Source organism: Neophocaena asiaeorientalis, unplaced genomic scaffold (assembly GCF_003031525.2).
Source record: "Neophocaena asiaeorientalis asiaeorientalis breed wild unplaced genomic scaffold, Neophocaena_asiaeorientalis_V1.1 scaffold697, whole genome shotgun sequence".
NCBI classification, from domain to species: Eukaryota; Metazoa; Chordata; class Mammalia; order Artiodactyla; family Phocoenidae; genus Neophocaena; species Neophocaena asiaeorientalis.
This window is the reverse complement of record NW_020175534.1, coordinates 83,890-228,068: the sequence shown is the minus strand read 5'-3', so window position 1 is coordinate 228,068 and position 144,179 is coordinate 83,890. Positions and strand designations below refer to the sequence as shown.

At 36.7% G+C, this 144,179-nt stretch overlaps 2 protein-coding genes, 1 long non-coding RNA gene, 1 other non-coding gene and 1 pseudogene across 8 annotated transcripts; 1 reads left to right on the top strand and 4 right to left on the bottom strand.

The window, feature by feature from the left end:
- Positions 1 to 37,579: 37,579 nt before the first annotated feature.
- LOC112390319 (uncharacterized) lies at positions 37,580 to 47,607 on the bottom strand. The gene is made up of 4 exons (XR_003001235.1): positions 41,831 to 47,607; positions 41,130 to 41,244; positions 40,422 to 40,573; positions 37,580 to 38,710 (listed from the first exon to the last, which is right to left on the bottom strand). It is a non-coding gene; the product is annotated as an uncharacterized LOC112390319 (long non-coding RNA).
- A 4,918-nt stretch (positions 47,608 to 52,525) lies between these two features.
- Positions 52,526 to 52,599, bottom strand: LOC112390328 (small nucleolar RNA SNORD107). Its single transcript, XR_003001244.1, has one exon. It is a non-coding gene; the product is annotated as a small nucleolar RNA SNORD107 (small nucleolar RNA).
- Positions 52,600 to 55,999: 3,400 nt separating this feature from the next.
- SNRPN (small nuclear ribonucleoprotein polypeptide N) lies at positions 56,000 to 61,875 on the bottom strand. The gene is made up of 7 exons (XM_024731250.1): positions 61,738 to 61,875; positions 60,303 to 60,454; positions 57,936 to 58,047; positions 57,331 to 57,483; positions 56,752 to 56,890; positions 56,273 to 56,398; positions 56,000 to 56,167 (listed from the first exon to the last, which is right to left on the bottom strand). Exons 1-7 carry the CDS (start codon positions 61,738 to 61,740, stop codon positions 56,130 to 56,132), a joined length of 723 nt encoding a protein of 240 aa, XP_024587018.1. The 5' UTR covers positions 61,741 to 61,875; the 3' UTR covers positions 56,000 to 56,129.
- Positions 57,936 to 75,389, bottom strand: SNURF (SNRPN upstream open reading frame). Of its 5 annotated transcripts, none has more exons than XR_003001238.1 (4): positions 75,266 to 75,389; positions 70,694 to 70,789; positions 67,407 to 67,571; positions 57,936 to 58,047 (listed from the first exon to the last, which is right to left on the bottom strand). XR_003001238.1 is itself a non-coding variant. In XM_024731252.1 (4 exons), the coding sequence occupies exons 1-3, from the start codon at positions 75,277 to 75,279 to the stop codon at positions 67,463 to 67,465; spliced, it is 219 nt and encodes a 72-aa protein (XP_024587020.1). In that variant the 5' UTR covers positions 75,280 to 75,389; the 3' UTR covers positions 61,743 to 61,883; positions 67,443 to 67,462. The 5 variants fall into 5 exon arrangements, 2 of the variants coding, with proteins under 2 accessions (XP_024587020.1, XP_024587019.1); XR_003001237.1 differs by lacking the exon at positions 57,936 to 58,047 and adding an exon at positions 61,738 to 61,806; XM_024731252.1 differs by lacking the exon at positions 57,936 to 58,047 and adding an exon at positions 61,743 to 61,883 and having other exon boundaries at positions 67,443 to 67,571.
- A 9,939-nt stretch (positions 75,390 to 85,328) lies between these two features.
- On the top strand, positions 85,329 to 94,016 carry LOC112390318 (centromere protein K-like; annotated as a pseudogene).
- The last annotated feature ends 50,163 nt before the right edge of the window (positions 94,017 to 144,179 follow it).

Here is a 144,179-nt window from a genome sequence, read left to right as displayed (position 1 = left end):
AAGTGAATTGTGGGTAAAAAGACTTGTTCTATTGGAAATGGTTCAAATGCAGATACGGATAAGACTCATTGGTATCATAGTATTCATGCATTTATTCCACACTTTCATATTTCCTGAGCATGTATGTACACCTGAAGCCATACGCTTCAAGATATTCTTCTTTTTACATATTATTTTATACAATCATTTTGATCTAATTTCAGACTTAAAGTCTTATAGCTGTAAATCAACTATACTTAAATAAACGTTTTAAAATGAATATTTTAAAAAGTATCCTGTTTCTCTTCAAATTTAATCCAGTAAGTTCTACCATCTTTTGATGTTCCTGCTTGAAACAATTATTAAATATTATGATTATTGCCAAATGTTGAGTTCTTATATCCTGTCATGCTTATAATGTTCCTTGCAGCTTTCTGTAGTAAAGAACTTTACTTTCTACCCTATTCATTCATTCATTCATTCACGTATTAGTTTGTTTTTTTTAGCCTTTTTTTTTTTTTTTTTTTGCTGTACGCGGGCCTCTCACTGCTGTGGCCTCTCCCGTTGCAGAGCACAGGCTCCGGACGTGCAGGCCCAGCGGCCATGGCTCACGGGCCTAGCCGCTCCACGGCATGTGGGATCTTCCTGGACCGGGGCACGAACCCGTGTTCCCTGCATCGGCAGGCAGACTCTCAACCACTGCGCCACCGATTCACATATTAGTTTAATAATATTATAAACATCTTAACATCATTAATCAGTTTTATCATCCTTAAAGAGATTTACCAGGTCCAAACATCCCCAAATTGTACCAGTCAAAACCAAAGGGTGAACAGCTCAGTGTCCAGCGGTCCTCTTTGACAGATGCAGCCTTACCCATATATGACTGGTTTTTCCTTCTGTACTTATCTTCCTCCTTCAGTATTCTCAACGTTACAGAGCCCCAACTGTGCGTATCTTATGTAGGTCCATTTCCCCTCAAGATACCAGAAGATAAAAAGGCAAAGTTAGAATAGCATAGCACATACCTTGCTATAAACCACCCAAATTTTTAAACATACCTTAGCCACTGCTATGGCACAGTCAGGCAAAACTTATGTCACAATTCACTCTGCTTATCATTCTGGCCAACATTTTAGCTACTAGATGAGAATTACTAATGAACCACACTTGTAAGACACAGTGTTGTCTTTAGAAAAGTGTTAGAATGAATACAGATAACTGGAGAAAATTGAATTGATTATGGAACACATATTCATATGAAGTAGATAGTTTATAATCCAGACCATATGGTCATAAAGTACAATTTCAAAAATATTCCAATAGGAGATTATGGCATTTGAATCTATATCAGTTGGGGATTATTTCTTCACTCCAAGATCTTCGTTGGTCCTTTCCCTGCTATCTAAAGATCTTCATTGGTCCTTTCCCTGCTATCTACAGTATTTGTCTTGGTATTGCCTATCACCAAGTCTGATCCAAAGTTGATTTCTTCCATTTACTGATACTCCACTTACTGGCCATTTCTCTTTGGACTTTGATCTGTGCCCCATTCTCTAGCTATGAAATGGTTTCTGCTGAAGAACACTGTCCCATCACCTAAGCACTGGTGCCTCATATTTTTAGAGGTCATTCTGTGTAGATTTATACCACGTAATTTTCCACAAACCAATGTCCTATTCATCTTTTTCTCCTGTTCTGGCAATACCTCAACACATACACTTTTTAGCCTAAAGAACTAAACTTGAGAATTCTCATGGCTCTGACCTTAACAACACAGAGAAAACAAATATGACCTCAGAAATGTGCGCCTTTTCCCCAAACATGGGAAGATTTAACAAAATATAAGTATTTTTAATTATCATCTACCAAAGGCTGTGACACTGTGTGGGTTTTTTTAAGTTGTGAGTAACAGAATGACTTGTACAATCAAATTTAGTTTCAAACTCAGTCTCTATCTTCTTATCTTATAAAAAGGAATGAATATCTTAATCTGTTATTATGGTTATTATTAGCATTAAATGAGATAATCCATGAAAAAGTATTTATCTCAGCATGTGGTAGTACACATACTAAGAATTCAATAATTGCTATATATAATTGAAATATATATATTTGAAACTACACCACACACACACACACACACACACACACACACACACACACACACAGATAATAGTAAAATAATGACCCAAACTCACCATCAACAATTTTTGAACATTCTTCCTGTAAAATTGGTTTATTGACCATATCCAAACAATCACATATATCATTTTATGAGTGAAATACAATATTAATGCCTCAAACATAGTTGATATTCAGTAACTGATGGACAAATGAACTTCTGAAAAACCTGAATGTTCTTATCAATTAATTTCAGTATACATTACCATATATAACTGAATACAATTCAATTAGATAAATGAATCATCATTAATTTACCTAGCATTATGACTTGATAAACAGATTACTTATCATTTTACAAGTATAACTAAGGCTGTCATGAATACCCTTGAGTTTATATATACATTTGAACACTCCCTATTATATCTTATAGGTAACTTTCTAAAAATAAAATTGTTAGTCAAAATGTGCTAATTTCCATCTAATACATATTTTTCCACTGTCAATTGGAAAGACTGTAACACACAAGGAGTCCCAAATTCTCCAGACTTTGTTAACAAATGTGCTTGCTAATCTAATAGGTGAAAAAGTAACTGTTGATTTATTTTATTATGTGTGTTTCTGTCTGTGTTTAAACACACATACATATATTTATTTCATTATATATGTTTAATGATTGATAATTATTTAATACATATTTAATTATAAAGATAGATATGGTTGAGTATATTTTTATGTGTTCTTGGCCATTCACAATACTTACCTTTTATGAATTGCTCATTTATGTGTTTTCCCACTTTTGTACTGGAATGTTTGTCTTTTTCTAATTGATTTGGGTGAGCCTTTCATAGAATATTAACACTAAACTGGTCATATATGTAAATATACAGGTACATTTTCAATTGACTGCAGAATAAGCAATAGTCCAATTTAATTTTAAGTTAGTGCATTTTAGATACTTTTTCTCTCCTCTAAACCCTCCAATACAGATAACATGAAGAAAACTTGGCAAACACAGTTTAACTGGATTAAAGATCGTATCCGTTAGCTATTTATACTGTTGAATCTTCCACATTTTTACAAACTAGGTCACATAACAGCCTTGGAAGATACAAATCCTATTCTGAGATGTTGAAACAATTACAAAAACTGTTCAAATGATGTCAAAATAGACTGAAGTCAATGCCTAAGGAGACTGGATACCACCAAGAAAACTGATAGATAACATTTTGACTTGAAACGTGCTGCAGGGGAAAAGAAGGCAGGCAAGATTTTGGACACAATCCTTGCGGACTTTATAAATGGAATGTGGGAGAAATATGCTTAACTTAAAAATATAATTTATTGGTTACAACTGGAAAGGGGTTCATATCATTCCAGTCACTTATACAGTCTTACATTGTTTAGGTTATGATGGCATGTAGTATTCATTTATAGCACTCTCTTATGAGTGAGATTTAGCAGAGGAACTAAAATAATTTTCATGAAAATAAAATAGGGAAATAATTTTCAGATATTTTTACCATGTAGTGGGGTTAATCCGATTATTTTCCAGGTTCTGATTTAACCAATGCTCTAGTTCAGCATATGGTACTCAAGCCCACAGCCTGCTGTTGTAAATAAAGTATTACTGGAACACAGCTACATTCATTCAATGACACATTGTGTTTAGCTGCTTTCACACTACAATAGAAGAGTAGATTAGCTGTAACAGAGTTCATAAATCCTAAAAAGCTGAAATCATTTGTTATTTGGCCTTTTACAGAAAAGGTTTACCAATGCATGGTCTAGTTTAAAGTAAACTGAGGTGATAGCTCCATGTAATTAAAACTGAGTTTTAAAATATGGAAGCATAGGTGGACTGAAAAGGCAGAGCTATCATATTTAGATGAAATTTTCTCACGTAAGCTGACACAGAATATAGGCAACTCTATTTTGATTTTTCAAATGTGAGCATAGTAGTAAGTCCAGAGTTTCTGGTAGATGGGTCCCTGAGTTACTGGTCCTCAGTCCTCATGTTCTCTTCTTGTTTTTTCCTTATACATCATCACTTCAGAGACCACTGTTATCACTGTCCTTTCACAAGGGAGGTAAACCCCTTGTTTTTCTATTGCCATGCTCTTCTGCCTATTATACCTAATAAAGGCATGGATGGAGAGATAGATAAATTGATGATACACAAAAGATCGTTTATAAGATGGGTGACTGAACTTGAATGATAACTTATCTATTAAGTTAATAGGCAGGTGATAGGTAGAGATATACAGATAAATACAGAAGATAAAGTGATAGACAGACAGATGATAAAGTAGAATGGGGCAGAATTTGAGAATCATTAACATAAGACATTACAACACCAAAGTGCTTCTCAAAACTGAGCACTTCTGCTTCCACAGAAACTTATTTATCTTACACGTCTATTGGAATATTATTTCTAAATTTCTCATAAGATCAAGGATGGTAGTATGTTTTGGTGACAATGTACATTGCAAAAACTACAACAGCTTCCTCTTTCCTGTATGACTGTCATGGAAGTTCACATGTGGGAATCATGTGAAAGCAAAAAAATATGCCATTCAAATCAAACACATACAATTCAAAGGTTAATTTCATCCTCCCTAAATTCAGAGGTTGTGAGGTACACATGTCCCACTTATCTTCAATAAAGAGATGTTATTTCAAGAGATGGATCAATTCTGTTTTAAGAGAACTCATACCAAATGTTTACATCACAGCACAATTCACAAACTATTCCGTATTTCTATGCCTTGACCAAATGGTAATATTATCAATTAATTAAATGAAATATTTCTAACATCAATTCACTCCAATCTTTTTACCTTGCTTTTTCTCTTTAACAGAGTCATCTATTTACTCTCTAACTAACTTATTATTTTATTGTAAATACTATGAAAGCAAAACTAGCCATTTAAAACTGTGGAATGATTATTTTCTGTATGACTTTCTGGGTAAGACAAGAATATAAACAAAACCAACTCCCTGTCAAAGGGAGCTCATTTTTCAAAACTGTCAAGAGACACAGAGAGCAACACATAAAAACAAACTGTTCAGTTAAGAACTTTTCATAACAACTGCTTGTTAAAGTATCTATCACATCCTGCTTTGCTAGCCTAAACTTTTGCTTCAACTATTTTCTATACCAACTAATAAAATGGATTTTATTTCAATGAAGCAGAGAAAACCATGGAATATTATCTTTAAAGTACTAGGGGGAAAATGTTAATAATTCTATATTCAGTAACTATATTCCTCAATAAAGAGGACTAAAAAAAGACAGTCAGATGAAAAAAAACGAAGAAAAATTATCACCAGTACAACTGGTGCTAAAGAAACCTCTTTGGGAAGATAAATAATGATAACAGAAGGAAACATGGGTCTTCCGAATAGAATGAAAAGCTTTAAAACTGGTTAATATGTGGGTAATTATGAAATATTTTCCCTCTTAAATCATAAAAATATACCTATTTAAAACAATTATTCCATTAGCTATATGGTTTAGAGTAGATATAATATATATGACACCTCTAGCATAACAGGGGGCAGAGACTAAGTAAATAGGTATGTATGTTTCCAAGATTCTTCTGTTTATGTGAAATGATTTAATGGTCTTAAAGAGTGAAATAACTAAACATGTATATTGCAATCACTAGAAAACCACTAAAAAACTACAAAAAGGTAGAGTTAAAAAAGTAAAGGAGGGGGCTTCCCTGGTGGTGCAGTGGTTGAGAGTCCACCTGCCGATGCAGGGGACACGGGTTCGTGCCCCGGTCCGGGAAGATCCCACATGCCGCAGAGCGGCTGGGCCCGTGAGCCATGGCCGCTGGGCCTGCGCGTCCGGAGCCTGTGCTCCGCAACGGGAGAGGCCACAACAGTGAGGGGCCCACGTACCGCAAAAATAAAATAAAATAAATTAAAAAAAAAAAAAAAAAAAAAAAAAGTAAAGGAAAATGGAATTCTGAAAAAAAAATTAAACAATCAAAAGCAAGACAGAGAAGAAGGGAAGGAAGAACAAAAAACAGAAGATAGACACTGATAAGGAGTACACACTTACAAAGAAAAAAACAATAAAAGAGGTGGACTTAAATCCGCTTTTTCAATAATTATATTAAGTGAACATTGACTAATACTCCAACTGTTAACAGTTAAAACATAACCCAACTATATGCCATCTAATGACAATATTTTATACATAAAGATATAGATTAAAAGGAAGAAAAGATGAAAAGATACACCATACTAACAGAAAGCATATGAAACCTAGAGTAGTTATATTAATTTCTGATACAGTAAACTTCAAGTTAATGTATTACCAGAGATAGAGACATTTCATAATATAAGAGGGTCAATTTATAAGGGAGACATAATCATCATAAAAATTTATATGACTAATAACAAAGTTTCAGATTACATGAAATGAAACTGACAGAAATAAGGGGAGTAACAGACAAATCCACAATCATAGTTGGTGACTTTAAACTCTACTTTTTCAGTAATTTATAGACCAAAACACAATATCAATCATAGAAGATATGAACAATATATATTAACCATTTAAACCTAATGGGCATTTATAAAACACTATAGCCAACAACTTTAGAATGAATGCACTTTTTTAAGTGTCTATGGCATACTCACCAAGATAAACCATATACCAGGCCAAAATCTTTAAAAATCCCTCAAATAACGTAGAATATATTCACTGATCATAATGAAAATTAGAAATCCATACCATAAAATATCTTTGTATATATTTGTATAGCTAATGAAATTTGTGTGGCTAATAAAAGTTTCTCTGATTTTTTATAATTGTATGACCTTAACTTAGATCAGTTTTAGAGTTAAGCAATCCTTACTTGCAAGAGTAAGTCAGCACAAAATTGAAATGCAACCCCAGAATATTGTTCCCACACCTCAGGAAGGTTTGACAGAAAAAAATATTTTTACTCTCATTAACATGGGGCATCCTACCCAAATCTAAGAAAATTTGGAAGATTAAATTCTTATTAAAGAAAGTACTTCAAGTTTCAAAAAACAGTATTAGAGCAAAGGGAAATATTTTGACTGAAAAGCAAGATACAAAACTTTAGGAATTGGGAGTCAACAAGATGGTGACGAAGGAGCTCCCCTCCTCATACAGACACACCAAATGTACAGCTACATATGGAGCAATTTACTCTGAAAGGGACCCAGAAACTAGCTGAACAACTCCTACAAGTAGGACAAATGAGAAAATACGCACATCAAAACAGGTAGGAAAGGCTGTTCTTTCCACACTCTTGGCATCAACTCCACCCACAGCACAGTGCCTTACAATCAGGAGAGAAGTCTCAACTTCTAGCTTCTCCCTGTAAACCAAAGGGCTTGGACTCCATATCTAGCACACCAACTGCTAAGACCCACCAGAGGGACAAGCTCACAAAATCCCTTGCTCTAAAAACCAATGGAGCTTGTATCCACAAGACTTACAACAGTATAGCAAAAAAAGAAACAATTCTTAATAAGCATGTAAGCACTCACCAAGGCTATCATTCCAGCAATCAGCATAGAGGGAACAGGCAAAATTGTACACCTCACAGTTTTCCCCTGAAAGAGTATCTGCATACTTTAAAAGCTGCCGCCTAAAGGCCAGTCTTCTAACTTAGCAGGCACTAGGGGCTGGCTGTGATCCTCCCCAGAGAATGGGGAAGTGGACACCACTCCTCCCCCCTCCACATGGCTCTAATTTCCTAGTATCTCCCTGGAATGGCCTTGTACACATGCCTACACCCAAGATTTCATAGCTTCTGCCTGAGAAATGGGTCAGCAGACCATCAGTCTTATAGTTAAGGGGGGTTCCATTCACAAGTTCCACAGGACCATAGAAAACAAAGGAGCAATTCCTAGCTGGCTATCCCCTAGGCTCAGTGAGAAGGAGAAAGCAAAATTACCCATCTCCCAATTGTTCCCTGAAAGAGCTTTACCTGCATACTGTAAAAGATGGAAAGTTATACTTTATTCTTGGATTGGAAGAATTAATATTGTTAAAATGACCATAATACCCAAGGCAATCTGCAGATACAATGCAATCCCTATCAAACTACCAATGGCATTTTTCACAAAACTAGAATTTTAAAATTTGTACGGAAAAACAAACAAACCCAAATAGCTGAAACAATCTGAGGAAGAAGAACAGAGCTGAGACAGAGGGATGATCATATGAGGACACAGGGGGAAGGCAGCCATCTGCAAGCCAAGGAGAGGGGCCTCAGAATGAAACTAGCCCTGCCCACACCTGGATCTTGGACTTTCAGCCTCCAGAAATGAATAGAGACACATGCACCATGAATCCAAAGAGAAGGCTGGAAAACAAAGGTCAAGATACATCAGAAATACATCTACACGTGGAACAACTATAAAACACCTACTGAACGCTGGCAGAAGACCTCAGACCTCCCAAAAGTCAAGAAACTCCCCACGTACCTGGGTAGGGCAAAAGAAAAAAGAAAAAACAGAGACAAAAGAATAGGGACGGGACCTGCACCAGTGGGAGGGAGCCATGAAGGAGGAAAGATTTCCACACACTAGAAACCCCTTCGCGGGCAGAGGCTGCGGGTGGCAGAGGGGGGAGCTTCGGGGCCACGGAGGAGAGCACAGCAACAGGGGTGCAGAGGGCAAAGCAGAGAGATTTCCGCAAAGAGGATCGGTGGCGACTAGCACTCACCAGCCTTGTCTGCTCACCCGCCGGGGCGGGTGGGGCTGGGAGCTGAGGGTTGGGCTTTGGTGGGAGCGCAGGGAGAGGACTGGTGGCGTGAACACAGCCTGAAGGGGTTAGCGCACCACGGCTAGCAGGGAGGGAGTCCAGGAAAAGGTCTGGAGCTGCCAAAGACGCAAGAGACTTTTTCTTCCCCATTTGTTTCCTGATGCGCGAGGAGAGAGGTTTAAGAGCGCTGCTTAAAGGTACTCCAGAGACGGGCGTGAGCCACGGCTAAAAACGTGGACCCCAGAGACGGGCACAAGCTGCGGCTAAAAACGCAGACCCCAGAGAGGGGCGCAAGCCATGGCTAAAAGCACAGACCTTTACAGACAAGCAAAAGCTCAGAGAGTTCAGCACCACCAAACCAGCTTTACAACAAATGTTAAAGGATCTTCTCTAGGCAAGAAACACAAGAGTAGGAAATCAACTATAATAACAATTAATAAACAATTAAGAAAATGGGAAGAGGAACATACATATCAATAATTACCTTAAATGTAAATGGATTAAATGCTCCCACCAAAAGACACAGACTAGCTGAATGGATATAAAAACAAGACCCATATATATACTGTCTACGAGAGACCCACTTCAGACCTCAAGACACATACAGACTGAAAGTGAGGGGATGGAAAAAAGATACTCCATGCAAATGGGAACCAAAAGAAAGCTGGAGTAGCAATTCTCATATCACACAAAATAGACATTAAAATAAAGACTATTAGAAGAGACAAAGAAGGACACTATATAATGATCAAGGGATCGATCCAAGAAGAAGATATAACAATTGTAAATATTTATGCACCCAACATAGGAGCACCTCAATACATAAGGCAAATACTAACAGCCATAAAAGGGGAAACCAATAATAATAATAAAGTAAAAAAAAAAACGGGAAATCAAGAGTAACAGATTCATATTAGGGGACTTTAACAAGCCCACTTTCACCAATGGACAGATCATCCAAAATGAAAATAAATAAGGAAACACAAGCTTTAATTGATACATTAAACAAGATGGACTTAATTGATATTTATAGGACATTCCATCCAAAAAGAACAGAATACACATTTTTCTCAAGTGTTCATGGATCATTCTCCAGGATAGATCATATCTTGGGTCACAAATCAAGCCATGGTAAATTTAAGAAAACTGTAATTGTATCAGGTATCTTTTCCAACCACGATGCTATGAGGCTATATATTATAGGAAAGTATCTGTAAAAAATACAAACACCTGGAAGCTAAACAATACACTACTTAATAACGAAGTGATCACTGAAGAACTCAAAGAGGAAATCAAAAAATACCTAGAAACAAATGACAATGGAGATACGACAACCCAAAACCTATGGGATGCAGCAAAAGCAGTTCTAAGAGGGAAGTTTATAGCAATACAATCCTACCTTAAGAAACAGAAAATATCTCGAATAAACAACATAAGCTACACCTAAAGCAATTAGAGAAAGAAGAAGAACAACAACAAAAAAAAACAAAGTTAGCAGAAGGAAAGAAATCATAAAAATCATATGAGAAATAAATGAAAAAGAAATGAAGGAAACGATAGCAAAGATCAATAAAACTAAAAGCTGGTTCTTTGAGAAGATAAACAAAATTGATAAACCATTAGCCAGACTCATCAAGAAAAAAAGGGAAAAGACTCAAATCAATAGAATTAGAAATGAAAACGGAGAAGTAACAACTGACACTGGAGAAATACAAAAGATCATGAGAGATTACTACAAGCAACTCTATGGCAATAAAATGGACAACCTGGAAGAAATGGACAAATTCTTAGAAATGCACAACCTGCCAAGACTGAATCAGGAAGAAATAGAAAATATGAACAGACCAATCACAAGCACTGGAATTGAAACTGTGATTAAAAATCTTCCAACAGGGGCTTCCCTGGTGGTGCAGCAGTTGAGCGTCTGCCTGCCGATGCACACGACACGGGTTCGTGCCCCTGTCCGGGAAGATCCCACATGCTGCGGAGCGGCTGGGCCCGTGAGCCATGGCTGCTGAGCCTGCGCATCCGGAGCCTGTGGTCCACGACGGGGGAGGCCACAGCAGTGAGAGGCCTGGGTACCACAAAAAAAATTTAAAAATCTTCCAACAAACAAAAGCCCAGGACCAGATGTCTTCACAGCCGAATTCTATCAAACATTTAGTGAAGAGCTAACATCTATCCTTCTCAGACTCTTCTAAAATATAGCAGAGGGAGGAACACTCCCAAACTTATTCTATGAGACCACCATCAGCCTGATACCAAAACCAGGAAAGGATGTCACAAAGAAAGAAAACTAGAGGCCAATATCACTGATGAACATCTCCCTAACACCATACACAAAAAGAAGCTCAAAATGGATTAAAGACCTAAATGTAAGGACAGAAACTGTCAAACTCTTAGAGGAAAACATAGGCAGAACACTCTATGACATAAGTCACAGCAATATCCTTTTTGACCCACTTCCTAGAGAAATGGAAATAAAAACAAAAATAAACAAATGGGACCTAATGAAACTTCAAAGCTTTTGCACAGCAAAGGAAAGCATAAACAAGACCAAAAGACAACCCTCAGAGTGGGAGAACGTATTTGCAAATGAAGCAATTGACAAAGGATTAATCTTCAAAATTTACAAGCAGCTCATGCACCTCAATAACAAAAAAACAAAAAACCCAATTCAAAATGGGCAGAAGACCTAAATAGACATTCCTCCAAAGAAGTTGTACAGATTGCCAACAAACACGTGAAAGAATGCTCAACATCATTAATCATTAGAGAAATGCAAATCAAAAGTACAATGAGATATCATCTCAAACCAGTCAGAATGGCCATCATCAAAAAATGTAGAAACAATAAATGCTGGAGAGGGTGTGGAGAAAAGGGAACACTTGCACTGCTGGTGGGAATGTGAATTTGTACAGCCACTATGGAGAACAGTATGGAGGTTCCTTATAAAACTACAAAAAGGAGTACCATATGACCCAGCAATCCCACTACGCGGCATATACCCTGAGAAAACCATAATTCAGCAAGAGTCATGTACCAAAATGTTCATTGCAGCTCTATTTACAATAGCCCAGAGATGGAAACAACCTAAGTGTCCATCATCAGATGAATGGATAAAGAACATGTGGCACACACATACAATGGAATATTACTCAGACTTGATGTCTGAGTAACAAAATTGAGCTATTTGTAATGAAGTGGATGGACCTAGAGTCTGTCATACAGAGTGAAGTAACTCAGAAAGAGAAAGACAAATACCATATGCTAACACATGTATACGGAATTTAAGGAAAAAAATGTCATGAAGAACCTAGGGGTAAGACAGGAATAAAGACACAGACCTACTAGAGAATGGACTTGAGGATATGGGGAGGGGCAAGGGTAAGCTGTGACAAAGTGAGCGAGTGGCATGGACATATATACACTACCAAACATAAAACAGATAGCTAGTGGGAAGCAGCTGCATAGCACAGGGAGATCAGCTAGGTGCTTTGTGACTGCCTGGAGGGTTGGGATAGGGAGGGTGGGAAGGAGGGAGATGTAAGAGGGAAGAGATATGGGAACATATATATATGTATAACTGATTCACTTTGTTATAAAGCAGAAACTAACACACCATTGTGGAGCAATTATACTCCAATAAAGATGTAAAAGAAAAATAAGACATTCATAAATGAAGAAAAATTTTTAAAAAAGTACAGAGCTTGAGGAATCATGCTCCCTGACTTCAGACTATACTAAAAGCTACAATAATCAAAACAGCATGGTACTGGCACAAAAACAAACACATAGATCAATGGAACAAAACAGAGCCCAGAAAGAAACCAAACACTTATAGCCAATTAATCTATGACAAAGGAGGGAAAAATACACAATGGAGAAATGACAGTCTCTTCAATAAGTGGTATTGGGAAAACAGGACAGCTATATGTAAAAGAATGATATTAAAACATTCTCTAACATCATATACAAAAATAAACTCAAAATGTATTAAAGACCTAAGTGTAAGAGGCAACCACAAAATTGCTAGAGGAAAACATAGGCAGAACACTCTTTGACATAAATCTGGGCAATATTTTTAAGATCTGTCCCCTAAAGCAAAGGAAATAAAAGCAAAAATAAACAAATGAAACGTAATCAAACTTAAAAGCTTTTGCACAGCAAAGTAAACCATTAACAAAACGAAAAGACAACCTACACAGTGGGAGAAAATATTTGCAAATGATATGACCAATAAGGGGTTAATATCCAACATACATGAACAGCTTATACCACTCAACATCTAAACAGCAAACAACAACAATAAATGGTCAGAACACCTGAATAGACATTTTTCCAAAGAGGACATGCAGATGCCCAACAGGCACATGAAAAGATGCTCAACAACACTAATCATCAGGGAACTGCAAATCAAAAACACAATGATATATCACCTCACACCTTCAGAATGCCTATAATCAAAAATAACACAAATAACGAACGTTGGCGAGGATGTGCAGAAAAGTGAAGGAGTGGGATAGGGAGAGTGGGAGGGAGGGAGATGCAAGAGGGAAGAGATATGGGAACAGATGTATATATATAACTGATTAATTTTGTTGTAAAGCAGAAACTAACACTCCATTGTAAAGCAATTATACTCCAATAAAGATGTTTTAAAAAAAAGTGAGGCTACATTAAATTAAAAAGCTTCTGCACAGCGAAGGAAACCATCAACAAAATGAAAAGGCAACCTACCCACCAAATGGGAAAAAATATCTGCAAAATCACTTATCTGATAGAGGGTTAATATCCAAGATGTATAAACAACTTATACAACTCAAAAGGAAAAAAAAGAAAAAGATTTAAAAATGGGCAGAGGATCTGCATAGACATTTTTCCAAAGAAGACATACAGATGGTTATTAGATACATGAAAAGGAGCTCTATGTCACCAATCATCAGGGAAAAGCAAATCAAAACCACAAGGAGATATTACTTCACACCTGTTAGAATGGCAATTATCAAAAAGACAATAAATAAGTGTTGTGGCGAAAAGGGAATGCTTGTACACTGTCGGTGGGAATGTAAATAGGTACAGCCATTATGGGAAAACAGTATTGAGATTCCTCAAAAAATAGAACATGTTCTGGCAATTGCATTCCTTGTTATTTATCCAAAGGGAACAAAAACACAAACTCAGAAAGATATCTGCATCAGCCCGCAATGCTCCTCCCATCTCTGTTCACTGCAGCATTATTTACAACAGCCAACACATGAAAGCAACCTATGTGTCCATCAATAGATGAATGGATAAAGAAACTGTTGTGTGTGTGTGTATACACTTCAGCCATAAAAAAGAAAATCTTGCCATTTGCAACAACTTGAGGACATTATGCTGAGTGAAATAAGTCAGACAGAGAAAGACAAATACCATACGATCTCATATGTGGAATCTAAAACAACAAGAACAAACCAAACTCACAGATACAGAGAATAGATTGGTGGTTGCCAGAGTTGGGAGAGAGGGTAGGGGTGAAATGGGTGAAGGGTGTCAAAAGGCACAATCCTCAAGTTATAAAATAAATGTCATGGGGATGTAATGTACAGCATGGTGACTATAGTTAATACTGTACTGTAGATTTGAAAGTTGCTAAGAGAGTAGATCTTAAGTGTTCTCATCAAAAGAAAAAAATTTAATTGTATGTGTTGATGGATATTAACTAGACTTATTGTGGTGATTCACAGTATGTACAAATATTGAATCGTTTTGTTGTAGATCTGAAGCTAATATGTTATGTCAATTACATCTCAAAAAAAAAAAAAGTGAACACTTGTACACTGTTGGGGGGAATGTAAATTGGCACAGCCACTGTGAAAAACAGTATGGAGGTTTCTCAAAACATTAACGATAGAATTACCATCTAACTGAGCAATCCCACTCCTGGGTATATATCCAAAAAACCAAAAACCCTAATTCAAAAAGATGCATGCACCACAATGTTCATAGCAGCATTATTTACCTTTGCCAAGATACAAAAGCAACCTAAGTGTCCATCAACAGATGAATGGATAAAGAAGATGTGAGATACATAGATAGATATAGAGAGAAATAGGGAGATAGATAGAGAGATGTGTATATACATATATACATACACGTACACATACAGTGGAATATTTCTCAGCCATAAAAAAGAAGGAAATTTTGCCATTTGCAACAACATCAATGGACTTGGAGGCTATTGTGCTAAGTGAAATAAGACAGAGAAAGACAAATACTGTAATGATATCACTTATATGTAAGATCTAAAAATACAACAAACTAGTGAATATAACAAAAAAGAAGCAGACTCACAGATATAAAGAACAAACTAGTGGTTACCAGTGAGGAGAGGAAACTGGGGAAGGGCAATAGAGAGGTAAGGGATTAAGAGATACAAACTATTGTGTATAAAATAAGCTACAAGGATATATTGTACAACAAAGGGGATGTAGCCAGTATTTTATAATAATTATAAAGAGTATAACCTTTAAAAATTGTGTATCATCATATCGTATACCTGTAATTTTTATAATATGATACATAATATTGTACATCAACTTCACTTCAATTTAAAAAAACACTGACACTCAGCCTTCTCCCTCTAGCCCACTCCAATAATAAAACCAGGCTACCAGTATTACCCAGGAAGCATCTTCTACCCACATCTAGTGCCCCAGCTTTTATGGCAGCCACCTGAGGGACAGGCCCCTATATCACCTAGCTCTACCACCAAAGGGGACTTGCATTCACAAGTCCCACATGATTTTAGCAAACAAAGAAATAGTTCTTAATGGATGCAGGAGCACCCCCACTTCATGTCTATACACCCATGCCCACAACAGAGGGAGCAGTCAAAACTGTCCACCTCCCAGTTTATTCCTGAAAGACACTCAATTACACATTTTCCCAGCTGCTGCCTGAGGGACAAGCTTCTATTCAGTCAGCATCTAGGTGCTAACTGTGAACTTCCTTTGGGACACAAATAGATCTTGGCACACCCAAAACTACTGGGAGCCGCTAAGAACAAAGGCGGCGTGGACAATCACAAAGGCTGGATTGACAAATGGAAGACTGGGCTGGGCTGATCAACAAGGTTCATCTCCTACATGAGACAATTCTGTCAAGACTGGGAGAGGTTGGGGCTTCCCTGGTGGCGCAGTGGTTGAGAGTCTGCCTGCTGATGCAGGGGACACAGGTTCATGCCCCGGTCTGGGAAGATCCCAGATGCCGTGGAGTGGCTGGCCCCATAGGCCCGTGTACAAAAAAAAAAAAAAAAAAAAAAAAGACTGGGAGAGGTTGCTCTTTTGCCTAATGCACAGAAACAACACAGAGAGTCAAGAAAAATGAAGAAAAACAGGAAAATATTTGAAATAAAACAACAAAATAACCATAAACAGATCTTATTAAAATGAAGATAAGTGATTTCCCTGACAGAGTGTTCAAAATAATGGTCATAAAGATGCTCATCAAAGACAGGAGAGAAATGTAGGAACAAAATGAGAATTTTGACCAAGACACAGGAAAAATTTTACAAGTACCAAACAGAAATCACAGAGCTAAAGAATATAGCCAAATGAAAAAATTCAGTAGAAAGGTTCAACAGTAGACTAGATCAAGTGAAAGAAAGAATCAGCAAAATTGAACACAGTGCAGTGGAAGTCATCCACTCAGGTAAGTCAAAAGAAAGAATTAAAAAGTGCAAATAGCTTTAGGAACTTATGGTATACTAGTAAACAAACCAATATATGTCTTATAGAGGTCTGAGAAGGACAATATCAAGAGAAAGGAGCAGAAGGCTTATTCAAAGAAATAATGGCTGAAGATTTCCCTAATGTAGGGAAAAAAAGACACATCCAGATCCAGGAATCTCAGAAAATATCAAAAAAAAACCCACTAACAAACGTAAGGTAGATAGCTAGTGGGAAGCAGCCGCATGGCACAGGGATATTGGCTCGGTGCTTTGGGACTGCGTGGACGGGTGGGATAGGGAGGGTGGGAGGGAGGGAGACGCAAGAGGGAAGACATATGGGAACATATGTATATGTATAACTGATTCACTTTGTTATAAAGCAGAAACTAACACATCATTGTAAAGCAATTATACCCCAATAAAGATGTTAAAAAAAAAATAAAAGAACCCAAAGAGACCCACACAAAGATACATTATAATTAAACTTTCAAATGCTAAAGACTAGGAGAGAATCTTAAAAGCAGTGTGAGAAAGAAAGTTATGTACAAGGGAAACCCCATAACACTATCAGCAAATATTTCAGCAGAAACCTTGGAGGCCAGAAGGGTGTGCAATGATGTATTCAAAGTGCTGAAATTAAAAAACCACCAAGAATATTCTACCCAGCTAATTGGTTTCTCAGAATTAAATGAGAAATAAGGAGTTTCCCAGGCAAACAAAGCTAAGAGTTCATCATTACTAGACCAATCTTTTAAGAAATGTTAAAGAGTGTTCTTCAAGCTGTAATGAAAGGATGTTAATTAGAAGAAGAAAAACATATGAAAGTAAAAAATTCACCAATAAGTGTAAATATAGAGTTAAATTCAGAATACTCTAATGTTGTAATGATGATGGGTAAATCACTTAAAACTCTAGAATAAAGCTTAAAAGACAAAAATATGAAAATAACTACAACAACAATAATTTGTTATTGGATACAAAATGCAAAAAGATGCAAATTGTGACATCAGAAACATAGTATGTAGGGGTGGGGGAGCATTGGTATGCATTTGTTATTATCAGCTTAAAATAGACTGCTGTACATAAAAGATGTTTTATGTAAGCTTCATGGTAACCACAAAGCAAAAGCCTATACTAAATACACAAAAGAGAAAGAGAAAGGAATCAAAGCATACTACTACTCCAAAAAATCATCAAATCACAAAGAAACAGAGCAAGAGAGGAGGAAAGGAAAAAGGAATTACAAAACAGCCAGAAAACAATTAACAAAATGGCAATAATAAGTCCATACTTATCAATAATTACTTTAAATGTAAATGGACTAAATTCTCCAATCAGAATCTAGGTGAGCAGACTTCCCTGGCTGTCCAGTGATTAAGACTCCACACTTCCAATGCAGGAGGCATGGGTTTGATCCCTGGCTGGGGAACAAAGATCCTACATGCCACGTGGCCTGGCCAAAAAAAAAATAGCTAGGTGATATTGGGGCCTGTTCCTCAGGTGGCTGCCATAAAAACTGGCTAGATGGATTAAGAAAAAATGACCCAACTACCTATTGCCTATGAGACTCACCTAAGCTTTAAAAACGCCCATAGAATGAAAGCAAAGGGATGGAAAAAGATATTCCATGCAAATGAAAACCAAAACAAAGCAAGAATAGCTATTCTCATATCATACTAAATACACTCTAAGCCAAAGGCTGTAAGAAGAGAAAACCAAGGTCACTATATACAATGTCAACTCACCAAGAGAATATAACAATTGTAAATACTTATACCCCCAACATAGGAGTACCTAAATATATAAAGCAAATACTAACAAATCTGAAGGGAAAATTACACAGCAATACATTAATAGCAAGGAACTTCAATACCCCACTCTTAACAATGTATAGATCACCCAGGCAGAAATAATCACTAAGAAAAAATATTAGACTTATACTACACATTAGAGCAGATGGACTTAATAGATATTTATAGAACATTCCATCCAACAGTACCAGAATAAACATTCTTCTCAAGAATCCATAGAACATTATCTAGGATAGATCATGTTAGGCCACAAAATAAGTCTTAGTAAATTAAAACTGAAATCACATCAAGCATCTTTTCTGACCCCAATGATATTAAACTAGAAATCTGAAGAAGAAAACTGAAAAATTCAAAAATATATGTAGATGAAACAATGTGCTCCTGAACAACCAATAAAGAAATCAAAACAGAAATCAAAAAAATTTCTTGAGATAAACAAAAAAGGAAACATAATATACCAAAGCATATGGGATATAGCAAAAGCAGTTTTAAGGACATTTATTGTGATAAACACTTACATTAAGAAAAACAAAAATCTCAAACAAACTAACATTACACCTCAAGGTACACAAAGAATATAATTCAACATAATAAAGGGCATAAATGAAAAGTCCACAGCAAACATCATACTCAACAGAGAAATGCTAAAAGTTTTTCCTCTAAGATGAGGAACAAGACAAGGATGCCCACTGCTGACACTTTTATTCAACATGATATTGGAAGGCCTAGCCAATGTAGGCCAGGAAAAGAAATAAAAGAAATCCAATATGGAAAAGAAGAAAAACTGTCATGACTTGAAGATGACATTATATTATATATAGAAAACTCCAAAGACTCCACCAAGAAACTGTTAGAACTAATACACAAGTTCAGTCAAGTTGCAGAATACAAAAAGTCAATTCTCGGGCTTCCCTGGTGGTGCAGTGGTTGAGAGTCTGCCTGCCAATACAGGGGACACGGGTTCGTGCCCCGGTCCAGGAAGATCCCACATGCCACAGAGAGGCTGGGCCCGTGAGCCATGGCCGCTGAGCCTGTGCTTTGCAACGGGAGAGGCCACAACAGTGAGAGGCCTGCATACCACAAAAAAAAAAAGAAAGTCAATTCTCTTTCTATATACCAACAACAAACTATCAGAAAGACAAATTAAGTAAACAATTCCATTTATAATAGCATTGAAAAAAATAAAATACTTCGGAATAAATTTAACCAAGGAGGTAAAAGATCTATACTTTGAAAACAATAATACACTGATATAATAAATAGAAAAGGACATGAATAAATGAAAAGATATTCTGCTGTGTTCATGGATTGGAAGAATTGATAGTGTTAAAATGTGCATACTACCCAAAGCAGTCTTCAGATTCAATGCAATCTGTATAGAAATTCCAATGGCATTTTTCACAGAAATAGAAAAAAAAAAAAAAACAATACTGAAATTTGTATGGGACCAAAAAAGACCCAATAACCAAAGCCACCTTAAGAAGAACAAAGCCAGAAGTATCACACATCCTGATTTCAAACTATATTATAAAGCTGTAGTAATAAAAACTATGGTTTTGGCATAAAAACAGACATGTAGATCAGTGGAACATCATAGAGAGACCAGAAATAAGCTCATGCACATATGGTCAACTAATTTTCAACAAAGAAGCCAAGAATACACAATGTGTAAAGGATAGCTGTGTCAGTAAATGGTGTTGGATACACTGGACAGTCACAGGTGAAAGAATAAAACTTGGACTCCTATCTTACATCATATACAAAAATCAACTCCATATGGATTAAAGACCTGAATGTAATATCTGAAATCACAATACTCCTAGAAGAAAACATAGAAGGTGGGATAATATAGTGTAAGGGGAAAAAAATTTTAGGAATATAGATTTCTTAAACAGTATCAAACAAGTAGCAACTAGCACAACTAAGCCTTGTGGTTCTACAGGCAAAAGAGAGCACTTCCTAATTCACCAAGTTCATTTCCCTGCACACCAGTAAATCTGAAGACAGATGCATAGTACTATCAGTGGTTCCCTTCTCTCCTTTCCTAGACAAATTCAAAAGAGTTAGCAAAGTGGGAGCCATGACAAACTGAGATTTATACAACATTTACATGGAACCAACATAGGAGAGAGGCCCCAGAGAGTGATCCTTTTCTGATTTCCCAAATGCAGATAGCTTAATGGTTTTTGCTATTACTTATTTTAAAACAAACCCAAGAGCTAATATCTACATGCCTACATCTCAGAAAAAAATCACTAAATTCTATGTTCTTTTCTTTCAACATTGTCAAACACAGGAGATTCCCAAATTACTCAAATGACATCACATGTCTATCTGAATAACACTATCACTCCTTTGTTATATTCTCATTATTTATGAACTCTCGCTCACTCCTTCATAAATGTGTTTATTTAACAAACTTCAATGAAATTCTCATTTTCTGGCATTGCAGCATAAGACAATAGAAAAAAACAATCCCTGTCAAGTAGGAGCTCATTATATACATTTTAGGAAAAGGAAACAAGACATAAATCAAAATTGGTACACGTATTGAAAAGGATATAAATATAACATTTAAGGGTAAAGTGAGGAGCCAAAGCAAATAGGACTCAATACTTACAGCTATTTACATTAAGGCATATTGAACAATCCTGAGGTACTTCAGATCTGAGTGCCATTCAACAATGCTCTCATCCCAAATTTACCATTTTATCATGATCCATTCAGATACTCTCTCCAAAGCAGCATTTTCTCCACTAAGAGAAGGGGATGTGGGTGGGAATTATGAATTCATATTATGAATGTTGATAACCATGAATCAACTAGACAATTTAACGGGGTTTTGGTTGAAGCTATCACTACTCCAATGTGAATCAACAGCAGTACTTTTTCTCAAGGTAAGAAACTCAGAATTCTTAAACTTACTCAGAATAGCTGATTAAAACCCAAAAGGAAAGCAAGAGGAGGAGGTACATCTCCTGTTCACCTAGTGTTTCAATGTCCTTCTAGAAATCAACACTCTCTGACAACTTGGTCGGGTTGCTGCTGATAGGGCATTTTCCCTCTCTTCACAATCTCCATAAAGGTGAGTATTCCTACTCTTTTGGACTTTGTGAACCTAAGAGTAATGTGGTGAAAGGCTCACATACAATCCCCTCCTTTTCCTTGTCTTTCTTGGTCTCCTGTTTGAGACACAGATCCTTCCCCACCTATCAACAGTATACATTCCTTCAGCATTCCTCGAATTTCAACACTAAACAAGTGAACTGGGTCACAAAGGTGAATGTAACTATCATACTTGGAAGAAAAACCCATACTTGATGGCATACAGATACACAAGGGAAGAATTTTTTAAAGTTAGGAAGTTTGAAGACATGTAAATACAGTATTATGGGGACACTGAAAGTTCTCACTGAAATCAGCCATACAGACTGTACTATGTTGCTCCTTCTTATGACTGAAAACCATTGATAATGGACTGTATTCTACAATTTAATGTCTTATTATTGATCTGTACACAGTCTCTCCTCAAAATCAGCTTTTCACTTTCAAAGTAGCTTTAAAAATAGAAAAGTTTATATTACAGAGAAAATGAATATTTTTAGGGACATACGGTACATAAAAAGAATACTGCAAAATATGTTGATTCTATCCAGAGGAAAAAGTCTACCATCTATAAGCCTTCCTCTCTGGATTGTTTTGTTTAAAAGAAAATGGCAGGAAAAAAAAAAAAAAAAAAAGGACACCTCTGGCATATGCTATACAAGCAGGAAAGAAAACAAGGGTTGCATTATACTACTCCATAACTATTAATAGGGATTTATAACTCAATCTATAATTATCATCATAAAAAGTCTAATCCAGCAGATGCTCGATTCCCCAGTACTAAATCTATATTTGCACATTCCAACTCAGCTTAAGCTATAAAATCTATAATTTCCTCATTCATGGCCAGAACACTCCCAAAAACATCTTCAAAGAACTCCCTCAGGCAGGGGCTCTATAAACTCTTACTTTCCTTGCTCTTTCAGTGATTGGCTAAATCATCAAACTTTCACTCACCCAAACACTAAACAACAGTTAAAATTATACATCTGCTACATGGTAGGCTCTATAAAATAATGAATGTAAAGTTAAATATGAATAGGAAAATATTCCTGTCAAAAGGAGCTCATTATTTCTAGTCTATTTAAACAGACACACAAAAAAAGGAGCTCATTATTTCTAGTCTATTTAAACAGACACAAAAATAAAACAAAATTTAGCAACTGAAATGTTAGAGACATAATGCGTGTTGTGTATTAAATGGTAGCAATTTAGACAGTTTGGACCAAAAAATTTAGGCTCATTTCCAAACCACTAGCTATACAATAAATTTCTGGCAATATTCCAGACTCAATCGGGAAAGATCATTTTCCACAGTCCTGTATTCTCCTTGACTTAGTGATGTTATTGACACTTACTGTCCTCTAGAACTACTATCTAAAATGTAGGTTCAGCACACTTTGGCCTTGCCCTTGCAGATTTTTCCTTCAAAACTCTACCTACTGTACATTCCATCTGACTTTGCTCCCTTGATTCCTAGCACCATCCTTTTCCACTTCTTCATGACTAGGTCGTTACTTTTTCTTTCACTTGGCCCCTCACCCATTCCTTCTTTCAACAGTCTTTGCTTAATATCTCACAAAGCCAAAATCTCTGGAACTATTGTGCAATCTTGCCTTAATGAGATATTTTACCATGGCCAATGGACGCAGGAACAGATAGACATAAATGGGAACTGAAAAGATAAAGTTGCATGAAAGTTATCAGGGCAATACTGATGACTTGTAACAAAGACAATCAGTTCTATCCTGGATGCATACAATGTGGAATTCTGAAGTAGATCTCAACCTGTACAACTGAGATGCATCTTCATTTTTTCATGATTCAAGCAATCAATTCACAAGCTATCAGCATGTGTCTGTACCAGACTGACACTGGTAACAGTATTACAGGGCAAACTGTTGACTCAGAAGGATCCTTTGATTTGGTCTTGCCAATATTAAAAGTACTAATTAACCATCCCTTTCCATATAGCACTTTTACTAAAAATCAATGATCTTCTTTCTTCATTTCCAAACTTAATTGTGCCTTTCAGTGCCATGCAAAAGCCACCTGCTATCCCTGGTATTCCTTTTTGAAATTCAGTCTTCATTTCTCTCCATGGACAACACAATCTTTTGGTTTTCAGTGACTCTAGCCACTGCTGACAAATCTCCTTTATTGGATCCTCCTTATTAACTCGGTATCTAAATGCTAGAACATAAAAGGCACAGTCTTCAGGCGAATATATTCCTATTTCTACATATATTCCATGCCTACATCTCATCCTTCCCCATGGCCATAAGTAAGTCTTCTATTGATTACTCCAAATTAATACCTCAATCCCCAATTTCCCCTCTAATCCCCAGAGTCCTACTTAATTAGGCATTATGGGAAGGCAGAAATTTTTAGGGTCTATAATCCTTGAAAATAAACATTTTAGAATTTATTTTATGGAAAAATTAAAGATAACAGGATTTGTTTTATAATCCCATATGATAAACTAGGTAGAATATAACAGAGAATATTTAAATTGGTCAAATAAATGTGGACAGTATTTTTAACCAACTGCATAGTTTTGCCTTGGAATTAACTTAGTGTCCTTAGTTAAACCAAATACCAGAAAAGTCACAGTCTTGGATTTTTGTACAAATGATTTATCAGAGAGTAGTAAAACTCAAGAGATATGGGGAGAAATAAGGGCTACAGTCTTCTCCTTAAACTTTTCATTGGTCTAACTCATTCTGCTCCATATGGGAGGAAGAGGCTCCATCCTGACTGGAGAGATTCCAAGTAAATGCTGGGCCTCTTTTTTAATGAGGAGTCCCTGTGTTCTGTGGTCATCCATGTGTTTACTCTCCTTTGTGTCTTCATTTCATGTTCATGGATGCTGCCTTGAAAGTACCTTTCTTCGTGAAAAAGACCCAGCCATGCTGCCCCCTTGTCCTCTTCTCCAAGGTAAGGGCATTCCATTTATTTATTTTTTTTTTTTTCATTTATTTTTAAATTAGAGACATTGAATTCTCTTTGGGACTACTCTACCTTTCCTCCTGTATTAAAAAGTGTTTGGCAGCACAGTTTTATTATCATTCCAGAGAATAATTAAACAGTAACATGCTTTTCTGTTGTGATTTCCTATTTATGTTTTAAAGGTTTCATGCCATGGAAATTTTAAGGGTTTGCTAGATTGAGGCGGAATCTACGAATATGGTTAAAAAAAAAAAGCCTTAACACCACCAAAACAATCATCTATATATATACATGGCTTCATGGAAGAGAGGAGAATGTGTTTTAGCCAGGCTGGTTCAAATTTTCTAAGATACCCTTATTATATGTGAAAGCACCATATTTATATTAAAATGATTAAAAACTTCCTTTTGTCCCTGTCTTCAATTGTTTCACCTTCTTTAGATGACAAGTTTCTTTACTGGAAATTCATTTGCCTGTTTATTTGCACGTTCATTTAGTTCATACTTCATTTGTTTATAATCAGTAATTCTGGCTTCACTTCCATTTTCCTCTTCAAGCACGTAAGGTCAATATTTACTGAGCCTCCACTACAAGCCTGTCATCAGAGACTAAGTACAAAGTTAGAAACAGGGAGTAGGAAATACTCATATCACTGTTTTGACCCAAAGCCTGAGGTCATTCTCATGCCTCTGTAAATATACTGCATTGGTTTATAATTTATACTCTCATATGACATTTCCATTCCTGGACTGGACCTCAGCAATGAGCCAGATTTTGAAACTCATCATATTCAGGATGATTAAGAACATTTCATCAATTCAACGAGGTCACTTTTTCAAAACTCAGCATATCTTTATTCTGGAAATCTTATTTAACTAGAATAAAACTTGGGATTATGCTTATAGATTGCTTAAGTTTCCCTGGTTACAGAGAACATAGAACAAAATTTAGGGACATACAGATTTTAGGCAACATAACCACTGTATCAGTCTGTATCATCTATACGCAGCACCACAGAGGGCTGGAGTTCATTCACCATCAATCTCAGACACTATAAAGGATTATGAAAACCTAATAAAGCAATAACAAAATAATAACAGTCCAAGAAAACTGTTGAACATCTTGCCAATAATGATGGTATTGTTGCATTCCCTAGTTGGGACTTACTACTAAAACCACACCCTTCTCCCTCTACCAACTACCTCTTAAAGAGTTCTACGTGCCCCTCACATTCCACTCCCTAGTTTAGACATAAACTTCATTAAACCTTTTAGATAACCCTTTCCCTTTTTTGTACTTGGGTCACCATCTCATTCTTTCACACAGTATTTTCAGTTAGAAAATATTTTGTTGACCATTTCTCACAAGCCATGATATACAAACTCCTCCTTAAAGCAGAACAGCAGCTAATATACATTACATAAACCAGTAACAGAGAGTTTGAAAAATCACCACTGATTCTGCCAAAAATCACCTGTGACTGCTAAAACTACGGTGTAAAAGTCTGTTGACAAATAGGGTATTTACATACTTTCAAATGATTTCCCTACAGAATATTTTATTAATTACAAAGGAATGTTAACTTTATACCAATTGAACCAAGCAATCACAGTTATGTCACCAATAATAGGACAAAGTGATATCACTTGCCATATGATGTGAATCACTGAGGTAGAGACATATCAATTTGAAGTATTCTTGCCAATACAATAACTTAAACCTATTCAAGAGGAAATATGAGACAATTAATAATTTGAGGAATCTTTTAAACTATGAGCTATTATTTTTCAAGAATACCAACGTCATCAAAGACAAAGGATGAATGAGAAACTGTTCCACATTAAATGGGACTAAAGAATTGTGACACTTGAATGCAAAACAGGATCCTTTTCTGGGTCTGAAAGGGGGAAAAATTACAGGAAGAACATTACTAGAACTGGTGACACCTATGTACTGTATATCAGTGTAATATATTTGTACTATTGATAAATTTCATAATTTTGAAAACTGTAACAAGTTAATTTAAAAGGATGCTCAGGCTCTTAGAAAGTGAATGAAGTATTTTGGTTTATAGACACATATCTGGAAGTTACAATTAATTCTTAAAATAAGAACAATAATTGGGCAGGGAGAGAATGAAAGAAAGAGGGAGGGAGAGACGAGGGAGTAAAAGAGAAAGAACACAGGAATGCAGAAAACTGGGTGACGAGTATATGGGGGTTCTCTATATAATCCTTGCAACTCTAAATCTAAAATAATTTCAAAAATAAACAATCAAAAATAATAAACACTGGTATAAGATATGCTGAGTAAGTTTGTGGACCCCCAAGAAGCACTGCATTTAGAAGAGGTCTATGGTTTCTACCTCTGACAATTCTTGTGATTATAGGAAACGCGGACTATTGCTTTTTTAAAAAATAAATAATCCATCACTATTTGGCCTTTTTATCCATGGCCACTGACTGTTTATACTTAAGTTAAAAATACCATTTTCACCTATTAGATTGGCTAAAATCTTAAAGGATTAATAACATCCATCATGTACAAGTTTTTATGAAAATTAGCACTGCCATTACTCCATATATATGCCATTACTATTTTCACCTATTAGATTGGCTAAAATCTTAAAGGACTGATAACATCCATCATGTACAAGTTTTTATGAAAATTAGCACTGCCATTACTCCATATAAGTGTGCTGGCCTAGAAAACATTTCAGGAGCAATTTCACAGTATCTACTAAAATTAAAGTATGCAGAATTGATCCAACAATGCCACATCTAAAAATCTATCATAGAATTAGGAGACCAATTTTATATATATAAAATTACATACATTATAGTATTATATGCAGCAACATAAACAAATAGTTAACCTGCATTTCCAAACAGAGAAATAGATAAACCAGCCAATGGAAAGTCTGCAGATAAGCTATATTTATTGGTTTGGAAAATGTCTGCAAAATATTAAAGAAAAAAATAAAGTTGCTAAACAACAAATACCATAATGATGGCATATTTATAAAATAAATTCAACTTATATAAGCTTAGACAAATTATTGACCACTATACCACAAATAGTTAACTCTTCTCACCCCTGGAAAGTAGGAATGGAAGATGAAGGATGAATGACTACAATTTGCTTTAGGTTGTTTAATAACCCTTCATTCTTGGTGGCCCCATTTCAATGCACTAGGTATCAGGCTTGTCTAGTGAGACAGGTTAGGCAATGCAGTTAGTAGTTCCCTGATGACAGTGCATCTGACATTCCAGAAGTAGACAGAACTTCCAGTAAACACAGCCATCTATATTAAGCCCACTTAGGTTAAACAGAAAACAAGTGAAAATCAGAGTAATGTGGATTAAAGGAAAACCTCATGAGTTTTTTACTCCAATCCCAAAGAAGAAAATGCCAGTGTAGCCAAGAAAATTATGGCAACATTTTTCTACAAGATTGCATCATCATGGCTCAAAATGTCAAGGCAAGGGTCTGGCTCTCCTTACACAACCAGAGTTCTGATGGCATCCAGATCTTAAATTCGTGTATGGGGAAGATGACAACTACAGTCAGACTCAGATCCTGTTCTAGAATGAGAACTAGTAGGTTCAATAAAAAGGAAAACTGAAGATGGCCTGTTGCAGGTATTGCAAATGTTTTAAGAGGTTCTTGTTTGGGACCACTCTAAAAACTGTGGGCTCATGATTCAAATGAGGAACAAAGTATCTTACAAATGATACAAGAACTGGCACATGGGAGGCACTGGGCTCATGAGAAAGTACGATTATCATTTGGGGCACGACCAAGGTGTCCATGGAGTTGCATTAATTACATTTATCAGACACAAATCTCACATTTGTAAAGTAAAACATGGATAAAAAAATGTAATAAGGTAAATACAACAATAAAGAAAAACACAAGATATACTCAGAGCACAGAGAAATACTAACAACATTCCAGGCAATTACTTTTCAAAAGCATGTCACTTCTATTCCCGAGGACACATATGAAAGTTGTGCCCTTTGGGATACAAAGATGCAATAAGCTTCCGAAAGGGGGAAATAATGACAGCATTTGGGTGATGCTGTGGATGGAACCACTGCAGAAGATATCTATGATCCTCTTGTCCACATGTTCACCACCTGGAAGAGTACAGAGGGAGAGACTGCAAATGAAAATAACAACAGGTTATCACATAGCTATGCCTCGTGACAGGTGGATATCACCTTTGAGTCAAGATTTTACTGGTACCCGATAGAAAACAACTCCCATGATCCTGACGCTAAATATCTCCAGGCTACAAAAACCAGGTTTATGTACAAAAATGATGAAACCATAATTTTCCTTCCTCAGCCCATTTACTGTGATCTCAGTACCCATCTTCTATTCAAAATTATTTCCATGCCATTCAATCACACATACATTCTTTGAAACACCATTTCCTAAGTAACTTCTTAGTGCTAATTTATAGACCAGTTCAGGGTTAAAAATAAAATAAAAAGACAATGGCACAAGCAGAAGGTAATAACGTGGTCTGTAAATTCCATAGTATTTCATGGAAATCTTTCCAATATCAAAACCCATTATCACAATATCCGCATTCTTCCTGCTAGTGAAACTTCTGATGGTCATTAACTGGACGAAAACTCTTTGTATTTCAACTCGTGACTTGAGTGTTTTTCACTAACAAGAGACAACTCAAAAATCTGGGGTTAAACTCAAAGGATCACATAGGCCACATAACAGATTTGATGAAAAAGAAATATAGTGTCAAGTAACTCAAACAAGAATCAATTCATCATCAATATAACTAAAAGGCTATCTTAAAAATAAGAATATAGGCCTTAATGCTCTTACCTACAGCCCAAATCTCTTTGGTCCCTTGCGTATGAAAGATGCTTATGAAAGAAAGAAAAAAAAGGGAAGGAAGAAAGAAAGAAAAGAAGGACGGAAGGGAGGGAGGGAGAAAAGGAGGGAGAGGAAAAAGAAAAGCTTAAAAATATTTGAAGAATCTTCATTCACTCATCAAGTGAAAGGGTGTTAAGAACCTCCTTCCATCACACTAATATTGGAATATTCCTTAACTCCTCCTGTCCACCCACCTTACCTACCCATTGACAATGTTAGTAATACCACAATTCATACATCTGGGAATAAAACTCAACCTCTATCATTAAGACCCACATTATCTGCAGCAAATTCTACTTTCTAATTGTTTTGCTTTCTGATGTCTTTTTATACCCCTTTCACATTTTCCTACCTGCCTGATGTCCTTCCTTGTCTCCCTCTATCCAGCTACCATTAATGCATTTATTCCAAAACATTTAATACTTAAATAAAACTTACTGAATGTACAGACAAAAATTATAGCCTCTGTCTAGATAATATCAAATTTTCTGGTGAGAGGAAACAAGAGTAGTAAATCAAAATCTATATGATCTATGTACCAATACTATATCAAAATTTAAGAGCCTTTTTATCTCTTCTATAGCATCCAATTGGCAATCACATCACAATTTGACAATCTTATGTTTTATGGAATTCATGTTTTTAGAGTTTAAAATACTATAAATTGGATTTCACGTTAAACTGATCAAAAAAGGAACAAAGAATACACTGGCATTACCAATTCTTACCAGCACTTTTGAAGAATAAAATCCATAGAAATGATAAACAAGTACAAATATTTGGATCGATTACAGAAATGTCAGGCAGTAACCCATGAAAAGGTCTCACTTCTTAAGTTGATAACACCTCAGTTAAAACGGTGGGAAATATGGGAAAATTGTGACATATCATGACCAACATAATATACAGAAGGTAAAGTTGGCTCTTTGATCAATTACCTAAAAGTATCCAACTTACTAAAATATAAAAAATCATCATTAGATAAAATACTCTTGTGAACTCACTACAGTTGGATTTTGGTTTCTTTTTTTTCTTATTTACTATCACAACTGTTTGAATACAATCACTAAACTTCTCTAATTCTAAAAATAACAGGGCTTCCCTGGTAGCACAGTGGTTAAGCAGGGGACATGGGTTTGAGCCCTGGTCTAGGAAGATCCCACATGCCATGGAGCTAAGCCTGTGTGCCACAACTAATGAAGCCTGTGCCTAGAGCCCATGCTCCGCAACAAGAGAAGCCACCACAATGAGAAGCCCGTGCACCACAACGAAAAGTAGCCCCCACTCACTGCCTCACTGCAACCAAAGAAAAGCCTGCATGCAGCAAGACCCAACGCAGCCAAAAATATATTAAATTAAAAATAACAATAAATTAGCCTATATTCCTCAACAGTACATCCATCAATTCATTCAACGTTAAATATGTGATTTTATTATTCTATGTCTGTCTTCCCAATGATGAAATTATTGTACCATCCCTACTTGAATCAATCCATCCATGCATCAATCCATCCATGCATCAATCCACTTAGCAGGCCACCCTGAAACCATCAATGATACCTCTATCCACTCATGCAATCAATCTATCTATATGCATTGATCCCTACATTCATCCATTATTCTAGCCAGACATTCTTGCATCTGACAATCTAAACACGCATATGATCCATGCATCTAACATTCCATTCTGGAATCCACTCAAATTCTGATGTCTAGGTATCTATCTACACCTTCACTGAATATTGAGTCCGTCAATCCATATACACAACTGTTTGTTTCCAAAATATTAACTGATTCTTGCATCCAGCCATCCACTCATATATATTCTAGTTTCCATTTGGTCTTACAGCCAATTTTGCATTCATTCATGCATTACTGTACCCTAAATTCCGTAAAGCATCCATCTCTCCCAGCTTTCTTTCTTTCCAAATATCCAACCTTGCATTATTTCACCCACTAATTCTTAAATCCACATAAGCTTGATTATGTAGAAAATCTCATTACATCCTTCCTTCCATCTATCCACTCCTACAACCAAGTTTTAAACCATCAATCCAATTCTCCATTCTATGCATTCATCCATCAATCCTTGAATTCTTGTCTGCATTTTATCCATCTATATTAGTCAAAGTCAAAGCAACTTCAAAGTCTCACTGGATTAACAAAACAATTACTTTTCATGCATGAAAAGACCTCTACTCCATGTTACTGCCTATTGTTTCAGGATATTCTCCTTTTGTGGCATATTCTCCTCTGCTTCAACACTTGATTCTATGATCAACACAGGTTAAGAGATGAAGGAGAATGATATGCAATCTATTAAAGTCTTCTGCCCATGACACATTTCAGGCATGCTACATTTCTTTAAACAGTGAATTAGTTTTATTATGGTTGACTGGAAGAGATTCACAAGGCATTGTTGGGTGAGAAGAGCATGATGCAGCATGTGTGTAATATGAACTGATTCTTGTAACAAACAAGTACAGAAATGCTAGTACATATCCACAATTATAGTTGGAGACTTCCACAGCCCACTCTGAGCAATTGATAGGCTACAATCCTGAAAATCAGCAAGGATATACAAAGCTGAACAACATAATCAACCAACAGGATCTAGTAGACATCCATAGTGTGCTCCATGAAACCGTGGCAGATGTTCCCAAGGAACATCTACCAAGACAGACCACAGCTCAAGCCACAAAACAAGCAAATCTAACCAAATTTAAAGTAATTGAAATCAGAGTGTGTTCTCTGACAATGGCTTCAAATGAGAAATCAAGGAAGACACAAGGAAAGTATCTAAACACTTGCAAAATAAACAACACTGGCATGTTACATTTTATTTATTTATTTTTTTATGCTACATTTTAGAGTGAGTTATACTTTCTCTCTCAGAGTAGAGAAAGCTGTGCAGCAACCCTGGAGGGTATTTCTCACACTGCCTATCTTAGAAATAATTAAGCAGGATAACAGGAGTGGAACAATGTGTCAGAGGCCTAGTAGGGCCAGGAAGAACAAAGGACAAGTGAGTATCTCTCAAGACTTACTTAAAATATTCTCCAACCCCAAGACCAAGGGTGCTCACAGTATCTTCCAAGTGCAATTTTTAAATTTCTAAGGAACAGTGATTACTATGTCTTACATTCAACACCTTACATTACGCAGTTTTTATTGCAGTTTCATTATCCTTGCTCTGTAACTATACACTTGGAAGTGAGTTACTGATAACTTTAAGTTCATGTATCTCTGGCACACATGGAGACCTCACATATCTGTCTGTATACAGGATCAGTGCAAATCATCTCCTTATCCCCATGAACAGTAAGACAGAACATTTACTGTCTTCAACCTTCAAGCGAAAAAATGTCAAAAATAACACATTCACAAATTCTTTGAAAGTTAAATATATATTTAAGACCATTTTAAAGTATATGATCTAAATGAAGAAAAAACATTGTGCATCTTTCCAAAATGAGATAGCGAAAGTAAGTAAAGGTAACCAAATGGAAACATAACAGAACATTTTGTAAAATAGAGAAAGGAACACAAAAAGGTAAATAAAAAGCATTTAAAAGGTAAATAAAAACCAAGTATTATTTGCTATACATATATGAGTAGAATAAAAATAAGTTTTATAAAGGCTGAGAAAAAAAATCCTAACTACAAGCTGTACAAGTGAATTCCATAAATTGAATACGAATTTGAATAGTTAGAATTATCCTTTGTCTATATGTACACATGGGTTTCCTAACTGCCATACTAACATTATTATATTAGCAATACAACTGTTAAATACTCAAGTTTATGCAGTTCTGTCTTTAGACTATAGTACATGAATTTATATTAATCATCTTTGGAGACTGATAGGACATCAAATTCATTATCCTATAACTGATAATTAAATGGAAAGAATCAAGGATTCATCCTGTGTTTCCATTTGAATTAAGAATTTTAACAGTTGTAGGAAGTTCCTATTTAAATTAAATTTCTTATCACTTATTTAGAGCAAATGTGTAACTATTAATGAAATAGTGAATAAAGGCCATGATTTTTTAAGTGAAAAGCTGATGCCAAAATTAAATACTGAGTGATTCTTGACATCGTAGAAAGATATACAAACATTATGATGTGATAATGTCCTTATAATGAATTATGATGTGATGCATTTGGAAACAATCCTAAAATAAATGATTAAAGAATGAATAAAACCAGTCTGATAAGGCATTTAAAATCTAAATACCATATAAAATTGAGGAAAATATCCAATACCACCATAGGTAGCATGCCATCTACCATGTCCAGAATATAGAAATGCAAGTTTTAAAAGGAAAATGGCCTGATTTCCTCCAAAGGGAAATGACATGAAAAAAATTAAAAACCAAGGGATGCTGCAGAACCATAGATTAACAAAGCAAAGGAGACGGAATGTGTAATTCTTCAACAACTATTTTAAAAACACATACAGAAGTTTAAATGAGAATTTTTATCAAGAAATATTTCATAGGTGGGACTAGGTATCCTGCTGTGATATACTGTATGGAATGATTACATTTTATATATATATTTTTTTTTTCTTTGCGGTACGCGGGCCTCCCACTGTTGTGGCCTCTCCCATTGTGGAGCACAGGCTCCGGACACACAGGCTCAGCGGCCATGGCTCACGGGCCCAGCCGCTCCGCGGCATGTGGGATCTTCCCGCACCGGGGCACGAACCCGTGTCCCCTTCATCGGCAGGCAGACTCTCAACAACTGCGCCACCAGGGAAGCCCACTACATTTTATATTTTTCAAGAGGCAGCATGATGGTATGTCTTAAAAGGACTGGTGTCCCCAAATCTTGAGGTAACAAAGTACATTCAGAAGAAATAAAAGAAAACTAGATCTTAGTTGTTATTTCTTGAATGAGAAGATGGGAAAATGGAAGATGCATTATCAGATTCTATTTGGGACATATTTTAAGACATTCCATGAGCTAAGAGCTCATGGAAGATTGAAAGCATGATCAAATATTCTACATGAAATGAAACAAAAAGAAAATTAAGGTCAGGAAATCAACAGCAAGTCAATTTAGTAAGACTAAAATGATCTCTAATAGAATGATAGAGACACAGATCTCTAACAAGTTTACAGTTAACCATGGTAACAATCACTTATAGAACTCTACACTGGAGAATATGCATCTTTCCTAGCACCCCTAACACAGCTACAAATATGGGCTGTACTTCTGTTATGATCTATATGTGTATATATATATATAATTTATAAAGGTATTTACATAGTCTATAAATATATACAAGTATATGTATGTGGGAAAGAGAATGAGATAGAGACAGATAGAGAGAGAGAAAATCTCAAGGTAGAAATAACCTAAACCAATTAGCTCACCAAAATGCATTCAGTACACTAAAATATAGTGTATATAAGAATATAACAAACATGAAAATTAAATTCCTCCCAAATGAAATAAATTACAAAAGATCAAATCTTAAAAGTGTTTAACACACATATAAAAAAGCAAGGGAAATGTCATATCAAAATAACGAGGTTGAATATTGATAATAAATTTGCCAAAACTAATATAAAAATGGCCTAGATAAAAATGTATGGTCCCAGCTTGGATTCAGATTTCTTTCAACTATCATAGACATCTTTGGAACAACTAACAAATTTACATAAGGATTTATTTTAAAATATATTAAGGGGTTCTAGTTAATAAAACTAGGGCTATAACATTGTAGTTATTTAAAAATGTGATCTGTACATATACAAATTCAGGACTGAAATATTACTGTATTTCTTAATTTTCAAAATATGGCAAAATATCTAGTTCCTACATACATGAAAGTTTACTATGCTCTCATTTGTCTTTGAAACTTTTCATAACAAAAACTAAGATAGTTCCTCAAAACGCTAAACATGGAATTGCCATCACTCCTAGCAATTTACTCCTAAGTATATACCCAAAGGATATGAAAACAGAGACTTAGACATTTGTACACCAATGTTCATAGTGTCCCTCTTCAATGTGGATAGCCACTAGCCATATTATTCAAAGTCAAAAACTGGAAACACCCAAGTGTTCATCAACATATAAAATGTGGTATATACACAGAATAGAATATTATTCAGCCATAAAAAGAAAACTGAACTTTTGATACATATCTTGCTTCCCAAATACTATTTCCCATAAGGAACCAGGGATCCTAGGAGAAATGGAGCAAGATAAGAGCAAGATAAGAGATAAGAGATAAGAGCAAGATATCAAGATAGAGCAAGATAAGAACAAAATGAACCTGGACACTGTTACATGGCCAGAAAGTAAGTGCTCGAGAAAGGATAGGGACACGTTAAAAAGACACAGAGGCCAAATGTGGGATAACTTAAAATTTTTTTTAAAAAACTGAGTAATGTAGTGGATATCCATCATAGGATAAAGAAAATATCCATGAGTCTACATTGAAATGAATAACTGAAAAACTGGAGAAGAATGGACAGTTCCAAATAATTGGACCACTCCAATTAATAAAATGTGGGATTGACAGAATTTTTTTAAAATCATGATTTGACAGGAAACCTCAATAAATGCTAAAATTAGCATATGCAAGTATGATAAGAAACAGTACTTGCAGTATCTTTCCCAAAAGATACTTATTAATTACAACACCAAGTAAGCAAAGTAACATTGCTAGTCATAAGGCACTATCAACGTTATGTGATCCCTAGTGATGAACTGAGAACTACAACATTTCTGTAGTATTCTTGCCAAAAGTATATAACCTCAAAGAAAAAAATCAAACAAACCTATACTGAGAGACATTCATAGTTGAAATATTTGTAGATTCTTTGAGTGTCAAAATCATGAAAAGGAGACTTTGACAACTATATGTAATGTTGGATCTCACTTTGGATGTATAAAACAATCAGTTAATAGTAGTACATCAATAGAAGTCTCCTGTTTTAGATAATTGTATCCTGCATAGGTAATATGTTAATATAAGAAGCTGGGAAATATTAAAAACCCAAATGAACAACAACAAAAGAAACCTATGTACTACTTTTGCTACATTTTTGTAGGTATAAGGTTATATCAAAATAGAATTAAAAATGAAATAATGCTAGTATTTGTTTTCAGTCTACTTCATGAAAAAAATAGTCATAACAGTTTTGATATACCCAATAAACCAAATATAAAACTCCAACAAAAACAGAACAAAATAAAGCTCTCTTTTTAGGATTATCTTTTCAGAAAGTGCAATTAAAATTATAATGACTATAATAGGGGAGAATGTAACAGAAAAACAAAATTTAGTTCACATATTCACTGGATAAAAAATGTTCATTTTTAGAAAAATTCAATTTTTAGCCTAATCAGTAATTATAATGGCAAATGTATCAACTGTAAAACACGAGACATTTTATTAAACCTGTTACCAAATCTGGTGAAAAATCCTTAATTAAAGAGAGGAAAATTCCTGAAATGACCCATAAGTACTTACAAATTGTGAAAAAAAAACATGATTTTGGAATTTCGATGAAACTGCATTTAAAAAGTATACAAATGGCTTTCCTATATCAATATGAAAATAAGCTAGGTGTACAATCCCCATCATTACATTAAGAAAACTATGAAATGTTTGGGAATGAACTTAAAAAAACTAAACTAGCAGTATCCCAACATAACAATTTGATAAAAAAATAGAAAGACATACCTTGCTGTTTGATAGGAAGACTCAATTTTAAAGAGATCTATTCTCTCCTAATTAATCTATTAAATTTGTTGCAAATGAAATAAAAACTGCATTATTTTTTCCAACTTGCAAAGTAATTTTAAGCGTCAATTGAGAGAAAAAAATGCAAGTACAGACAGGGAATATTCTGAAAGAGAAGAGAAATGAGATAGAACTCAATGGAATAGATAAGACTCAACAGTAATTTTAAAGTATCAATAGAAGGTAAGGCAAACCAATAAATAGAAATGCAGTCAATTATATGTCAGAAGTTCTATATGATTATGGTAGAATTAAAAATAAGTAGTAACTACTTAGGTTAAGGTGAGTAATTTGTATATGTAATGCTTTAAAACTACAGTAATGATTAATGGAAAGAGAAATAACATGACAAAATATTTGATGCAAAAAAGAAAATACAGACCAAGAAATGATACTAATACAAACGTGTTTTTTTAAGAAAAACACAAAACTCAAAAGGCATAAAGTACATGATTATATTTTAATACACAACCAAAATACAAAACACCATAGTAAATTGATAGCAATAAAATATGGTACTTCATTTGCACTGCATGACAAATGGTTAACATCCTTAATAAAAAATGAGTTCTTAGAAACCAGTAACAAAGACATTGATATATCAATGGAATGGAAAAAAAAAACAGAAGAAAATGAAATAACACAAATGACTAGTAAGGATTAAGCATATATGAAGATGACAGAGCTGAACAGTAACAGAAGAAAAGCAATTTCTTTGTAATACCATATTACCAAAGATTAAAAATGTAACATTGGTACAGTTTTAGGAAATATACCCACATAAACACTGGGGAACAAGATTGATGAGGTCCTGTCTGTATTGTAGGGAAAACTAGTTTGGACTCAAAACTATAAATTTTGGATACCCTTAGTCCTAGCAGTTCCAATTCACTGGAATTATTTCAACAAATTAGTTGGATAAATTTACAATTTATATATAAACCATGTTTACTGTGTAGAAAATCTGTAGCTAGTATATAGATCACCCAAAAAATAACTTGCATATTAATTTATCAATACACCCAAAAGGATGTGCACAAAATTTCATTAATAGTAGATAACACAACCAAAAGGATGTGCACAAAATTTCATTAATAGTAGATAACACAGACAGAGGTGGCAGAATTAGAAGAGGAAAAAAGGCATTTAAGAAGTAAAATATTATACTTCACAAATTTCCATGTCCTTTGAAATCTTGAAAAAGATGATTTTTTATGAGTCAATTTTCAATTTCCCTGTGATAAATGAAAATTTTAAAAATGTGCACCTAATACTTATGGGAGCACTGTAATGAAGCCTTGAAATTATACCATCCTGAGCTTCTCTGTGTAATAATGCCTCCATCATTCAAGCTCCTGAGATTTAGTCCAATGGCAACAATGAAAACAGTCAACATGCCTGGTTACAGTTCTCTCCAATATCACCCTTTAGGTCACTTTGAAACTTCAGCCTTCTCAGACTGTTTTTGTGATCTACAGGGAGTGTCCATTGCAACATATCAATGAGGAATCTCTATACATTATGAAGACTGTCTTTGGTTTTACTGAAGATGGTGGCAGAAGCAATGGCATCAGTTTTTCCTATTCAGACATCACCTGAGAGGACACATTGGGGAAAAAAATGGGAAAACTTTAGTAGCATACTTCATGATGCAACAGCTATTCTATTATGAAGAAATAACAGGTGGATCAAAATTCATTTTGGAATTTTCTAACAATGAGAAAGCCGGATATTGGGAGTTCTTCTTACATCTTGCTAAATGGACTGATCCTTCAAACTTTCTCTTCATGTTGTCTGTATTTCTTTTTTACTATGTGTGGTTTCTTCTATCTCCAGATCACTCATTCATGATATCATGAAATCTACATACATTTCTGTACAAGAAATATAACAATGCTTAAATACTGCAATGAAAATAACCAAGGAGCTTAGTCCATTTGACAAGAAAAACAGTAACTATATTAAAGATATAGAGACTAAAACGGAACTTAGGAAAAGATTTGGCTCCTGACCCATTCATTATTCCAGGGTCCATCGAAATTCCTGAGTAGGTACCTCCCAAAAAACCATTAATCTTCTATTTAGCTATGATTTATCCTGAGGAAAAAATAAACATTTTATGATTAAAACTTCCACTTTCAAGGTTATCCCATGGACAGGAGGTAGGCAATGAGGGTCTATGAGAAAGAATGTCTAAGGAATTTGTCAGCATTCACTCTTCACAGCACATCCCATGAATTATTAACCTTCCTGTGGGGTATAGTAAAAAATGAAGGGAAAAACTCCTGGTGTGTTAAGAGCAGGGATTCAGTATGTGTTATAACATTATTGATTTCATCAACAATTGTCCCCACTCATTCTTTTTTTAACAGTTCCATAGCTTTTGTAGTTCTAAGATTGTACCTTTTGGTATCAACATATTGCACCCTGGGCCTTTTCCCTTTTGCATTCCCCAAACTGACTTAATCCAAAAACCATGAACTTTTAACTTCTTATCTTTTGCCTAATTTACTCCCCAAATCACAAAACAATTCAGTAAGACTTTATTTTATGCCAGGCAATGAATAAGACGTTTGTTGGAAATTATCTGCAAGGGATTCTGAGTGTGAGAGAAGTGAAATTCTGAAAATCAAGGACCACCCCCCCAAAAAGAAAACAAAACAAAAACTACTGAAGCACCACATTTGTAGCTCTTACCTACTGTGCCTTCTTTCATCTGGTTTTACAAGCTGTCTGGGTCTGCAGTCACCTTGGCACTATCCCACCATGCTATGGAACTTTGGTTGGCCATATGGCACCATTAGCCAACAGAATATGGCATAAAAGATGCTACATGACTTCTGAAACTAGTTCAGAAAGGCCATGCCACTTTTACAAGGCTCTCTTCTTACACTTATTTTTATGATTCATATGGGAACCCGGCTGTGCGAAGGTACTCTAGTTTAAAGCCTCAGCTAAGCCCAACCTTCCAAGTCATCAAAAACCAGTGCCAGACGTGAGTGAAAAAGTATCCAGAAGACTCCAGTGGTCTGAATCACTCTCAATTATTCGATTGGGCCTTCCCAATTGATCCCACAGACATTCTAGCACTGTCAGAAATTTTCACTCACAGTAGCCATGGAAATAACACAATAATGTATTATCCATAACTAAGTTTTAGGATAATTTGTTACTCATACGTTACCCTGAACAATATCCACTAGCTGCCACCAAAAATCCATCAAGCTTAAGAAAAGCAGAATAATCAATTCCTGTCTAACCAAAGTGTCCCTCCCTGAATCAAATGAGAACTCAAAGTGTCCTTACACAATCATCGCCAAGGGGTTCTCCTGGGCCCAGGGATGGATGGGAGTGACGAATGCTTGAAAAGAGGAATACTGCAACAGGTCTCATGGTACCAATTATTGAGATTAAAGACAAAGATGGCAAAAGTGTCTTTTCTTGGAACTATCATCTCCCTATAGGGAAAAACAAGAAACATTATAAGGTAAAATACATAGCATTCTGACCAAACACTGAAGTAGCAGGTAAATGGAGGCTCATGTTGAACTTTGTTACAATTTCAGTTAAGGCTTAGTAACAGTTCCTCATTAATCAATCCTATAGCTGATTCAACTCTCCAACTTCAACATGACTTTATTACTACTACTCTTCTATATCAGTATCTTTTTTAGGTTGCCATGAACTTCTCTTTTTCACACCACAAAACTACACATGCAAAAATAGTTGGTCTATTCTCTAATTTATAATTATTAAAATATTGATCATTTCCTTTATAATATTAGTTGTCATCTTTCGTCATAAGTAAATTAATTGAAGGAAGGCATACGTACCTACATTATTCATGGATTCCATATTTATAAAACTGTACTTTAAAATAACTGGTTTATTTATTCTCAGGAATGTTTGTAACTCAAAGGTACTCAAGAACAAAGTCTGCCCCCAGTGTTATTTTCTTGAACCTAGCCAAAATCTCATCCTAATACAGCATTTCTTGATCCAGAACCTTCTTACCTGTGGTTTACAGTTCAGATTTATAAATTAAGGAACTTCACAGGAAGAATGTTCCTGATGATGTCAGACATTCTCAGGTTATCTGCATGTTATGCCTTTCTTTCATCATGTTCACCTGAGAAGCAAGTATACAATATTTGACTTTAGAACTGACAGGAATAGTGAATGGAAATAATTAAACTAGCAAATATGACTGCCCAAAGAGACTTTTTTTACTTTTTCACCTTTTCAGAGTACCTGTAGCACAAACATTGAGACTACTGAAACATTTTTCATGCCAATTCTGAATAATCTAAAAAGCCATAAAGACCTATTTGAAATCCTTCTGAGAGACTCAACTACCATAAAAGAAAACAATCCGTTCTCCAATTATGCCCATTACTAAGAGTAATTCGAGTTTATCCCAAGAGATTCCTCCCCCTTACAATATGCCACAAATATGGCACTGCCTTATAAAATTACCCTTTGTGTTTGTCAACCCAAATATAATTGTTTTTGCTTTTTGCTGTACGTGAGCTCTCACTGTTGTGGCCTCTCCCGGATGCACAGGCTCAGCGGCCATGGCTCACGGGCCTAGCCGCTCCGCGGCATGTGGGATCTTCCCGGACCGGGGCATGAACCCGTGTCCCCTGCATCGGCAGGCGGACTCTCAACCACTGCACCACCAGGGAAGCGCCCAAATATAATTGTTTAGCACCTACCTCAAATGCCATCTTCTCCCTTCTTTCCGTGGATAGTCCAATACTCTGTTTCACTGTGTAAAACTCCTTGTCGCACTAGCACTATTATCTAAGTCACACGCTCTTCACGATCACTCAAAAACTATTCATAACAGTCACTGGGAATACAAAGCTGGATACAACAGCCCAACACTCCCGAGATGTCAATAGGTAACGATGAAGACAGGCACAAATTGGTTGTATCTTTAAAATTTCCTCTGCTGTTTAAATGTTGCTTCTGAAATACCTTTAAAGTTTTAAAGGCAGAAAGTGGCAGCAGTCCCTTCTTTTCTGATCTTTTTACACAGTAATGTTAAAATTTTGCCATGTTTTTCCAGACAACTTTCTATTCAATAATTCACATTTGCATTTTAGATTTTCATGTAGCAATACACAAATATATAAACAATGTTTTAGTATTTAACTTACACATGTACAAAAAGTTCAAAAAGAATGCCAAAATAATCACTATTGTAGTTAACACTAATGAGTAAGCATTACTTAACTCCATTATCATGTCTGAATAATCCCATTCCCAAGGAACAGTAACCATTAATATTTCAAATAGAAAAACCGGAGGCATATGGACACACCTCAGCACACACACTTAGTTGATATTTGTACAAAAATGACAATTTAAAAAATCAACTTAACATCCTTCAATATCAGAATACTTTTTCAATGTTTGAATAATATCCATATGAATTAGCTATCATTAGAATCGTTGATGATGTGTATTTCATACATTCAAATTATTTGTTATACTTGATCTATAACATACTTTCTTCTTTATGGATTTGAGTAGGAATATATAAAATTCCGTCAACAGATTATATCATTTCAACAATTTTTCACATTCAAATTTCGATTGTCATTGCCAAACTGTTGTTCAAAAAGGTGTACTGATTACACTTTGATAATAATGGATAGGATTCTAAGAAATTTCCGTTATTTACATTATAGGCAACTGAGAATACTTTTGACATTGGTTACTGATTATAACATACAAATTAACTGCTCTCCAGAAAATTTTCAAAAGCTCTTAGAAAAATAAAATATTCATAATCATGGAAATTCTGTTCTCATACAGATGTATATATGTAAACATTAAAAAAAACATATCCACAGTATTTTATATAAAATGCTTAAACATTTTTAAGCATTATATAAAATGCTTAAACATTTTATATAAAAATTAACATTCATTTAGATATAACATGAAGTGGGCTTCTACACGTTTAAGCTTACAATTGAAATACTATTTCCATTAAAAAAAAAGTAAAGCTATAATCTAGTAAATGAGAAAGAACACTATCATATCTATACCCCTAAAACTAATTTTACATATGTACGTGTATATACATTTATAATATGCATGCATATACATATATAAATTTGCAAACAGTAGGTTTACATAGCATAGCAAAATAACCATTACTTCAGCAATGTTATATAACTATGAATATACCTGCAGTTTAAAACGACAATTCCCTTCTCATGTCTTCCTTTTTCTTCCTAAAGATGAAAATAAATCCCATGGGCATTTTTCTTTGCTTGTTAAAAGTATACAATCTAATCTTTTCTTATAACATGAGAACCTAAAAATCTGAAGATATGGAGACAATCTGTGTACCCCTATCCCCCAAAACCCACTACATAAACACCAAAATGTTACAAAGCCCTAAAAGGCCAATTACTAGTTACCTAGTACACTGATAAAACATTTATAGAAGCCACCTCATGATACTTTACAATGAGCTATTTACAAATTTGTACTTCGTGAAATTCCATGCACTAGAAAAACTAATTTTTAAATGATAAATTTACTGTTATTTACAAGGTTGTCTTGAATGTTGTCATGCAGTCCAATTAAACACAAAACTGTACAATTCAAAGAGAATAAAATCTCCTGATTAAAATACGTAATGCTCTATCAGCAACACAACTACAAATTATGACTTGGCTTTTTTAATGTATAAAAATCCAAGCACTAAACAATGATTAAAATGCAAAATTTTCTTTTAGATGAGAATGCAAAAGTTAAAAATACCCTTTTAACTTTTGCTTTCCCATAACTCAACAGATCCCGAAATATGTATATAGCTCAAGAAATCCACAGTTCCATCAATTTCACTGCTGAGACATAAGAAAACAATGAAACTTTACAGTGAATTATTTACAAAATTATACTTTGTGAGACTCTATACATCTAGAAATTCTAGATGATAAAAATTAAAAACTGGTATCTGCCTATTTACAAAGTTGTCTTGAATATTGTCATGCAACCAAGGGAACACATACAGAACTGTGTATAGTTCCAGGAGGTAGTATAAAATCTGACCAAGTCATTTATTAATTTGAATATTAAGGGGAAAAAAAAGAAAACAAAGTAAAAAAAAAGAAATACATGGGAAGGGATGAGTAGTTGGAGCAAAGAGGATTTCTAGGGCCATTAAAATATGATGACAATGAATACATGTCATTATATGCTTGCCTAAACCCAAAGAATGTACAACACCACAAGTTAACCATAATATAAACTACTGACATTGGGTGACTTATGATGTGTCAATATGGGCTCATGAATTATAACAAATGTACCACTCTGATGGGGGAATGGGATAATAGCCGTGGATTATACACGTGCTGGGTTGATAATGGGGGAGGAATTATGCACGTGTTGGGGCAGGGGACATATGGGAAATCTCTGTGCCTTCCCCTCAATTTTTCTATGACCTTAAAACTGCCCTTAATAAGAAGTCTTAATAAAAAATAATAATATAAATGAACTATATCAGGAATCTCGGTACATCCAGAAGTACCAAGTGAATTTACATGGTGTAAGTTTTAAATATACATACTTGATACAATGGCAAATTCTTCTTCTATATGAGAACAGGGTAAATGCATAATCTTGTCAACATTTCCTCTTAACAACCGAACTAACATGATAAATTTTGCATAGCTCCAAGAGCCTGTTTGTCAACTTCATTGCCATGTTGATTTTAAAAGACAACAGTATCAATAGTAACACATTTACAATGAAAGTTTTTACAAAATTATACTTTTTGAGACTCTCAGTACATCTAGAAATACCAGATGTTTAAAACTAAATTATTTCTCTTGTCCCTTACTTACAAAATTGTCTTGGTTATTGCCATGTAACAAATGAACAGAAACATTTCTATAAAATGTTCTTTAGAAGAGTGAATTTCATCATGAACCTCAGCACATCTGGGAAGATAAGTTATACCTACATGTCCCACAAAGAGGTAAAATTATATGTATATCAGAAATGTCTATATCTAGAAAGAACATGTGTTTGTAATGTAATTACATACACAGAAGTCTAAATGTCACTCAGCTAAGTACCATTTCATTCTACAAGAATAAAAAAGCTTGTGCTATTAATTTTAGGTAAATATACGTTCAAAACTATGACAGAAATTTCTGCACATCTATTGAATTATACGGTATAAAAAACAAACATCTGATCACATGCACACAACTACCTAATAATTCCCCCCTCCCATACAGACCAAGTATAAACACATAGGGGTCATGTAACACTTCTATTGGTAATAGATATTTTTCACCATTAGTTCAACATTAATATATTAATTGTGTGTATGTGTGTGTATGGAGACGGAGTTCTAAATACCTAGGAAGTTGTTATAGAAGAGCTTGTCTGTTCAACACACAGCAGTCAAATGCTTCCCTGCTCTGTCCCAACATTTAAAACTCCAAAATTTGATTGGAGTAAGAAAAACTGTACAAGTTTACGTACTTAAAAATATGAATGGCAATGATTTCTACACTTTAAACAAAGAATGTCTAATTACAAAACCTCAAGAACATAAAAACAAAAAACCCTCAAAAGTCAAGCCTAATTCATGAAGATGCTCACTCTATCTATGATCAATGATTATAACTTTAACATTTAAGTGAAAAGGTATTTCCAAAACTGACAGATATTATATATCCAAAATTATTTCATGAAATAACATGTATCTTCCATATAGAAAAGAAAGTAATAATACAATCCGGAGCAACCAAATATATCCCAAATAGACATGGTTTAGCAATTCAATTTACCAAAACAGTGTTTTCACCTTTGTCTATCAGTTTGGTACTCACAAAATATATGCCTACTCAGCAAATCCTAGGCAGATGTTATTTTAAAAAAAAAACAAAACCAACATTTGTTTACCACATATCTAGCAGCCTCACAGTATCCTCCAGCAACTAAATAATGTTTATAAACTAAAACTTCCTATATCATCTGCCCTCAAGGCCAAATGGTAATTGTTTAGGCCAAAAAATAATTCCATTCTATGACTTTTAATATCACTAGTTTTATAAAACACATGTGTGCATGTATTCATGTGTGTGTATATGTATACATATGTATATGTTAAGAAATCCCTATAAATCAAGGACTAAAAGTTTAAAGCAAAACTATTATACATTCTAACTATTTTATTAACAACCATCTATAAAAACACCCCTTTAGCGGCCCAATTATTCGCTAAGATAAGCTGACAATTAGCAAAAATTTTCACTCTATATAGTTAATATTTTACAAAATATGCAAAAATTATAGCTAATATGCCTAAAAAACATTCAATAATGGTGTCTATTATATTCACATAATACAAAAACATTCCTTTGGTCAGCCCACTATTTAATGAACTCAGGTGTGATACACCATCACTAACATCATCCATAAAAATTTACAAATTGCCTATACAACTAGAAATAAGTACTTTAAAACAACAATTCACTATTTTCATTAAAAGTCAAATTCTACTCACAAATGAAAACATTTTTAACCTATGCTATTTTACCACATGTGGAGCTTTCTTTAAGATATACAAAGAGCTGTGTTCTATTTGTACACAAATATATCTGAAAACTATCAAGGCAGTCCAGTGACGTTTTCACCATGATGAATCCTGTCATAAAACAATGATATATTTATATTAAATACTACACAATGTATTTCTCACAACCTAAAAATTGAGTCTAGTGATCCAATGAACACAATGAGAGGCTAAATGGAACATTTTTTTTGGCAAACAAAAATATTTCTATCCTATTAGGTTGGTATGTATTTACAATGATGTTTATACATGTAGAAAATTAGAGGTTAAAAAAAGAAAAAGAAAATTAGAGGTTAAACATTATAACACTGTTTATAACAAACTGTTTAACAATTTCTACCAGAAGTGAATACTGATAGGCAATTCCACTGGCAAAACGAAAAAAATTCTACCTGTGTTTAATATTAGAATATTCATAAAATATATGTAGATGCCCAACATATCTGAGCATGGAGTAAAGCCTGGATGCTGTTTAAGAACTGTCTCTGTGCATATGCATATAAACACACAACCCTCCAAAACCCCCTAATTCTCTATCTCCTAAATTCAGCTTTTATTTACCTAATACAAAGCGGTCTAGAAATTCCTCAGTAACCAACATTATATTCTAGTAACTGAAGTGCCCAAAATGTCACCCACCTCTATGCCTGATAGGATGGTACAGCACAGTAGTCTTTCTATTATATACAAAGCAATAAAAAACACCCACTGAACCCTGATCATACAAGTGTTCATAGAGGCTCTTCTCCTGTGCAAAAATTCCATCATGATAAGGCAATCTCATACCATACAAATTGTAACATAAAAATCATTTACAGGGTAACATCTACAACCAGATAGAGCACCCTTAATAAAATTTCTTAGGTAACAACTGTATACAGAACAATCCCCCTCCCCAAAAAAACCCACCACAATAATCCAATCAAATGATTTCAAACGTACATCATTCAGAGTTATTCTAACAATCCTTATTTCTATAATCATGTATTAAAAATAATTCTTCTACATATATTAGCAAACTCTTTGTTAGCATTTGCAATACATTAAGAAATATCACAAAGCAATTATATTTGGTTATTTCATACACAGTATTCTCAAAATGCATATAAATAGTAATTAGTGCCTTCCTTTGCTTTTATGATTGATGTATTAAACATTCCCATGTCCTTCTCTTTTCTGCTATCCATAAATAATACAGAATTGTGTATAGCTTACAAAATGTCCTCAGAATCCCTTTCTTAAGTCTTTTCCAGAAGACAATTTTACCAAACATGTTTTTAGAAACTTCCTTAGCAAACAAGCTGTATTATTACAACATTCATCTTAAAAAGTATCTAAAAATAATAGATTTGTTTATAAATGTAGGCCTCTGTACTTGAGTATTAGATTCCAAAAGATTAAACAAAGAAAGAATACAATACAATAAACTATTACATGTTGAATTTCATTCTCTTCATCTCCTAACATTCAATGAACAGTTCACACATATTCATCATTCACTGGGTATTTTAATTTCAATACCATTACCCAAACACAATTTTTCTAAGTATTTAAATAAATTCATAAGGTACATATATCTAGTTAATTAGTTAATGGGATTAGATTTCAAGTTGTTTTAAAATGCCGTGGGGGAAAATAAGGTTTATCACGTATTCATACAAATGCCACATATACAGGGCTTTTTACTGGTAACTTTTGAAGGCAAGTTGATATTCCATGGCAAGGAAAATATTCCACCCCACCAATCCAAAGACTGCCAATGAAATGCAAATATACAAGAGCCACGATGAAGTACAGGCCAGTATAAATTTCTATTTTGTCTGTAATTTTAGAGCTGGTGAAGCTTCCAGCTAAACTCAAGATCTGTTGTCCTTCCCTTCCTATCCACATATTCTTACAGGGTTAGCTTATGTTCACTTGAGTTTGTACAGACTAGCCAATACTTTAAGTTTTACCCAGCTGAAATAATTTTCAATTCAGTAGATACCCTTCACACACTTGAATCTTGGGGAGAAACCTGGAATGAGAGATGCTGTCCTGATGCTGTTGGATCAGGCAAATCAATACAGATTAAAAGATCTAGAAAATGTCTCTACAGGAGAGCCCTGGCCAAAAACCCCTTAAATTGGTGTGAGGTGTAGACTTCCGTAGCAGTTCATAAGTACAATTGCTCAGGATACTCCAGAAAAATCTGTTCATCTATGTTAACAGAAAAACGGTTTGCAAAACTACCCTAAAATCATCCTGGGTTGCAATCACATTGTATCTTGCTGTGCAAATTTCTTGAGATTCTTATGGACCAAAGAAAGGGTAAGAGGAAAGGAGTGTCTGAATTTTATGAATCCAAATGTTCAGCCACTAGAACTGGAAAATTTCCAGTTTTGACAGTGGCAAAAGATGTTCTAAGTATTATCAGTTTACATAATCTTTGTCCTCTTCTCTGATTATTGCTTATTTCTAACACTTTTAAAACATGTCAACTGCAGATTTAGGAAGGACATGATGTGGTTTCGTCATCTTTCCCAAAGACTGTTATGGCAGACAGATCAATTAGAGAATCTGAAGCTAGAAGTAAGGGGACCAGTTAGAAGTTTCAATATGAAAGGTAGCTCCAAAACAGCCATATATATTGGAGTATCTATTGTACAAAAAAGATTCTAAGTTTCTGGATGAAATCCTTTGTCCATCCTTCTTAGGCTCCATTCATGTCCATGAATGATAGCCAATCACCTTCTAGTTGACATCATGTTTCAAATCTCTGTAAAATTGATAGTGAAATATATATTACACGATGATTTTAAAAGGATTTATGAATTAATATGAGATATTTCCCATTTATTTGCCATTACTTTCTTTGAATTATCTGTACATGTGTTTGTCATTTCAAAAACAAGTATTCAAAGTCTTTTCTTTTACAATGAATTGTAGTACAATGTTTAAGGTGCATTATAAAACCCAAGAGAATAAATAATCAATATATTTTTCCAACCTAAATAATATCACAGATGAATTTTCACATACTTTTATGTGGTCAAGTACTCTGTTAGCCACTAATAAGTAAACTCTGTTGTATATGCCTCAACAACTATGACCTCTTGATTTCTAAGAGGTATGCTCTAGAAATAAATTCAAATAAAGACATGCCTTTTGTTTCTGTACATGAAGATTTATTCTCCAGTGAGCTAGACTAAACAGGGAAAGGTGTCTTGTAAGAAGAGACAACAATTTCTCTTTCCAGCAAAGCCCCAAATCAAAATTTGGCACTCTCACATAAGTGAGTTGAAGGCAGTACCATCCAGGGAATTCCCTGGCGGCCCAGTGATTAGGACTCCACACTTTCACTACTGAGGGCCTGGTTTCAATCCCTGGTCTGGGAACTAAGATCCCATAAGCCACACAGCGCAGGCAGTGGGGCGGGGGAGAAAGTACCACCCAATTCCCTGCTTCCAGGCTGTGGCACAATAAACTTCCTTGTTTCTTGACTCAACCCTTACAAAAAAAAAAAAAAAATCAGAAAATAAAGGTTAAATGGCAAGCCAAATTTTGCCTATACTATAAGGCAAATTTCTTGTACCTTTTGTTCATTCACATGTTGATTCTACCAGTAATTAAGACAACAATGTAACAAAACTTACTATCCATCAAAAACCTACTAGATGCCAACTTTTATGATAGGCCTTGGAAAAAGAACAGTCATAATGACACCAACTCCTCTAGTGAACCATTAATGTTTCATTCTCCTATCTATGCAAATTCTTGTAATCATTTTTCCAAAACTTGTCATGTTATAATCTTAGACAAACAAAAATATTATTCAGTAACTCAAGGCTTTTATAAAAGTTTCTTCTTCGTTGTGACTTAAGCGATTTTGGGAGGTGGAATATTTGTATTGTTACTTTGACATCACTTAGGGCCATAAATCACTCTTTTAGTCGAGAAAACACCCTGTCTAAAATTCAAATCCAGTGTCTAGCCAAGTTCTCTAGAGAGGGTTACACATTATGCAAAAGATAATTAGAAAAATATAATGCCTGAATTTTCTGCCATCCTACAAAAGAAAAATTGGTATCACTGCAATAACTTATTCTCATAGTAATCATATCACAATTTTTAAAAATCCTCTGTGATTTCTTATGTTATTCAGTCCAAGCCATGGAAATGAAGTCTCCTTGTTTCAAGTCTGGGTTCATTCTTCAGTTGCTATAGCATGGGGAGTGACTCTGTTTTGACTCATATTTTATATTCTTTACCACTTACAAACCTAGAGGAATCCCAACTAAAGTGACTAATTTTCAGATTTCATAAGTAAAGTGGACAGTTCATTATAACACTAACACTACAGAGAACCATCATTAGAAAACAGTACTAGATTTCAATAACCAATATGGCCAGAGTATTTATTTACTGCTAAGCTATAACATATTTGATGAAATTTCCCCAGAAAACAGGACACGTGGAAATCTATTGGTATTGCCAGTTTATGGTCCACTTAAAATGACCCAGAAGTGGATGCTTAAAATAAAATACATATGCCTAAATGCAAAGTAATTCAAGTTATGCATAGTTCAGTGACTAAAACAGAATGTAAACTGGATAAACCTTACCCTAAAAGTATAAGTAATAGGTAGAAGTTACCACATCTAGGAAATCAACACACTATTCACTGAGATCATATCTACTCTTAGAAATATTTGTTAAAACATCTACGGCTTCCTAGAAATTTTTGTTTATTGGTCATTTTTATGACTGAAGGGCAGAAGTCATAGAAACAAGGTTTCTTCATCTACCATTTGCGAAGTTGAATGAAGAATCCTGTAGCAAAAACCCAGCAGCTCCCCTGTACTAACTGCTCCTATTCACTGCTGGCAAAGATGGACTGGCCATGTGAACACCTGAAGCTGTATATTAACATTCACATCTAGAACAAACATAACTGGATTTCAAATACTGCTCTTCTAGTAGGCCTTCACCATATAACTAAACTGAAACAGCACTTTATTTCCACTTTCCAACGAAAGTGACTAAAATGTATCCCTATAAATACATTGTAAACTTCATGACAAAGTATTTAGCTTTTCTGAAACACATCCTGGTAATACACTAAATAGCTATGCCCAGATAAGGGTCAAACTGCCTACTGAGACTACGGAGTATTAAGAGTATGAAATTAGATATCAGACAGCCCTAGATTCTAATTTCAGATATTTCACTAAAAGAAGTAACTGTAAAGTATCTAATAACATTTAAAAAAATCAGTAATGTCATATTTCTTAAACATTTACCCTGTGATAGGCTCTGAACGCACTGACCAACTGCAAGCAACTGAAGAAAAAAAAAAAAATTCCTTAAACACCAACATCCCTGTAAGGGCACTTACCACATTCATTGCGTTTCATATGTGTCCCATAAATATTCTTTCTGGACAACGCTTAGACACCTAGAACTCTGTCATTCAATGTCTGATCCAAGAGGTGGCAGCTTCCTTTTTATATGTCTTTGTTTCCATCTCGCCACCTGTGTGCCTTCTGAGATCCAAGGGTGAGCTCCCATTTTTGCTTTGAACAGTGTGTGTGGGCACAAACACACACACACATATATGTGTATATAAAAAAAAGAAAAAAGAGAAAATAATTAGCTCAGAAAAATCTATGAAAAGAAAATAAGGGATGTTTGAAAAACTGGCGAAGTGTACGACTACACCTGCCATTTCTAGCTATTCAGTTTTCACATGTCAAGCCAACATTTTCTGCCAAGAATAATGTCCTCTGAAAAGTCTATTGAGGCACATTGACTGGATTTCAGAGTGTCCTTTTAAGCTCAAATTTTGAAATCATCATGTTCAGACAAGGTCCTGTGTCATCATAAACCTAGTCAAGGCCTCTGCAATACACTCCTACTTTTTTCTTTAAACAAGGTTATTTTACCTTGTGGTTTGGTCCACAAAAGGAGTGGTTTGTTTCTGTCCTAAAGGCAGCTAATACGACTTTTAGCCTTGTTGCAACACTACTGGGTAGAATCCACAATGACATTTCAGAAAATTCAGTGACCAGATTCTCTCTTCCTTTGGCACTGCATATGACTGAAAAAGGTTCAAGACCAAAAAAAAAAAAAAGATAACATGCATTGCTTTATTTTAAGAAAATACAAATACTGAAAATTATTATATTTATGGCCAGTCCCAAGGGAATTAGAATGCAAAGATGAGTACAACAGAATCTGGCAATGTATTATAAACTGAAAACCATGTATCTGAAAATTTCATGATACAGTAGAGGCTTATAACGGACTATGTGCTGTAATCAGTAAAAGTTTTATTTGAAATTAATACAATAAAGTGTTTCTGATCTTTGTAAGATTTTGAAAATTCTAGACAAGTACTACCATTTTCAGATAATTCCATAAATTACCTCTACCAGTAAAGACCTATAAAACAAAACATCAGCTTTGTTTACAAAAATTAAAGACTTCTGATCTCACTTATAATGTGGAATCTAAAAAATCTGAAGAATAGAATGGTGATTGCTTCCAGGGTCTTAGGGGGTGGGGGAAATAGGGAGATGTTGATCAAAGGCAATAAACTTTCAATTATAAGATGAATAAGTTCTAGGGACCTAATGAACAGCATGTTGACTAGTTAACAATATTACATTGTATACTAAAAATCTGCTAAGATGGTAGATCTTAAATATTCTCACACACACAAAAAAAGAAATGATAACTATGTAAGGTAACAGACGTGCTAACTAAACTTACTGCGGTAATCTTCTCACTATATATACACATTACAAGACATCATGCTGCGTACCTTAAAATTATACAATGTTATTTATCACTTAGATATCAATGAAGTTGGAAAAAATTACAGGATTTTAAAATTTGACAGGATTACATGATTAAGTAACAATGAGTCTATGAAGGCAGGGAACTATGTCACATCTGACATGCTTTTACACCAAGTCCAGTTTACCTATCACATAAGCACAGAATACCACAAATAACTCAGAAACATGAAGGTTATTTAAGGTAGTATAACTATTATATCCCAGAATTCTTACTTCAGTTTTAAAACGTCCCAGAATTCTAATTGAAACTGTAAACCACACTGAAAATATGTATTGCTATGCATTGTGTATATATTTATGGAGTCAGTTAATAAATGTGAACAGGAAATCAGTAAGTTGTTGTCCAACCATGTTTTAGATGAAACATGTATTCATTTAAATGCAGGAATGCAGGAAAAATTCTTAGGGACATCAAGTATTTACTTCCATGAATGTTTGCAAACTGAGTATACTGGTACATGACCCCAACGGAACTCTGCAGAAGCTTTGAATTAGCAATCCATAACAAAATACCCACACTTACCTTATTATACCCAACATGCAATTACATGCATATCTGTGTCCCAAGTTTTCTTAGTGTATTTTCCACAATTAAGATCTCTTAAAAAAAAATTCAAGGAAGCTCTAGGCAGAGAAGACTATTATCACCAAACAAAAACAGCCATTAGAAATAAGCATCTTGCAGAATATAGAGCTCTCATCACTCACCTCTCACTTGCAAAAGAGGCCATCTTTAGTTAAGAATATTAGAGAACACGTCTTCTTCAAATATGCTGTAAATATGCCGTGTGACCCATGTCAAAATCTAAAGGCCATGCATGCCAGCAGATGTATACAAGGATGAATGTCTTCCCTCCAAAAACAGAAAAAGAGTACCACAAATTATTTGAAGTTGATCCAGTGAGGAGACCGCTCAGAAAATAAGGCTCTTTACATACGCTTGCTCTAAAAACTGAAGGTTGTATCTGTCATATATATCAGGGTCAATTTTATCCTAAGAGAATGGTTGGTTTTGTCTACAGTGATCTAGATGCCTGGGGCTCTGATAACCACAGTTCCTTTGTAACATTCACAAACTCTGAAAAAAGTATCACATATGTATTATAAAAATCTCCTAAACGAAGGAAGGCTTGGCTTCTTTTGTTCCTTACCTCACGGTGGCCATTGATCTTAAAAACTACTTTGGGATAGACCACATAAAGTTGGTGCCAGCAACTGTAGTCATTTTGAAGGCCCCTTTTCTTCCAGAGACTATTACTTGAACGGTTATGATTTAAAAGCTAGAAAAGGAAACACAAATACAACCTCTGCTGATAAACATCGAAGGAGAAGACACAATCAGTCAACCAGTCTTAAATTATTAAGGAGTTACTACCAATATCTAACTGTGCTATTTTACAAGCTAATTCCTACAATCAATAAGGACTCATTTATTGTCTAGTTGAAACCTTAGTCGTAAAGCTTAAAACCTCCTACCTCTTCCTTTTAAAAGTGATTTCATTGTTCCCTAACCAATTCTAACTGTATCTAGATATCTGGCCATTCCTTAACTATTTAACTGGAAGATAACATCTACTTCTCTGAACACTTCCCGTACATCACTAACTGATGCAGCTGGATATAATCATAATTTGTACTTAGGAGTGTCAACTGTCCCTGGCGGTCCAGTGGTTAAGACTCCATGCTTTCAATGCAGGGGGCGCTGGTTCAATCCCTGGTCAGGGAACTAAGATCCTACATGCTGCGTGGCACGGCCAAAAAGTAAAAGTAAAAAGAAAAAAGTGTCAACTGTATTTCAGAGTGTAAGTTATCTTTAAGTAACACAACTTGTCTCAAATATGCAGTCTCCCCAGCTCCCAAGACCCACGCTCTGCCATTCATTTAAAAATTTGTAAGTAAATACTCACTAGTAGGGAATGATGATTACTCCAGGATAGTGTCATCTCTCTGACTGCACAGGCACAGGCCACAGTAAAAAGCTCATCAACTGAGGTAAACTTGCAAGCAAAAGGAGTACCCTCCTATTCCAAATGCTTTGATTGAATGAACAAAGTCTAATTCAACACCACAGTTTCCTTCTATAGATGGCCTTACAAGGCCTTTCATCACATCTCTACTTTCCTTCAAGAATGTATGGCATAGTAAAGTAGAGAGGGCTATGTGTGAATCTTACATGAACCACTTAACCCCCTGGATCCTTACGTGTAAAGGTTATTACCTGACACCAGTCAGTGCACAAAGTCAAAGTTATGAAGCTGAAAAAAGTATCACAACCATTTTATCATAAGAATTAAAGAGAAAATTATTTAAATGAGTTGGTTAACAGGATTTACCTAATCCAAAATAACTTCAAGACCAGAAAAATCCCAGTCTTCACCCTGACCTCAAAAATAAAAACAAAAGGCAAAAAAATGTACAACAGTAGCTCACAGTTTAATTTATGCATTTATTAGCTAATATTAATGCAGCAGAGAAGACAAAAGCTCACAAACACTCCACACATTTCACAAGACACATTGCAGGAAAAAAAAGTGACTAAGAAGGATCAATAGTATCCTAGGGTCTTGGTGGACGCATTCCTGGGGGAGGTGGACCTTGAAAAGAAAAAGCAAAATTCCATGAGATCATAAAATAATAGAAAAACATATAAATATTCAGGGGCCTGGATAGCACCACTGAGAATATGAATACCCACTAACCTCTTATTCCTGGTGGAGGGGGTCTCATCCCTGGAGGGGGCATGCCTATTGGCGTCCCTCGAGTAGGAGGAAGCCCAATTGGTGGGCCCATGGGTGGTCTCATACCAGGCGGAGGAGCCATAATTCCTAGAATGAAAAATGGCAGAAATAAAGGCCTCATAAATCAGCTAAGATGGGAGCATTAAACACAAGATAATATTTAAAGAAATAAGCCTGGTGCTAAGTAGAGTTGAACAATTTCTCCTTGACCACTGCCATGCTGGCCATCCCAACTCAAAAGAGTCCATAGCCTTTCATTTAAAATCAGTGTCCAAAAGTGGAAAACATATTCCAAGTTCCTAGTTAGGAGTTAGGCTGGGCCTTAATTCAGTATCTTCTTATTTTTCATCATCACTCCTCAAGATGATACAATTTTTTCACAGGTCCACACCTATATCTAAGAATCAAATTCTTTTAGCTCTTGTCCATCAATTCCTTACCTGGAGGTGGAGTTGCTCGACCAACAGGTGTAGGTGCAGTCCCACGCCCTGGTGGATACTGAGTTGGGGCTCCAGCAATGCTCGCAGTAGCAGCAACTGCAGCAGCTGCGACAGTGCCTCTTCCCTGTGGGGTCATTACCTGAGAAGGAATGGTTAGAAAGACAGTAAAGGTAAGGCACTTCCTTGCATCATTCAAATACAGAAAATAAGCAGTTGATCACGGACTATTAAAAAATTAAGGCAATTCTGCACTTCTCTTATTCTCATTTTAAAAAATCTTGGCACACTATTACATTCTCCTTTAAACTGAACATGCCCCCTTTTAACCTAATCAGCCCTTTTGCATTTTCTCAACTCCGGTTTATCCATCCATATTCCTCTTCACTCACCAACAGTGGTGAGTTACTGTTATCATGGTGGCTTTAATCTACTGCCTTCCTAATGTACATCTGTACCTTTCTTCCCTCTACAGTATACGCTGCTTACATAGTATAGTACGTACACTCAGATTTTTCAATCTCCTCAGCCTCAGGTTCTAGGCACTTTCTCCCAATAATATAAAAACTTGTGGTTCCTCACCTGTTGGGATGGCCCCCCAACCCCTCGGACAGGGCCTGCTAATCCAGCAGGAGCCTGGGGAATTGGAACACCAGCTGGAACACCTCTGCCAGCTGCCCTACCAACCCCAGGGCCTCCTGCAGCTCCAGCAAGTGGTACCCGAGCAATGCCAGTCTGAAACAAAGAAGTTATAGCTTGAAATCAAATGATTTATGAAAGTTATCAATAATCTTATTCCTAAAAAACTACCCCTTTCCCACCATTTTCCCATTATTACCTATCTCATATTAGTTCTGTATTCAAAATAGCATCATGGAAGGCATCCTACAGATTAAATTGTACATTTGTCAAATTGTGAGTCCATATATTTTCACGACCCTACCAAGAGGAAATAAATCACCAACTCCTACCCTTACCTAGGTTGCAGCCAGCAGGTGGACTAACCCATCAGAAAACCCTTAATCTCCCAGAATAGACAAGCAAGAACTTACATCAAGTGCCAGGCACGTGTTACTTGACAAAGGCACACTATACTGTGCCTCTGCTGTACCCTGATTTAGCAAATATTTCAAATAACGTGATGTCCTTCCACATTAATGTTCTGTCCTGTCCTACATCTTCCTTACATCTTTGGGGGGTGGTCCCTCCACAGTCATGGAAACCAAGTTCTCCCCACGCAGCAACACCAGACCCAAAACCCGCTTTTCTTCACGCTCTGGCTGCTTAGCATTCTTTGGCCTGTAAATCAGAAGAAAATTTTAGTATGATAAGTTATGGGTCACTCACTAACATTTTTATAGATAAGTATCAATGAAGACAATAATTAATGCTCAGATGCTCATACTCAAACAGTTAATGAGTTATGACAAACAAAACTAGACTCAACTGATATATAAGGGTGAATGGCTCTTTTCCTATCATACTTCAATCTTCCAGAATGTTCCCTCAATGTTATACTACAGCAAAACTAATTACTTCTTTGTGAAACACAGATGCAAGTAACGCAGCTAGGACTGTTTTTTTAATAGTACTGATTGCAAAACTTGGAATTTTACTTTTTTCTTTCAGTTTTACTGCAATATAATTGACATACAGCACTGTGTAAGTTTAAGGTGTACAGCATAATGACTTACACACATCATGAAATGATTACCACAATACGTTTAGTGGACATCCAACACGTCTTATAGATAAAAAAGAAAAAATGTTTTTCCTTGTGATGAAAACTCTTAGGATTTACTCTCATAACAACTTTCATATATAACATACAACAGTGTTAATCATAATCATCATGTCGTACATTACATCCCTTGTACCTAATTATCTTAAAACTGGAAGTTTGTACCTTTTGACCACTTTCATCCTCCCCCATCCCCTACTCTGGTAGCCACAAATCTGATCTCTTTTTCTATGAGTTTGTTCTTGAAGTATAATTGACCTACAACACTATGTTAGTTTCTGATGCACAACACAGTAATTCAATATTTCTATACATTATAAAATGATCGCCACTGGCTAAGACTTTAAAGACAGGCAAAACTGAAACCTCAAGTTTTCATGTTAAGATGGGATTTAAATCATTTTTTAACTAAATTAGTAAATATTGACGACAGACAACTGAAATAAGAGATGGGAACAGCAAGAGGCAATGACGGCATACCAAAAAGTTTTTAATAACAGACACCTGTTTATTCCTGGACTTACCACATACTATATAACCATGGGAAATTTTTTTGAAAACTTTCTTCTAACCTCTGTGATTCTAATTTCTTCATCTGTCAGCAGCAAAAATCATACATGCATGAGGCTTATACCACATACTACAGGTAATGCATTATTTAGGTGAGATTATCCCTGTAACTTACTGAAGAGTGAAACAGAAATTAAGAATATACCTAAAGCATTCATCAAATGTCTGTAGTATTCATCAACACTGTATTTTTAAAAATTCTTTTCAGTGAAAAGGCAGATTATTTAAACAAAAAATTAACATTGAAGCATTCACCATCCTAAAATTTCTGAAATGATCCAACTTTGTATGCAGGAAGACGACTAAGAATGAATAAAAAGGGAAGGACAGGAATATGTTACTAATTCTATTCAGATTTGAGAAGAACAGACTTATAGCAGTCAGGCAAAGGTCATCATCACCTTTCTCTTCATATCTGAAATCCCTAAATGAAGTAGTCAAATTAAATTTTTGGACAGTATATCGTTAACTGTGGAAACAGAAGAAATAAAGCCAATGGTCAAGGGTGATGCCTTGTAAATTCTGCCAAGAGCATGAAACAAAGCCATCTTGAACATCTGGAGATATTACAATCACTGACCCAAATACTCTGAATGAAAAGTCAACTGAATGGAAGTAGAATGTCCCTGGGATCTAGCAAGTGGCATGCTCTTCTTGTTAAAGGAAGCTCCCCAATCACAGGTGCAAAGAGGGTGACCTCCTATGGTAAGGCACGTACAGACATTATTTCTGAAGAAACAGCATGGGCAAATCACAAAGATAAATAAGCAAGGGGATTAGGGATTGAGACCAAATCAACACTGACCATGAGGATTCAGACAAAACAAGGGGCATGCAAAGAGGCTGGCCAAACAATTGCTAGACACAGCCTGAATTATTCTATTCACATCTCAACTCCTCAACCATGAAGAGTAATTGTTATTCTTAAGATTCCCTCAATCTGAAGGAATGTTGCAGATTAATGTTACTGATCATTTCTCAATTTTCTAAATAAATATAACTTGTTCTTTTGATCATACCATACAGTCTTATTCTCAGTTTAGTTCATAATTGTATTTCCAAAATTAAAACAGTAGTGTGGATACAGCTGACTCTTAATACTGGGAGATTCATCCAATTCATAGATGAGGCCAGGACATTAGACAAGAGACCAGTCCTGCCTTTACCCTACCTCCTTCAGTTACCCTCCCTACTGTTCAGCTTCTCCCTCAGTATCCCACTGCACAAACCCAAATGGCCTTACTTGATCTTCCTGAACTCATCACAATCACAGAGGATCAAGTTCATATGTTTGTCAAAGGCCTTAAAGGTGCCAATGAAGATCCGGCCATCTTGCAAGATACATCTCATCCTATAGTCAATGTGCTGCAGCATCTTGCTGCTCTTTCCCACAGTCTGGAAGGAGTAAGAGAAGAGTTAGTCATCAGCTTGTCTGCAGCTACTTTCTAACCCTTTCCTGTTTCTTCCCCACTCCTATACCAATCCAAACCTGGCTTTCTTAACAAAAATATCATGCCTCCATTTCTTTTCTCCATACCTTTAAGATACTAGACCAAATTTGGACCCAGGACCATTTATACTCCCCTATGGAACGCTCTGCTTCTCAGAATCCCTCCCTATGCAGTTTTCCAGTACTCTAAATATATTTCCTCCCCAATAGAGACTCCCAAACCCAGCTCTCCCTCTAGTATTCCATCATTTTAATCCCTGTCCTTTCCCCAATTCTAATCCCAAGCTCCATCCTCATACAGAATACTTTACGCTGTTAGCTATTTCTTTTCCTCTAGACACCTAGCGAAATGGTGGGAAACTCCTAACTCCATCAAATCTTTGCAACTCCCATCGACCCACTGCAAATACGATGTATCATTTTTCAGTTCCCTTGTAAAGATCTCTGTCCTAGTTCCACCACACCCCACATCCCATATAATTCAGAACTTTGATCAGTGTTCCTCAAACTCTTTTTCTTTCAATTTTGTCCCGCTAAGGCACCTTTTTAAAAGATTTTCATCCTTATTGCCCACTCCAATGAAACTTTAATATGCAGAAATACTGTATCTACATACTGTGGCCCTTTTGAAGACCACAAACCACTGTCAAATCTAACATTCTTCCCATTCCTCAAAAACTAATTTTCAGTCCCTTTGGATATCTTTCCAGTTAAGAATATATGTTCTTGATTAGCTAAACTTAAACAGAAACACAAAATGGATTAGGATGCTGTATTTCTCTCTACAGACAGCCTTCCTTTGTACCAAGCAAGCCTCAAAGCCCCAAACCCCTCCATTTTTCTTTCCCTGCTGATTCTGCCAAGGCCTTTCCCCTGGCTGTGGTTTTGTTGGACCCTCCATTTTTAAAGTAGTCTTGTTATATATTGAAATCTGACCTCAGAGTCCCCCATCTGCAGGACGGTCCCTTACCACTGTAATTATGACCAAAAACTCTCTTTTGTATTTCCTCACAATGCAAGATTCCTCTTAAGATGTTTCCCAAACCATTATACCACTGTAACAGGACAACAGACATAGGTCTTCACCAGTTGTTATTCCATGAAATGAAGCGTCATCTCTATAGATTAATTCCATATTAAGAACCCCCAAACACCCCACACTCTGGAAATCTATTATATAGGGCATTTACATTAGCTTCTCACCCCTCTGCCCTAATATACATCTTACCATGATTGCTGTTCCACCAAATCCAACGTCCACAGGCAAGTTTCAGGATCCTTAAGACCTAAGGGAAGGCTACAGATAAAGGTATGACGCACGTTCTCCTACAAACAATGCAAGCTCGGGCGGAAGCTTCGAATAGTAGATGGAGCCTGCAGAGGAAAGCATGATCTAGCTGCACTGCAATCTACCATGTTTTAAGACAGGTAGACAATTTTGTATGAAAAGCACTATAAAAGACATTCAAAAGCATCCCCTCATACTCTCATACCCACCAAGTAAACACCAAATTTCACTATTCCGTCACCTTAACTTCCACATTGTACACACCCAGAGTTAACAGGTGGTTAAATTTAATTTTACACAGAAATTTTTAAACGTTTCAAAAATAAGCTTCATTTTCCATTCCCCAAATGCATTATTTTTTCTTTCCATCCTCATTTAAGGTAGTGTTTCATTCTCTGGTCACAAATTAACACCAAGTCATCTCAACTTCAACATTTTGGTATCTCTAAGTTTCTCCATCTGAGTTAGTCCAAACTTTTGCTCCTTCGCTGAACTACCTAAATGTTTTCTACCTCAGTGTTCCCTTTCCCCAAGCCAAAGTCCCTTCAAAATAAGCTAGGAAATCTCCCTTCACCAAGAAGCTAATATATTATCATATACCTGCTTAAGGTGTCCTTTGTTAAAAGGGGACATAAAACTACTAAATGTTTACACGGATATACGGTCAACTTTCTTAGTAATCAAAGAAACAGGCATTAGAACAACACTCTCATTTCCCCCCAATATACTTAAGAAAATGCTTTGAATAAGTATGAGAACCAAACCTAGCCAAAACTGGTAAAGGGTCTCAAACTGCTAATTATACTCATTTAAAAGGAAACACACAAATTGTTGTCTCCACTATGTCTCTATATTCAATAGAGAAAATTTGCAAACAGTAAACTGCTTAAGTACATTTAAAATCTATTTTAGGATGTGAAAATGAAGTCATTTAAATAGTGGTTATGAACTATGGCAACATCAAAACAATAAAGTAGAAGAATGGTGAGGATACCATTATACATGTGGAAATATAACACTAGATTAGAAGAGATCATAATGATATAAAATAAATAATTCAGTAAGGATGGTAAAATGCAGAGGGGATGTTTCGCTATAATTACCAAAATTTGATGGCAGTTCAATACATTTTTATGAGAACTTGGAGGGTATCAGGTTTTCTAATAAAATAAACTGATCATTACTCAGAGTATCTCCCAAGCTTTGTTCTCCACATGTAAACCACCATGCATCCTTTGTGCAGCTTTTCCTGAAAGTCAATCCTCCTCCCAATAAATGTAGTTTCTAATCCAAATTCACATGAGAAGTTTAAGGCCTATAATTCAGATGTTCTGAATTCTGACAGGATTCTCTATAAAGCAGACTATAAATTCAGGAATACTTCGTATATGTTTGAATCACTAGCAACTTCCACTTTTATGATAACATATCTAAGATTTAAGATCTTCATCAACCTATGGAGACAGGAAGTAAATCAAGTGGTTATCTGAACTAGGGGTGGAAATGGGGAATGAATTAAATGAGCACGAGGGGATCTTACTTGGGTAATGGAAAATACTAAGAGTATATGTGGCAGTGACTGCAAAATTCTGTAAATTTACTAAAAAGCACTTGTTTATAACTGGATAAATTCTATGGTATAGGAACTATACACCAAGAAAGCTGTTTTTAAAAAGTAAACTGTCTGGACTTTCAAATAATGGTCAAAGTTCATAGTAAGATTACTTTTTACACTGCCATTGGTGCCCTCAAAGAAAAATAACACAGCTAAACGTTCAACAAGACACTACTACTGGAGCTCACTCCCTTACCAACAATGGAGACATGCTACCAGACAATGAGCCACAAGACAGTGATTATTAGGGGAAAAAAAAGATGTAGCTGGATGTAGCTTTTCAAAACTTCATTTAAAGGAAAGAAATGTAATCACAAAAAAGTTTCAGATGTAAAGATTAATATAATGGAAACCAGTATCAAATGTGCATTTAAGGTGGGAATTTGTAGTCACCTCTCCAGTAAAAGTTTAAAATTCAGAGACAGGGCTTTTACCTTCAAGTACCAAACAGATTTTAGAGTTGAGATTTCCCAATCCGACCTGTTTCAAATGTTCTATCCCGCTTGGCCTTTCAGTAAACACATACGTCATCAGCCCTAGTTCATAGAGTTTAGCTATTAAGAGATGAACAAATGCAAACAAGATTTCCTGGTATAGTGGATCAGAACAAAAAAGGAAGGCCAGTTAGGCATGTGTCTGTCCATCTAACCTGTTTGAGGTTCCAAACCCCTCCCATACCCACTATCTTGTTACCCAGTTATCAAGTATAAAAATGCATCTGGTGATTTGAGTCATGGACTAAAGAACTGGAGACCTCAGAACTGGGGATGTAATATGTATAAAATAATTTGCATAATAGGATATACATTTCACTCAGAATAGGGGTTGACTGACTAGGGAGGTTAAGAAAGGCTTCCCTTAATAAGAGGGACTTGAAATTTAGGAACACTTATCTCTCGTCCCTAAATTTAGCACACCATAATCATGAACCCTTGTAAGGGAAAGGAGATATATCACTTTGTAGAATGATCAAATGTATCTCCACAGTAAAGGAGAACAAAATGCTTTATGAGGAAGAAGATAAGAGCAGCAATGTCACACTGCATTAAGGAATTAGCAGTTACGGTAAATCTCCTGATGAAAGTGCACATAAGCAAATAAATGGCCCAGAGAGCCTGATCAAAAATATCCTGGGATTTCTCAGAGGAGGAAGTTCTCAAACTTTTGAAAGGTGTGGAGTTTGAAATGATTAAACTACGTAAATATGTAAAGCTTCCTTAAATCAAAGGATATGATGGTCAGACTTGGCCAAGCAACATGTAAGAAATGAGAAGTCACAGAATAATGGTAATGTATTAGTGTTCATTCTCTTGGTTAAATAACAGACCCTTCACAGAAAAAAAAAATGCAAAAAGTCTAACATGAGAAAACACAAATAAGTGGAAACTATTAATCCACAAAGCAATGCCATTTAAACCAGAGGAAAACAATGTTTCCCTTTTTGAAACTGTTTATTTATCAAAGGGAAAAAAAAAAGACAACAAAGGTGGTACTGAGAAATTATCACTCCAGGAAGTATTCTTGATGGCAAATCAACACTGCTTATGATGCTGTTAGAAAGCAACATAACAAAACATTTAAGAATCATACTAGTATTTATACCCTAAGCCCAAAATTGGATCCTTACCCTAATAAATTAAAAATACCAAATATATCTTAAAAATATAGCACTAATATTCATAACAGCATAGCAAACTAGGGAAAAAAACACAGGTACAAAGGAAAAGTAAATCATGAATGGACCATCATTTATTCATTACAAATGATAACTGTGAGGACTATGTAATAAAATGAAGGAGTATTAATGATATACATATAAGTGGAATAGTTTAAAAGCATGATTACAATTAACTACATTTTCAAAAGAAAAGCAAAAGGGCAAAATGAAAGAAAATTCAACCTCATGCTGCTGCGGTTGAAACATGGGTATTTAAAGTCTGTGGTTTACTTTCCCATTTTTCTTGGCTATCACTCATATGATTGAGATTTTTATAATGAAAAAAAAAAAAATATCAATTGTTAAAATGCCTTTACCCATTTACAAGTATAGTAGACTTTAGCACTAGTCTTAGACCTGACCCTTATCCCAGAAATTCATCTGGTTCTCTACCCTGGAATATTTATTTCATATACTCTCCTTCTACAACCCCTTTCCCTTCACCACACTGTATATTATCACCACTCCCCCACTGGCCCCATCTTAGTGTTTTCATCTTTGAAAGTGGTTCTCTGAGAGAGATTAGCCAACTTTTTCTTTTAAAGGGAAATATAATAAATATTGTAGGCTTTGCCTGCCATTCAATGTGTCACAAATACTCCCATCTGCCACTGTACTGCCAATAACAGCCACAGGCCATACGTAAATAGACATGGCTGTGTGTCAATAAATTTACAAAAACAGGCAATAAATGGGCCAGATACTTTACCAACTCCTGCTCTATAACAATCCTAGTACCTAGTACTGTTTAGATAAAACGAGCACTTGAAACTCAGAGAACTGGATGGCCCTACTTACAGATCATAATGTATAATTTAAATAATACTTTACTCAGGAACTTACAAGAGTATGTAAACTGCACTGAGAAGCCAAAAAATTCTTGGTTAAAAATAGTCAATTATGCACACTTACTTATTCAAAAACGCCCTTACTCTGGGGAACAGCTGAGGACAATGATCAGATTCTACCCCCCTGAAATCAATTCCACTGTCTTGCAATCAAATCCAATCAATTACTGGAGAATGCTGGGTAAAGGATTCAGCTGGGGAGGGTTTTCCCTTTGCTTTAAAATTTGAAATGATGGCCATGAACAGGCCTAATTAATTTGAGTTGAGGGGTTATATTTCAAAATAGAAATAAAGAAAATCTAGAAGAAAACTCATCTATAAACCCCTTTCCTCTAGTAGTTTCTAAAAAGTATATATTAAACCCTTTGGATTGAGATCTTAATTTTTTAAAAGTTGGGAAGGAAAAATAAAGTATTAAATCAAAATTAATAGCGTTTTCCTAAAACTCTAGGCAACCAACACAAGACACACTGTAAATAAACCTACGTAACATTGAAAAATCATAGATTAATAGCTTTATTACATTGTCAGCTGATTCAAACACATTGGTAAAAAAAAGGTAAGAAAAAGATAAAACAAAAAAATTAGTAAATAAGCATGGGAAATACTTAGCTTCTCATTTGCTAATGGATACGATATGTATTTATAATTCAATAGAAACAAATTATATATAATTAACATAAACAATGAAGATGAAAGTGTAACTGGCACTATATTTTTTCATGACAACAGACTAATGTAATAATTCATAATACAATTCAGAAAATGTACCTTAATTTCAAATTCCTTGACTCAATTTATTTTTACATCTGCATATCCAAGGAAATGATCCTATCTAAAGTTTTATGCCAAGCAATTCACTGAAGCTTTATTTCAAACTACCAGCAGAAAAAAAATGAAGTCTCTCACAAAAAGAAATTATAAAACATATTAGCAGGATATTCAGCAGCTATTTATAATGAAATATTTTTCATATGTTAAGGTGAAAATCAGTACAAGTTAAATATGAATAAAACTACCTAGGGCTTCCCTGGTGGCGCAGTGGTTGAAGAGTCCACCTGCCGATGCAGGGGACATGGGTTCGTGCCCCGGTCCGGGAAGATCCCACACGCCGCAGAGCAGCTAGGCCCGTGAGCCATGGCCGCTGAGAGGCCCACGTACCACAAAAAAAAAAAAAAAAAAAAAAAAAAAAAACTACCTAAAAAAGCAAGGACTATACAATGTCTGAAAAGTAATACATGACGAGTATCAGGGTAAAAGCATTAAGACCCTGCTTTTACTTTTTTAAACTTTCTGCTATGTGTTTATTTGTATGAAGCCTTTAAGAAAAAAAACTTCTTTGGACATATCCCAAATAATTAAATGACCTCCAAACACCCTACCCTTTAATTAGTTCTTTATTCTTGATCATAACTGCATCAGCTCTAACCTGTTTTGTTTTGTTTTCTCTCTTGGAATCAGCTACCTGGGTGTTCCAGTACTTCTTTAACCACCTCTTGGTGTCTCAGCTAAGAATGCCTGTCTCAGTTCCGCCTGGAAATCCACCACAGGTACTTGCTGCTGCTGCTGAGATCGCCTTGGATACAGGTGACACCTATGACAAGAACACAATACACATAAATGAAAAGACATTTTCCTATATAGATAACAATGTGAAAGAAAACACAGAGACCCTTACATTTAAGGAGATCCTCATTTAGGGTCACAGCATGCCATTACCTTATGAAGAAAGTATAAAACTGGAGACTCCACACAGAGTTACTGGGACTGAGGGATACTTACCCTCTTCGGGGATACTAGCAAGGAACTTAAAAAAAAAAAAAAAAGGTCTTTTTGTTTAAAATGCCCTGTGAAAGTACCATCAGTTTAATATCCATCACTTACTTTCCAATCTGGAAACAATTCTTTAACCCCCAAGGAGGGAGGTGGGCATTTGTTAAGGCATTTCCAGTGAGACATTAAGGCTGTCATTCACGCTGACAAGAAGTCATTACCTGAAACAAAGAACTTCCAGGGCCCAGGCTATATAAGCCCTTAAACTACGTAAACAACCATCTATTAGTCATCAGAGAATTCTGGAAAAAAACGCTCAATATATTCCTACCTATCAGTCATCTGGCTGTGAATCTGATCCTGAGGATAAGAGATGCAGGAGGTTACACAGTTGCTGGCTAATAATACAAGCACAAAAAAAAAAAATCACCAGCCATTTCTGCCCTTGTTGATAAGTATATATATATGAAAATATTCAACAGCAGCTGGATTTGAAAATGGGACTATGATAAAAGGTCTTCCGCTATTTTCTGTAGTTTTTAAATAACATTTTTAACATTCTGTTATATAATAAAGAATTAGGCTGGAGGTAACCTCTAATCCTTTGAGTTTAACAAGTGATAGCAGTATCTTTGTTATTCATGGTGGGCCTCTGGGATCACACCAAAGTTAATGCTAACTAGATGACTCAGGATTAAAGCTGGGCTTAGAGAATATCAATACTGCTTACCTGTTCCTATAATCCACTCACAAAGTGGATAAAGGTGGCTGGGGAAATTACACTATTTTCCTAACTCAAAACTCCCCTCAGATTCTTCCCCTAGTGCAGCACCCTCTAGTATTTTTACATAATATACATAACACATCAGGAAAATGAAGTTATTTCTTCTTCAAAAGCAACAAAATATTTCCATAGATACTGACAAACTAATGCCACCTAAAGCAGTCTTTTACAAGATTAGGATACCATAATCTGTTATACTGGTCCACATTGATGCTGCACTGGATAAAGGCTCTAATAAAATATAACAAATATGATCGAACCTTCACCCACTAACAAAGATCCTCCCCCAAGAAATCCCCTCCACCCATCTCTAAACTACCTCAAGATATTTCTAGAGACTCTGGGGAGGAAAAAATGGCACTTTTAAAAAACTCTGAAGTTACAAGAGACTGAAGGGGAAAAATTACATTACTATATAAAAGAAAATAGGCAAATGCCTATAATAAAGGACAAACTATAAACTATTCACTCTTAAATATTCCTTTTCAAAGTAATTTCCAAAACGAAAATGTAACAAAGAATAATGAACTATGAAGAATAAGTAAAATAAACATGGGAAAATGGAGAAATCTTTCGCCTCACCAATAATTTTAAACGTGCAAATATACTGAAGTTTTTCCACATATAAAATGAACAAATAACAAAAATAAGACGCAAAATGTTATCTACTTTTTACAATTTCTGTAAAAAGCTTTACATTTGAAGTGAAATAAAATACAAATAAATATTAATAACTACAGCTAACCCTTGAACATGGGTTTGAATTGCATGGGTCTACTTATATGTTGAGTTTTTTTCCAATAAATATATTGGAAAAGTTTTTGGAGATTTGTGACAATTTGAAAAAACTTGCAGACAAACCACAGAGGATAAAAATATCGAAAAAAGAAAAAGTTAGGTATGTCATGAATGCATAAAATATATGTAGATATACATTTAACATAAAAATATGTGTTAATCAACTGTTTATGTTATCAGTAAGGCTTCTGGTCAACAGCAGGCTATTAGCAGTTAAATTCAGGGGAACTCAAAAGATATATGGGGATTTCTGCCTATGTGGGGGGTTGCGCCCCAACTCCCTTGTTATTCAAGGGACAACTGCAATATTAATTTTCAGATTGACTGCTCTTACCTTCATTGTAATAACTAAGAAAAGCAAGCAACCTAAATATCCATCAGTAAGCTAATGATAAATGTAACTATGTTATTACAACACCCATACTCTGCAATTTGTAAAATAAGGTAGATTTATATGCACTGACATGGAAAGATCCCCAAGGCACATTGTTACAGAATAAATCTCATGTATGTAAACAAACAAATCACAAAGATGCCTCCCCTCACCCTATGTGTGTACGCATGAATGCATAGGAAAAAGTTTGAAACAATAGAGATCGAAGTACCTGAGGATTATATCTGGAGAGAGAAGGGGAATGGAGTAGTGGTATACTGAAGGAGGCACTCACTTTTTATCTCAAAATTATGTGTTTTAAGAAGAGATTATATTCATATATTACTAATACTTATAATTTTGAAAAATAACAGCTTTAGGAAAGAAAAATGATGTTACCCACAGATACTGTCAAGATTTGTGGTAATGACAAAATGCACATAACTGTAGACTTAATATATACCATGTCATTAGAAATGTTAATATATTTTTAATTGAAATGTCCCTTCTAGAAATACGTATGCATATCCTAAATAAAGGGAAAAAATGTATACAAGTTTTTAACTGGGTAAATGTACTAACTAAAAATAAAATTCTAAATATTGCAAAGAAAGCATGAATACATAAATTAATATCTCTTCAAAGCACAGAACATTTTGCAAGCACAGAAAAAGTGACTTAGTAACAATATAAATACAGCAGAAATAATTTTAATATAAATATGTTGAAGGATGTAGAATTTTATCAAGATACCACTCACCCACACATATATGGAAAAAAGGGAAATACTTATTACTAAAATTTTAACAAAAGTTGAGTTAAGTTAGGATGGCATGGTTAAGGATGATTTAACTGCTTTTTTGCTATATCGATATAACATGCACAAGCTTCTTTCATTAATTAAATTCATTTCAAGCCCCTGATCACAGGATACTTTGTTCCAATTTGAAAATGCCCTAAATTGGTTCTCAACGCTGACTGTACTCACTCCTGGTTGCTCAGTGAGGCTGTTCTTCTCCGTTTGACTTGGACTTCTACCTCTGGTACGTGCTGTTCTGTGGTCCGTCTCAGGTGTAAACGGTCCCTGAAGCAGAAAGAGGATTTGTTTTATCCACTTCATCAATTTTTGAAATAACCATTTCTTTAAAGATTATAGGGACTTCCCTGGTGGTCCAGGGGTTAAGAATTTGCCTTCCAATGCAGGGGACATGGGTTCAATCCCTGGTCGGGGAACTAAGATCCCACATGCCACAGGGCAACTAAGCCCATTCACCACAACTACTGATCCCACGCCACAACTAGAGAGCCTGCGCGCTGTGACAAAAGACGCCGCATGCCACAATGAAGATCCCATGTGCCGCAACTAAGACCCAAGGCAGCCAAATAAATAAATAAAGATTATATTTAGAACTATATTTAGTATGATGGAGTTTTTAAACTCCATCTAATTAACCTAATTAAATCTAATTAAAACACGGTAGAGTGATGTATGTCAATTATATCTCAGTAAAACTGAAAAGAAAAAAAAGTAAAATTGAAATCTTAGAATATCTTTATCCACCAATAGTCAAAATCTATCCTAAAACCTATCGTATCCTAGTCTATCCTAAAACCACTTTCTCCCTTCATATACAGATATAAAACTATACACTTACAGAGATACATTTATATACAGGCATACTACCCATACCTACATATCCCTGAAAAATAACGTTGATTCTAAAAATGGTTTGAAAAATATTTTACTATGATAGATCATTTTGTATAGTGGAATAAAGAATAAAATTTAAATTTCAAAATGTCTAAGCAACCTCTTGTGCAAATGCTTCTTAGGATTTGCAAAATAAGAAATTTTAAAACTGTATAAAAAAAAGAAACAGCCACTGACATTATAATCTTCAGAACAGCGCACAAAATGTCTGCTCAAAGGATCTGAACATGAAATCTACTTGGGTCAACCAGATTAGAAACTACAGGAACCACTCATGAAATTGAAATTCTAAAATGTCAAATCAGAAAGGAGAGAAAGGCATTTTACACAAGTCATGCAATGTAATATATCAAAGGCAGAATTCAAAGGACACATACCAAAAGATAATTCCCTAAACCTGTGCTTTTAGAATTCATGTTTAGATTATGCAAAGTAACCAAAATAGCTTACCAATAACCCCAAATTGTTTTCTTGCTTCAAAAACTTCAATGTTCTAATCAGGCAGTAGAAAAGACCATTTTTTAAGAAATCACATATCAGATTTTTAAATGGTAAAAGTACTGAATATACTTTGCTAATCTCCTTGACCTTTGATTAGACAATGTGACAACACCTAAAGTACCTAATGAGAAAGAAATCCATAAATAGGATTTCATCAAAAGTGAACATTTCAGAAAATGGGCACTTAAGGAAATAAAACGTTATATGTACATAATGTTAATTTTTTGCTCCAAAATCACTTTCATTAAAAAAATACTAATCTGGAAATGCACTGAAAAGAAAATGTGATGAGATCACACAATATTTTTCCTAACGGCCTAATATTCTATCAAATATTTAGGATGCCTTACACCTCTCCCCTCAAAAAAAACTCAATTATAAACTCAATGACTAGGACCTCAAGAATGAGAAATAAAAAAACACAAAGATAATGTGAGGTAATCCCAGTCTGTGATCTTCCAACAAACATAAGACGATCAGTGCCTCCAAAAAAAACGCTATAGAATCATCAAGAATTCTGAGCCACCCAGCATTCAGGAACCAGAAAATAAACTTCTCTGCCAAACCTTTATTAGTGAAGGATGCGGCCTTAACCATCAACAACTCTTGCTCAACGTCCCTTGCTTTAGAAAACAACACACAGTCCTTCGACTAAGTGTCCTTGCTCTAAACTTCAGAAAGCGTTCACACTCCCTCCCCATTCTCAAAAAGCCGTGGTACTATACCAAATATTCACAAGGCAGGAGAGAGACCTTCAAACTTCACCTCTTTCCACAGGGTCCGCCATATTGAGGTCCTGAGCCCGAGGGCAAGGCTACAAAATGGCGGACCAGGAATGATGCACACTCATCTTGCAAAGGGCCAAATGATCAGAAGTTCATATTTGAAGCACTATCTTCCTACAAGCAGAAAAAAATAGGTGCAAATCATATAAGTATCGCAAAATACCAGACTCCTGCTATTTTTCAAACTACTGGAAAATAATTCCAGAACAAAGCTTCCCAGGCTTCTGAATTTGTATTTTCCTTAATTACATTCTAACTCAGCACACAACCAGGCGTACTGTTTATGATGCACGAGAAAAAAAAGAAAAAAGGCAAGCATACCAAAATCCTGCAAAGAAAGTCCTTAAAAATATCCCCCCAAAAATCAAAGTAGTGAAATACATAATACAGTAATAGTTACTTTGTTAATTATCCTTTCTCAGCAAATATTCACAGCCGCTCCAACTTCAAAAATGATGGAACGAAACCATTAATTTAAAAATTCGATTAAGGGCAAGAATTCACTAATCCCACATACACCCACATTCTACTTTTCTCTCTCCAGTTCTCCTTGAACAAGCACAACTCAGCCCTCAGTTCCTAGGAGCTCTGGAGGAGCTGCGACCCCCTGATTTAAGGAAAGTATCTATAAAGATGACATCACCAATGGAATATCCAGCGATTAAGAAATACGACAGACACTTAAAAGAGATGCAGTTGTGGAATTATATAACCTGGAAAGTTGAAATCAGAGGTTATAGGAACGGGAGTTGTCTAAAGGGATACTGAAGCCACCTGAATGTGGCGAACAATTAAGACTGTTCACAATACAACCTAGGGAGAATCTACAAAAATGGAAAAGCTCCTGCACCGGTGATGGGGGCTGTCTGAAGTAGCACAGTAAATCCCGGAATGCCCTCACCTCTCTTGGCCTCCAGGCCCTTAAGCGTAACAGAAAACCAGGGGCACAGTGCGGCTGCCCTGCCATTCCAGGCAGGCAAAGAATGTACAAATTGCCCCCTGTATAAATCTCTGATCTCCCCACCTTCCCCACTCCACTGCGGCACTGCAAGGAAATGGTGGAACGCCAGGCAGTGGCTGAGCAAACCTGTCTCCTTCCTCCCCTCCCCCTACCCCCACTGCGGCACAGTAGGGAAGAAAACAGGGATTGGGCACACAGGTGAAGGAGGTGGCTGGCCACCCCACACAGCAAAGACTGCGCAAACCCCTTCCCCCGAAGCATGCCCCACCGCAGGGGGGAAGTGGTGTCGTCACTGCTGCGCCTGCGCACCCTAAGCCCACACCTTCCCTACTGCGGCATTAGGACGCGGCAGCCGCCCACCCAGGCCCGCCTCCTCTACCTAGGACGTCGCTTTGCAGAGGGTGCGGCTGACACCCCTGCCAGGCAGAAGTGGCACAGCTGCCCCTCCCACACTGCGGCACTGGGGGGAGGGGCAGCACCCCCCCACACACACACACACACACACACACACCCCTCGCGCCTGCGCAGACCCATACAGCTGCGGCAGCAGCCATCTTCGCGGATCTGCACAATGGCAATGACGCGACACCGACCCCCGCACACTCCCGGGCTGGCCTTAGAAATTCTCATTCCAAACGCAGGGAAAACCTATGCGAACGAGAGACACCCCTACGTGTCACATCCCAGAACCTGGCAGGTCCCCCGCAGGATGCACTAAACAGGCTGTGGACATCATATCCCTCATCTTACACCAAACCCACAAATGTGAGAAATATAAAGGACTTAAGTATATAAGGACCGGACATTTCTGCAGCCACCCCTTCAGCTGAGGCGCAGGGTAGGAGTTTCGCCACAGTATTCAAATTCTAAGAGCACCACTAGTCACAGAAAATTGAACGTTTTCTTTTCTTCAAACGAATGGCCTCCTCCAACTGCCCGCCCCCGCCCCTGCCCCTCCCCCTTAACCGCCTCTACCACTGCCCAGAGAGCAACTCCGCGAGTCCGCGAGACCCCCAGCCCTGTCACGGCCCCACCGCCACCCTGCGGCCCCCGTCATCGCTGTCACCCCGCCGTCCCCACACACCGTGGCAACACAGGCCACCCCGCCACACTCCTGCCGCCCCCTTCATATCAGTGCCACAGGAACCACCCCAACCACCCCCTCCCACTACTGCCACACACCAGTGCCTCCGCGGACACAGCACCTGCTGCCCCCTGGCCAGTACTGCGGCCCCAATGACCCCACCCTTTGTACCCTCCCCCACTTAACACACCACAGTGGCCACCGCGATGTACCCTCGCCACCCGCAGTCACGGCCTTGGACCTCAAGGACAAAGGGCCACCCTAGAGAGGGTCTGAGGGGACGCGACAGGATGGTGCAGATACGCCAAGACCTGACAAGACGCGGAGAGAATACCCCCGAGGAGGGTCAGCCCAGCCCCAAGCCTCCAGAAGGTGCCCTATCCGGCCTCCGGACAAAGAACTTGAGGGCCCAGATCCCCAGTAAATACTGAAACACTTCTAGTTCTGGAAGCCTGGGACATCATGCAAACAAAAATGTTTCCCATGCTGCCTCTGAGGGAAGACACCACACGGCTGACCTGGCCCGCTCCATCGCGCCGCTGGCCGCTCCTCAGAACACAACGTTAGGCATCTCCGGCAGCAGCTCCACTCTACGCGGCCTTTGCCGGGGCGGCACCAAGAAATACGCCGGCTTTGCCTGCGCGTGCGCGGCAACCCCCTCACCACCGGGCCTTGGGCACGCATGCGCGTCTGTTTGCCGCAGTAGCGGTGCCGCAGCCCTGCAGGTGCCCCGGCGCCCTACCTGACAGGAAAAACTGGGGGATGGTATCTTCCGGACCCCAGGTGATCAAAGCACGGGGGCCTTAGGGGTGGGGGGAATCCAGGAGCCACCACCAGCCTGCAGTTAATGGCTCTCAGAGTCGCACTAAATGTTACAGTGGTACTTCCACCCAGGGGAGTGGGAATTGAGTATTTATTTTTTGTGAACATTATAAAGTCCGTACCTTTTTCAGATTTCCTTAGGTTTTTCCCCAGTGTCCTTTTCCTGTTGAAAGGGTGTCCTTTTCCTGTTGAAAGGTAACATAAATATTATGTTCAGTAGTCATGTTTCTTTAAAACTCCTCTTGGTTGTGACAGTTTAGATTTTTTTTTGGTTTTGTTTTTTAACTTTCACCATGTTTATATTTTTACAGTGACCATTAATTACTTTCACAATTAAAAATTATTATTAAGGTAAAACAAAATTAAACTTCACTCTAAGATCTAATGTACTTGACTGTCAGTTTCCTGACTCTTCTTCACCCTTTTCTAGCCTGCTCTTTCTGACAAGTCTGACTACTCTACTAATTTCTTGATTGCTCTATAGTATTCAGAAGCTGCCTTTGGATGCCGGGGAAGGCATGACAGGATCCCTGACCTTACAGACGATCTAGAGACAGCAGCCATTTTGGCTCACTCATTTATTGAAAGCGGATATTTTAAATCAGTTTATAGGCCTGGTGAGCATATCCTGCAATTTGGTAATGAATATACAGAAAAGGAAACTTCCCAGCAAGCTATAAGGACTGTGCAGCTAGAACCTGATGTCTCCCAACCATTCCTTTTTGTAAAAAAAAAAAAAAAGTCGAGACATCCCAGTTCAAACACTCAAAGATATGAGCTTAAAGAACATAAAATCTGGACTAAAACTATTCTGTGTACAACTGAAGCTGAAGTCTGCAAAAATCAATCTGAACTACATTACACCGTATTCAAAAATTAACTCAAAATGGATCAAAGACTTAAATGTAAGAGTAAAATGTAAATCTCTTAGAGGAAACATAAATGTAAATTTGTGTGACCTTGACTTAAGCAATGCTTTCTTAGATATGACATCAAATTTACAAGCAACCACACACAAAAAAGATAAATTGGACTTCATCCCAAGTACATTAAAGTTTTTGCTTCAAAGATCACTATTAAGAAAACGAAAAGACGACCAGCATAATAGTAAAACAAATATTTGCAAATCATATACTAGCTGATAAAAGAAGACTTACAATTCAACACTAAAAAGACAAAACAAAATTTTAATGGGCAAAGGATTTGAATTAGATAATTCACCCAAAACTGGCAAACAAATGGCCAATCAGCACATGAAAAGATGCTCAGCATCATCAGTCTTTAGCGAAATGCAAATGAATAGCTCGTTGAAATACTACTTCACACTCACTAGGAGGGCTATAATCAAAAAGACAATAACACATGTTAAGGAGGATATGGAGAAACTGGAACCTTTTAACACTGCTCATAGGAATGTAAAGTAGTGTAGTTCAGGAAAAGAGTTTGGGAGTACCTAAAAATTTAACCATAAAGTTACCCTATGACCCCCCACAGTTCTACTCCTAAGTATATAACCCAAAATAAATGCATACATCTGTGCAAAAACTTGTAAATGAATTTTCATAGCAACCATGCTATAACAGTCAAAAGTGGAAACACCGAAATGTCTATCAACTGATGAATGGATAAACAAAATATGTGGTATGGCATAAATGTACAATGGAATAGCGTTTGTCCATTAAAAGGAATGAAGTATTGATTCACGCTACAAAATGGATGAACCCTGAATATGCTAAGTGAAAGGCCATATTTTTTATGAGCCCATTAAATGAATTGTTCAAAATAGACAAATCCATAGAGTCAGAAAGCTGATTAGCGATTGTCAGGAAATGCGAGAAGGGCAAATGGAGATTGACTGCTAATGGTTACAATGCTTCTTTACAGAATGATGAAATGTTCTGGAATTAATAGTAGGGATGGTTGTAAAACATTGGGGATATATTAAAAAGCACTGAATTGTGCAATTTTTAAAAAGTAGGTTTTCTGGTATGTGCATTATAAATCCATTTTTTTTTAATCCCGATTGAGGGACATTCTACAAAATACCTGACTAGTAATCCCCATAACTGTCAAGGGCATCAAAAACAAAGGCTGAGAAACTTTCTGAGTCTTGTCACAACCAAGAAGAGCCTTGAGACAGAAGTACTAAATGTATTATCCTGAATGAGATCCTGGACATTATGGAGAAACTGAGGACATGAATAAAGTATGAACTTCTGTTAATAATAATGTACCAATATTGGTTCATTATTGTAACAAATGTACAATACTAATGTAAGAAAGACATTGATAATAGGGGAATATATGTATGAGGTACAAGGGAACTCTCTGTACTACCTTTAAAATAATTATGTAAATATAAAACTACTCTGAAATTAACATTGATTAAGGTAATAAAACTGATCAGAAAATGATATACAAAAATATCCTAACATGGCCGCCTATAAAGGAGAAGAAGGCGTACAGACAAGAGTAGAAGGGAGACATCCCACTGAAAAATTCTCTAATTCTAATTTAAAAGATTTTTTTCTGTAATTCAAATTTATGAACTGTATGAAATAAAAAGTAAAGGGTACAGAAAAAGTTGTTCAAGGAAACTTGTCTGGCAAAAGACACAACAAACAAAGTTAAAAGAAAAAAGACAAGAGAACTCATTTGCTATATACTTAGATAATGAATTAATTATCTACCCACTACATTAAGAACTTATAGAAATCAATAAGGAAAAGAGAACCTCAAAGAAAAAAAGTGCAAGGATGCCCAGTCATTATGAAGTACTTTAACACTAGTCCAAATAACAACCATATAAGTTATTTCCAATCTCCAACCCTTTTACAGATTAATAAGCAGACCCAGAGCAGTGAAGAACCACACTCAAAAGTCACACAGTTCACAGGTGGTTGAACCCAGAGTCAAGCCCAGCACCCTGGTTCCTGTGCCTCTGCTCTTAACCACTACTGTGTGCTGTAATGACTGTCTCGTAGGGGTAATGGCTCTCTTCCCTATAATTTTTATTCCACAAAGGATGTGACAAATCCACATATATGAACCTCAAGCCCAAGCAGAGAGCTGGGCGAAAAGAGAAAACAGCACAAAAGCCCAAAAACTGCCCCCTTAGGCTCCTTGCTTAAGGCACTGGGTGGCAGTCTTTCACTACATGCACAATTGGTTCACAAGAAAGCTGAATAGGAGAGAGAAATCTTTGCTGCAGGATCCCTCCCTGACCCTGGGAAGTGCAGGAGGAAGATTATCCTATTAGCAGCCTTCTTGGAAAATCCCAGAACCAACTCAGGGAGAGACTGAACAGAGGAAGAAAGTACCTACTCCTCTAGAAAATGGTCAAACAGGACACAAGCAATAAAAAGACACTCTTCCACCCACAGATTTTGCACACATTCTCACTGTGTCTCCAGGCTTTGGGACAAGAATTCTCCAGACTGTCAGATAACTACATCAAATCCCACCTACAGCCTATGCATTTTTTAAACAGTTGGGAGGGAATCAAAAGAAAGACTATTTTGTGACACATGAAAATTATATGAAGTTCAAATTTCAGTATCCAGGAATAAAGTGCATGCAGAACATGCCTGAATAGAAAAACCCAGTTGCCGCAGAGCAACTAAGCCCCTGTGCCACAGCTACCGAGCCTGCGCTCTAGAGCCCGCGAACCACGACTACTGAGCCGGTGTGCCACAACTACTGAAGCCCGCGCACCTAGAGCCCGTGCTCCACAACAAGAGAAGCCACCACAATAAATCTGTGCACCGCTACGAAGAGTAGCCCCTGCTCGCCGCAACTAGAGAAAGCCCGCGCGCAGCAACAAAGACCCAATGCAGCCAAAAATAAATAAATAAATTTATTTATTTATTTTAAAAAAGAAAAACCCAGGCTTTCCCTGAGTAGGGATAAATCCAGGTCCCTAACTCCTGTGTGTTTCTCCTTTAGCCTTACACAATTACCAGACTCACATACAATACTTCACTTCTGACACTTTTGTCACCAAATGTGTGTGGGGTTTTCTCTACAACAAGCAGTTATCCATTACACCAGCTGGGTGTCTTACAGTTTAACTCAATTCTAACACTAACCACCTCGATATAGTGTGATCCCACAGGTCAGATCTCACAGTTCAGTCCCACAAGACTGCTCCCACCCCACATCAGATTCCAAATGCAAGGAACATGTCCCCAGGTTACCCATAACTTCTGTGGACAGAGAATGTAGACTGCCATATTAGTAAACAAAGGATGTTGCCACCATGAAGCCATCAGCCACAGCAGCCGCCCCCAACTGTGTACCCTGAGGGGATTCAGGATGGAGAAAAACAGGATGCCATCCCCTAGATGGTTAAGGTGCATATCAAAAGAATGATTTCAATGAGCCCAGACTCTTGCATCTTCCCAAAGAAAAGTGTTAAATTCATTAACTTGAGATAGCTGTTTTTTCTTTAATTAACAGTAATCTTTTAATGTTCCCACTACCTGGTTTTGGGAGAGTTTTTGTTTGTTTGTTTTTTGCAAAAATTTCTATATATCCTGGCTCCTCCTTTACCTCTGGGGAACAGTCCTTCAGAACTATCTGAGGGGCTGTCTTCTAGGCTTAAGTCCTCAGAAAATCTGCTGAATAAAACATAATTCTCAACTTTTAGGTTGTGCTTTTTTTTTTTTCCAGTTGACGCTTCTGTCTGGCTTGGCTACAAATTGGAGGTTCCTATAACCTCCTCCCACTTCAGGTTCAATTAATTTGCTAGAGCAACTCACAGAACTTAGGGAAAATTTTACTTACATTTCATGGTTTATTAGAGGATATGATAAATGATACAGCTGAATAGCCTGATGAAGAGATACTTACGGTGAGGTCTGGGAGGGTCCCAAGCATAGGAGGTTTTGTCCCATGAACCTGGGGTGCATTACCCTCCCAGTACATTGATATGTTCACCAACCTAGAAGCTCTTGGAACACTGTACTTTGGGGATTTTTATGGTAGCTTCCTCACGTAGGCATGGTCAATTATTAAGGAGACGTGCAGGGTGGGTCTGAACAATTCCAAGCTTCTGAGCATGGCTTTGTCTTTCTGGTGACCAGGAGCCACCCAGGAGCCCACCCAGAGTCACCTCATTAGAATAGAAGATGCTCCAAGTGTTCTTATCATGTAGGAACTTACAAGAGATTTAGGAGCCCTGTGACAAGGATGAGGTCAAAGACCAAATATTAGAAAAAGAGATGCTCCTAGTGTTCTTATTACTTAGGAAATTTAAAAGGTTTTAGGAGGTCTATGCCAGGAACTGGGAGCAGAGACTGATATATATTTTTTTCTATTATCCCCCAGCAGCTTTGTACATTTGTTTACATATTAGCTATGGCTACAGCTGCACAGTTGAGTAGTAACAACCGATGGGGTTAAGGGCATACTACCCCAACATACGGCACCTTGGCATATTGAATATTTTAAACTCAAGGTGTTTGAGAAAATGGCAGAAGCAGGAAGGTCACTTTGATCTTTTCCCAACCCTCTTCCTCTGAAACAAGTCATAAAAGCCTCATGTGAGATGTGCCCTCCCTATACCCTGGGGGAAGGATCATCCTTATTTCCAAAGACAAAAGGATGCCAAGAAGAATCAGAACAAACAGGTTTTAATAAATTTTCCCCAGTTTTCTACACTAACCTCATCCTCTCTGACTTATACTTCTATACAACTGCCTATTCCTCATTAAACCTAGCATAAAAATACTCAAGGTCTGTTTCTACAGGTATTAATTTCCTTAGAAATGAAGTCTCCCATGTCACACAAAACTCACATTAAATAAATTTGCATGGGGAATTCCCTAGCAGTCCAGTAGTTAGGACTCCATGCTTTCACCGCCGAGGATCCGGGGTTCCATCCCGGGTCAGGGCACTAGGATCCCGCAAGCCCTGCGGTGCTGCCAAAAAAATTTTTTTAAGTCATAAATAAATTTGCATGCCTTTTTCAGTTTAATTTTCAGACCTAGCCAGGGGGAAGACTGAGGAAAGCTTTTTCCTCCCCTACACAGCAGAAACTATTTTGTCCACAAAGCCAAAAATATTTACTATCTGACTGTGTGGGTAATTTTATGTGTCAAATTGACTAGGACACAGTACCCAGATATTTGGTCAAACACTACCTGTATACATACACTACCTGTATGTTGCTGTGAAAATATTCTTCAGATGGGATTAACATTTAAATCAGTAGACTTAGAGTAAAGCTGATTATTCCCCATAATGTAAATAAGTCTCATTAAATCAGCTGAAGGTCTTAAGCAAAAGCAGACTGAGGTACCCTAAGAAAGACAGAATTCTGCCAGTAGATGGCCTTTGGACTCAAGCTGTAACATCAACCCTTCCCTGGGTCTCCAACCTGCTAGTTTACCCTGCAGATTTTGGATTTGCCAGCCTCCACAATCACATGAGTCAATTTCTTAAAATAAATCTCTGTCTCTCCAAAAAATTGGCCCTTTAGAGAAAAAGTTTGCTGATCTCTATGTTAGTCACCTGACTTACATCACACAAGTTGTCAGGGATTCCTAGTCAGAATAGTGTAATTAACAATCTTCCTTTCATAGACTTCTCTGGTGGTCCAGTAGTTAACACTCCATGCTCCCAATGCAGAGGGTCCAGGTTCATCCCTGATCAGGGAGCTAGATCCCGCATGCCGCAACTAAGATCCCGCATGCCGCAACAAATATCCCACATGCTGCAACTAAGACCCAGAGCAGCCAAATAAATAAATAAATATTTTTTAAAATCTTCGTTTCACAATATATGTAAATGAAACCATCATGGTATAACATCTTAAACTTATAAAGAGATGTCTGGCAATTATTTCTGAATAAAACTTGAAAAAATCTTTCCCGCTGTATTTATTCCTATATGCTGTACTAGGAATGCTGCTTCTGAAATGTAAAGCCTAAAAAATATTTTTAAAGAAGAATGCAAACCATATAGACCAATGGAATAGAGAGCCAAGAAATAAACCTTTGCATATAGGTCAAATTATTTCAACAAGGGTGTAAAGTCCATTCAATAGGAAAAGAACAGTCTTTTCAACACATGGTGCAGGGAAAATTGGAAAGCCACATGCAAAAACAAAAAAAATGAAGTTGGGCCCTTACCTTACATCATACACAAAAATTAACTCATAATGGATCAAAGACCTAAACTTAGAAGCTAAAACTATAAATCTCTTAGAAAGCATTGAGAAATGCTTTGTAATATTAGATTTGACAACAATTTCTTGAATATGACACCAAAAGCACAGGAAACAAAAGAAAAATAAATTAACTTGAGTATATCAAAATTAAAAACTTCTGTGTACCAAATCAACAGAGTGAAAAAAGCAACCCACAGAAGAAAATATTTGCAATCTTATAAACTGATATCCAAAGTATATAAAGAACTCCTACAACTCAACAAAGCAACCTGATTAAGAAATGGGGAAATAACATGAACAGACATTTCTCCAAAGAAGATATACCAATCAGTAAAAATCAGTATACAACAAGATACCACTTTACACCCATTAGGATAACTATTGTATTAAAAATAATAATAATAAAAATGGGCTTCCCTGGTGGCACAGTGGTTGGGAGTCAGCCTGACGATGCAGGGGACGCGGGTTCGTGCCCCGGTCCAGGAAGATCCCACATGCCACAGAGTGGCTGGGCCCGTGAGCCATGGCCGCTGAGCCTGCGCGTCCGGAGCCTGTGCTCCGCAACGGGAGAGGCCGCAGCAGTGAGAGGCCCGCGTACCGCAAAAAAAAAAAAAAAAAAAAAAGTGTTGGCAAGGATGTAGAGAAACTGGAACTCTTGTGCCTTGCCCTTGGGAAGGTAAAATGGTGCATCTGTTATGGATTCATCTCTATGTTATTTCTGGGGGAAAAAAACAAAAGAAAACAGAAATACCATATGTGGTATGTACATGTGGTATATACATACCAGGGAATATTATTCAACCTTGGAAAGGAAGAAAATTGTGACACATAGCTACAACATGGATGAAATGTCAGGCCATTATGTGAGTGAAATATGCCAGACAGCAAAGAACAAATATTGTATGATTCTACTTATATGAGATACCTAGAGTAGTCAGATTCATAGAGACAGAAAGCAGAATGGTCATTGCTAGGGGCTGGGAATAGGGAGTAATGGGGAATTGTGTTTAGTGGGTACCATTTCAGTTTTGCAAGAGTTCTGGAGATGTATGGTTGATGATTGCAGAACAAGGTGACACACAATGCCACTGAGCTGTACATTTAAATGGTAAATTTTATGTAACATGAATTTTACCACAATAAAAAATAATAGTGCCTAGCATTATGATGAGTAAGCAAATTATTAGATTCATGAAAAGCAAGACCAGATGCAAATTTTTTAAAAATACAAAAAAGTCAGTATTATACCTTTAGAGGGAAATTGTTTTGGTTCTATCAATTGCTTTATAAGTTATTGGTAAAATATATTTAATTAACATTTGTATCAACAATAAATTCTGTTGATAATTTAAAATAAGTAAAATATTTCTTTGGTCCCCACTACCCTGGCCCCAACCATCATTAGTCCGTTGGTCCAAACGTGCACTATGATCAAAATCTGTCTCCCCTCCACTGAGACTCTGATTCCCAACACCTTCACATTTCAGTACCACCCTTCTTACCAGATATCAGGAATCTGGGTTCCCTGAAAGTTTATAAGACACCAAACTTGGCCTCCCAGATCTTGATGCCAAAGGGCATGTTAAGCTGTCCCTGATTCTTAAAGACAAGTTTTACACAAAATCATGGAATATAAGTAAGTGTATATTTCAGCAAGAGGTTCATTAATTACACAATTCAGAGGCCACTCATGGGAATCTTCAGTGGGAAGGAGCAGGAAGAGTGCAAAAAGGAGAAAGAATATAAGCCACACAATTTATAATACTTCTCTGCCATAGTCCCAAAGAGTGAACACCCAAAGTTCACTTTTCTCAAAAGCAGGAAGAGCTTTCTAATACCTAACCTTATTTGAGGGCAACTTTTCAGATACCATTGCACTGAAAGCTCTCCTGTTTAGAACCTCCCTTGATTGTGTTTACTCCAAATAGGTCACGCATGCTAGAAATGACATATTTAGAGCAAAGCGATCTCCAATCTAGAGGACTTGGCATGGATCATTCTCCTTGGGATCCTTCAATGTCTCCTCTCCCTTCCCTACCCTGTTCCAAAAATGCTTTCCACTTCACAAACAAGACAAGAAATGTTACCAAGGTTGTTGCCCAAGAATCATACCCCTGCCACTCTCTCAAATGGAAACCAATTACACTTAATCTAAGTTTCAGGAGGAAGCTGCATAGACAAAAAATGACAAGAACTGTTTGGAACCAACTAGGCCCAAGATGGCAGAAGATTCAACCTCCAGTAGACCTTGAGCCTCATTATACACTCACAGTAACACATTAGCTAAATGACACACCCACCACCACCAGAACAGCTGATGATTGCCACGACAACAACCAGAAAATTCCACACAAGGACTAAAAAGGAGAGTTGCATCAGTTTTGGGTCCAAACCACTCATCTGTCTCAGATAACTCATGAATATCCCTCCCACTCTTTCCAAAACCCTCCCTTTTATTTCGACTCTCCTATATATTTGGTGTCTCTGCCTGAATTGGGTTGAGAAGTTGAGTTGTGAACTAGGTTCCTGCTTCTCCATTCTTTGGCCACTGCTGTTCCAGTCTCAGCATCAGTTTCATTATTGACTGCATGGATCCGATCAGAAAAAGAACCTCCCTGGCTGAGACAAGGGGTCTCAGCCAGGCTAGGACCCCAGCGTGGGTTCAGTCGACGAACCTGGTAACAGAAACACTCCCCATTCCTCCATGGTCCTTTCACATCCGAATTTCAGCTCAGACTCTGGCCTCTGGCCTCTAACCTCTCTCCATCCTTGTCTCAGTTTGGACAGCATTACCTTCAGGAAGTCTCTCAGGAGGTTTTCAGAGGCAGAGATGCCATAACATAATTCACATTCCATATGCCAGTATTTCTATCTAGATTTCAAATAAACCCACCTATTAAGTAAAATTTAACTTCCACCAAAATGGAAGCTCTTGTATTCTTAACTTGTGATCCCCTACAACATATACATGAATAACTGATAGCCTGCCTTGACATGGGCATTCAACAAAAATAGTTTAATTCTGTAAATTACAGGTTAGTAATCCTTTTCTGTAAAGAGCTGTAAATATTTTAAGCCTTAAGAGATATAGGTCTCTGTAACAACTACTCAACTTTGCTGTTGTAGTGTGAAAGCAGCCATAGACAATGTGTAAACAAATTTGCACGACTGTATTCCAATAAAACTTTACTATGGACACTGAAATTTGAAGAAATAGTACTCTGATTTTTCTCAACTACTTAAAAATATAAAAACCAATTTTATTTCACAAGCCTTATACATACAAGGCAGAGGTGTGGATTTGACTACAGGTTGTACTTTGCTGACCCTCAGTATAAATGAATACAGTTTGAATCAGTCCCAAATGTATCTCTATGATCCCATTCTTTCTGTTTCTCCAATTATCCTGTAGACTTATCCATATCTCACCAGAGAACAACACTGATAAAAATCCTTCAATGAATGCCATGTTCCCTCTACTCTATGGGGCCCATATACATGTTAAATCCCAAACTTTTGCTCTCCCTTCTCTCTCCATATGTTTGTGAGGCAGGTCTTTTGCTTTTTGGTAATGCCTCTGATGTGTTCAGTTTCCTTGTCTGTGAACTTCCATCAAATCCCTCTATTTCCAAACCATGGGCTTACCCCTGAGCCCCAACCCAATTATTGACTTTCCTAAGAATCTCTTCCTGATCACCCTCCACTAGGCTCCTAAACACCAGGCACTTAGCTCATTGTCCTCTTGTAGACAGCAAGTTGTCTGATTGTTTGCCCTGTCTCTTTTCCAAACTAGCTCCCCACAAGAGTCATAGCTGTTTTGTCAACAATTCCACAAATGGGCTGACAAAGAGTAAACATTCAATCAACATTACGGAATCAATGACTCTCACTGCTGGGAGGCACAGTATAATTAACAAAGAAGACTGAAATAAGCTAGAAACCATTTAGTGTATCTGGCATCATTGCTAGTATAAACAAGGGCTTAGTAGAGGAGGGCCAACAGGCAAAACTAAAAAACAGAAGCAGTGGCTCTGTGGTGGTAAGTGATGGGCTGAGGAGAGTGCCATAATGGTGGCAACTTGCCACTGGGGCTGCCTGGCATTTCACAGGATATGGAGCCCCAGCCCTGAAGGAGAGACCCCTTACTGCTGGTAAGATAGGAAGGGGGCAAGGCACAACCTTTAAAAGAATGATAGCCATTGGGGACATGACATAAACTGGTTAGAACCAACTAGGTCAAAGATGGTGGATGATTGACTTCCACTAGACCTTGAGTCTCAGTATATGCTCATTGTAATATATCAGCTAAAGGACACACCCACAGGCACCAAGACAGTTCTGAGGCCAATGACTATAAAAGGCCAAAACGCAGGTGGTAGCCCAATTCCTAGAAATCCCCACCCCTTCCCCAAAATAGTTGGAATAATCCTCCCATTCATTAGTCTATGAAATTACCCACCCCTGTAAAAACTGACAACCCTGTATCCTAGTGCCTCTCCCCTTCTGAGATGGCCCACACTCTATGGAGTATGTATCTCCCTAAATAAACCTTCTTTCACCTTACTATGGCTTGCTCTTGAATTCTTTCCTGTGTGAAGCCAAGAACCCACACTCGGTGGCTATCCCAGGGACTTGGATGTGACCTGGGATGTTACCATTCTCTCCGGCCCCACTTTCTTTCCTGCAACACTTAGGAGCTGGATACCTGTGATACTGCAACTTAGAATAAGAAATATATATTTGGTCCCCCTTTCTGGCACAGAGCTCCTAAAACCCTTGGAATTTCTGGTGCTGAGATTGAAAAAGGTATCTTTTGTTATGTTAATACGGTGACTTTGGAAGGTCGGAAAGGGTGAGGGCTGGCTTGGTTGCCAAGATAACCAATTGATAAGAGAGCTGGAACTTTCAGTCCCATCCCCAGACCTCTGAGGAGGGGAGAGGGGCTGAAATTAAAATCAATCTCCAGTGGCCAATGATTTAATCAACCATGCCTATATAATGAAGACTCCATAAAAAAACAAAAGGATGGGGTTTCTAAAACTTCTAGGTTTGTGAACTAGAACACTTCCATTCGCCACGGTGCTGGACCCAAACTCCATGGGGACAGAAGTTCCTTTGTTCAGGACCTTACTCTAGGTATCTGTTCCTATCGCTGCTGATTCCTAACTTTTAATATCCTTTGTAATAAACTGATAATCTAGTGAGTAAATTGGTTTTCTAAGTCTTGTGAGCCATTTTAGCAAATTAATTGAACCCAAGGAGGGGATCGTAGGAACCTCTGATTTTTAGCCAGTTGATCAGAGACACAGGTGACAACCTAAACTTGTGATTGATATCTGAAGCAGAACGGGGCAGTCTTGTGAGACTGAGTCCTTAACCTGTGGAATCTGATGCTATCACTGGATAGATAATGTCAGAATTGAGTTGAATTGCAGGACACCTAGAGAATTGCTTGGTGGTGTGGGGGAAAACTTCCCACGTGCTGGAATTGGGAATTGCCCAAAGTCCAGCCAGGCCTCAAGTGCCACTCTTATCTAGCTCCTGCACCAATGACAGCTCCAAAAACCCACCTGTTAGGAGGGAAAGACAAAGTGGTAGGGAACTGAGGAAACTGATTAACTTGACGGCTTCCCTTCAAGTACTCCTTTATTCTCTAGCACATTCTCTGAATAGAGTGATAAGGAAACTCATGCACAGATAGTATAAGGTAGGGGTCCCCAATCCCTGGGCTGTGGACTGGTACCGGTCCGCGGCGTGTTAGGAACTGGGCCACACAGCAGGACGAGAGTGGCGGGTGAGCCAGCGAAGCTTCATCTGCTGCTCCCCATCTCTCACATTACCGCCTGAACCATCCTCCCCACCACCCTGGTCTGTGGAAAAACTGTCTTCCATGAAACCAGTCCCTGGTGCCAAAATGTTGAGGACCACTGGTTTAAGGGATTGCCCAAGGTCCCAAAACTTTTAAAATTATCATAAGGCTAAGAAAATTATAAGTGCAAGTCACTGAATCAGCAAGATACAGAGTGTACTACAGATGTGGAAGACACTAGAGATGCTGAAGAAGAACTTACCAAAGAAAGTGAAGAAATATGAAATGATGTGGAAGAATGTCAGAATAAGACATTGCTTGCTGGAACTGAGACATTCACTGATTCAAATGCTCAGTTATCATTAATTATGTCAGTGAAATGTTTAACCACCACTGGAATTAGTCAATGGCAGAAAGAAACTCCTAAATTAATCCCACTGAATGAAGATGTTCTGGTAACATTAGGAAAAGAAGAGTTCCAAAAATTAAGACATGAACTACAAATGGTACTGTCTAGAATGGTAATGTCAAAGAATGAAAAGATAAAGAAAAAATAGTGGCTGAATGAACAGCAACAGATACTGGAATCTCTTAATATAGTAAACAATGAAACATCACATAGTGACATTTTTTTCTGAATTGAGAACCTTTAATAAGCTGAAAACAAAAATGCTTAATATAAAAGAATTAAGGGTGTGGAGACAAGGGAACCCTCTCTCACTGTTTGTTGGAATGTAAATTGATAGAGCCACTATGGAGAACAGTATGGAGGTTCCTTAAAAAACTACAAATAGAACTATCATATGACCCAGCAATCCCACTACTGGGCATATACCCTGAGAAAACCATAATTCAAAATGAGTCATGTATCACAATGTCCACTGCAGCACTATTTACAGTAGCCAGGACATGGAAGCAACCTAAGTGTCCATCGACAGATGAATGGGTAAAGAAGATGTGGCACATATATACAATGGAATATTACTCAGCCATAAAAAGAAACGAAACTGAGATATTTATAGTGAGGAGGATGGACCTAGAGTCTGTCATACAGAGTGAAGTAAGTCAGAAAGAGAAAAAAGATACTGTATGCTAACACATACATATAGAATCTTTAAAAAAAAAAAAGGTTCTGATGAACCTAGGGGCAGGACAGGAATAAAGATGCAGGTGTAGAGAATGGACTTGAGGACATGGGGAGGTAAGCTGGGATGAAGTGAGAGAGTAGCACTGACATATAAACACTACCAAATGTAAAATAGATAGCTAGTGGGAAGCAGCCGCATAGCACAGGGAGATCAGCTCAGTGCTTTGTGACCACTTAGAGGGGTGGGATAGGAAGGGTGGGAGGGAGACACAAGAGGGAGGGGATATGGGGATATATGTATATATATAGCTGATTCACTTTATTATACAGCAGAAACTAACACAACATTGTAAAGCAATTATACTTCAATAAAGATGTTTAAAAAAAAGAATTTAAGGAGAAACTCTTGATTACCTTGGGTGAGTTTTGAGACCATTTTCCTGTAACTGATAGAAAATTGAAAAAGAAAAACATTGTCTATTCTCGCCTCCTTTGTTGTAGATTAATGGAGTATAAGCACCTGGGTTTAGTTCTGGGCTTTCTATTCTGTTCCATTGACCTGTGTGTCTGTTTTTATGCCAGTACCATACCGTTTTGATTACCATAGCTTTGTGTATAGCCTGAAGTCAGGGAGCCTGATTCTTCCAAAAGTGTCCTTTCTCAAGATTGTTTTGGCTATTTGGGGCCTTTTGCATTTCCATATAAATTTTGAAATTATTTGTTCTAGTTCTGTGAAAATTATCCATGGCATTTTTTTTTTTTTTTTTTTTTGCGGTACATGGGCCTCTCACTGTGTGGCCTCTCCCGTTGTGGAGCACAGGCTCTGGATGCTCAGGCTCAGCGGCCATGGCTCACAGGCACAGCTGCTCCGCAGCATGTGGGATCTTCCTGGACAGGGACACAAACCCATGTCCCCTGCATCAGCAGGCGGACTCTCAACCACTGTGCCACCAGGGAAGCCCCCATGGCATTTAAAAAAATATATTTATTAATTTATTTATTTGGCTATGCCAGGCCTTAGTTGCAGCAGGAAGTGTCTTCACTGTGGCGTGCTGGATTCTTAGTTGTAGCATGCAGGATCATTTTAGTTGCAGCATGCAGGCCTTTAATTGTGGCATGTGGGATCTAGTTCCCTGACCAGGGATCGAACCTGGGCCCCCTGCATTGAAAGCACGGAGTCTTAACTGCTGGACCACCAGGGAAGTCCCACCCATGGTATTTTGATAGAGATTTCATTGAATCTGTAGATTTCCTTGGGTAATATGGTCATTTTAACAATATTGATTCTTCCACTCCAATCACACAGTATATCTTTCCATCTGTTTGTGTTGTCTTCAATTTCTTTCATCAGTGTCTTATAGTTTTCCAAGTACAGGTATTTTGATCCCTTAGGTAGGCTTAGTTTTAGGTATTTTATTCTTTTTGATGTGATGGTAAATGGGATTGCTTCCTTAATTTCTCCTTCTGATTAAAAAATGGGCAGAAGACCTGAATAGACATTTTTCCAAAGAGGACATACAGATGGCCAACAGGCACGTGAAAAGACATGGCTAATCATTAGGGAACATGGCTAATCATTAGGGAAATGCAAGTCAAAAGTACAATGAGGTATCACCTCATATCTGTCAGAATGGCTGTCATCAAAAATAGCACAAATAAGGGAGTTCCCTGGTGGCCTAGTGGATAGGATTTGGCACTTTCACTGCAGTGGTCTGGGTTCAATCCCCTTGTTGGGGAACCATCCTGCATGCCGTGTGGTGCAGCCAAAATACAAAAAAAAAAAAAAAAAAAAAAAAAAAAAACAATCCACAAATAATAAATGTTAGCCAGGACTTGAAAAAGAGAACCCTCATACAATGCCAGTTTGAATGTAAATTGGTACAGCCACTGTGAAAAACAGTTTGGAGGTTTCTCAAAAAAAACTAAAAATAGTGCTAACATATGTCCCAGCAATTCCACTCCAGGGTATATATCCATAAAAAACAAAAACACTAATTAAAAAAGATACATGCACCGCAATGTTCATAGCAGCATTACTTAAGACAGTCAAGATATAGAAGCAACCTAAGTGTCCATCAACAAATGAATGGATAAAGAGGCTGAGTAACATTCCATTGTATGTATATATGGAACATATATTTTGCTCCATATATACATGGACAAGAACAAAAATTTGCCATTTGCAGCAACATGGATAGACTTGGAAGGTATTATGATAAGTGAAACTAGTCAGAGAAAGACAAATACCGTATGATATCACTTATATGTGGAACCTAAAAATACAATAAGTTAGTGAATATAACAACAACAAAAATGCAGCAGACTCACAGCTATAGAGAACAAACTAGTGGTTACCAGTGGGGAGAATGAAGGGCAGAGGGGCAATATAGGGGTATCAGATTAAGAGGCACAAACTATTATTGATAAAATAAGCTACAAGGATATATTGCACAACACAGGGAATATAGCCAATATTTTATAACCATAAATAAGGCATAACATTTAAAAACTGTGAATCACTATATTGTACACCTGTAACATACAGTTTTATACAGCAAATATACTTCAAAAATTTTTTTGAAAATAAATTAAAAAGAAATTTTAAAATAACAAAAATATAGAGGAAAAAAGAAAAACATTAAAAAATCAACTGCATAACTAATAGCATTACATGAAATGTTAGAGATTCATATAAATAGATTTTTTGATGTCCCACATGATCCATATGTCAAAATTAGTGATTACTTTTGGCCACCTTATAATGAACTGCTATTACTTAAAGGAATTGCCTTGAGACATCTAGAAGATTCAATCCAAATAAGATTAGATTCTTCTATGAGTAAAAAGGTGGTCTTTTTTTCCCACACAGTACTTAAAGAATCCTTTTTGTTATTCAAAGATAACAGAAACACTGAAGACTACTTGAATGGAGAACATAAAATCAAAGCACTTAGTCCATCTTTCTTTTATTCTTAAAATGGCATATGCTGCAATCTTATTCATTTTAATATAGTCCTCTTTCATTCAAGTCAGTGCTTTAGTGTTTTAAACTATATGAACAAGAATGCAAGTAAAAAATATTCTAGACCTAATCATTACAAAACATTTAATGTACCTTACTTCATGCAATACTCTTTAAAAATTCTTTGTTAATTTATGATATTGCTAATGCAATATTTTCCATTAAAATTTTATGACAGTTTCTTCTACATATTATGATGTCCATTTGATGCTTAACTCATTCATTTAGGAATTATAATGGACAGACTATTTTATTTGAAGATGGTTCTAAAATTAAAGTAGTATCTGATACAGAAGATAGCAAGATTTTAAAATATTTATCAAATCTGTTTCATGTATACTGCCTTAGTTTTAGATTTGTTTAAAAAAAGGAATATAAAATACTAATGGATAGAGTTAACATGAAAACTAATGGATAAACTTATAAACTTTCATAAAACGAAAACTATTTTAATGTGTATTATATACCAAATGATATTATATATTAAACTACTCTTGATTCTGTTAATTATTACCAACAAAATTGTGTTCATAAAATTGTATTAATCCTTTTCTGGACTTTTCTGTAATCCTTTTCTGTAAATAAAACACTTTAATTTAAAAACAAAAACAGGGAATTCCCTGGCAGTCCAGTGGTTAGGACTCAGTGCTTTCACCACAGGGGCCTGGGTTCAATCCCCAGTCGGGGAACTAAGATCCCACAAGCCACGTGGCACAGCCAATAGATAGACAGACAGATAAATTAATTACTTAATTTAAAAACTAAGCAAAAAAGTGGAAGCAAAACTAATTGTGAAGTTCCTGGTAATCAAAGACTATGCAATTGTAATTAAAATAACTAAAAATAAACTTTAAAAAATTAGCTTGTAGCAATGTACTTTCAATTACAAAACAGCTTTTAAAATTGTTAAAACTCAGTTCCAATAATGTATAGCTATAACAGGACATAGATTCATAGATTTATGAAGATAGTAATCTATCTTCTAAGAATTTAAACTAAGGACATGGGCAGAATAAAAGAAAAATATTTATGCATAAAATATCCTTCCCTCTCTTTCATAAAGCAATATAATTGTCCATTCCACCAAGGAAACTTTAAAAACCAAGAAATCACTTTTCAACATTTACTCAGAGACCTCCTTACTCAGAATCCCAAAGTTCAATCTTAAAGAAGTAGGTTTTTCATTCTCTTCTTTAGGCAAACTTGAAATTTGTTTACTTTACTTGAAAAATATGATTTTTCTCCTGTTGCAGAGTCTGATACTGACAGAAGAATCACTGCTTGAACCCAGACCTCGTGTTCACTATCCAACAGAAAAAGAAATGTTGGACATAGCTTGGAAGAAAATGTCAATATGACTTTCATAGGAAACTGTGTGGCAGCATCAAGGAAGGTTGGCTGGGACTCAGCGCAGGGTCTGAGGCTTCTTCTGCCACGGAAGGCTCAGACAAATACGAGGGTGGTACAGGGTCCCTGCAGCTGCCGCTGAGCCAAGGTCACTCGAGGCTCTGAGTGCCTACAATTATTCCTCTTCCTCTTGGATCAAGCCCTTCTCACTTTCCAGAAGCCTGTTTTCATTTTCTGTGACATTTTCTAAAGTTTGATATTAAATCTTTGATGCCTGCATTGTGCTCCTCCAGCCTGACAACCAATGGGAGGGAAGGGGAATGGAGAAGAGGAAAGGAAGGGGAGAAAGAGGAGGAGAGAAGACAACATTGGGAGAGAGGGTTGTCAATGTGGAAGGAAGTGATACAAATAGGGAATAGAAGAAGGCAAGGAAAAATCCTGTGTGACTAAATTGGGATTGAACACATTATAAACACTTGAAAAAAATACACAACCCCATACAGAGTTTTATATGTCTATATATACTTATATACAACTACATATAGTTATATATACTATATATAGTTATATACATAGCTATGTCTATATATCTGAAAGGACCTAAAAGCAATAATCTATTAGTAGCACTGAGACTTTAGCTTCTAAATACCTTTCCACATTGTAAGAAATGAGTGGGGGGCAAGATGGGAGGATGGGGGAGAAAAGTCCTTTCTTATAGAATGTCAACTACAAAATACTGAAGGAATGATGTAGTTATAAAACATCATTTTGGACTATGATAGTAAAAAATTGTTTCTTGCAAACCAAAAAGGCATCATGATTGCAACCTAAATAAAGCTTGGCAACTTTTTGTTTTTTAAATCATTACAAGGCAAAAATTTAATGAAAATTAGTCAGTGGGTATGTAATAATCCAAAGGGCTAAACAGTTACATGGAACTGTATTAGAAATTTAAAACAGAAGTAAATGAAGTAACTGTTACATGTTATGACCATCTGATTCATCTCTTCCTTCAAAGATTCCTTGGCATATTTCTCTGCTAAGATGACACAGTCTTGAAGACATTTCAGACAGACCTACACAGAGGGCATTCTATAAAATACCTGGCTTGTATGCTTCAAAAATAATAACCACATGAAAATCAAAGAAGGCTAAGGAACCATTCCAGATTAAAAATAATCTTAAAAAGCCATGGCATAAAAAAAAAAATAAATAAAAATAAATAAATAAATAAATAATAAAATTTTTAAAAAAGCCATGGCAGCTTGATTGGATCTATAGTCCTGAACTAGATTTGTAACAGAAAAAAAAAATGCTATAAAGAAAATTATTGGGATAGCTGAAGAAACTGGAATATAGACTGTAGATTAAAGAGTTGCATAAATGTTAAAGTTCCTGAATTAATAACTGTACTGTGGGTATCTAAATGTACATCCCTGTTCTTAGGAAGTATATATGCATACGTGGCATGATGTCTGCAACAGTCTCTCAAATTGGCCAGAACAAACAAAAAAGTTTACACATAGTGGGAAAGGGGGACATTACAAACAAAATGTGGCAAAATATTTAAAATTAGTGAATCTGGGTAAAGGGTAAATTAGAGTTCTTAATAATATTCTTGTAATTTCTATAATTTTAAGGTTGTTTCCAAATAAAAGTAAAATAAAAATAGTACGGTTAGAGTATACCCATGTATTTAATACATGTGTTGCCCAAGTGAGCACCGACACCCATTTGTTTAAAAAATTTTAAATACGTAGAATATGTATGTATTAGTTATGTAAGTATAAAAGTATTTGTATTGTATAAAAAGTTTTTCTATTTTGAGAAAACGTTAGGTTCTGAAACAAGTATAGATATTTAGATTTATACTTTTTGAGTACTCATAGAACAGATAGATCTACCTAATTCTCTTAACTCTAAGGATATTCCAATAATTCGGCCAGTTCCTGATGCTTATTATTTTTATGAATATTTAAGTGGTTCCTTATCTAATTATGTTATTTTTATGTATTTAAATAGCTAATATGTTCACATAGTTTAAAAAGATCAAATGTGAGACTTCCCTGGTGGTCCAGTGGGTAAGACTCCATGCTCCCAATGCAGGGGGCCCAGGTTCAATCCCTGGTTGGGGAACTAGATCCCTCATGCATGAGCAACTAAGAAGTCCGCATGCCACAACAAGACCCATTGCAGCCAAAGTAAATAAATAAATATTTTTTTAAAACATCAAATGCACAAAACGACATACAGTGGTAAGTCTGCTTTTAACCTCTGTTGACCATATATCTCTATCTGCCTCGTAAAGGCTCAGTTTACAACCGTTATCCTGGAATGATTATGAATAGCCCCTTCTTTCAGAAGTATGTTAGTTTGAATGATACTTAGATCCCTGTTCCTTTACCAGACTGCCACACCAAGACTTACATCAACACCTGTGTTAACAGTGTCTGTGTATACTCCTGGAGGAATTTTACTCATATATAAGTTTACATAAATTTTATCTTTTTAAATTTTAAACAAATGGGTATACCCATGCTATTATTTAACTTTCATCTTGAAACAATCTTAAACACATGGAAATTGCAAGAATATTAAAAAGAATTCTCATTTACTCTTTACCCAGATTCACTAATTTTAAATATTTTGCCACATTTGGTTTATCATGCTGAGGCACCATTACTTTCACATGGATTACAGTTTCTAGCCCCACTCCTCTCTCAAATGTCCTTCTAAATGATTTGGAAAAATTAATACAGAAAGGAAGACTCCAAGAGTACAATATTGAAAGCTTCATAGAGTACATTTGCAGAAATGGTAGCAGAGAAAAGGATGTGTGCAGCCAGTAGAGTGTGGAAGGTACACAAGGGGAGCTAGCAATGCTAATTTTGAGAATCGAAGAATTACAAAATCTGTAGGCATACAGATACTTCTTCTGTGATTTACATAAAACACTGGAAACTGTCTTTCCCCCAAGAGCCCTTTATAGACAAATAACTAACATCTGTACCATATGCTCGGAGGCACAGATGAAAAGAAAAAAGAGGTTGAAATTTTAGCTTTTCCTGCCTCAATCCTGAATAACTTCAGTATTTCACACACACAATCCTGTTTAAGTCAACAAAGAAAATAATCATATGGATTTTGCCATTATTGTTTTCACAGTCTAATAAAGAGATAGATGGAACTAATGGAATTTGTATTTAAGTAGCCAGAAAATCACCATAACTAAACCAGAGGCCTCAATCCTCACCAAAACCTCCTGCTGGACATATAGGTATCTATTAACAATCATCATTTGTCAGTTTTCACATTGCTAAGTGAACGTGTCTGGTCTACTCTTACGTTTAAGTGCTAGGGTCTAAGGATACACATACTTAGATATTCATGGCAGCAGTGTTGGTGAAAACTGCAGACTTCATGTGACCTAAACAATAGTCAGGTATAGAATGCGCACATCTACTGTGGGATATAGATATAATGGTATCATTCATACATATATACATATATTTAACATTACTATGTACACACAAATATTCATAAGTATATACGTATATATACACATCTATACATATATAGTGGTATGAGATATAGATATAGTGGTGATAAATACAGATGGATAATGATAGAATACTATCTGGAGATGAAAACGAACAACTGTAGTTACAAGTAAATGGATGAATACTGAAAACATAATATTAAGTGAAAAAAGACAAAATATATACAGTTAAGAGCAGGCAAAACTATATCAACTGTATTCCTATAGCTTAAATATGTAATCACAAGGGATAAAATTATAAAGAACAGCATGGAGGATTTATCTCTGTTGGAAGAGGAGGTCAAGATTGGGAAGGGATACCCAGTAGTTTTAGGAGAGCCATGCATCTTCTATTTCTTCACTTGTGTGTAGGCCTGAATAAGGCACTTAGCCTCTTTGTATGACTTTTTTTTTTTTTTTTTGGCTGCACTGGGTGGCTTGTGGGATCTTAGTTCCCCAACCAGGGATTGAACCCAGGCCCCCTGCAGTGGAAGCATGGAGTCCCAACCACTGGACCGCCAGGGAATTCCCTGTATGACATTTTTATCATCTGTAAAATGGAATATTCCATGGAGAGCAAGAACAAGTGACCAATATAGAGCAAGTACTCAATAGATGTTGGCTGGTACTGGTTCCATTCACATCCTCTGTTGTACTCAAACCCCAATAATCCTAGGTTCTGCTCAAAAGTACAACGGTTTTAATGTGCCAAGGAGGACCACTGTGAGTTGGTCTGGATGGCTGTGCCCACCTTCTTATCAGCCTTGGTCGCTTGACCAGAAAATGGAAGCAGGTTCTGAGTTCTGACATGATCACAGGCCCAGGGCTGAACATACATGTCTTTTACCAAGCCCTGGGCTACTCACTTCCCTAGGAGTTCAGCTCATCTCTCTGGCTGGAGCCCCTTAACTACAGGATGACTTGGAAAAACTGATCCTGCACGTCATCTGTATTACAATTAAACCCCATGCTTTAGGATTCTGCATCACTGTTGCTTACCTGAATAATCAGTCGGGCTCTCCTTAGACTGATAGAAGGAAGTCTCTTCTTGAGTGCAAACAGAAAATGATTCCCAGCTTATTCTGCAGCAACATTCTCGGGGAGGGTCTACAACTCCTTCAGGACATGTGTTTTTCAAGCATATTAAAGCATGCACCTGTTTCCTTACTGATTCCTGAGTAAGCCTCAGGTCAAACTCGGTTCACCTGCTTGATGTCAATTTTCTTAAACCTGGGTGCTTCAGAATCCTTCACAAATACAACTTGCAGTGCTAGTTCCGGCTCCATCGGCTTTGGGTCAGATCCAGTCATGCATGAAGGTGATCCTGTCAGAAGAGCCTTGCACAGCTGGGATATCGTAACCGTCTTTGGATTTACACCACTCCCAGAATTTGTGAGTGTCCCCACCAGGCAAATCATGGGATGTCTCTGCCCTGTCAGTTGGAAGGTGTCCTGAGGTAGAAAGAGAAGATACTATACCTCTAGGGCTTTACATCCCTGTCTATTTGAAAGGGTCCCACACCTGGGTAACTCTCCAAACCAAATCTTAAACAGCAGCTGACTTAGAACATAACTACAAAGCATTAGCTATCCAAATGCTCTCTGGGCTTAACTCTGCTTCTGGGACTTGAGATTTGGGAGGCAGTTTAAGTCTGGTGAGCATAGGATTCACCAGAGAGCTTGTTACCCTGTGAGTTGTGATTCTGTAAGCCTGGGGTGGGAGCTGAGATCTGCATTCCTAACAAGATCCCAGGTGATGCCAATGCTGTTGGTTCACAAACCTCACTTTGAGTAACAAAGGTCTAGCATATTGCTTAAGGGCTTACTTGCCAGGGAGACAGATTAGATAGACTCCTAATTTTAACTGCTGGGGGATCTTGAACAAATCCTTTGCCTCCAGAGTTGAGTTTATGACTAAAACCCCTCCCCCCTTTGCCTTAAGAAAGTTTGAGTATGTAAAGCATACTCATTTATTTTCAATAGAAATGCCATAATTTATTCTTTTATTTAAAAAAGGCATCCTTATGTAAAAAAATGTCTTCTAAGAAGAAATATATTATTTCAGGTCATAAATACTCAGCAAACATACAACTGCTGACAACAACTACAAAAACTGACACTGGTGTTTTCCATTAGTGCTGAAAACAAACCTGCTTAGGATATATTTACAGGATATTACACTACTCAACCACAAAAATTGAGATATTTGGTTCTTCTAGGGGTAGACACTGATATTTGTAAAGGCAGAACACCTATACAAAAATAAAGTATATTTTCACACGTGTTGTCATAACAGTAATACTGGGAGGTATGTTAAGCACAAAGTTTCTTCAAAATACAAGGACAAGCAAAAAGAAACTGGCTTACATGCTGAGTCCAATATTAAACTGGGCTTCAGCTCTGCACTCTCAGACTTGGTGCACTTTAGTGATTTTTCTCCACCCCGTTAGTGAACCCCAGTCCCACTGTTTGAACTATTCTCTCAAAGTGTGGGCCTCAGATCAACCCTGGCACTTGTTAGAAATATGAATCCTCAGGCCCCAAACCAGACCAAGTGAATTAGAAAAACCTGGGTGGGGGTTTGCACTCTGTTTTAACAAGCTCTTAGTTGATGCTGATGCACACTCAAGTGGGGAAATCACTCCCTTGCCAGAGATACAGAAGACTCAAGCAGAACCACAGGAAAAAAAAAAAAAAAAAAAGCAAATATCTAAAAATGAGGAAAGGGCTAAACTGTGTGATTAAACTTTAAGTGAAATGATGATTGCTTTAGCAATATGAAAAATGTTTCTAAGATTAAGAAAAGTTTTCTAAGCATCCATAACAAACAGAGGAGGTGGTGGACTAGACAGGGTGTGCATGCAAGTGGAGGGTAATCAGTGAGAGGCTAGAGATATGTAAGATTTCTACTTACATAAGAGAAAGTACCACCCATGACTGGAAAAAGGGGCAGCAAAACATCCAGAGGAAATTCAGCTTAATTTTACTGAAGTTGAGAACTACAAAGAGAAAATCTATCAGTTCATTAAAAATACAAGTGTATAAATCTGAAATTATGTAAAAATGTGCTTTGTGTTCATTGGAAAGGGGAGATACAGATAGGAGGAAACTATAGAAGTTCAATTTCCTCCATTCTCTCTCTCTCTCTCTCTCTCTCTCTCTCTCTCTCTCTCTCTGTCACACACACACACACACACACACACACACACACACACACACACACACAGGAAAGTGAAACAAACTATATACTGATCTGCAAAACCTGTATGAGCTTTAAAGGTAAAGCAAATGATACTGTAGCAATTTTCTTTAAGAAGCCCTTGTCTCTGCTGTATGTATGCAGGAATACTTCCTTAGAAAAGTGCCTGGTAGAATCAGAAGAAAACTCTGAATACTTCTTTTTCTTTTAAATAAAAGGAGTCTCATTAAAATAAAAAAAACAAAAGAATGAACTCAACCATCAAGTTTACCGAAATACATTTAAAACATTTTTTCATATATTAAAAAGAGCACAAAATAATATTTTAAAAGGAAGGCACACACATTTGCCCACAGATGATTTCTATAGCCATAGAATCAATGCAAAATATTTTCATATCGTTCTGTATAAAATCCAAAGCTCTCTTTAAACCACATTTTGTAATGTCAAAACTAAAGGAAGAAAATAAGAGATAAAAAGGGGAAATGAGGTCTTTTAAAATCTGTATTATATAGGGTACATTTCTTTTTTTTTTTTTTTGCGGTACGCGGGCCTCTCACTGCTGTGGCCTCTCCCGTTGCGGAGCACAGGCTCCGGACGGGGCCAGCCGCTCCGCGGCATGTGGGACCTTCCCGGACCGGGGCACGAACCTGTGTCCCCTGAATCGGCAGGCGGACTCTCAACCACTGCGCCACCAGGGAAGCCCTAGGGTACATTTCTAAGTGTGTAGGTGCGAGTCCATGTTTTAAAAAACTAAATCCTGAACATAATAACGAAGGAACAAAAAACCCAATTATGAAACGTGTTGGTTTCCCTGGGCAGTGGAAATGAAGACAGAGAAGTGCAGCGACACCTACTGCAGCGACATCCCGCGCCACACCGTGCAGACACAGACAAGACACATCCCCGCGGTCACCCCTCACTCCATTAGGTACGTCACCTTTCCAGAGTGCCCCGCGGGCAAGCCAGCCGCGCCGGGTAATAACGTATTTCCTCTGGGCTGCGGTGCTGGTTGGTCTTGCTGGTAAAGACTGGCACGGGAAGGGCTTAGTAAGCGCGTATCTTCAAGTGAAACATTTCTAATGGTTTTAGTTTTCTAAGCAGGCTACATTGGCCAGAAAAGTGTTTTTTTCAGAATTACTAATTACTTAAGTTCATCAAGTAATGAGTAATTTCCCCTCAGAAGGGTCCAAAAATACAAGTTTTAAAGAATTAATACAGCATAACACCACTGTAAAACATATGCCCCTTTAAGAAGTGTTTGATTCAGAAGGAGTTGAATCATTGACACCCCCCAACAAAAAAGGCAACATATAAGGAAATTTTCCTCTCTTTAGTTATATTACAAACTTGGCATATTCCTGAACAAATACATTCTGCTACCAGCTAATTTAACACTGTTGCCACTGAATGAACTGTATAATACACATGTATACAATGAAGCATACACAGAAACATTCAATGAGGGCATCTCTTAAGTGTAGATCTGAGCAGAAGGAAACCAAAATTCAGATGCTGCAAGGTTTACCTGTACAACTTAGAAGGCTGAGGTGGACTTTCATTTCCTAATTTTTGAATTGGTTATTCTTTCAATTTGTAACATTAGCACTCCTTAAAATAAAGTCTACATGGCGAAAAAAATACATACATACAGCCAACATGTCTCTGATTATTAAAAAAAAAAGGACTGGAAATATTTGAAGATCATTCCTAACTATGACACTAGTAGTTTTACTGCGTTGGAATTTTTCCTTGCTTCCCCCTTAATTTTCCAGTAGTCCTAATGTTTTCAATCATTACTTAAAAAAATTTTAAGGTCAACCTCCAAATAATTAACATTAAGGAAATAAGGAATTCATAATTTTTGTAGTAGTTTGAAGTATTGACTTATTTATGTAGTGGAATGCGACATATTAAAGTTTCTGCCATATTTTTGTAAAATGCAATGAAGCTGGAAGGAGAACAGCAGTGGAGAAACGTGTCCATTGGGCAATGATGTTGAGGCAGCAAAATGTGCTCCACTGCAAGCTGGTGAGAGAGGAAGGAAAGGGAGTGGTGATGCATACAGTAGGGGTGAAGATAAACGAAGATCAGTAGTTACTTTGGAAAGAACTCTGACTTATTTATTTCAAAAGTTGACAAAACACACAAAACATGTCAAAGAACATTTTTAATTATCAAAATTCACATTTTTCACATAAATCTTGAAACTCAGCTGAAATTTTTTCCCATCCAGGCAAATGTTCTTGAGTTAGTTTATGGAATTTTTTAAAAAGGAAATACCCAAGAATGCAAGACAAAACCTAAAATTTAGCTTTGTTAAAGTGGTATTCCCATTGAAAATGCAGACCAGTTAAATTAGATAAAAGAGAAATGAAAACAATATTACAAATAAGTTTATAAGCGACTTTTTACAGACCATAATTATAAAATAAAAGTATATGGATATAAAAATAGCACTTTATTTTTCTAAGTAAAGGCTGATTATATGCTAAAATTCTAAATTCACAACACAAGAATTCCCCTCCTCCTTCCTCCCAGGAGAGAACCAGTAGGGGAGTTAGGCAAGCACTATTGGTGATCACTGATGGAAATTCCCCAAACTGAAGGATCCTACAGAAGCTTGGAAGACAGAGGCCGGGAGGCTGAGGGAAGTCTCACCTGGCTCTGCCCCCCAGCTCGAGTTTATTCCCGGGATGGTACCTTGCGGGACGCAGTCCTCCTGGCCAGTCCCTGGACCTTCTCAGGTGCCGAGTGACCCAGCTTGCAGACAAGTTGTGCTTTTCTTGCTGGCAGCAGTGCCAGGTGGGATCGTTGATGGAACGGAGACCACAGCCCCTGACCTTTAGGCTTTGGGACAGTGGCCACATAGTCTCTGGTTTCCCACTATCCGATATCCTGCAGATGGTTCAGAAATAAGAATTTCAAATTAACACTTAATTCAAAAGCGAGGTACCATAAAACTGACTCTTCCAAAAAAGCATTGTAAATTAAAACTTATTATGTACCAACATACTGAAAGAAAACCACAGAATTCAAGACGATTTTGTCCTTTTTTAAGTTTTCAGATGCTGTGCAAATTGGCTTAAAATGAACAGATTTCAATTAAAATCTTAACTAAATCTCAGCATAATAAACCTAATTGGTTGGCTTGGGGGAAAATACTCAAGACATTTCTAAGAGCATAAAATGGCAAAGTTAAACCAAATGTTACAATTTCAATACAAAGAAAGTATCTTAACTTCAGACTTAAGAGTACCTTTTCAAGCATGATAGGAAATCTGATAATTTGGACTCTATTACAAAGTTTTCAAAGAGCTATAGAGAAAAAGTGGATAGAGAAAAGCCTGGAAAAATAAAATGCTAACAAAACTTCAGTTGTTAGAAAGAATAGAAGAATTCAAATTTAGTAACTAGACCCCTTCCGATGAAAAATTAGCAAAAGAAGAAAAACAATCATGAGAATATAATTCACTTAGAGAACCTCCAGCAAGGTGAAAATAAAGTCATTTTTTTTTTTCTTAGTCAGGTTGGAAACCTTTTTTAAAAACAATCTACCAAGGATTTAGGCTATGAAATTACATTCATCTTATGAACCATCTTGCAACTTTTGTGGAAAATGACATGCATACATACACACACTTATGGAAGGATGAATTTAACACAGGACAAACACAACTGCACAGGTTTTATAATAAAATATGAACTATGTATGTGTGTCCATGGAAGCACACTCCTGTATGTCCATGTTTGTAAATGAAATCAGTCAGCCTAATAGGGTTCACAATAATGTTAACAACAGTTAACTATAGAAAGTGGCATTAATAAATGGATATGGAGCCAGGCTTCCCTGAATTTTTTACTGTGATTAATTCTGAATTGTGTTTTTTCTTCAGTTTTAAAATAAAAATTAAAAAGAAGAAAGATTCTTGCTCAAATGAACAGTTATTTTTGGTTCTTGTGCCCATCTTTTCCTTGTTTTGACTTTTTCTTCTTTCAGCATTCTGAGACTTTATGCCTTCCACCATGACTCAGCATTATCCCCAGCAGCTACTGATAACCCTCTGTGAGCTTTTCAATGAGGCTGACTTTGGCCTCTAATTTTATTGTTGCCAGACGGCACTGCAGCCCTGAATCCTATAAACCAAGTGAAGTTTCCATTTCTGAAATGATGAAGGCACTGAAGTAACTTGTAGTACATGGGATATTCACGAACTAATTTGGGATCCTGCACAGGAAAGTCTAAGTGAATGAAGAGAATGGTGCAAGCTATAGACCATAATTCCTTGTGACCTCTCCCTTGGCCCTTAGGGTTTTTTTTTCCTCTGTCAAACCCTCTACCTCTTTGTCTGCACAGACTCTTTCTCTAAAACCAAGGGTTTGCTTTAACAACATTTGAGACACCAAGAAACCAAAATATTTCAATTTACATTCACACCAGTGGCATTCCTACTAGGAAGATGTCAAATGTAGCTAATGAATGCATAAGAAAAAAACAACATAAAATCAATTAATTGAAGTGTCATTCTCAAAATCTAGCCCCAGCATATGTATTCAACTTGTCAGGTAGATGAAATATGCTCTACCTACAGTACCTCAAATATTTTGTCATTTTTTATAGCCTGTTACCTACCTTGAACAGGAATCCCATTTTTGTCTTCCCTGTTCTACTTTCCTTAAGTTTCTACTAATTATCCTTTATGTCTCTTGTCATATGTCTCTTCTTCTAGGAAGCCTTCCCATACCACTTAAATCTAGACTGCATGCCCATACACCCTTTGAAATCCTCCAGTGCTGTGCACAATCCAAATCACAGCATTCCTACTGAAGGGGAGGGAAAAAATCTTTTTCCTTCTACCCTGCTAGTTTCTCAGCAGGGTCTCTGTAACAAAAGACTGATTAACAAGACAAAAGTATACAAATTAATTTGTTTTACATGATACAGGAGCCTTCATAAGGAAATGAGGATGCATAGAAATGGTTAAACCTGAGTGTTTTTACAGGCGGTTTGATGAAGAATGGAAAATCATGGGAAAATGTGATAGGACTAAAGGATATGAGCTAAGTGTAGTAAACAATTGGAAATTTATCAAGGCCTATTCATTCGTCTTGGTGTTCCTCCTTCTTCAGAGATAAGAATGTTCCTTTCCTCCAGGTGTGGGGAGGGAACCTCTCACTTGACCCTTCTTTTTTTCTTATTTTTTTAAACATCTTTATTGGAGTATAATTGCTTTACAATGGCATGTTAGTTTCTGCTTTATAACAAAGTGAATCAATTATACATATACATATGTTCCCATATCTCTTCCTTCTTGTGTCTCCCTCCCTCCCACCCTCCCTATCCCACCCCTCCAGGTGGTCACAAAGCACAGACCTGATCTCCCTGTGCTATGTGGCTGCTTCCCACTAGCTATCTATTTTACATTTGGTAGTGTATATATGTCCATGCCACTCTCTCACTTTGTCACAGCTTACCCTTCCCCCTCCCCATATCCTCAAGTCCATTCTCTAGTAGGTCTGTGTCTTTATTCCCGTCTTACCCCTAGGCTCTTCATGACCTTTTTTTTTTTCTTAGATTCCATACATATGTGTTAGCATATGGAATTTGTTTTTCTCTTTCTGACTTACTTCACTCTCTATGACAGACTCTAGGTCCATCCAGCTCACTACAAATATCTCAATTTCGTTTCTTTTTATGGCTGAGTAATATTCCATTGTATATATGGGCACATCTTTATTCATTCATCTGATAATGAACATTTAGGTTGCTTCCATGTCCTGGCTCTTGTAAATAGAGCTGCAATGAACATTTTGGTACATGAATCTTTTTGAATTATGGTTTCCTCAGGGTATATGCCCAGTAGTGTGATTGCTGGGTCGTATGGTAGTTCTATTTGTAGTTTTTTAAGGAACCTCCATACTGTTCTCCATAGTGGCTGTATCAATTTACATGCCCACCAACAGTGCAGGAGTGTTTCCTTTTCTCCACACCCTCTCCAGCATTTACTGTTTCTAGATTTTTTGATGATGGCCATTCTGACTGGTGTGAAATGATATCTCATTGTAGTTTTGATTTGCATTTCTCTAATGATTAATGATGTTGAGTATTCTTTCATGTGTTAAGAAAACACTCCCATCTACCATTGCAACAAAAAGAATAAAATATCTAGGAATAAACCTACCTAAGGAGACAAAAGACCTGTATGCAGAAAATTATAAGACACTGATGAAAGAAATTAAAGATGATACAAATAGATGGAGAGACCACAGCCCCTGCCCTTTAAGCTTTGGGACAGTGGACACATAGTCTCTTGTTTCCCACTATCCGGTATCCTGCAGATAGTTCAGAAATAAGAATTTCAAATTAACACTTAATTCAAAAACAAGGTACCATAAAACTGACTCTTGTTCTTGGATTGGAAGAATCAACATTGTGAAAATGACTCTACTACCCAAAGCAATCTACAGCTTCAATTCAATCTCTATCAAACTATCACTGGCATTTTTCACAGAACTAAAACAAAAAATTTCAAAATTTTTGTGGAAACCCAAAAGGCCCTGAATAGCCAAAGCAATCTTGAGAATGAAAAATGGAGCTGGAGGAATCAGGCTCCCTGACTTCAAACTATACTAAAAAGCTTTACTGTAGAACTAACTGATAAGACAGTATGGTACTGGCACAAAAACAGAAATATAGATCAATGGAACAGGATAGAAAGCCCAGTGATAAACCCATGCACATATGGTCACCTTATCTTTGATAAAGGAGGCAAGAATATACAGTGGAGTAAAGACAGCCTCTTCAATAAGTGGTGCTGGGAAAACTGGACAGCTACATTTAAAAGTATGAAATTAGAACACTCCTTAACACCATACACAAAAATAAGCTCAAAATGGATTAAAGACCTAAATGTAAGGCCAGACGCTATCAAACTCTTAGAGGAAAACATAGGCAGAACACTCTATGACATCAATCACAGCAAGATCCTTTTTGACCCACCTCCTAGAGAAATGGAAATAAAAACAAAAATAAACAAGTGGGACCTAATGAAACTTCAAAGCTTTTGCACAGCAAAGGAAAGCATAAACAAGAGCAAAAGACAACTCTCAGAATGGGAGAAAATATTTGCAAATAAAGCAACTGACAAAGGTTAAATCTCCAAGATTTATAAGCAGCTCATGCAGCTCAATAACAAAAAAACAAACAACCCAATCCAAAAATGGGCGGAAGACTTAAATAGATATTTCACTTGAGCCATCTTATCACCTCCTTCAGGGAAGAAGGTCAGAGAATCCTCCCAGAAACTTTCCTTTCTCAAATTACTTCAGCTTAAAATACTCAATATACCAGAGTACTGTATTTTGGGGTAGTGTGTCCTGAACCCTGTCACTACCCACAATTTAATTGCCTATTCATTTATTTGAGTTCCACTCTATTGATGACAGGAGGAAAGCTGTATTTTTCATTCACCTGTTCATCCACTAAATATAACAAAGTACATGCCACATGGTTGCCATTTAAATTTTGTTTGTACACATGCAAATATTTCCTTATACCCATCTTCCCTTTTCCCAATTAGACACAATTTAGCGTTTAAGTAACGCCACCCTAAAGTTAAAAAATGTTATTAGACCTTTTCCTACATAATGATTTCTCAGTTTCCCCTAACTGCATCAAGGTAAAATGACATCAGTTTATCTTACCTGTTTGGTCTCATCTCCTCCTCCAAACCTTCATTAACAACTCTATGAACAGAGCATTTTGATCCTTTTGGAATTTGTCTGTGTGCCATGCTCCTCCTGGCCTCATTACACTTGCAAATTTTCCTCTCCAATTGCATGTTCTTTCCTTTCCTTACTCTGTATACTAAAAATCTGTATTCACCTTTAAAAAATTATTGAAGTATAGTTGATTTACAATGTTGTGTAATTTCTGCTGTACAGCAAATTGACTTAGTTATACATATATATACGTATATATTATTCTTCATATTCTTTTCCAATTATGGTTCATCACAGGGTATTGAATATAGTTCCCTATGCTGTACAGTAGGACCTTATTTTTTATCTATCCTATATATATTAGTTTGCATCTGCTAATCCCAAACTCCCAATCCTTCCCTCCCCAACCCCCCTTCCCCATTGGCAATCACAAGTCTGTTCTCTAGGTCTGTGAGTCTGTTTCTGTTTCAAAGCTATGTTGATTTGTTTAGTGTTTTAGATTCCACATATAAATGACATCGTATGGTATTTGTCTTTCTCTTTCTGAGCTACTTTGCTTAGTGTGATAATCTCTAGGTCCACCCATGTTGCTGCAAATTGCATTATTTCATTCTTTTTTATGGCTGAGTAATATTCCATTACACACACACACACACACACACACACACACACACACACACGATCTTCTTTATCCATTCATCTGTTGATGTGATGGACATTTAGGTTGCTTCCATGTCTTGGATAATGTAAATAGTGCTGCTATGAACATTGGGGTGCAGGTATCTTTTTGAATTAGAGTTTTCTCTGGCTATATGGCTAGGAGTGAGATTGATAGATCATATGGTAACTGTATTTTTATTTTTTTTTAAGAAACCTCCCTACTGTTTTCCATAGTGGCTGCACCAATTTACATTCCCACCAACAGTGTAAGAGGGTTCCCTTTCCCTTTTCTCCGCACCCTCATCAACATGTATTATTTGTAGACTTTTTAATTATGGCCATTCTGACTGGTGTGAGGTGGTACCTCATTGTAGTTTTGATATGCATTTCTCCAATAATTAGCAATATTGAGTATCTTTTCATGTTCATATTGGCTATCTGTATGTCTTTGGAGAAATGTGTATTTAGGTTTTCTGCCCATTTTTATATTGGGTTGTTTGTTTTTTTGTTAATGAGTTGTATGAGCTGTTTGTATATTTTGGAAATTAAGCCCTTGTTGGTCACATCATTTGCAAATATTTTCCCCCAGTCCATGGATTGTCTTTTCATTTTGTTTATGGTTTCCTTTGCTGTACAGAAGCTTATAAGTTTGATTAGGTCCTATTTGTTTACTTTTGGTTTTATTTCTATAACCTTGGGAGACTGACCTGAGAAAACATTGGTACGATTTATGTCAGAGTATGTTTTGCCTATGTTCTCTTCTAGGAGTTTTATGGTGTTATGTCTTATATTTAGGTCTATAAGCCATTTTGAGTTTATTTTTGTGTATTGTGTGAAGATGTGCTCTAATTTCACTGATTTACATGTGGCTGTCCAACTTTCCCAACACCACTTGCTGAAGAGACTGTTTTTTCCCCATTGTATATTCATGCCTCCTTTGTCAAAGATTAATTATCCATAGGTATGTTAGTTTATTTCTGTGTTCTCTATTCTGTTCCATTGATCTATATGTCTGTCTATATGCTCTTTTATTACTGTAGCTTTGTAGTATTGTCTGAAGTCTGAGAGGGTTATGCCTCCCAGGGTTAACGTTTTGTAGTTCTCAGCATATAATTCTTTCACTTCCTTGGTGAGGTTTATTCCTAAGTATTTTATTTTTATGGATGCAATTTTAAAAGGTGTTGATTTTTACATTCCCTTTCTGATATTTCATTGTTAGTTCAAGAAATGCAGGTGATTTATTTATGTTAATCTTGTATCCTCCTACCTTGCTGAATTCGTTTATCAGTTCTAGTAGTTTTTGTGTGGAGTCTTTAGAGTTTTCTATATATAGTATCATGTCATCTGCATATAGTGACAATTTTACCTCTTCTTTCCAATTTGGATATCTTTTATTTCTTTTTCTTCTCTTATTGTAGGACTGTGAAAACTATGTTAAAGAGAAGTGGTGAGAGTGGGCATCCTTATCTTATTCCAGATTTTTGTGGGAAGGCTTTCAGCTTTTCACCATTGAGTATTATATTGCCTGTGGGTTTCTCTAAATAGGTTTTATTAGGTTGAAATATGTTCCCTCTATACCCACTTTTGTAAGGGTTTTTATCATGAATGGATGTTGAATTTTGTCAAATGCTTTTTCTGCATCTATTGAGATCATCATGTCTTTTCTTTCATTGATGTGGTGTATCACATTGATTGATATGCCTATGTTGGACCATCCTTGTGACCCTGGGATGAATCCAACTTGGTTGTGGTGTGTGGTCTTTTTCATGTGTTCTTGGATTAGGATTGCTAATATTTTTTGAGAATTTTTGCATCTATATTCATCAAAGATATTAGCCTGTAATTTTCTTTTTTGTTAGTGTCTTTGGTTTCAGTAACAGGGTGATGGTGGCTTCATAGAATGTTTTGGAAGTATTCCTTCCTCTTCAGTATTTTGGAAGAGTTTGAGAAGGATTGGTATAACTTCTTCTTTGTATGTTTGGTAGAATTCCCCAGTGAAGCCACATGTTCCTGGACTCTTGTTTGTAGAGAGTTTTCTTTTTTTTTTTTCTAATACATATTCTAGTTCACTTTCTAGTGACCAGTCTGTTCAAGTTATCTATTTCTTCTTGATTCAATTTTGGTGGGCTGTATGTTTCTATAAAGTTGTCCTTTTCTTCTAGGTTGTTGAATTTGTTGGCATATAATTGTTCATAGTATTCTCTTATTATTATTATTTTTTTGTAGTTTTACGGTATCAGTTGTGATTTCTCCTCTTTCCTTTCTTATTTTGTTTATTTGGGTCTTCTCTCTTTTCTTCTTGGTGAGACTGGCCAGAGGTTTGTCAATTTATTTTACCCTTTCAAAGAATGAGCTCTTGGTTTTATTGATTTTTTTCTATTGTTATTTATTTATTTATTTATTTATTTATTTGGTTGTGCCAGCTCTTAGTTGTGGCTCACCGGCTCCTTAGTTGCGGCATGTGTGCTCCGTTTTTGCATCTTGCAGTCTCCTTAGTAGCAGCTCACCAGCTCCTTAGTTGTGGCATAAGAACTCTTAGTTGCAGCATGCACGTGGGATCTAGTTCCCTGACTAGGAATCGAACCCGGGCCCCCTGGATTGGGAGTGTGGAGTCTTAACCACTGCACCACCAAGGAAGTCCCTCCAATGTTTTTTAATCTCTATTTTTAAAATTTCCTCTCTGATCTTTATTATCTCCTTCCTTCTGCTGACTTTAGGTTTTGTTTGTTCTTGTTTTTCTAATTCTTTTAGGTGGTGGGTTAGTTTGTCTATTTGAAATTTTTCTTGTTTCTTAAAGAAGGCCTGTATTGCTATGAACTTTGCTCTAAGAATTGCTTTGGCTGCATCCCATAGATTTTGTATGGTTATGTAGTATTCACCTTTTAAGAATTAACTTACCCATTATGCTACTTCAAAAACTAATGTTCACACCTCATATTGTTTTGAGACAGTTGATCCTCATTATTTGTGGATTCAGTATTTGCAAATCCACCTACTCCCACAATTTATTTGTAACCCCCAACTCAATACTGTGACACTTTTGTGGTCATTTACAGATAAGTGAAGAGTGGTGACAAATTTGCGTCACCCTTTGAGAGCATGTTTGCAGATACGGTCAAACAAGGCAACAATTAAAGTAAACAATTAAAGGGGGAGAGGGACAGTATAGGGATAGGGATTAAGAGGTACAAACATATATAAAATAGACTGCAAGGATATATTGTATAGCATGAGGAATATAGCTAATATTTTATAATAACTGTAAATGAAATATAACCTTAACCACTATATTGTTCACCTGTAACTTATATAATATTGTATATCAACTATACTTCAATTAAAAAGTTAAAAAATGTGAAATTGATACATAAAACAGTAACACTCCGATAGGTGCCTGTGGCAAGGTAGCAAGATATGTCAAAGATAAACAAGGTTGGATGCTAGTAAAAAGGTGAGGACAGATTTTAGTCAGAAACACACTATTGTTATAAGGAAAAGAATCAAGTGTGCACTGAACTCCACTTGGATTTGCTCAGAAGTGACTGGACATTTTAAAAGGAAAATGAAGGAATTCCCTGCTGGTCCAGTAGTTAAGACTTGGTGCTTTCACTGCCGTTCAACCCCTGGTGGGGGAACTAAGATCTGGCAAGACACACAGCATGGCCAAAAAAAAGAAAAAAAAAAGGGAAAATGAGGGAATAGGGAGGGGCATGAGAAGGGGCTCAGCAGAGTCAGGAAAGTGAAAAATTACAAAAAGTAGGAAGGGATTGGTCCATGTGAAACCCATCTGAGTTTGTTAACTGGCACTCTTACCTTCCCACAGAGACAGGGAGATGGGGAGGCAGGGGGCCTACCTTCAGGTATAGGCTGGAAGAAACAGAAAATTCTCTTGGTAGCCTTGGGTTTTCTCAGGCAGGCACCTTAAAAGAGTTTAAGTCCTCATAAGAATGCTACCGTAAGCTGTTAGAAACTATATTATTATTTGTTCAAGTTTTTATAGGCCAACGTTCAGACTTAGTAAAGAATAGATTTCAGAGGAGCCTGGGTAGAAGAAGATACATTCTTCTTTCTTCTGAACAGTATAAGCCTATTTCTCTTTCAATCACCTCTTTTTTATTAAGGACAAGTTGAACCATATGTTTATACTTGGAAGCAAAAGATATTTGCTGGATGGTGTGTGTGGTCAGACATTTAATGGGAGCATCTATATGAACACAGAAAGGGGAAAAAGAGATTAATGTTTGGAGCAGATTATAAACCCAGTATTTGAGTCCAGAAGGCAGCTGGTTGAGATTTTTAGACATTGAGCTCTAAGCATCTTTAGATGCTGGAGTGAGGACAGCAATGGTAATATGATGGATTTCTTGGCTTATAGTTTGAACATTTGTGGTGATGGCATAAATATCAGTGACACAGTCATGGTTGGTTGTTTTCTGGAACAGAGCATGGAAAATGCAGGACTTCAAGTGGACTTTTGAATGGTCCATGCATATAGCAGCAGTTTCAGGCGCAGAGGTTACCAACACATGATTTGTTGTGGTGATGAGTTATTTGAAGTTATATCAAGATGCTCAGCTTCTGCTTGCAGAACTTTTTCATATCCTGGGAGGAAAGAACAGCTACAAGATCACCTGAGTCACAATAATGATCTTGGCAGTCAGGTTTCAGTTCTCAGTGATGCCAAGCCAGGAGGGAGGTAGAAAAGTTGGAAACATTCATTTGGAGAGTTGTAGCCAGATGTTGAAGGAAACTAGAAGGACTGAGGATTTGATAAATGCTGACAAAATGTGTAAGATGGCAGAATTCTGTTCTATTTACAGGAAGGTAATAAAACCTCAAATAAAATAAATAGGATTAGGATCTTATTATCCCAAAGGGTGTTTTATACTTTTTTTTTTTTTTTTTTTTGCGGTGCGCGGGCCTCTCACCGTTGTGGCCTCTCCCGTTGTGGAGAACAGGCTCCGAATGCGCAGGCTCAGCGGCCATGGCCCACGGGCCCAGCCGCTCCACTGCATGCAGGATCCTCCCGGACCAGGGCACGAACCCGTGTCCCCTGCATCGGCAGGCGGACTCTCAACCACTGCTCCACCAGGGAAGTCTGGGTTTATACTTTTTAAATTTAAATGTAAATAAAGAAGAAAATGCCTTGATTTGCAATAGCATGGATAATTCTGTAAGACATTAATTATGCTTGAAATAAGCCAGACACCGAAAGACAAATACTGTATAATCTCGCTTATATCTTGAATCTAAAAAAGTTGACTGAGGAACAGACAGTAGATTGGTAGTTGCCAGGCGCTGGGAAGTGGGGAAATTGGGGAAATGTTGGTCAGAGGGTACAAACTTTCAGTTATAAGATAAATAATTTCTGGGTATCTAATGTACATCATGGTGACTATAGTCAGCAATATTGTATTGTATTCTTGAAATTTACCGAGAGAGTAGATCTTAAACGTTCCCACCACAAAATAAATGTAACTATGAAAAAAAATCATAAGATTTGTCTCCATCACTCATTTTAATCAGATATAATCAAAGTAAGGTTATTCTTGATTACAAAATAACTTTTGCCTCATTAAATTTGGCTTATTTACATAAGTTCATTGAGAAAGTGAAAAAGGTAATTAACTATAGAGACCTTTTAAATTTATTTTGTGGAACTTTTTATAAGGAAACTCATATTGGACTTCTAAAGGCCTCTCAAAGCTGGGGAGCCAAGCTAATAACTGTCAATCAGATTTCATTGGCAGTACCTATGGATTTGAGTGAATTCTCTCTGCTTGAGGTCTCCAAAATACCCTACGTTTCCAGGACCTGCCAGGAAGTAACCTCCCCAACTCATTTGTAAAGATAGGAAGCCTGCATGCCAAGTACCAAGCCATATATCTTGAGCGGGCTTTATAGTCATCGGCTTCATAAAGTCAAACTTAATTCTTTAAAACCGTCTAGTCATGTCTGATTTTGTGCATCATTTTAAAACATGACATTTTAGTCAAAGCCTTGGCAATAAAACCATTGTTTCCAACTGTGTCCTATCACAAGGAGGAAAGATTCTTCCTGAATCTATGAAAATAACTATATCGCTATGAAAATAAGAATACTTAATAGTTTCTGATTTTTGGAGGAATCAGGCAGGGAGAGCAAATAAATGTTTCAATTTTGTTTACAAAAATATAATTTACTACATTGTTATGAGTCATAGATAGCTTAAGAGAAAAGGAAAAAGGGTTTTCTTACACCTAAAGAGTCAGGGGTATTTCAAACAAAAACCATAATAAGTATAATTAACTTTTATCAGCTTACCAGGTCTCATGTAATTAATTTTGTTTTACTTGACATTAGGTTAGCAGCTTTATGAACATATCAGCTTTTTAATATTAGAGTTTCGGAAATTCTGACTTAGTCCATTGGTATGATATCAACTTTATTTAAATAATGATATCCGAAGCCTGTATACCAGCATGCTTGACATAGTTCTTTTCCTTTGGTTTCCAAGACAGTTTCTTTTTGTTAAAGTACTCTAACCTGTAGCTAGTTGATTCTACCAGATGTTAGGAAAGCATCAGAGTAAAACAACACTTTCTGTGAATGACAAAAGACTTGAAGTAGCCATAGTTAAATATCTGATAAGGGTCCATTTCCAAATAACACAATTCCAAATAACACAATATTGTTTTGTGATATATAATATTTTAAATACTTAAAATTATGATTGATAACATTATATAAGGAAATATCATAGTGAGAGCACTGACAAATTTATAGGAATTTTATACAATTTCAGAAATAATAACTTATGCATACAAATGTAACCTAGGAAAGGTTGTCTCTCTTTTTTGACAATGCTTCCCATGCAACTTGATATATCAAATAAATCTAATTAGTTTAATATCTCTCTTATTATAAGGTGAGAGAACAAATCCTTTGGGTTCTTCCATGGGCCCTATGGGAAATCTCAACGTCAGTTCAAGGTAAAGAAGATTTTATTTATAATTTTATTTTGGAAAGTCCTCTAAAAATGTCAAAATGTTTGGATATTTAATTAAATGGAATTAGAATAAAATTAAATAGAATAAGGGTGATGTTTAACTTTATGTGTTGATTTGACAGGGCTAAGAAATGCCCAGATAGCTGGTAAAATATTATATTTAAGTATGTCTGGAGGGTGTTGCTTTAAGAGATTAGCATTTGATTAGGTAGTCTGATAAAGATATCTCCCTTCAACAGTGTGGTCAGGCATCATCCAATCCCCTCAGGGCCTGACTAGAATAAAAAGACCAAGGAAGGGCAGCATTTCCTGAGCTGGAGCTTCCATCTTTTCCTGCCTTCAGATCACAACTCTTGATTATCCAGCCTTTGAGCTAGAACTGAATTCAACCACTGGCTTTCTTGGTTCTACATCTTGCAGATGGAAGATTATGGGACAACTTGGCCTCCATAAACTCCTGAGCTAAACACGTAATAAATCTCCTGTTATGTAGATCTCTTTATATATATACACTTGCTTCTATTTCTGTGGAGAAACTTGACTAATATAGACTTTGGTATGGAGAGTTGTTCTAGAGGAAGAGAATTTTGGGAAAGTGTTTTCTAAATTGGTTCTGGGATTCTAGAAGTGGCTCTCTAATTATGAGTAGATTTAAAGACACTAATAATTGTTTTCAGTAGTAAACAGAACATTGATAATTCATGGTCTGAACAGTTTATAGTGATACACAAATATTTACATTGGATAATCCTAATTAGCCACTTACAGAAGCAAGGAACTAAGTAACTCTATATGACACTTTCAAACACTTTGGAAATCTAAGGAATATGATGACATTGATTTCTCCTAATATCTTTGGACAAATAAAAGGATAAGCTCAGGGATTCAAATTCTAAACTCAAGCATTGCATTTGACTTAAAAGCTTGTCAGTGTGCCCTGTCAGAGAGCTTTATTCCTGGCAAGGATGAAACTGCTGAAAATGAACTGTAATTGGCTGAATTTCAAGACAAGTGGAACTACCATGCTCAATGGGTGTCTTCTATTAAAGTGAAGGAATTGATTGGGAAAGAATGGAATCATGTAATGTGGCATGAGGGTGTGTGGAAAGACCGTGATGAAGCTAGGGGCATTGAGCCCCTAAGTTCTGATGAGTTTTTGTTGCCAGTGTAAGTGGTCTCCCCAACCTCAGTGGCAGCAGCATGCCCACTCCAAGTGGGTGGCAGCATCCCTGTGCACAGAGGAATCAGCCTCTCTACCTCAGTCTAAGGGGATTAACCCTGCAATGTCACAGAAAACCATAATGGTCTTCCCTGAGGCTTGCCACCTATGACTAGACTCAAGTCCCAGCAGGTCCTTAAAGATGAGGATCAAAACATAACCCTTGAGAAGGTGTGCTACAATCCAAAGCAAATCCTTGAGTTTTCTAATTTATACAAGCAGAAAACTATGGAATAATTGTGGGACTTGTTAACAATGTAGGATAAAGTTGGGTCAGACCAGATTTATTGATTTGGGCCAACTAAGCAGAGATCCTGCATTTATTGTTGCATCTTAGATCCTTAGAAAGGGCTCTAACAGTTTGCGGGTATAATTGGCTGAAGCGTGGATCAAAAGATGGCCCACTATGAGTGAAATTTAAATGCCAGATCTCCTTTGGTTCAATGTAGATAAAAGGATTCAAAGCTTAGGGAGATTGGAATGATAGAGTGGATTTTTTGTTTAAGTTCTACTCACCACTCTGGGAGGGTTCAGAAGACATACCTTTCAACAATACATTGAGAAATATATTTGTGTGTAGAATGCTAGCATCCGTGATGAGCACCATGATTGTTCTTCTCTGTGGACTAGACCTTGCTTTTGGAACTGCAGACACTCAACTGGAAAATCTAAATGTGATAGGAGTAATCAGATCCAAGGGGCTTTGCCCAACCATTAAACTCTAGTTAGGTATAGTTCCTCTATACAAAGTCAAAAGCAAATACGAAGTTACTCTATAGAAAACAGCAAAGTCAAAGCAGCAATCAGAATAATCTGGCACAGACCTATGGTATTGGCTAGTTAATCCTGTTGTTACATTAAGTATAAAAGACAGCAAACCCACCAAATCTTTACTTGATCTGTCTAAGCAGTAATGGTCTAAGTCAAACAATGGTGTAACTTGAATCACAAAAAATATAAAGTCAACGCTTAACCAGTCTCCAAACTTGAACCAGTTTACAGATCCAGAATCCCTTGAATGAAAGGGAGACCAGATCCACCTGAGGAAAGACCCTGACACTACCAAAACTTAAAGAGTATTCTTAAAATCTTACTGCCAGCCTTCCCCAAAGGAACTGATACCCTTTTATCAGGGTGAATGTGTACTGGAGGAAAGCAAATAATTAAACAATTCAGGGACTACAGGTCACTGGCTCTGAACTGACATTGTTACTGGGAGACCCAAAATGTCACTGTGGCACTGCACTCAGGGTTGGGGCTTTTGAGAGTCAAGTGACCAATGAAATTTTAGTTCAGGTCCATCTCACAGTGGGTTCCCAGACCCATCATGTGGTTATTTCCCTAGTTCTAGAATGCATAATTGTAATAGACATACTTAGCAGTAGGGAAAATCACCACATTGGTTCCCTGACCTGAGAAGTTGGGGCTATTATGATGGGAAAGGCTAAATAAAGTGATTAGAACTGCTTATACCTAGGAAAACAGTAAATCAAAAGCAATACAACATGCCTAGATAAATTGCAGAGATTTGTGCCACCATGAAGGACTTGAAAGATGCAGGAGTGGTGATCCCCACCACATCCCCATTCACTTCTTTATTTGGTTGTGCAAAAGACAGATGGAACTTGGAGAATGACAGTGGATTATCACAAGCTTAACCTACAGACAACTCCAACTGCAGCTTCTATACCAGATATGGTTTTATTGCTTGAGCAAATTCACACATCCCCTAGTACCTCCATGCAGCTACTGATCTGGCAAATAACTTTTCCTCCGTATCTATCCAAAGGCCAGTCAAAAGTCATTTTCTTTCAACCAGTAAGGCCAAAAATACACCTTCACTGTCCTACCTCATGGATTTATCAACTCTCCATCCTTATATCCCAGTTTAGTTTGTAGAGATCTTGATTTCCTTTCCTTTCCACAAGATATCCCACTGTTCCATTACAATGATAATATTATGCTGATTAGACAGAGTGAGTGGGAATAGTACTATACTAGACTTGATATACTTTTGAGTGTCAAAGGGTGCAGAACAAATATGACTAAAATATCGGGGCCTTCTAATTTGATGAAATATTTAGGGGTCAGTGGTGTTGAGCATGTCAGGTATCCCTTTCAAGATAAAGTATAAGTTGTGACATCTGGCCCCTCCAACAACCAAGAGGGAGGCACAGTGCCTAGTGGGCTCCTCTGGATTTAGGAGGCAGCTTATTCCTCAGCTGAGGTTACTACTTTGGCTCATTTTTCAAGTGAACTGAAAAGCTGCTAGTTTTGTGTGGGGTCCAGGACAAGAGAGGTTCTATAACAGTTCTAGGCTGCTGTGCAAGCTGCTCTGTGATTTGGACCATATATTCCAGCAGACCTAATAGTTCTGGAAGTTTTATTGGCAGATAGAGATTCTGTTTGGGGCCTTTGGCAGATCCGTAGGTGAATCACAGTGCAGATATTAGGATTTTGGAGGAAGCCTTTACTATCATCCACAAATAACTACTGTCCTTTTGAGTAACAACTCTCACAACTCTTGGTTTTTTTTTTTTTGTTTTTTTTTTTTAGTTTTTTTTTTTTTTTTCCCTCTGAGTCAAATCTTTATTTGGCAAACAAAGGTTATGTCACATGAGTGACATGAGCCATCACCCAGGCTCCAAAAGCATCTCCAGTCAAAAAATGAGGAACCGAGTCCCCCTCCTTTGTTGCTTTAGTATCATGTTGGAGACAGTGCATGGAGGACTGACTATAGGGCTTTGAAGCCTCTCTGAGATGTTCCCTCCTCCTGAGTTACAGAACAGCAGCAGGAACTGGATCCAGAGGCTGGCAAAATTTATACCCATGGTTCACTGGATTGTAGAGAGCTGGGTAGGAAGGAGGGATCCTGGAGGCTAAGGCTCCAAGGGCTATAGTCCTAGATCCTTGCTCCCCAGGAACCTGGGGGCAGGAAGGGATCTGAGCTAAGACTGAGGCCCAGCTTGGCATCACAGGCTGACTCTAATCCCTCTGAATCCCAAAGCTGGCCCACCTGGGAGGGGCAGACTTTTAGGACCAGCGGTTGTCATTGCCCCTCAAAATGGGCTGTGATTTGCTCCAACGTCTTTCCTTTGGTTTCAGAGAATGAATACTTAACCACAGGGCCTTCCCTGGTGGTGCAGTAGATAAGAACCTGCCTGCCAATGCAAGGGACACAGGTTCAATCCCTGGTCCGGGAAGATTCCACATGCTGTGAAGCAACTAAGCCCATGCTCCACAACTACTGAGCCTGCGCTCTAGAGTCTGTGAGTCACAACTATGGAGCCCACGTGCCACAACTACTGAAGAACATGTGCCTAGAGCTCATGCTCTGCAACAAGAGATGCCACCACAATGAGAAGCCCATGCACCGCAATGAAGAATAGCCTCCACTTGCCACAACTAGAGAAAGCCTGCGTGCAGCAATGAAGACCTAACATAGCCAAAAATAAATAAATAAAGTAAAATTAAAAAAGAAAAAAATGTAACCATGAGCCATCAAGTTACCATGCAGCCTCAGCTGTTCATCATGACCTGGGTGTCATCTGACTCAGGAAGTCATAAAGTTGGTCATGCACAGGATTACTGCATTATCAAATGAAAGTAATACATACATGATCAGACCTGGGCAGGCACTGAAGGTACAAGTAAGTTACAGGAAGTTGTAGCCCAAATGTTCTTTGTCCCTACTGCTATATAATACCCACCCTCTCTCAGCATTTACCTGTAGCTTTATGGAAAGCTCCATACAATTTATCTATTGACAGAGAAAGGAAAGATGCAGACCTGGTTTACAGACGTTTTTGCATGATATGGCGGTACCACCAGAAAGTGGACAGCTGTAGCACTACAGCTTATCTGTGGGACATCTGTGACAGACAGTGGGTAAGGGAAACCCTCCCAATGGGGAGAATTTGGGTCAGTGCATGTAGTTATTCACTTTACAGGAAAGAGAAGTGGTCAGACATGTGATTATATGCTGATTCATGGGCTCTGGCCAATGTTTTGGATCAGTGGTCAGGGACTTGAAATGACCATGTTTGGAAAATTGTTGACAATAAAATTTGGGGAAGAAATATATGGACGTGTCTTGCACTGGGCCAAAAAAGAGTGGGTCCCATGTGATGCCCACCAAAGTGTAACCTCACAGAGGAAGATTTCAATAATTAAGTGAACAGGATGACAAATTTTGTGGATACCAGTTAGCCTGTTTTCCCAGCCACACCTGTCATTTCCCAAAGAGCTTGTGAACAAAGAGGGCATGATGGCAGGGATGGAGGTTATGCGTGGGCTAGAAATATGGAATTCTATTCAGCAAGTCTGAGTGTCAATCTGTCAGCATTGGATAGCAACACTGAGTCTCTCATGTAGAGCCACTCTACTGGGTGTTTTGCCAGCTACCTTGGTGGCTGGTTGATTATATTAGTCTACTTCCATCATGGAAGGGGCAGTTTTTTTGTCCTTACTGGAATAAACATTTAATCTAGATATGAATTTTCCTTTCTCTCATACAATGTTTCTGCCAAAACAACCATCTGTGTACTTGCAGAATGCTTTATCCACTGCCAATGTATTCTACATAGCATTGCTTCAGGTGAAGAAAAGCACAGCAAAAGAAGTATGAAAATGAGCTTATGTTCATGGGATTCACTGGTCACACTATATTTCCTACACTTTTGAAGCAGCTGGCTTGATGGAATGGTAAGGGCCTTTAAAAGACTCAGGTACAGAGGTAGTTAGGTGGTAATAGTTAGTTGGCACTGCTACTTGCAGTGCTGTAACGAGGTTCTCCAGGAAGCTGTATATTTTCTGAATAAACTTCTGATATATGGTGCTGTTTCTTTTATATCAAGGATTCATAGTTTTAGGTATCAAGTGGTGAAAATGGGAATGACACCATTTTTGCTTCCTGTTCCCGTGTTTTTATGCTTTGCTGGTCTAGAGGCCTTAGTTCTAGAGGAAGAAATGCTTCTACCAGGAGATAAAACAACAATTCCCCTGAATGAAGTTTAAGACTGAAACCTGGCCACACGGAGCTCCTCATGCCTCTGAATCAAGTTGTAAGGCAGGGAGTTTGGATGCAGGTTAGGGTGATTGTGACTACTATCAGAGAAAATCCGTAGCTGGAAAATAGTTAAAGTGGTAGAACAGTTTCATTCAAGACTACTGTAACAGGTTAAAATAGTCCAGTGTTGTACCAGTGTCAATTCTGAATACAGTATGGGCAAGTAGTTATTTATAGCCAAAGATCCTGAGGAAGTCAGTGGATTAATAATTACTAATATAAAACAACTGTTAGAAAGTTTTGCCTAAATAAATCTAACAGGATTATTGCTGAAGCCAGGCCAGGCTGACCAGAAATCACCTGGAGGATGGTGGAGAATGAGAAACCTGATTAGATACTGAGGGTGAGAAGATATAAAGGATGTGGGACTTCTGCTATATGAATTAGCAGGGTTCTTGCTGAAAGAAGTATACAGATGGAACCATGAGGACGTTCAGGAGCCTGACTAAAGTTTGGCTAAGCAAAGAATCTTTGTCAGTTCCCCCTATTTTAAGAAGGAAAGAAAAACATTCTTCTTTCCTTTGAACAATATAAGTCCATTTCTTGTTTAGTTGCCTTTTGTTCATTTAAGGACCAGCCTAATCATTTGTTGAGACTTGGTAGTAGTGGGTATGCTGTGTGGTGCAAGCTGTCAGACATTTAGTAATAGGAGGTTTCTACGAAAAACAAAAAAGCACAAAGATTGACATTTAAAACCCAGTTTCTGATTCTAGAGGGCAGCTTGTTGATATTTCTCAATGCTGAGTTCAAGGATGTTTAGATGGTGGTGTGTACAATAGTATCAATATAATGGATTTCCTTGTTTGCAGTTTGATTGTGTGTGGTGATTATATCAGGTGTCCAGGTGAACTTTCTGAGTGGCCCACACAGCAACAAGTGGGAAGTTTGCCTATATATGTAAAATCTGTTGTGGTGATATTCTTGACATCTACATCAAGTCATTGAGCTTCAGCTTCAAGGACTTTGAGAAAATGGAAGTTTTAGTTCTCAATGATTCCAAGTCAGAAAGGAGAAAACATGGAAACATTAATTTGGAGAGCTGTTGTCAGATACTGGAGGAAGCTAGATGACTTAAGATTTGTCGAGGACTGGTAAAGTGTGCAACATGGAACCCACGAGGGTACATTATAATTTTCCATTGAAACATAATTTTTTTTCTCTATAGTTATCACTATTCAATCAAAGATAATTAAAGTAAGGCTTTTTCTTTTTCAAAATAAGTCCAGACTCATTTAACTTAGCATGATTGTTTACATAAGGGTAGCAAAGATGGTGACTAACCACACAGGTCAATTGTGTTTGTTTTGTTGGAACTTTTCATAAGGAATCTCAGACTGGATTTTTCAGTCTCTCAAGGCTAAGAAACCAAGTCAGAAACTTGGCATCAGATTTTTCATGCAATACCTATAGATTTACATGAATTTCTCTCTTTTAGGGGTCCAAAAATTATCCTGAGATTTCTGATTCTGCCAGGAAGTGACATTTATACTGACTTTTAAGGTAGAGAACCTATGTGAAAGGTTAAGGCTGTTTTTTCTTTTTTGTGGTTTTTTTTTTTTTCAAGTGGGTGGTAATAAGCATTGGCTCCTTAAAGTCAACCTAGGTTCCTTAAAGCTGTATGGTCATGTCTCATTCCATGCACTTTATTCTCAAATTTGATCTGCCATTCAAAGCCTTGGTAATATAACCAAAGTTTCAAGTTGGGTCCTTTCATAGGGATAACAGAGTCTTACTGAACTTAGGCAAATAACTATATTGCCATAAAAATAGGAATACTCATTAAGAGTTTTCAAATTCTGGAGGAGTTAGGGAGAAAAAAGCAATTGTTTCATGTTTGTTCACAAAGTTCTACTTTACCAAATTGCAGTAAGTTACATAGCTTAAGAGGAAAAATTTTCCTTATACATGAAAAACTTTTTAAAAAAAACAATGTTTATTCAAAATTATTAAAAAGTATAATCATCCTTATCAGTTCATTAAGTCCCATGTAATTAATTCTTGTTCTAATAGATCTTAGATTACTAGTTTCTGAATACAATATCTTCTTTATTACTTCTGGAAATTCTTACTCAGTCCAGAGTCATGGTCTCAAAGTTATTACAGTTATGCTATCATAATCATTTATGCCCATAGCTGATTGTAAACAGAGGAATTGAAGCAAAAAATGAGAATAGCAAATGACTTATAAAGGCCAAGGTTAAACTTCTGATGAGAGTTCATGGACAAGAAAATTAATTATTTCTTTGGCATTCAACATTTAAGCATAATAGCTGGACAACAATGGTATTGACACATTTCTATGAACTTCATAAAATTTTGAAATACCTATATTAGTAATATATATCTTCCCAGATATATAACCTAAAAAAGTTTATCATCACTACTTATTTGTTAATATTTCCTGCTTAACATGCTAAATGAATCTAATTAATGGAGCATATAAAGACTTAAACCTAAGACATGACACCATAAAACTGCTGGAAGAGAACATAGGCAAAATATTTTCTGACATAAATCATACCAATGTTTTCTTAGGTCAGTCTCCCGATGCAATAAAAATAAAAATAAACAAATGGAACCTAATCAAACTTACAAGCTTTTGCACAGCAAAGGAAACCATAAACAAAATGAAAAGACAACCCATGGACTGGAAGATATTTGCAAATGATGCAACTGACAATGGCTTAATTTCCAAAATTTATAAACAGGTCATAGAACTCAATGACAAAAAGACAAACCACCCAATCCAAAAATGTGCAGAAGACCTAAATAGACATTCCCCCAAAGAAGAAATACAGATGGCCAAGAGGCACATAAAAAGATGCTCAATGTTGCTAATTATTAGAGAAATGTAAATCAAACCTACAGTGAGGTCCACCTCACATCAGTCAGATTGTCCATCATTAAAGAGTCTACACACTATAAATGTTGGAGAGGGTGTGGAGAAAAGGGAGCATTTACACACTGTTGATGGGAATGTAAGTTGGTGCAGCCACTATGGAAAACAGTATGGAAGTTCCTCAAAAAACTAAAAATAGAATTACCATATGATCCAGAAATCCCACTCCTGGGCATACACCTGGACAAAGCTATAATTCAAAAATATACATGCACCCCCATGTTCATAGCACCACTATTCAAAATAGACAAGACATGGAAACAACCTAAATGTCCATTGACAGATGAATGGATAAAGAAGTAGTGGTACATATATACGATAGAGTACTACTCAGCCATAAAAAAGAATGAAATAATGCCATTTGCAGCAACATGGATGCAACTAGAGATTACCATACTAATTGAGAAGTAAGTCAGAAAGAGAAAAACAATACCATATGATTTCACTTATATGTGGAATCTAAAATATGTCACAAATGAACCTATCTACAAATCAGAAACAGAAATCACAGGCATAGAGAACATACTTGTGGTTGCCAAATTGGAGGGTGGGAGGAAGAGGGATGAGCTGAGAGTTTGGAGTTACTATATGCAAACCATTACATTTAAAATGGATAAACAACAAGGTCCTACTCTATAGCATAGGGAACTATATCCAGTCTCCTGGGATAAACTATAATGGAAAAGAATTTTAAAAAGAATGTATATATGTGTAGAACTGAATCACTTTGCTGTACAGCAGAAATTAGCACAACATTGTAACTCAACTATACTTCAATAAAAATATAACTCAACTATACTTCAAAAACAAAACCAGAAACGAAAATAGATCCAAATATGTTAAGCTCCTCTATAGCATATAGTACAAGATGACAAGTGCAGATAAACTTATGTTCAGCAATTAATGTTTTAATATTTTATCTTATTTGGATACCATCTATTTATTCAATGATTACACACTTTTTGTCTTAGTACAAGCTTTAAGATTTCAAGTTACCAACAAGCTTAGTGAAACTATTTTTAAGTAGACATATTATAAAACATAATTATTATAAAGCATATTATAAAAATAAGATACTACAAATCACAATGATTGATAAGTATGTTTATAAATTTTATAAATTGACTTGATTTGAATGTAAGATCTGAAGCCATAAAACTCCTAGTAGAAAACTTCATGAGTAATGTTCATGACACCTGCCTTGGAAATGATTTTTAATATTGAATCAAAAGCAAAGGGAAAAAAAGCACAAGTAATGAAGTGGGTGAAGTGGGACTACATCAAACTAAAACATTTTGCACAGAAGACAAACCATTCACAAAGTGAAAGGGCAATGTGAAGAATGGGAGAAGATATTTGCAAGTCATATATCTGATAAAGGATTAATATCCAAATGATATAAAGAACTCATACAACTCAATAGCAAAAAATCAAACAATCTGATTTTAAAAAGGTCAGAGGAACTCAATAGACTTATTTCCAAAGAACATATACAAATTATCAAAAGGGACATAAAAAGGTCTCAATATCACTAATCATCAGGGAAATGTAAATCAAAAGAATGAGATATTGCCTCACACCTGTTAAAATGGCTGCTATCAAACAAATAAGAGATAAGACCTGTTGAAGAGCATGTGTTAAAAGGGGACATATGTGTACAGTTGGTGGGACTATAAATTAGTGCAGCCACCTTGGAAAACAGAATGGAAATTCCTCAGGAAATTACAAATATAACTACCATATGATCTAGCAATCTTATTTCTGGGTATCTACCTGAAGGAAACAATATCAGTATCTTGAAGAGATAACTCCACTTCCATTGAAGTACATGGAATGTACAAGACATGGAAACAACTTAGGTTGTTTATAAATTTTATATATTATTAATATATGCATATTATTAAGCCATAAAGAAGTAGTAAATCCTCCCATTTGTGACAACATAGATGAAACTTGAGGGCATTATTTTAATGAAATAAGTCACACAGAGAAACACACAGAAAACACAAACACACAGAGAAATACTCACTTAAATGTATTATCTAAAAGAGCCAAGCTCTTAGATACAGAGAGCAGATTTGTAGTTGCCAGAGGTGGGAGAGAGGGGATGAAGGAAATGGTGAAGGTGGTCAAAGGTGCAAACTTTTAATTATGAGATAAATAAGTTCTGGGAATATAATATAGAGCATGGTGACTATAGTTTATCTATCTATCATCTATCTATCTATCTATCTTCTATCATCTATCTATATCTATAATTAACCATATAGAACTAAAATTCCCATCATAAGAAAGAAAACTTTTTAACTATGTGAGGAGATGGATGTTAACTAAACTTTTTGTGGTAGTCACATATATTTATGATCATTTTGTAGTACACCTTAAGCTAATACAATGTTACATAGCAATTATATCTCAATAAAACTGTGGTTACAAAAATTAAATGCCAATGGAAGAGTATAAAAGGGAATTATATTATAAAACACAATTACTGAAATGTTAGCTCACTTACATCTATTTAAATCATTTGTGCTTATCAATTATGTTTGAATTGATCATGAAAATTTCATAAGCTAAACAAACAAATGTAGTCATCATTCTAAGTTGTTTTTCTTGTTTACAAATTAGGTAGCAATAAAAAAGAATCTCAGAGCAGAGAAACTAATACGTTTAACATATGGTTCTTCCTTTCTACTTTTCTTTTGTAAAAATTTACTAGCACACTTGATGGGTACCAAAAATTCATTTTTATTGTAAATTTTGCTATTAGTTTGGATTTATAGTTTTATAATCTTAAATATGTAGTGTAGATAACACACTTGTTTGACTGTGTGTGTTTTCTAAACATAAGGTAGATAACATCTAAACTCAGGTACAAAAATATTGCATGTCATATTTAATGCTGACAACTCTGAAGATAGGCCAGTTTTTATTTTAACAACAATTTTTTAAAAAACTAGTTTTATTTGTCAAAGAGTATCCTAAATCATGTGAACCTAAAAAGTTGGATTCGTTTCTATATAGCTGAGTTTTGGTTTTTCTGTTTTAGTTTTTTTTTTTTTTTTTTTTTTTTTTTTTTTTTTTTTTTTTTTTTGCGGTACGCGGGCCTCTCACTGCTGTGGCCTCTCCTGTTGCGGAGCACAGGAGACATGCAGGCTCAGCAGCCACGGCTCACGGGCCCAGCCGCTCCGCGGCATGTGGGATCCTCCTGGACTGGGGCACGAACCCGTGTCCCCTGCATTGGCAGTAGGACTCTCAACCACTGCACCACCAGGGAAGCCCTAGCTGAGATTTTTTAAGAAATACTTAATTTGTAGAAGCACTCATTTATCTCTAAGCCAATTTTAATATAATTCTCTTAAGAGATTTTATAAGTTAATTTGGTTATATCCAGAAGTAGAAGAATGTCAGGTATATATAACACACATGCATTCATGCAGGAACACATACATACATAAACATACAGACAGATGCAAAGAGACATCTCAGAGCTTTCATTCTAAAATTTCAGCCTTGAGTCAATAAAACATAATTATATAATGTCACTGGCTTATCTCAACTTTATATTTTTATCTGAATTGTTTTTGCGGCAAATGAGACAGGTTAAGACTACATGTTTACCACTATTTGTGGGGGAGACTTTTAAGATTTTCTTTTTCCCTGATATATAACCTAATAAAGTCTGTGGAGTAAATTTCAGAACAGTGACTAAGTAGATATCTAGCAGCTGTCTGGATGTCTCCAAAACCCAACTGAGTGGACAAAAATTCTTGTTCTGTTTCCAAATAGCTTCTTGTTCTTTATTCAGCCTCAGGTGGTTGCTTGTGGGGTTCCTAAGTCCCTTAAGAACCCTCAATGGAGGGTAGGAGGCCTAACATTCAAGTGACTTGTAGGGAGCTGAGGAGCTGAGGTAGGATGAGAAAACCTGGCAGGATTCACAGAGGGATGGAGGAGGTAAGGGTTTGAAGGGTTTGAAGGGGGATGTAGCAAAGGATTCAGGAAACTGGAGGAAAGAACTAAAGCAGTAAAAGGAGAAAGTAGAAACAGCTGTGATGGGAAGGGAGCTTTTTAAGGAGCCAGTTTGCAAAGACATTGTTTTTCCCAAAGAGGCCATTAAAGTTCCAAATTATCCTTAGTAAAATCATGCCAACAAGAGAGGAAACAGACACAATTGGCAAAGGGCATTAACAGCAGGGGTTCAAGAAGGGGGCTTCCAGTCACTGATAAGTTCCTAAGTTCATAACTTATGAACAGTGTAATTTAGAACCCTAAACCAGCTTCTGCTTGCATGGGACACTAACCCAGTTTCTTACAAAGAGAAAAACCTTGAACTATAACCCAGCATATTTGTCTGGGACTCTAAACTAGCTTCTAGAGTTTAATCAAAATCTTAAGATTCAAAATCTGTTCCTACCAGCTACAAGGGAAATTGGTCTGGATCATTGATTTAGGGGACAAACTCACTAATGGATACCTGATAAATCAGTTAGGAATGAAGAAAAGACTTCAAAGGTGTGCACGTAGGGTCCTGGATGAGTGTCTGAGGCTCAAATGATAAACTGATCCTATCAAAGTTGCATCACGGTAGTATCAAATATAAAGTAGAAATAGAAAGCAATTACTTTGGTAAAACAGATTTTATTCAGGACTATTGCAATGGGAGAAAAATACCTAAGTATAGAACTGAGCTCAATCCCAAATACAGGAAGGCCAGGTGGGAATTTACAGCCAAGGAGCCTGATGGGGATCAATAGATGGAAAATTACCAAGAGAAAACATCAAGGGTGAGGAGGATTATGGCTAAACTGACCTAACAGAATTCTTCCTTAAGGTAGGCCAGTCTGATCAGACATCACCCGTAGACCGGTAGAGGGTAGAAGATGAGAAACCTGATTAGATATTAAAAAAAGATCAGACATATATGAAGAGACACTCCTGCTACACAGTCTTAGCAGAGTTCTTGCTAAGGATTTTGTGAGGATGTGCACAGATGGTTCTAGAAGAATGTTCAGGAACTTGCCTAACTTTTGGTGAAGCAAAAAATCTTTGTCCCTACCAGAGGGAATCTAGCTAACTAACTCAATGAAGGAAAGAAAGAGTACATCTGGAGTATGCAATACCCCTTAAGATGTCTCTCAGGATTACTATAACCTATGTTTAAGATCAATGAGAAATGAAAACAACCTGATTCAAGCAACGGTAGTAATTACCCAGACCTTTCAGTAATGTATGTTTGGGTCTTCCCATCAAAAGTTGGCAGGTATACATACCAAATTTGACCTAACGACCAGTTAGAGAAGTGAGGACTGTAATTGTCATGAGTATGTCCTCCTTATTTTGTTATGAATACCTTTGTGTGTACATGTGTATGTATATATACTGTTGCCATCAATATTTCTCTTATTTTCTTAAGAATATGTTTGTGTGTGTGTGTATAAACATATATTAAGCAAATATCTTTATTTTCTATCCTCTTCTATTGCCTTATCAGGTAACACTAGATATATTAACTATATATCATAGCATTTAAATATTGTTAACTTTACATCATATTATTTGGTGCAGGAAAAAGAGTACACATTCATTAAGGACTTCCCCTTCTCATCTGGAGAAGGAGTTAGTGCATTTTTTATTGTATGCAGCATAGTTGGATTATGTTAGATAGAATTGTGACCTCATTATTTACTTTTTTTGGAGATTAATATGGTTTAAGGCTATATGTATAGGGTCAAGTTGACAAGGGGTGAAATGTGATGGATAATTTTATGTGTCAACTTGACTTTCTTAAGAGAAGTTCAAGTAGCTGGTAAAATATTATTTCTGGGTGTGTCTGTGAGACTTTATTCTGAAAGGGATTGGCATTTGAGTCATTAGACTGAGTAAGGGATCCTCCATTGTTAATGTGAGCAAATATCATCCAATCCAAATAGAGAGCCTGAATAGAATAAAAAATCAAAGGAAGGGCAAATTCCTATCTTTTTTCTGGAGCTCCATGTACATCTTTTATTACCCTAGCATATCAGTACTCTACTTTCTTGGGTCTTTGGGCTCTGGGACTTACACAAGTGTTCTCTTTTTTTATGCCTTCAGTGCTGGACTGAATTATTCCCCTGGATTTTCTGGTTCTCCAGCTTGCAGATGACAGATTATGGGACTTCTGCACCTCCATAATGTCTGAGCAATTCCTATATTAAATCTCCTCTTACATATGTCTATGGATCTCTCTCTCCCTCTCTCTGTCTCTCTCTTCCTCTATATATGTATATACCCTATTGATTCTGTTTTGGGGATAAATCTGCATAATATGGACTTTGGTAAGGAGAGTGGCCCTAGAGTAACAAAATTTTAAGTATTAGTTTTCAAAATTACTTACTTGGCTCCTGGAATCTGATTAGATTTAAAGATGCTATTGACTATTTCCAGTAGTAAACACAGCACTGATAGTCCAGGGTGTAAAATTGTTCATAGATATATGCAAAATATCTACAGAGTCTACTTCTAATGGACGAGTTATAAGAAGCAAGGAGTTAGGTAACTCTATATATGATAATTTCTAACATATTTTTGAAAACTAAAGGATATAAACGGTTGGTTCCTTCTAATGGAGTTGGTCAAAAAAAATGATGGTCAAAGAAAATGATGAGCTAAGGAATTCGAAATTCTCATCTCAAACATTGCATAAATATCCTAAGAAATTCCAGGTGTGCCCAAGGCAGACTCATCTCCAGGCAGGGCTGAAATTGCTGAAAATTAAATTTCAATTGGCTGAATTTGGCACATTGAAATCCCAGGCTCAAAGGGTATCTACTCTTAGAGTGAGGACATTGACTCAAAAAGAATGGGATCCTGCAAATCGGATGGGTACTTGTGGGAAGACCCTGATGAAGCCAGGGACATGTAGTCCTTAAATTATTATGAGTCTTCTTTGCCCATAGAAGTGGTTTCTTTAACCCCAGCAAAAGTGGCCTTGTCAACCTCAGTTATACTTGTATCCTCACCCAAATGATAGCACACTCCTAACTCACGGTGGTATCAGCTTTTCTACCTCAATCTGAGGGGGTTGACCTTACATTGCCTGAGAAAAAAGTAATGGTCTCCTCTGAGACAGTTGCCACCTATGACTAGATTCGAGGCCCCCAAAGATGTGGTACAAAGTGAGACTATGAGGAGTTGCATTACACTTCAAAATAACTGCTTGAGTTTTAAAATTTATACAATCAGAATTTGGGGGAATGTGTGTGGGAAAGGATATTAAAGCTGTTGAATAATAGCAGAAGTTCCATAAAGTTGAATTAGACCAAATTTATTGCTATGGAACCACTAAGCATTTAATATTGCATCTCAGAAAGATAAGAAGGGATATATTATTTTGGGGGATTGGTTGGCTGAAAGATGGATCAAAAAATGGGCCACCTTAAGTTAAACAGATATGTCCAATTTCCCTTGGTTTAATAAAAAGGGAGATTTTCCAAAGCTTAGGAACATTAGAATGTTAAAGTGGATTTGGGATTTAAGACTTACTAATTCACAATGGGAAGATGTAGAAGACACATCTTTCACCAATACTTTGTGAAATAAATTAGTGAGTGGAGTTCCAATATCTTTGAAGAGTCCATGATGTTCTTCTCTTTAGGCCAGAACTTAGAATGAGAACCACAGCCACTCAATTGGAAAATCTAAATGTGACAGGAGTAGTTGGATCCTTTGGTGGCAGTGATAAGGTGGCTTTGCTTATCTACTGAGGCAAAGTAGGCTTAGTTTCAGGGTCAAAGCAGTAATAAGAATATTCTGAATTGCACAGACTTATGGCCTAGTTATACATAATATTCCTAGAAGTGAAAGAAATGGAAAGCCTACTAAATTCTTCCTTGATATGTAGGGCAAGTGAACTATAGTCTAACTTGAATCATAAAAATGAGAGTCAGGGCCAATTAATCAATTCCCAGAATTGACTCAGTTTACAGACCCAGATATTGCTTCAATTAAGGAGAGTTCATGTCTCATTGAGGAAAGACCCTAGTACAGTACCAAAAGTTTATCATGTTAATCTTTCTCTAGATTTCCCCAAAGGGACCTACAGTATTTGGTGGAGGTATATGCAATGACAGAAAGAAAATAATCAGAACTTTCATGTACACTGAACTGAACTGACATAGTTTCTAGGAAACCCAAAATGTTACTGTGGCCCTCCATTCAAAGTGGGAGCTTTTGAATGTCAGATGATCTCTGGTTTTTAGCTTAAGATGATCTTACAGTGGTCCCTGTGGTCACCAGACTGATCTTGTTGTTATATTCCCAGTTTTAGAATTCATAATTGGAATAGAGATAATTAGCAAATGGCATAATATTTTCATTGGCTTCTTGACCTGCATGAGGGTTATTATGGTGAGGAAGGCAACATGAAAGACATTAAAACTGCCTCTACCTAAGATAATAGTAAATCCAAAGCAATATTAATTCCTGGAAGTATTGCAGATATTCATGTCATCATGGAAGGACTTGCGAGATGCAGGGGTATTGTTCCTACCACATCCCCATTCAATGCTTCTATTTAGGTGTGCAAAAGACAAATGCATCTTGGAGAATGATAGTGGGTTTTTGCAAGCTTGACCTAGTAGTTACTCTAACTGTAACTGCTGTACCAGTGCTTGAGTAAATTTACATGTCACCTGGTACTTGATATGCAGTTATTGATCTAGCAAATGTCTTTTTCTCCATAAATGTCCAGAAGGCCCACTTATAGCTTACTTCTCTCAGATGGCAAGGCAAGCAATACAACTCCATTTTCTTACTTCAGGGGTATCTCAAGCCTCCAGCACTATGTCATGATTTAGTTTGAAGGGATCTTGATTGCCCTTCCCTTACACAAGATATTACACTGGTCCATTACACTGATTGTTATGCTGATTAGACCTAGTGAGCAAGAATAATAACTACTCGAGACATATTGGTAAGAGATTTATGTGGCAGAGGGTGTCGATTAATCTGGTTAAAATTCAAAGGTCTTCTACCTCAGTGAAATTTCTAGGGTCCTGTGGTCTGGGTTGGGGTATGTTCAGACATCCCTTTTAAGGTTAAGGATAAGTTGTTGCTTCTGGTCCTCATGCAGTTAAGAAACAGGCTTAATGCCTGGTGAGCTTCTTTGGATTTTGGAGAAAAAATATTTTTTATCTAAGGGTGTTACTATATCCCATTTATCTAGTGCCCTCCAAAACCGCTAGTGTTGAATGAGGCCAAGAACCAGAGAAGGCTCTGCAAACATTCCAGAATGCTGGCTATATATTCCAGTACACTCAATGGTTCATAAAGTTTTACTGGTAAATAGAGATGCTGTTTGGGACTTTGGCATCCCCTATAAGTGAATGGCATCACAAGCATTGAGGATTTTGAGCTAAGTATTGCTATCATGCAAAGATACCTACTCACTTTTGAGAAACAGCTCCAGGCTTGCTACTGGATTTATAAGACTAAATACTTGACAATAGGCCACTAAGTTCCCATGTGACCTATGCTCCCTATTATGACTGAATGTTATCTGACCCACCAAGTCATAAAGTTGGCCCTAGACAGCAAATCTCCATCATCAAATGGGTGGTGTGTGTCCAGGCCCACAAAGAAAACACAAATAAGTTACATGAAACATTGTCACGAGTAAATATGGTCCCTATCCCTGCTATATTGCCTTATCATTCTCAGCCTACACATAGTCCATAATGGGGAGTTCTCTCTACTAGTTAACAGAGAAATAGAAAATATCTAAAACCTAGTTTATAGATGGTTCTGCACAATATATAGGCACAACCTAAATCTGAACAGCTGCAGCACTAGAGCCACTCTCTGGGATATCCTAGAGGGACAATGGTGAATGGAAATTCTCCTAATGGGCAGAACTTTGAGCAATGTACCTGTTTGTTGACCTAAATGACCAGATATTTGATTATATGTTGATTCACGTGTTGTTACCAATGGTTAGTCATGGGTTTGAAAGAAACATGATTGGAAAATTGGTAACAATAAACTTTGGGGAAAAAATATATGGATAAACCTCTCTCAATATGTAAATATACATGAAAATATTTGTGTTCCATGTGAATGATTACTAAGGCCACCTCAGTAGATGATTTCAGTAATCACATGGTTAGGAAGACATGTGTGAATGCTGTTCAGTTTCTTTCCTAGCCAATTCTCTAACTGCTCAATGAGATCAACAAAATGACCATGGTGGCAGGATGAAGTTATCCATGGGCTCAGCATCATGGGATTCCATTCATCACTCCTTGTGCCCAATCTGCTTGCAGATGTGTTAAAAGTAGAAAAAACAGTTGTTTTCCAGAACTATTGCAAGAGGGGGAAAAAAACCTCAGTATAGAAGCGGGCTCAAATCTGAATCTGAATACATCACAGGCAATTGTGTATTTATAGCTGAGTAGCCTGATGGTGGTCAGTGAATGAAAGACTAATAAGATGAAACAACAAGTATAAGGGGATTTTGGCAAAAACAACCTAACAGGATTCTAGCTGAAGACAAGCCAGCCTTATCAGACAACACCTGGTGGATGGTGTAGGGTGAGAAGCTCCACCACATACCAAGGGTAATCAGAAAAGAGGATGGTATATTTCTTCTACATGACTTAGTAGGGTTCTTCCTAAGGATTTACAAGGGGGTACACAGGTGGGCCTAGGAGAAGGTCAAGAGTGTGATAAAGTTTGGTCAAGAAAGAAACTTTGTCAGCCTTCTGTTGTTCAAAGGAAAGAGAGGATATTCTTCTTTCCTTAAACAATATAAGCCCACTTCTTGTTTGGTTTTCTTTGTTCATTAAGGACCAGCTGAATCATCTGTTGAGACTTGACAGAGGAGGATATGCTATTTGGTGCTAGATGTCAGGCATTTAATTAGGGGAGTCTCTATGAAAATTAAACCCAAGAATAAAAGTTAAAATTAATTTTCTGATTCTAGAGGGCAACCAGTGGAGAAGATGTCTAGATTTGGGCATCAAATCATCATTACATGGTGGAGTGAGGACAGCAGAAACAATACATGATATTACTGGTTTACACTTTGAGTGTCTGTGGTGATGGCATAGGTGTTCTGGTGAAATTTTGAGCGGCTCACACAGAAGCTTGCACAAAGGGTGCCCATTTGTTATCTATTGTAGATATTTCCATGAAGTTTATATCAAGTTGTGCAGATTCAACTTGCAGGGATTGGGAAATGGGCAGTTTTTTTTTTTTACTTTAAAAAATCTTTATTGGAGTATAAGTGCTTTACACTGTTGTGTTAGTTTCTGTTGTACAACAAAGTGAATCAACTGTAAGTATACAAATATCTCCATATCCCCTTCCTCTTGAACCTCCCTCCCATCCTCCCTATCCCACCCCTTTATTTTTCACTGATTCCAAGTCAGTTTAAGCAAATGGAAATATTAATTTGGTGACTTGTAGCCAGAGATTGGATAATACTAGAGGAATTCAGGTTTATCAAAGACTGGTGAAATATGTAGGCCTGAACTCATAAGGGTACAGTAGAGTTTTTCATTGAGACATAATTTTTCTCTCTATAATCACCACATTTTTTTATTTGACAGAACCAAAGTCAGATGAATTTGTTTTCAAAATAAGTCTACTGTTACTAAACTTTGACTAATTATTTACCTAAGGCAGCAATTTCCAAAATTCCCTTCTCACAAATTTTGTACAAAATTTTAAAAGTGTCCACTCACTTTTTTCCTACTTCCTTATCTTTCTCAATCTTGAACAACCAGTTTTCTACTCTATATCAAAATGACTGTCTTATTGTCCCTAACAAAGATATTTGTTATCCATTTTCTTATCAAAAACACATCTTTCATTGCTTGCACACAGGTTTTTTTCTTTAACTTTATTAGTCACAGTGTGTCATTACATATATTGATTAGAACTTGTAACCACTAGACACCTTTATTTTTATAGAGAAATGTAAGATGTAACCAACTTTAAGCTGTCATATACTATCATTCTGTAGCAGATTTATGAATACATCATTTTATATTTTTCTATATGTATATGCATTTTTAAATTGAAGTATAGTTGATTTACAATGTTGTGTTAGTTTCTGGTATACAGGGAGGTGGTTCATATATATAATATATATGTATATATTATATGTTAATTTTGCGTATATATATATATATACTTTTCATATTTTTTCCATTATAGGTTATTACAAGATATTGAATATAGTTCCTTGTGCTATACAGTAGGACCTTGTTGTTCATCTATTTTACATATAGTAGTTTGTATCTGTAAATCCCAAACTCTTAATTTATTCCTCCCCTACCCCCTTTTACATTTGGTAACCATAAGCTTGTTTTCTATGTCTGTGAGTCTGTTTCTGTTTGTTTCTCTTTTGTAAATAAGTTCATTTATGTCATATTTTAGATTTTACATATGAGTGATAGCATATATTTGTCTGTATGACTTACTTCAGTTAGTATGACAATCTCTAGGTCCATATTGCTGCAAATGATATTATTTCATTCTTTTTGTATGGCGAGTAGCATTCCATTATATCTATCTATTTATCCATCTATCATCTATCTATCTATCTATCTATCTATCATCTATCTAAACATCTTCTTTATCCATTCATCTGTCGATGGACATTTACTTTGCTTGCATGTCTTGGCTATTGTAAATAGTGCTGCTATGAACATTGAGAGGCATGTATCTTTTTGAATTAGAGTTTTCTCTGGATATATGCCTAGGAGTGAGATTGGTAGATCATATGGTAACTCTATTTTTATTTCTTTTAAGGAACCTCCATACATTTTTCCATAGTGCTGCACCAACTTACAATTTCACTAACAGTGTAGGAGGGTTCTATTTTCTCTACTCCCTCTCCAGCATTTATTATTCATAGACATTTTATTGATGGCCATTTTGACTGGTGTGAGGTGATACCTCATTGTGGCTTTGACTTACATTTCTCTAATAATTAGCAATACTGAGCATCTTTTCATGTGCCTGTTGGCCATCTGTATGTCTTCTTTGGAGTAATGTCTATTTAGGTCTTCTGTCCATTTTTCAATTGTGTTGTTTGACTTTTTGTTACTGAGTTGTTTACATATTTTGGAAGTTAAGCCCTTCTCAGTCTCATCCTTTACAAATATTTTCTCCCAGTCCATAGGTTGTCTTTTCATTTTGCTTATGGTTTCCTTTGCTGTGCAAAAGCTTATGAGTTTGATTAGGTCCCATTTGTTTATTTTTGCTTTTATTTCTATTGCCTTGGAAGACTGACCTAAATAAACATTGGTACAATTTATGTCAGAGAATGTTTTGCATTTGTTCTGTTTTAGGATTTTACGGTGTCATATCTTATATTTAAGTCTTTAAGACATTTTGAGTTTATTTTTGTGTATGGTGTGAAGGAGTGTTCTATCTTCATTGATTAACTTGCAGCTGTCCAGGTTTCCCAACACCACTTGCTGAAGAGACTGTGTTTTCTCCATTGTATATTCTTGCCTCCTTTGTCAAAAATTAAGTGACCATAGGTGTGTGGGTTTATTTCTGGGCTCTCTATTCTGTTCCATTGATCCATATATCTGTTTTTGTGTCAATACAACGCTGGTTTGATTACTGTAGTTTTGCAGTATTGTCTGAAGTCTGGGAGGGTTATACCTCCTGCTTTGTTTTTTGTTTTGTTTTGTTTTTTCCCTCAGGATTGCTTTGGCAATTCTGGGTCCCTTATGGTTCCATATAAATTTTAGGATTATTTGTTCTAGTTTTGTTAAAAATATCAAGGGTAATTTGATAGAGCTCACATTAAATCTATAGATTGTTTTGGCCATTTTAACAATATTAATTCTTTTTTAAAAATAAATTTATGTATTTATTTTTGGCTGCATTGGGTCTTCATTGCTGAGTGCAGGCTCTTCTCTAATTGTGGTGAGTGGGAGCTACTCTTTGTTGCGGTGCATGGGCTTCTCATTGTGGTGGCTTTTCTTTGTTGTGGAGCATGGGCTCTAGGCATGCGGGCTTCAGTAGTTGTGGCACGTGGGCTCAGTAGTTGTGGGATCTTCCCGGACCGGGGCACGAACCCGTGTCCCCTGCATTGGCAGGCATATTCTTAACCACTGTGCTACCAGGGAAGTCCCAACAATATTAATTCTTACAATCCAAGAGGATGGGATATCTTTCTATTTCTTTGAATCCTCTTTAATTTCCTTTATCAATGTAATATAGTTCTCAGCAAATAAGTCTTTCACATCCTTGGTCAGGTTTATTCCTAACTGTTTCATTCTTTTGGGTTAGATTTTAGAAAGGATTTTTTTTTTCAGTTTCTATTTCTGATATTTCATTGTTGATGTAAAGAAATGAATCTGATTTCTGTATGTTAATCTTGTATCCTGGTACCTTGCTAAATTTGTTTATCAGTTCTGGTTGTTTCTGTGTGGAGTCTTTAGGGTTTTCACACATAGTATCATGTCATGTGCATAAAATGACAGCTTTACCTCTGATTTCCAATTAAGATATATTGTATTTCTTATTCTTGTCTGTTTGGTATGGCTAGGACATCCAGTACTATGTTGAATAGAAGTGGTGAGAGTGGGCATCCTTGTCTTGTTCCAGATATTTGTGGGAAGTCTTTCAGCTTTTCACCATTGAGTGTTATATTGGCTGTGGGTTTGTCATAAATAGATTTTATTATGTTGAGATATGTTCCCTCTATACCCACTTTCTGAAGGGTTTTTAACATGAATGGATGTTGAATTTTATCAAATGCTTTTTCTGCATTTATTGAGATGTTCATGTAATTTTTTGCCTTTTATTTGTTGATGTGGTATATCACATTGATTGGTTTGCCTATGTTGAACCATTCTTGTGATGGTATAAATCCAACTTGATTATGTTGTATGAATGTTTTATGTGTTGTTGGATTCAGTTTACTAATATTTTGTTGAGAATTTTTTTCTGTATATGCATTTTCATAATATAATTTCTCATGTTTATTAACAGGTCAAATATATTTACCTTCTCCATATGGTATAAAAAGTTATTCCAAAAGTACATCAAATTATTGTTCAGGGCCTGCCATGAGGCTGCCAGGTTGTGGCATGCCGACAGCGGCGATCCACTTAGGTCAGGCCGGGGCCGGCAGGTTGGAGCCAGTTTGTCACTGTGTGGATGAAATGCTCTTGGTGCTGCAGCCAGGAGTCAGTGGTGTGCCTCTGAGGTGGGAGAGCCAACTTTAGGACACTGGTCCACAAGGTACCTCCCAGCTCCACGTAATATCAAACGGCGAAAATCTCCCAGAGATCTCCATCTCAACACCAACACCCAGCTTCACTCAATGACCAGCAAGCCACAGAGATGGACACCCTATGCCAAAGAGGTAGCAAGAAAGGAACACAACCCCACCCATTAGCAGAGAGGCTGCCTAAAATCATAATAAGGCCACAGACACCCCAAACATACCACAAGACATGGACCTGACCATCAGAAAGACAAGATCCAGCCTCATCCACCAGAACACAGGCAATAGTCCCCTCCACCAGGAAGCCTACACAACCCACTGAAGCAACTTCAGCCACCGGGGACAGACACCAAAAACAAAGGGAGATACGAACCTGCAGCATGCAAAAAGGAGACCCCAAACACAGTAAGATAAACAAAATAGAAGATAGAAAAACACACAGAAGATGAGGAGCAAGATAAAAACCCACCAGACCTAAGAAATGAAGTGGAAATAGTACCTGAAAAAGAATTCAGAATAATGATAGTAAAGATGATCCAAAATCCTGGAAATAGACTAGAGTGAATGCAAGAAACATTTAACAAGGACCTAGAAGAACTAAAGAGGAAACAAGCAGCGATTAACAACACAATAAATGAAATTTAAAATACTCTAGAGGGGATCAATAGCAGAATAACTGAGGCAGAAGAACGGATAAACGACCTGGAAGACAAAATAGTGGAAATGACTACTGAAGAGCAGAATAAAGAAAAAAGAATGAAAAGAACTGAGGACAGTCTCAGAGACCTCTGGGACAACATTAAATGCACCAACATTCGAATTATAGGGGTCCCAGAAGAGGAAGAGAAATAGAAAGGGAATGAGAGGGCTTCCCTGGTGGCGCAGTGGTTGAGAGTCTGCCTGCCAATGCAGGGGACATGGGTTTGTGCCCTGGTCCGGGAAGATCCCACATGCCGTGGAGCGGCTGGGCCCGTGAGCCATGGCCGCTGAGCCTGTGTGTCCGGAGCCCATGCTCCGCAACACGAGAGGCCAGAACAGTGAATGGCCCGCGTACCGCAAAAAAAGAAAAGGAATGAGAAAATATTTGAAGAGATTATACTTGAAAACTTCCCTAATATAGGAAAGGAAATAGTCAATCAAGTCCAGGAAGCATGGAGAGTCCCATACAGGATAAATCCAAGGAGAAACACACCAAGACACATATTAATCAAACTGTCAAAAATTAAGTACAAAGAAAACATATTAAAAGCAGCAAGGGAAAAACAACAAATAACACACAAGGAAATCCACATAAAATTAACAGCTGATCTTTCAGCAGAAACTGCAAGCCAGAAGGGACTGACAGGACATATTTAAAGTGATGAAGGATAAAAACCTACAACCAAGATGACTCTACCCAGCAAGGATCTCATTCAGATTTGATGGAGAAATCAAACACTTTACAGACAAGCAAAAGCTGAGAGAGTTCAGCACCACCAAACCAGCTTTACAACAAACACTAAAGGAACTTCTCTAGGCAAGAAACACAAGAGAAGGAAACGACCTGAAGATAAACAAAATTGATAAAACATTAGCCAGACTCATCAAGAAAAAAAGGGAGAAGACTGAAATCAATAGAATTAGAAATGAAAAAGAAGAAATAAAAACTGACACTGCAGAAATAAAAAAGATCATTAGAGACTACTACAAGCAACTCTATGCCAAAGAAATGGACAACCTGGAAAAAATGGACAAATTCTTAGTAAAAAACAAACAATCTAATCCAAAAATGGTCAGAAGACCTAAATAGACATTTCTCCAAAGAAGATATACAGATTGCCAACAAACACATGAAAGAATGCTCAACATCATTAATCATTAGAGAAATGCAAATCAAAACTACAATGAGATATCATCACACACCGGTCAGAATGGCCATCATCAAAAAATCTAGAAACAATAAATGCTGGAGAGGGTGTGGAGAAAAGGGAACAGTCTTGCACTGCTGGTGAGAATGTGAATTGGTTCAGCCACTGTGGAGAACAGTATGGAGGTTCCTTAAAAATCTACAAATAGAACTACCATATGACCCAGCAATCCCACTACTGGGCATATACCCTGAGAAAACCATAAATCAAAAAGAGTCATTACCAAAATGTTCATTGCAGCTCTATTTACAATAGCCAGGACATGGAAGCAACCTAAGTGTCCATCATTGGATGAATGGATAAAGAAGATGTGGCACATATATACAGTGGAGTATTACTCAGCCATAGAAGAAATGAAATTGAGTTATTTGTAGTGAGGTGGATGGACCTAGAATTTGTCATACAGAGTGAAGTTAGTCAGAAAGAGAAAGACAAATACCATATGCTCACACATATATATGGAATCTAAGAAAAAAAATTGTCACGAAGAACCTAGTCGTAAGATGGGAATAAAGACACATACCTACTAGGGAATGGACTTGATGTTATGGGGAGGGAGAAGGGTAAGCTATGACAAAGTGTGAGAGTGGCATGGACATATATACGCTACCAAACGTAAAATAGATAGCTAGTGCGAAGCAGTGGCATGGCACAGGGAGATTAGCTTGGTGCTTTGTGACCACCTAGAGGGGTGGAATAGGGAGGGTGGGAAGGAGGGAGATGTAAGAGGGAAGATATATGGGAACATATGTATATGTATAACTGATTCACTTTGTTATAAAGCAGAAACTAACACACCATTGTAAAGCAATTACACTCCAATAAAGATGTAAAAAAAAAAAAAGAAGACTATAATAGTGACCTCAGAAATTTGAAATGTGGAAGAAAATAGACTTGTTCTCGTCGTTCCCAGATGATAGTCCTAAGGACTAAAGAAAAGATTTCAGCTTAATTTAATAAAGAATCTTAATCTAGAGGCAGTCCAACAAGGAAACAGGCAGTCTTAGAACAGAGTGAGTTCCCCAGAGTTAGACGATTCAAGCTTCCGTTAGGTGATTAATTGGTAGGGATATTACAGAAAAGAATCCAAGCAGTTAGACTGGTTCAGTGGTTCACAAAGGATTTTATAAGGAGGCCTAGTGCCTCCACTTGGTGCCTGAAGAAGCACAGTATGTGGCAAGGAAAAGGTGCAGCTGGCTGGAGTCCAAGCCCCTAAGCCCCCTCAAAGCAGAACAGCACTTTTTTTTATCTTGTTTAATTTGAATAAAGTATTCAACAATTAAAAAGAAGGTTTAGGAACCATGAGACTAGATGAGTAAGCCATTCATTCATTCAACAGGGATTTTTTGAGCCAACCACTGTGTCAGGCACTTCAGGTGAGATTAGGAGTCATGAGCCCTGCCTTTGAGGTTTAATAGTCTATCTGAGAATTAAAACATTAAATTAATTATATGCAGTTAGTTAGTTACAATTGTAGCAAGTGCTATGAAGATATCAAACCAAACCTGAGATCTGATGTATAATATTATTAATCCACGTTTTCATTATTAAAATGACTAATTTTTAAGGAAAGAAAAATATTGTTCAGCAATTTGTGCTTCAATTTTTTAAATTTGGGAATGATCTAGATATTCATTGGATATCTATTATTTATCTTAGTTTAGTACATAAAGTTTCAAGTTACTAAAACGCCTGCAGAACTATTTTTTGTAGACCTATAATAAAACATTTATTGTTTAAAGA

Excerpts from the sequence above, each read along its gene's own strand:
- SNURF (XM_024731252.1), bottom strand. Across the intron at positions 67,572-70,693 it reads GCCTCACTGAGCAACCAGGA|GTGTCACCTGTATCCAAGGC; the intron begins GTGAGTACAGTC and ends TTCTTGTCATAG.
- SNRPN (XM_024731250.1), bottom strand. Across the intron at positions 56,891-57,330 it reads TTGGGGGGCCATCCCAACAG|GTAATGACCCCACAGGGAAG; the intron begins GTGAGGAACCAC and ends ATTCCTTCTCAG. Across the intron at positions 56,399-56,751 it reads TCGAGCAACTCCACCTCCAG|GAATTATGGCTCCTCCGCCT; the intron begins GTAAGGAATTGA and ends TTTTCATTCTAG.